The following is a 135,549-nucleotide window of genomic DNA, read 5'->3' as shown; positions in this document are numbered from 1 at the left end:
CCACGACTGACTAGAAATGCACAGGTAAAAATGCTAGAATAGCTCGTCCCAGTGTAAACAGTCTACCTGCATCCACACAACTGCGGTTCCTTGGAAGAAAGTATGTTTTCGGTGGAAGAGATCACAGCTCTTTTCTTTCCAAGTTTTCTGCCTGCCGCATTCCTTCCCTCCCAACATTTTTTAATTAATACCTCGGCTATGCCCCTCTGGAAGATGAGGGTCCCACAGAGTCANTTACTTGTATTTATTCTGGAGCTTTGATCTGTTCTTTCATTTGGGCCATTTTTTAAAATTTTATTTATTTTTTGTCTTCGTGTGCCTGAGTCAGAAAGATTAAGTGCCTAAGACAGGTCCTGCTGAAAGGACTGATGCCCACGACTGACTGGAAATGCGCAGGTAAAAATGCTAGAATAGCTCGTCCCAGTGTAAATAGTCTACCTGCATCCACACAACTGCGGTTCCTTGGAAGAAAGTATGTTCTCGGTGGAAGGGATATGTTCTCACTTCCAGCTCTTTTCTTTCCAAGTTTTCTGCCTGCCGCATTCCTTCCCTCCCAACATTTTTTAATTAATACCTCGGCTATGCCCCTCTGGGAGATGAGGGTCCCACAGAGTCAGCAGCCTTTCTTTGGTGGTGAAGTGAGGGCTAAAATTTTCCCCAGAGGGCTAGTGACCAATTTCTTTATGGAAACCTAAGCTGCCCCTGGGGCCGAGCTGGTTAAACTCCCCTTCCAAGAGAGGCTTATTGGGCCCTTCCCACCATGTTGGTCACTGAATCTGAGTTCACCCACCCCAAGTGGGAGCCTCAGGCTGCAGAGTCACAGGCCTCCAGCAGTCAGGTGTGCAGTTTTGACCTGAGCCTGAGCACAAGCCAGTAGCTGCTTTTCAAAAGGGGAGTGCCTGGAGGGGTCCCAGGGAAGTCACAAATCCAAAATCCCTAGGGGTATATCTGAGTAAAGGCTGCCTGTGTTTGCCAGAGGTTATAGTTGGCAAAATCCTCCATCAGTCACAACTTACCTCTCAGGGCGTCTGAACAGGGGGTCCCTAGGGCATAGCACTTCTGTGCAGACAGCTCCTCTAGATCTGAGCCATCTCTCTGGCACGTACACAACTAGAAGTTCAAGTATATAACACATTGTGGGACATTGGCTGGTATCTGTTTCTGCTTGGGTCCAATCAGGAGAAAGAAACCACACAGTAATTTAACGGGGAAAGTTGAATGTGAAGAATTAGTAACAATAACATGAAATTGAAATAATGAGGCATTGGCTATTTAGAAGAGATCCCTAAAGAATGTAGAAAAAGCGCCCTGGCTGGTGTCACTCAGTGGATTGAGCATGGGCCTGCGAACCACACGATCGTGGTTCGATTCCCAGTCAGGGCACATGCCTGGGTTGCAGGCCAGTTCCCAGCAGGGGACTCACGAGAGGCAACCATACATTGATATTTCTCTCCTTCTCTCCTTCCCTTCCGCTCTATAGGTAAATAAATAAAAATCTTTTAAAAAAAAGCAAATGTAGGGAGTAGTCACTACAATTAGCTGAGATGGAACTCCCTTCTTCCCTCCCTGCCCCCTAACCCCACTGATACAGAGAGATCTGATCAGATCACTGGGGAGGAGAACGGAGGGGCTGTAGGAAGAGGCAATGTTGAACAGTCTAGGACTTGATTGGCTGAGGGGCTGAATACCTCCAGAGCACATGGAATTATGGGCTAGAAGATTTGAAATAAAAGGGCTGGCTCTGGCTCTCAGGCTCTCGGACTCTCTTCCTCAAGGACACCTGGATGACTATGCTGCAGCTGCCTGCGTTTCCCAACGGGCGGCATTTCGGACAGGAGGGAACTCTGGATTGGGCTGGCCTGGCAGAGCGTGGCAGGGTTATTCTTTGGGTGATCTAGATGGGACAAGCTGTGAGGCAAAAGCCTGCCATTCTTCCAAATTGTGTAACATTTGTACCTTATGTTGTTTTAGTTTGTAAACTAACCCTAGAGGAATAAGATAAAAACTAACAGGGAATGATAGGAAAACTCAGGTATTAAGAGTTTAGCCTTAATTGATAGGCTTAAGTGACTAATGCCTGTGGAAAGCTGTTGTTCCAAAGTTGTGAAGCTCTTGAATAAAGACTCCTTTCCTTTATCACCAAACTCCAGCCTCTGGAATTCTGTCTATAGGGTGGCAGCAGGTGGCAGGACCCCCACTGCTGTTCCATAGCACCACCACTTACAGGTCGGAGGTCCAGATCTCACTGAGAGCACGTGGCTACGGCCTGCTGGGTGGGAGAGAAGTTGATGTGACATTGCGCTGGTCACATTCATTGGGAATCTGTGCTAAAGTGCGCTAGGGAAAGCGGTTCATGGGGAAGAACTGAGCTACAAAACTATCCAAGTGTGCTGGCGGAGAGAGGTAAGCTGCTGCTGGCTGCCGCTGGGTGCTGCTGGCTGCCTTGATCTAGTCTGCACGCAGAGTGATGGAGAACCTGCAATTCTGGGCGCTGGGCTCTGGGGCTACTTAGCTGCTCCAGCACACCAGAACCAGAAGGCAAAACCCTGTCCTCTTGCGCCCCCTCCTGACAAAATTGAGTATTGTTCCAGCTGGCAAAGAAAATATTTAAAGGACCTACCTCCATTTTCACAGAGCAGGGGGAAATGGGTGACTAAGAAGCTGAGAGGTATGAAGCCCATAATTGGCACACAATGTCTGATGAAAGGGACCTTTACTTGTATCTATATCTTGTTTTTAATCCTCACCTGAGGACTTTTTTTTCATTGCTTTTAGAGAGAGAGGAAAGGGAGAGAGGAAGAGAGAAACATCAATGTGAGAGAGAAGCATTGACTGGTTGTGCCAGCACATGCTGAGACCAGGGGTCATATGTGCCCAAGACCTGGGGCCAGACCTGTGCCCTGACCAGAATGGAACCTGAATTTTTCAGTTGCCTCGTGGTGCTCCAACCACTAAGCAACAGCTGCCAGGGCTTTATCTGTACGTTAAAGAGAAAGTGATGGGAGAGGGACCCAAGGTAGAGGGGGAAAGCTACACTAACCTCCTCCCAGGACCAAACTGGAATCACAACTAAATTATAGAAAAATCATCCTGAGTAACCAACTGAAGACCAGCTGGGGAGAAGCCTGATAACCACGGACAGATGGAAGAAGCCACACCCCCACCATGAGACTGGTAGGGAGTGGGGAGGAGGTGCGAGAGGGCTGGCTGGGCTCCCATGGGCAGCAGCTGCAGTCCTAGAGGGATATTTCAATGGCCAGGGGGCTCCCCCAGAGAAGTGTGGGGTCTAAACCCCAAGCTGGGTTACCCAGCTTACAGTACCAGAACTAGGTAAGGAACCCTAATAACATATGGCTGTGAAAAGCAGCAGCATTTCTGTCCACCAGGGAGAGAAGGCTGGAGATGCAGGGAGCTCTTAAAGGGCCAACACACAAAGTTCCATTGGCAACCACTTACCCTGGGCTCCATCAGAGAGAGGGTAGAGTGGACTGGAGATGCTTGAGGAGAGTCTGGGGTTGGTGGCTCCAGGAAGGGAGCTTCAGGAACAGCTGCCAGGATCCCTGTGCTGTGACTCCTCATACAGCTGAAGCCATCTTTCTCAAGCAGAGTACTCCTCTCCAAATGCATCAGCTTCAGGGGAAGCAATAGCCCTGCCTGCAGGAACTACCCTGCCCCACCCAGCGGTGCTAAGCCCTGCTGCTGGGTGGTACAGCTGGAAGACTAACACTCTTTAGCCCTACAGAAAGCCTGCAGGCAGAGGCAGATAGCTGGGAGTTCTGAGGCTTCAGCTGACTCACCCCTGGGCCTGGTGCTGGTAAGAGCCAGCCTTGGTGCACAGCCTGGTGCTTTCTGCACACACCCAGGCTCAGCAGAGGGATCCACATGTTGTGAATCACTGATAGCTACAAACAGGTTGTCCAGGGCCAGTCATAGGCAAGGCTTGACTTAGGTGTGCACCAGAGTCTTGCAAACCTACCTAATCCATAGAAACATATACAAAAAAGCAACCATGATGGGAAGACAAAGTAACAGACTCCAAACAAAAGAACAGGAGTATTCTCTAGAAGAACCAGATAAAATGGAGGCAAGCAATTTATCAGGTAGAAAGTTGAGAGTAACGATTACAAGAATATTCAACAGCATGAAAAAAGACATAGGAACCATAAAAAAGGACCAGTCAGAAATAAAGAATGCAGCATCTGAAATATATAATACACTGAAAGGAATAAACAGTAGGCTAGATGAAGCAGAGGATCAAATCAGTGATTTGGAAGATAAGGTAGGAAAAACACCCAGACAGAGCAGCAAAAAGAAAAAAAAATTTTAAAGATTTTATTTATTTTTAGAGAGTGGAAGGGAGGGAGGAAAAAAGGGAGAGAAACATCAATGTGTGGTTGCTTCTCATGTGTCCCCTATTGGGGCCCTGGTCCACAACCCAGGCATGTGCCCTGACTAGGAATTGAACCAGCGACCCTTGGTCTGCAGGCGGGCACATAATCCACTGAGCCACACCAGCCAGAGGAAAAAAGAATTTTTTTAAAAATGAGAAGAGCTTAAGAAACATTTTGGACAATGTGAAGTGTAACAACATCTATATCATGGGAATGCCAGAAGGAGAAGAGAGAGAGCAAGGGATCGAGAGCCTATTTGAAGAAATAATGACCAAAAACTTCCCTAATGTGGTGAAGGAAAAGGGCACACAAGTCCAGGAAGCTCAGATCATCCCAACTACTTGGACCCAAAGAGCCCTACATCCAGACACATCACAATTAAAATGGCAAGGCTTAAAGACAAGAGAGAATTGTAAAAGCCACTAGAGAAATGCAGGTAATTACATATAAGAGTGCACCAAGACTGTCATCTGATTTCTCATCAGAAACATTTCAGGCCAGAAGGGAGCGGTGAGAAATATTCAAGGTGATGAAAAGCAAAGATCTACAACCAAGGCTACTTTACCCAGCAAGACTATCATTTACAATCAAAGGAGAAATAAGGAGCTTCCCAGACAAGAAAAAGCTAGAGTTTGTTAACACCAAGCTGGTACTGCAAAAATGTTAAAGGGCTTGATTTAAGAAGAAAGAAGAAGAGAAAGAAAAAAACAGAGGAAAATAGTCTAAAAATAAAATGGCACTAAATATGTATCTTTAAATAATCACCTTAAGTGTAAATAGCTTAAAGGCTCCAACCAAAAGACATAGGGTAATAGAATGAATAAGAAAACAAGACCTATCTACATGCTGCCTCCATGAGACTCACCTCAGATCGGAAGATACACACAGACTAAAAGTAAAGGGATGGAAAAAATATTTACGAAAATGGAAAGGAAAAAATCAGGGGTAGCAATACTTATATCCAACATAATAGAGTTTAAAAGCAAGGCTATGGTAAGAAGCAAAGAAGGGCACAACATAGTTATAAAGGGAACAATCCAACAAAAGGATATAACCCTAGTACACATTTACACACCCAACATAGGGGCACCTAAATATGTAAAGCAAATTTTGATGGACATAAAGAGAGTGACTGACAGAAACACAGACATAGTAGGGGATTTTAACACCCCTTTGACTTCAGTGGATAGAGCTTCCAGACCGAAAATGAACAAGAAGACAGCAGCCCTAAACGACACACTGGATCAATGGACTTGATTGATATCTTCAGAGGATTTCACCCCAAAGCAGCAGAATATACATGCTTCTCAAGTGCACGTGGAACATTTTCTAGGATAGACCACATGCTAGGACACAAAACAAGTCTCAGTAAATAAGATCGAGGCCATATCAAGTATCTTCTCCAATCACAGTGCAATGACACTAGAAATCAATCACAAAAATGACACTGAAAAAAATGCAAGATGTGGAAGCTAAATAACATGTTATTAAGTAATGAATAAGTCAACAACGAGGTCAAGGGGGAAATCAAAAGATACCTTGAAACAAATGAAAATGAGAACACAACAATCCAAAATCTGTGGGACACAGGGAAAGCAATCCTAACAGGGAAATTCATAGCATTACAGGCCTATCTTGAACAACCAAACAAATAAACAAACAAAAAAACACAAGAAAATGTGCAGATAAACAATCTAACTTTACACTCAAAGGAACTTGAAAAGGAACAACAAAGCCCAATTTGAATAGAAGGAAGGAAATTATAAAGATCAGAACAGAAATAAATGAAATAGGTCAGAAAAAAGATACAAAATATCAATAAATGCAAGAGCTGGTTCTCTGAAAAGACAAACAAGATTGAGAAACCTTTACCCAGGCTCATTAAGAAAAAGAGAGAGGACCCAAATAAATAAAATCAGAAATGAAAGAGAAGAAATAATAGCAGAAACCAAAGAAACATAGAGGATGGTGAGAAAATATTATGAAAGAATGAACACCTCTCCTTCTAAAACTATTTTAAAAAAATTGAAGAGTAGGAAAGTCTTCCAAGTTCATTTTACAAGACCAGTGTTGTCCTAATTCCAAAACCAGATAAAGACACTACAAAGAAAGAAAATTATAAGACAATATATCTGATAAACATAGATGCTAAAATCTTCAACAAAATACAAACCAAATACAGCAATGCATCAAAAAGATCATACACCCTGTTCAAGTGGGATTTATCCCTAGAATGCAAGGTTGGTATGACATTCGCAAGTCAATAAATGTGATTCACCACATAAACCAAATTAAGGATAAAAACCATATGATTATATCAATAGATGCAGAAAAAGCATTTGATAAAATCCAGCACCTATTTATGGTAAAAACTCTCAGCAAAATGGGATAAGAGAGAACAGAGCTAAATGTAATAAAGGCCATATACGACAAACCCACTGCCAGCGTCATACCCACCAGGCAAAAACTACAAGCGTTCTCCTTACATTGGGAACAACACAGGGGTGTCTGCTTTCATCTCTCTTATTCAACATGGTTCTGGAGGTCCTAGTCATAGCAACCAGATAATAATAAACAAAAGATATTGAAATTAGAAAGGAAGTAGTATAACTGTCTTTATTTGCAGATGACATGATACTATTCATAGAGAAGCCTAAAGATGCCACCAAGAAACTACTAAGACTGATAAATGAATTCAGCAAAGTAGAAGATACAGAATTAATATCCAGAAATCAGTTGCATTTTTATATGCCAATAACAAAATAACAGATAGGGAAATTTAAAAAACAATCCCATTTACAATTGCTTCAAAAAGAATAAAATACCTAGGAATAAACCTAACAAAGGATGAAAGAGACCTGTTCTCAGAAAATTATAAAACACTGAAGAAATTGAAGACACAAATAAGTGGAAGCACATACCATGTTCATGGATAGGAAGAATTAACACCATTAAATGTTCATATTACCCAAAGCAACCTATAGATTCAGTGCAATTCCTATCAAGATTCCAATGATATATTTCACAGAACCAGAACACATATTTCAAAAATTTGTATGGAACCAGAAAATTTCTGAGAAAGAAGATACTGGGATTTGCATGGCAATAGCAGTCTTGAGAAAGAAGAACATAGTTGGTGGAATCACACTATCTAATATCAAACTATACCATAGGCCCATAGTAAGTGAAACAACATGGTATTGGCATAAAAACAAACACACAGATCAATGGAACAGAATAGAGTTCCCAGAAATACATCCATACCTTTATATTCAATTAATATTCAACAGAAGAAGCAAGCACATACAATGGGATAAAGATAGTTTATTTGATAAATAGCATTGAGGAAATTGGACAGATGTGTGTTGAAAAGTGAAACTATATCACCTTTTTACGTCACACACAAGAATAAATTCAAAATGGATTAAAGACTTAAATGTTAGACCCAAAACCCTAAAAATCCTAGAAAAAAACATAAGCAGCAAAATCTTGGACATAGCTTATAACAATATTTTATCAGATATATCTCTCCCAGGCAAGGGTAACAAAAGAAAAAATAAACAAAAAGGACTACATCAAACTAAAAAAGTTTTTGCACAGCAAAGAAGATCATCAAAAAATGAAAATAAAAATATAACCCACAAAATGGGAGAACATATTTGCCAATATATCTGATAAGGGGTTAATATTCAAAGCCTATAAAAAACTTATAAAACTCAACACCAAAAAAAAATCAAACAATCCAATTTAAAAATGGGCAAAGAACCTGAACAGACAATTCTCCAAAGAGTACATACAGATGGCCAATAGTATGTGAAAATGTGCTCAATGTCACTAATTAGAGAACTGTAAATTAAAACAATAATGAGAGACCGTCTCACACCAGCCAGAATGGCTGTCATCAATAAATCAACAAGCAAGTGCTGGCGAGGATGTGGAGAAAGGGGAACCACCCTGCCCTGTTGATGGGAATGCGGTTTTATGCAGCCACTGTGGGAAAGCAGTATGGAGATACCTCAAAAAATTAAAAATGGATCTGCCTTTTGACCCAGCAATTCCCCTTCTGGCAATATATATGAACACAAGCACCCCTGTGTTCATTGCAGTGTTATTTACAATCACCAAGATACTGAAGGAGCCTAAGTGTCCATCAGTAGCTGAATGGATAAAACAACTATGGGGCATTTACATAATGTAATACCACTTGGCTGTGAAAAAGAAGAAAGTTTTACCATATACAGCAGTATGGATGGACATGGAGAACATTATACTAAGTCAATAGGCCAGGCAAAGACATATATCATGTGATTTCATGCGTATGTGTAATCTAATGATTCCACATGTGGAAACTGAACTAACGAGCAAAATAGATACAGACTCATAGATGGCAGGATGACTGCTGGGTGGGGGGTAGATTTAGGGGATGGAGGGATTGAGCAAAAAGCAAAAAAGACTCACGGACATGGACAGCAGTGTGGGGATGTCAGGGGGTGGGTAAGGCAATAAAATGGTAATAAAAATATAATAAAAATTATTCAATAAAAAATAAAGAGAATGTGTTGAAAGGTTAAGTTAATTTCTAAGTGGTGGGAATTTGGGTGTTTATTATATTAGTTTTTTAACTTTCTACATATTTCAAAATTAGCAAAGAAAAAAATTTGGTGAGGAAAAAGTGATTGATATATTGCATAGAATTGAGAAACCTTGAGCTGGTAGTTTAGTTTCTAAAAGAAGCTGATCTACATCAACTTTTTAAACTCGTATGATCCAAATTCTGTTGCACTGAAAAGTTCCCATCATCCATTCATACCTTCATTTACTCATTAAACATTGAGTGAACATCTTTTCCATGCCCATAACCATACCAGTTCTGAACTCTGAAGTTCCCCACAGTCCAGTGGGCAAGAGACAAAATCTCAGAGAGTAAAACTGAGCAGAGACAGAAAAGAATGAAAGAGGGTGTTTATTCAGAGGACTCTAGAAGCCCTCTTGGTGCTGTGATATCTGGGCTGAGCTGAGGAAATAGTAAGAATTCTCTGAGCAGGAGAGAGGCAGGAACAAATTTCCAGAGACAACAATTGTCTGAAAAAAATTAAAAGTTCAGCTCAGTTTTCATCTATAAAATGAGCCAAGGAAATGAAAAAAGTTATACTCTAAATAAGGAATGTCTATACAAAAGAGCTATAGTTGAAATAAATAAAATGATTAATAAGTTGGATGGAGTTAAAGCATTTATAAATGACTTATGATTGTACAGTTCCCATTTTGCCGAGAGAGAGAGAAAGAGAGAGAGAGAGAGAGAGAGAGAGAGAGAGAGAGAGAGAAGAGCAGGTGGGGTTAAAGTCTTTAAGTGGTTGGGATAACAGCATGCATTTCAGACTAGAATCAACACATTCTGGGAGGGGGAGATGGATGGGTATCAGATACGTCTCGTGAAAGGTTCACCTTATCACATTTATCTTCTCCTAAGTGAAAGTCCTGTGACAGTTGCCCGTCTCCTGCTCGTCCTGGACTTCTCAAAGAGATACTGTGAGATCAGGTCACTGTTTTCCATGCATGCATAATTGAGTATTTCCGATCTTATTGTCTATGTGTAGAGGCATGCTGCAATCCTCTCCTTTGGAAGAAGTCACTGTGTTGTTATTCTAATACCTAGGGTGATTCATGTGCCTGAAATGAAAAGAAAAGATAATCCTGTGTTGGTGCCACTGATAATGCCATCGTTATTACTGTGCTGGGCAGAGAACCAAGACTGTAACTCAATCAGCTGACCTTTGACACAGGTGTAAAGCACAGAAGCAATCCTGCAATTCAGGGTTTCAGCTTGCTCTGACTGCACGATTGCATTCTGATTTCCACTCGGGGTTTTCTATTAACATCAGGAGAAGGATTTAGTAAACAATTGACTTGTGAAATCTTTTTGTTCTCAAAGAACCGAAACAGAACCCAACTGGTGTTTACAGTTAAAGGCAACTAAAATGTTAAATCTTAGGATTTTTGCTTTCATTTACTTTTATTGAATCATTTTATTTTTTTAAATTTTTATATATTTATTTCTAGAGAGAGGGAAGAGAGGAAGAAAGAGAAGGAAAGAAACATTGATGTGAGAGAGAAACAGCAATTGGCCGGCTGCCTCCTGCGTGCACCCCATCCAGGGACAGAACCCGAAACCCAGGCATGTGCCCCGGCTGGGAATTGAACCAGCAACCTTCCCCTTTGCTGGATGACACTCAACAACATCAGAGCCACACCAATCAGGGCTTAAGAATTTTATTTTTAAAGAAGTTTTAGGTTCACAGAAAAATCGAACAGCAAGTACAGAGACCTTCCATACGCCCCTGTCTCTCGCGCACGTCCTCCTCTCTACCAGCACCCCCCATACATTTGTTATAATCGATGACCCTACCCTCACACACCATTATCATCCCAAGCCTGTCATTTCCATTATAGTTCATTCTTGGTGTACATCCTATGCGTTTTGACTAATGCATAATAAAATTTATCCATGATTATAGTGTCACACAAGACAGTTTCACTCCCCTGGAAATCCTCTGTATGCCACCTACGCATCCCTCCCACCCCCTGGCAACCACTAATCTTTTTACCACAGTTTTGTTTTTTCCAGAATGTCATACAGTTGGAACCCTATAGTATGTAGCTTCTTCTGATTGGCTTCTTTCCATTAGTAATACCCATTTAAGGTTCCTTCATGCCTTTTCAGGGCTTCATTGATAGCCTATTTCTTTTAGCACTGAATGATACTCCATTCTCTGGGTATATTTCAGTTTATTCATCCATTTACCTACAGAAGCACATCTTGGTTGCTTCCAAGTTTTGGCAATTATGAGTTTATGAATAAAGCTGCTAAAAATCTACATGCAGATTTTCTGTGGATGTAAATTTTCAATTGCTTTGGGTAAAGACCAAGGAGCATGATGGCTGGATCATAGGATAAGAGTATATTTAGTTTTGTAAGACACTGTCNGAATGATACTCCATTCTCTGGGTATATTTCAGTTTATTCATCCATTTACCTACAGAAGCACATCTTGGTTGCTTCCAAGTTTTGGCAATTATGAGTTTATGAATAAAGCTGCTAAAAATCTACATGCAGATTTTCTGTGGATGTAAATTTTCAATTGCATTGGGTAAAGACCAAGGAGCATGATGGCTGGATCATAGGATAAGAGTATATTTAGTTTTGTAAGATACTGTCAACTGTCTTCCAAACTGGTTGTGCCATCTTTAGATTCCAATGAGCAATGAATGAGAGTTCCTATTGCTCCAAATCCTCACCAGCATTGTCCATTCTAATGGGTGTGCAGTGGTATTTCATTGTCGTTCTAATGGAGATTTTCATGATGACATGATATAAATCATCTTTTTATATAATTATTGGTCATCTTGTTACAGAACAGACACACAAGGGCCCGGACTCTGGAGGATGGTATACTGATACCATCTGGACCACCTACTGGGCTCAATTGTCCACCACCAATCAGAAAGACATCTCTCAATGCCAGAGATTTGTGAAAAGGAAAGGAAATGTTTATTTAATGCTATACAGACTTAAAGTAGTGAGCTAAAATCTTCATTAAAATATCAAAGTCTTTTAGGATATCTACCTATGCACACAGCACTCCCTTCTCCCCCTGCCCTAATTCAGGGTACCGTAACTCAGGAAAAGAGAACACACTTGTGTTTCCAGGCCGCTGTCACCATCAGCTATGTTGCCGTCCAGGCGGGATCTCTAATTAATCCAAAGTCATGTGGCACCCTCTCATGGTCTACTGGCAAGAGTTCTTTGTACTAATTTTTCCAGGCACAGTCTATCCTGCTTCCCAGGCCACATGGCCAAAGGGAGCACCCCAAAGACGCGTGGTCCTCTTCTACCAAGGCTGCAGGGGTCTGCACTCTGGCTAAAGCTTGTCGTCCTTTCTTCTTCCATCAGAGCCAAGAGGGGGTCCTCACTGACAAAAGTGCATGGCTCTCTTCTTCACGTGGCTGCAGGGGTCCCCACTCTGGCAAAGCTGCATGGTTCTCTCTTCTCAATGGCTGCCGTGTTTGGGTTTAAATCCCCGCACCAGTCTTCCTCTGTACTCCCATTTCCGACTCCTCCCACAATCAGTTATACCTGCCAGCATTCCTGTATTATTCCAAGTTTACTGGGCTGCCATCGTGAGCCTGGGCAGGTATGGCCCATGTCCTGGAGCAAATCATCTCCAAGCTCCCACACAGGCACTGTAACTCGGAGCACCTGCCCGCCAGTTACATCTTGGGGGGAAGTGACTTCCATCCTCCTGGCTCCAAGCCTGGCCACAGCCATTTTAACATATCCAAGTGACCCACCAAAGGCTGTAGATATGTTAAATAACCATGCCATGGATTAGCTGCAATGCTGTGGCTGTACCAGACAGCCCTGCATGTTCCTGCTCCATGTGTCCCTTCCCCCAACTCACACCTGTGGGGGAAGGAGTGAGGACATCTTATATGTCTCCCCAATATTTCCTAGACACCTTGAGTTCTGGACCCCATTCCAAATCCCTTTTTAGGGTCCTCCTCTTGGCTGCACCCTGTATCAACCTGTATACCTTCTTCGTTGAGTCGTCCGTTAAGGTCTCTGGCCCATTTTTAATTGGGTTGTTTGTTATTGTTGAGTTTTAAGAGTCCTTTGGTATTTTGGGTGAGTCCTTTATCAGATAGATATGCCTTTTCCAAATATTTTCTCCTAATTGTGACCTGTCTTGATGTATATTTGTCTTTCACGGAAGTTTTTAAACTTAATGAAGTCCAGCTCATCAATTATTTCTTCATGGATGAAGTTTGTTTTTATTTGACTTGTGATTTTTCTTTCCACTCCGATAAGACTGCTGTTCCCTGAGCATATTGCAGTCCTTGCAGAAACGACTAATGGAAACTTTCTTCCTGTTCTTTTCTCTGGTGCTGGTGCCTTTTCTGTGGACCCCACAAAATTGCTGAGAAAATCAGCTGAGATAATAGTTATGAAGGGGTTGTGGAAACTGAAAAGCAGGTGTACACGTGTCAGGTGGCATTACTAATCTCTTAACAACACACACACTCACACGCATGCACACACACTCACACACATGCACACTCAGTTTCATTTCTTCTTTGGCCAATGAGTTGTATTAACGATACGGTTAAAAAGCGACCAATTTCTCATTATAGTTGACAGTAGCATTTGGAATCTAAGAGATAAGAAGTGGCAGATGCCAACTTTAATTTTAGAGGTTGTCAACTTTATCTTAGGAGAGTGTGGCCCCATTTCCACGCTCCCTGCTTCTGGAAGCAAAATTTCCCCAGTTTATATTCATAACCTGCTTTAAGTTTCTCTTTCCATTTATTTTGATATAACTAATAACACTGTAGTGAACTTTGAATAACTGACGACTGCAAAAAGAAAACAAAGAGAGAAGAGGAGGCAGGAAGAGGAGGAGGAGGAGGAAGTGGTAGAGCGGGAGGAGGAGAAGGGAAAAGGTAATCTACGGAGCTCCAAGAGTTGAGTTTTCTTGCCCAAGCTCTAGGCACCGACTGTAGAAAGAAAGGCGTCATTATAGGCAAACGTCATAAGGAGGTGGTTTATGACAGCTCACGCTACCTCTGTCCCACTGTAACGGGACTGTCTATTTGGAGCTGTTCCTCCACCAACCAGAGAGAAAAGTCTTGAGAAAGAAAATTTATTGTATCATCTTTCAACCGATTTATGTGTTGGTACCTTACAATTTTTGTTATATTACAAATAGCATATTTTTAAAATTGCCCTCTCTACATTTTTGTCGCTGTTTTTATGCATGATCTTGTATGAACTTGAACTCGTTTATTAGTTCTAACAGTTTATCGACTATAGTGAATATTCTACATATAAAATAATACCATGTGAAGTTTTATTTCTTCCTTTTCAATCATCATATTTTTTACTTAATTTCCTTGCTTTTATTGACTATCCAAACCTACAATACAATGCAAAATAGGAACAGTGATAGCAGAAAGCTTTTTTTCTTTTTTCCTTTGTCATTTTTCTCCATATAATATGATGTTTGGCTGTGAGCTTTCAGAGGATGACACTTATTATGTTAATGAAGTTCCTTAGGATTTTATGTTTAAAAAATCATGAATGATGTTGATTTGCACCAAATCTTCTGTATCTTTTAAGGATAGCATATGGTTTTTCTCCTTTAGTCTGTTGAAGGGAGGGATTACACAAATAGGTGGGGTTTTTTTTCAACAACGAAGGTAGATTTTCTTTATTCTGATTAGGTCAATAATGCACACTTGTCAATAATTCAGCCAGTAGCCCTGGCTGGTGTGGCTCACCTGGTTGGAGCATGTCCCTGAAACTGAAAGGTCGCTGGTTTGATCCCTGGTCAGGACACGTGCTTGGGTTGCAGTTTGGTCTCCAGTGGGGGCGGGGGGCGGGGGGATGCCAGAAAGAATTGGTGGATGTTTCTCTCTTACAGAGACGCTTCTCTCACTCTTTGTCTCCCTCCCTTCCCCTCTCTCTAACATCAATAAGCATGTCCTCAGGTGAGGATAAAAATGATAATAATTCAGCCAGTATATGAATGCATATCCAATGCCTCCTGCGCGGCATTTCAAATCGCCCTGCCCCTGCCTTGGCTCCGGCCAGTGCAGCCTCAGGACTTCCTGGCACAACCGGACAGCAACCGCCTGCTCAGTCCCCTGCCCTGTCCATCCACTCTCTGCCCTAGTCTTCCTTTTTTTAAAAAAAAATATATTTTATTGATTATACTATTACAGTTGTTCTATTCCCCCCCTTCAATCCCCTCCACCCACACCCTCCCTCCCCCACCATTCTCCCCCCCTTAGTTTATAACCACGTGTCTCAAGTTCTTTGGATTCTATATTTCTCCCACTATTCTCACCCTCCCCCCTATCTATTTTCTACCTACCATCTATGCTATTTTCTGTGCCTTCTCCCCTCTTCTCCCCCTCCCACCCCCCTGTTTCTAACCCTCCATGTGTTCTTCATTTCTATGGTTCTACTCCTGATCTAGCTGTCTTCTTGGTTTGCTTTTGTTTTAGGTGTGGTTGTTAATAACTGTGTGTTTGCTGTCCTTTCACTGTTCATATTTTTCATCTTCTTTTTCTTATATAAGTCCCTTTAGCATTTCATATAATAAGGGCTTGGTGAAGATGAACTCCTTGAACTTGACCTTATCTGAGAAGCACTTTATCTGTCCTTCCATTCTAAATGAAAGTTTTGCTGGATAAAGCAATCTTGGCTGGAAAGAAGTATTCCAAGTCATGAAATCCAAAGACCTACAGCCAAGATTGCTTTATCCAGCAAAACTTTCATTTAGACTGGAAGGACAGATAAAGTGCTTCTCAGATAAGGTCAAGTTCAAGGAGTTCATCTTCACCAAGCCCTTATTATATGAAATGCTAAAGGGACTTATATAAGAAAAAGAAGATGAAAAATATGAACAGTGAAAGGACAGCAAACACACAGTTATTAACAACCACACCTAAAACAAAAGCNTTGTTCGTGCCTGTTCCATAGCAGGATCAGAGCCCTAAAGTGTTCACTAGAACAGGGCAACTCAGTCGCTGGGTTGTGACGTTGTAGGTGGGGGCGGGGTCAAAGAGGGACAATGGCTCTCACTGGTCTTGCAGGGCAACTAAGTTGCTGGGTTGTGACGCTGTATGTGGGTGCGGGGTCAAAGAGGGACTCTGGCGTCCCGTCTGCCGCCTGCCGCCCTGGCCCTCACCGGTGCCGAAGGGCAACTAAGTTGCTGCGTTGTGACGCTGTATGTGGGTGCGGGGTCAAAGAGGGACTATGGCGTCCTGTCCGCTGCCTGCCGCCACGGCCCTCACCGGTGCCCAGTTGCTGCCCTCACCGGGCCCACGCGTTTCGTCCCACTGCACGCGAGTGTGCCACCGCCGTCAGCCCTCGCCCCCTGGGGCCTGCGTGGTCTGTCTCACTGTGCGCGAATATGCACCCGCGGTCTGCCCCGCACCCCAACTGGTTCCCGTCTGCCTGCACGCCTGGGTCGGGGGCCCTGTCCTGCCCGACCCTGCTTGCTGCTGGCTCCGCCCCTCTTACCGTCCCCGTTGAACGGTTAGATGTAGTCGGACTTCCGTATAATTCAATTTTCTGTCCTTTGGTTGTGTCTTTGTTTCTCCAAACCTTTGTTGTATTCAAACTTGGTTGTGGGAGAAGGCACAGTGTTTCCACCTATGTCTCCATCTGGGCGGAAGTCCTGCCCTAGTCTTCCTAATGCAAGGGAGATTACTTTATACCATCGAAATAATCCCGAGAGCTTTACTATATATGACTATCTTTTTGAGGGAGAAGTAAAACTGTTAGAGAACAAGGTGACTTCAAAACCCAAAGTGCTCGAAACTCAGCTCTCAGCAGTCACCTCTCAGCGGATAAAGGAAGCGAGAAGGAGGAAACACTTTGCTTTCAGTGGTGATGGTCCCTAGAAACTCACATTTATTTTAGAGGGATGCAGCTGCATAAGTTTACTTGTTTGAGGCTGATTGGCTGCTGACACCGGGAAAGTTTATAATTAGGTTAAGTCTTCTTGCTGAAGACCTAGCTAGTCCACAGCTATAGAAAGAAGGTGTCATTGTTGCTAAGTGTGACAAGGTGGTTTATGACAGCTCAGTTCCCCCCATCTCACCGCAATGGGAACTGTGTTTAAGGTCGGAACCAGCATTTCAGGTAAACCCGGAGAGTTTAAGTTTGGGTTCCGTGTCTACTAGCCTTGGGGTGTGTTCAAACTGTGGTCTCCAGTTTTGTTTTTCTTTAACACCTTTATTTTCAGCCCCTCTCTCTCCTTATATCTGTGTGTGTTTCTCCATATATGTGTGTGAGTGAGTGTGTATGTATGTGTGATACTTGTCCTCTCTCTTTTTGTCAGATTTGTCCCATGAGTTTAAGTGCATTAATTTTTTCCTCCTTGTCCTTCTTGAAGTTCAAGTCCACAAATGTAGTTCTCCTATCAGTTACCAAAAAAGGATGAATTATAAGAACAGACTGGGGAAAAAGGTTAAATTTCTGTTGAATATTAAATACCAACACTGAAGAAATGTGAAGAAATAAAAATGAAAATTTAATTTACTACAAAAAACTGCATAGACCACAGTCTGGTCAATTAGTGCTATCAAGTCAAAGAACATTTACAACTAGTCTCTCCATTAGAAAAATTTAAATATCCTACAATATTACAACTTATACATGAAAAAAGCAAATTTGATAACAATTCTAAAAATTCACATGGCATTACCAATCATATGTTGTAAAGCTAAAAGAAACTTTATCAAAATGTTATTAATTATATATAATAATTTTCAACGAACATGCTTGAAGGAAAAACTTTATTAATGTTTTATCTTCTATATAAAGAGAGATGTTATATTATTATCACATGAAGTAATAAAAAAGTAGAGAGCCAAAATTTTAAGAAATAATACTTTTAAAGTGTTGCAGAAAGTTGATTAATATTTAATACATCACTATGTAATATTATATATAATTGTGATATAGTAACATATTAATATATTTTAAAATACTTGGCTGTTTTTGTTTTTTTAATTTTGTTATTTTTGGTGATTTCTCATTTTAAATAGATATTACTTTTGTACCAAATTTTGCATTTGTAATTAAAATTTTTTTCTTAAAGAGGACACTCTCCTTAGGTTATATAAACGTTAGGTTCCCCTAAACCTAGGTTTACCCTGGTCCCAGATTTTTACCTTATTGGTCCAAGGACATACATATCTCCTGTTCCTAAACACATCGAAATTCTAACACCTCTGGATTCCAGGCCTTACACACCAGTCTAGTACACCCCAGGCCTTGGTGGCATGCATTCATTCACCATCAATGTGGCTTTGATTGTCCTCTCTGTTTATGACATCTAGGGATTTTTCCCTTCTTATAAGCTTTGATATGCTTTCCTTTTTTAAAGTATATTTTATTGATTATGCTATTACAGTCATCCCATTTTTTCTCCCCTTTGTCCTCCTCTGCCCTGCACCCTCCCTCTAGCATTCCCTAGCTCCTTAGCTAATGTCCATTGTTGTACATATAAGTTCTTTGGCTTCTCCATTTCCTATACTCTTCTTAAGCTCCCGCCCCATCCATCTGGTACCTAGCAATTATGCTTTTTATTTCCTGTATCTTCCCACCACTCTCTCCCCTCCCCCTCCCTACTGATAACCCTCTATGTGATCTCCATTTCTGTGATTCTGTTCCTGTTCTAGTTGTTTGCTTAGCTTTAGTTTTAGTGTTTTTAGGTTCAGTTGTTGATAGCTGTGAGTTTGTTGCCATTTTACTGTTCATAAGTCTGATCTTCTTATTTTAAATATGTCCCTTGAACATTTCATATAAGAAGTTAAGGGCTTGGTGATGTTGAACTCCTTTAACCTGACCTTATCTGGGAAGCACTTCCATTCTAAATGATAGCTTTACTGGATAGAGTAATCTTGGATGTAGGTCTTTCCCTTTCATGAATTTGAATACTTATTTCCAACCCCTTCTTACCTGTAAGGTTTCTTTTGAGAAATCAGCTGATAATCTCATAGGAACCTCTTTGTAAGTAACCCTTTTCTTTTCTCTTGCTGCTTTTAAAATTCTCTCCTTATCTTTGACCTTGGGTGATTTATTTGTTATTTATTTATTAAAATTTTTATTTATTTATTTTTAGAGAGATGGGAAGAGAAGAAGAAAGGGAGAGAAATAGCAATGTGTGAGAGATACACTGACTGGTTGCCCCCCATTATCCCCCAACCAGGGAGCTGGCCCACAACCCAAGGCATGTGCCCTGACTGAGGATCAAAGCAGTGACATTTTGGTTCACAGGCCAGAGCTCAATCCACTGAGCCACACTAGCCAGGCATAATTTTTTTATTTTATTTTATTTTTTTAAAGACTTTATTTATTTATCTTTAGAGAGGAAGGGAAGGAGAGAAGGAGAGGAATATCAATGTATGGTTGCCTCTTGTGAGTCCCCTGCTGGGAACTGGCCTGCAACCCAGGCATGTGCCCTGACTGGGAATCAAACCGCGATCGAGTGGTTCGCAGGCCCATGCTCAATCCACTGAGCTACACCAGCCAGGGCCAGGCATAATTTTGAGTAATTTAATTATGATGTGTCTTGGTGTTTTTCTTTTTGGGTTCAACTTATTGGGTCTCTCTGAGCTTCCTGAACTTGTATGCCTATTTTCTTCACCAGACTGGGGAATTTTTCTTTCATTATTTTTTCAAATAAGTTTTCAATTTCTTGCTCTTCCTCTTCTCCTTCTGGCACTCCTATGATTTGAACATTGGAACATTTAAAGTTTTCCCAGAGGTTCCTAAGCCTCTCCTCATTTTTTGAATTCTTGTTTCTTCATTCTGTTCTGGGTGAATGTTTATTTCTTCCTTCTGTTCCAACTCATTGATTTGAGTCCCAGTTTCCTTCCCTTCACTGTTGGTTCCCTGTACAGTTTTCTTTACTTCACTTTGTATAGCCTTCACGTCTTCCTTTGTTTTGCAGCTGTACTCAATCAATTCTGTGAGCATTCTTATTACTAGTGTTTTGAACTCTGCATCTGATAGGTTATCTATCTCCTCGTTGCTTAGTTCTTTTTCTGGAGTTTGGGTCTGTTCTTTCATTTGGGCTATGTATTTTTTTTGTCTTAGTGCACCTATTATGTTGTAAGGAGTGGAGCCTTAGGTATTTGCCAGGGCAGGACAACCCACTTGGCTGTGTTGTGGTGCTGTCTGTGGAGGAGGGTCAGAGAGGGAACAATGCCACTTGCTCAGCTCTCACCCTGCTCTCAGTCAGTTCCTCTGCTATCCACAAGCGAATTGTGCCCTTTCAGATGCTGCCCTGGTGCCGATTCCCAGGTGAGTGGGTTTGTATACACTCTAGGACCCTGTGGGCCCCTCCAACAGACACTCCTGTGAGACTAGCAGGTTATTCTACCTCCACAACCCCCACAGATTTTTTCAGCCAGAGGTTTTTGAGGCTCCCCACGACACACACACATACACTGGAACCCTGGGTTGTGCAGTCTGTCTGGCTCCCCCGTTGTTCTTTCTGTTTTATCTGCATGCAAATGTGGGACCACCTGATCTGCCAGACACTGTCTTGCTATGCACCCTCTCCCTCCTGGCTGCCTGTCTCCACCCTCACTACCAGTCTGGATGAATGTTTCTTCTTTAACTCCTTGGTTGTTGGACTTCCATACAGTTCAACTTTCTGCCAGTTTTGGTTGCTTTTTGTTTTTAAATTTGTTGTTGTCCTTCTTTTGGTTTTGCAAGGAAGCAAAATGTATCCACCTATACATTTGTCTTGAAGGCCACCCGATATGCTTTTCTAAAGCATATGTGAAAATATTTTATTTGGTGTCTTATGTGTTGAGAATAAGAAGGAATGCCTGCACCAGCTTTGCCTGCTACGTGGCTGGAAGTGAAACTTAGCTTCTTTTGTAACTTTATTGACACACATATATAATAGAATCCAAACTCCTGTTGAATAAACTAATGGCAATGCTTACATAGGCCCTATGGTTTTCACAGTTGTTTTGTGTACATTGCCTCACTTACCCATAAAAGAATCTGTGGAGTGGGTATGTGAAAGGTGTTGTCATCCTTAACAGATGAAGGAAACAGAACCTGGAGACATGACTTTCCTGGGATCACACAGTTGAAAAGCGAGAGGCCTAGGCTCCTCTGGAACTGCCTCTACCTCTCTGCTCTGCCATGCGTCTCTCACTCCTTTTCACTGGATTCATACTGAAATAATTCAGCGTGTTTCCCCAAACCCATGGCAGGGGAACCTCAGATGAGAACATGTGCTTTTCAAGTTGAGTCTGTCCTAGAATAATGAGAAACAGTGAAAGGAATTCTCCCTTGTGGTACATCCCAGAATAGCCCCATCAGGTAAACATTCTTTCCTAACAGAAATCAGTTGGGGAAAAAATTATCATCTTTCTGAGCACGGGTCAACTGCTGTTGCTAAAATTGGAATATGGTTAGGTACCACTAAGCCCCTCTAAAAAGTGCCATTTCCAGGCAGCAGATGACAATCTGGAAAGAACAGTTGGCATTGGAGGCATCTGCTTCTGGCCGAGAGTTGTAGGGTTGTCATAGTCTTCTCTGCTTCAGGTCTGACAATAAAACTGGATCCGAGGGTTCATTCCCCATCATCCCTCACAAAGTTGAATTACTGGGAAGGGATTTCTTTTTTCCATCTTAGAGATTCAGTTGGTTCCATGTATTCTAAAATTAAGGTTAATTTCTGAAAGCTATCATTTACTAAACTTTAAATTAGGAAGAACATTATTGTTTCGTAGACATTTTGATCAGAATTCAATCTGGTTTTTAGTAAACTTTGCTCTGTGTGATTAATACCAGAGGCTGACACCTCAGCTGCAAAGTGCTCTTGGCTGTTTTGGTGACATGAACCCCGACAACTACAAACCTTCGGCGACTTCAATTGAATGTTTTCCTAAAATAACAATAAAATTTCTTTGAGGGGTAATCTGTTTTAAGAACTGGCTTGGAAAGAAAATAAACCTAGAAACAAACCTCTAAGTATGCCTCTTCTCTTAAATGCCTGAAGTCGGTCCTTCAAGGCTGCTCGTTAGGTTCTTGCCAGCCTCTTTACGAGGCAGAAGACAATGAAGAGGCACGCCTCTCCACGGGGCTAAGTGCACGCTCTAACGCTGAGACACGGGCATGTTCTATTTTTAAAATGAAGTGACTATCACTTCACTTTCTCTTTGCAAATGTATCGAGTTATTTCACTCATATTCTTCCTTCCTTCTTCACTGGTACCATTTGTCATCGTATAAAGGACATTTGAAATGAAACAGATGTAAATTCTTCTCTGTCCTGACAAAAGTTAAGCATTGCTTGAATGGTTTTTTTTTAACACCTGCTTCAAAATTTCTGATGATGGTCTCTCTTTAGGATGGTGAGGAATCCATTGTCTCCATGCACCAGCCCAAGCCAAGATGAGAAGAGTCCTGGTTTACGATTCTGCTGCCCAGGGCTTCTGTGTCGGATGCTCCTGCAGCGCTGCGTGGTCTGAATCTTCACACCACCGCCTGCACAGCAGCGTCAGTGGCCGCGTTCCCCTGGCGCTCTGCGGGGCCTTCTCAGAGACTGGCTAGCGAGGGGCATTGCAGCAGCCCTAAGTCATTTGACAGAGAGGATTATGAACTTGAGCCAGGTGACCGTGTTACCAGATAACTATGGGAGCAGAAGTTATGGAATTTCCCTTCACAGTGACCAAATAGTTTCTGTACAACAGTGAAAATCACACATCCTTGAATGTTGGTGATTCCTGGGGTCAGTAAGGAACACCCAGTTCAATGAAACCCCACCTCTCTGGGAGTGAATTCCCACCAGTCTTCCTATAAATAAGTACAATGAACAGCTCTTATGTTTGTCTGGTCAGCAATCCCTCCTTTACGGAACTTCCGGGGAAGATCACGTGAGAAAGCAATGAGCCTCTCACTCATATTCTGGGACGGGAACAGAGTCGATGGTATGCACTGATGAAACAGTTAAGTTATTGTCCAAGGTCAAGTGGGATCACATGGCTACGGAGGGAGAAGCAGCGGAACCAGTGTAGAAATGGACATGAAGCAGGGGTGTCCAACATTCTGGTGTCTCCTGGCAACACTGGAAGAAGAGTCGTCTTGGGTCACACACTAGATGCACAAAGACTAATGAAAACTGGTGCACAACAATGAGGTTTTAAGTAAATCTATGATTTTGTGTAGGACTGCATTTATAGCCATCCTGGGCTGTATGCAGCCCTCAGGCCGCAGGTTGGGCACCCCTGATACTAGAGGTTTGGGACTGGAAAAGAGTGAGTCCACTCTCTCTAGATGTGTTAGCCAATAAGAGTTTAGGTTTTAGACATGATGGTTTTCCATTTTGAAGCTGTATTTATTGGAATCAGAAAGTGTGTATGCACAGGGTGGCAAGGAAGAGGAGGAGAGCCACGCCTAACCTGCGTTCCACGGGCACAGCGTCCCTCCTTTGAGCTGCCAGCCCTACTCCTCACAATTCAGCAGGTGCTTTTCACACGACCCAACCCTGACTGTGGGGCTGAACTTATGACCAAGTTACAGCAGTCAGAATACTTCCCCCCACATCTGAAATCTTGACCACAGTTACACGGGGCTGGAGTGAGACTGCAGTTGAGGCCTCTAACAGCACCTTTTAATGGAAAAGCCCACAGACTCCTGCTGCTGAGATTTCTGGGACCACAGCAGCCCTGGGCTCTTTATTTATCAAGCCCCAATATGCAGTGTTTCCATTTGATTCAGTAAATGACACAGAATTCTTCAAAAAAAACACTGTTTCTTTAGCCTTCTACCTGAATGACAAGCAATTGAATACAAGACATTCTCTTAGCAATGATTATGACCTTCTAGGCACAAGGCATATTCTTTCAGATAAATGGTATTTCATTTACGTCTTTGAAAGAACAGCAACATTTTATGGGGCCATGGCAGGTGCTGTCACGCCTCACCTCTCTCAGACACAGTGCTCGGGCTGCTAGTCCCTGCACCTGCGCTGACATGGTTGTGTAGAAACAGCCCAGGGGCCCTCTGAACCTGGTGTGAAATGATTCTGAAGTATATGGTTTGCCTCATTTCCCAGCCTTTCCCCATGGGTTTAAGTTTTTATTTCCCCTGACCTCACAGAACACTCTTTGCTGACTTACACACTTAACCTCCATCATTTTCCCTTCCTCACGCCCCAGGTAAAACACTTCTCTCAAATCCTGTCTCTGGGTGCTCTCCCATCTCCTGGGATGAAGCGGATGAAGCTCAGGCTGCCACGCTGGATCTATGGGAAGATGGCGCTCCGAACCTGGTGTGCATCGGACACGATGGATACACTGCCCCACCCCATTTTATAGAGGAGAACACTGAGACGGGAGGAGACAGGACTCCGCTGGCTAGTGAAAGGTACAAGCAGCATGGCGATTAGAATTCCCGCTGCATGACAACTTGGATTCATTGCCTACACCAGGGCTCCTCAACCTCGGCCCTGCTGACATTCTGGATCCGATAGTTCTTGGTCGTGGGGGGTGTCCCATATAGCGTGAACTGTTCAGCAGCATCCCGGGTCTCCATCCACTAGATGCCAATAGCACGCCACCCAACTTGTGAGAAGCAAAACCATCTCTGAACTGCCAATATCCCTGGGAGAAGGGGAGGATTCCTCCATGTGGAGAACCACTGGCCAAGAGAGCCATGTTCAGTTGGGAAAAGCCCAGGGATAGGTCAGAGGTCTACACTGATGGGGAAGGCAGAGCATGTGACCCAAACACATAGCTTATTTACTGACCTTGCATAAAGCTTTGATCCAGTCTGTCATGTTCTGACTTCAAATCTGGCCCACTTTCCACTAGGCTAGGCTCCCTGAGATCAACTGTTCCATCGCTCTGCTTGTTAGAAAGTTCTTTCCTACTGAGCCCAATTCTGCTTCCCGGAAACTTACTTCATCAGCGTGCCCTCCAGGGCCATGCAGAAGGCCTAATCCCTCCGCGTGGATGGCGCCTCAGCTCTCTGAACACAACTCCCGCGTCCCTGCCCTGGAGATCGCCATCGACTGCCTGCCGAGTGCTGCAGACCCACAGGCGGTTCACACTTCCAAGCTCTTCCTCAGGCCTTTGAACAGGAAGTTCTAGGAGCCTAGATTCTGCAGTTTAGAGCTTCCAGGAAGTTACGATGTGGCGCATCACTGTCCAGAATTTAGGGCCCTCAGACCTGACCTCTGCCAGTTCCAGGCAATAGAGCCCTGATTTGTTTCTTAAGCGGATGCCTGAAAGATGGCTTTTGAAGAATGTATTACAAAGAAACTCTTAAAATAATAGTACATTCTAGGTTTAAAGAGGTACATGTTTCTCTCCAGTTTTATTTTCAGTACAATAGCTTTTTATTAAGTTTAAACCATAAAAAGCTTACGAGTTGATGCCAGAAAATGTCAGGCTTACCTCTCCAGATAGTGGAACTTAACGAGATCTTTAAAAATGCCTTCTTTGTGCTTTTCTTCATTTTTAAAGCTCACAGGATGAATGTGTGTGTGTGAATGTACATACATATATTCATATACATTGCAATCAGTTTTCAAAAGTTAAAAAGTTGTAATGATGACCACCTTTTGCTACATCTGGTGGAAATAAGTTACAGAAGGTGCAGGACGTGATCATAGAAGTGAACCATTTGGGGAACAATAAAAGCACTGGAATGATGGATTTGAAAAAGACCCCAGTCACCTCTCTCCACTCGAGGGAGTGGGCAGGAAGCTGGGATAGTCACAGGGCCACAGCGCAGCCACACAAACATCGGGAGTTGGAGGAAACAACCATAAGGTGCCGGTGTTGGGTAAAAATGAGAATAAAAATGGGCTCTTACATCTACTCAGGCTAAATCACCATTCACTCAGCTCAATGGTTAAATATAGTCCCTCATAAATGGGAATGATTATTTAATTCCTATTTGCCTAAGGATTTAAATTACGTGTCCTATATTCTATTTTAAGGGTTTCCAGGCTTCCAAAATGAATAAACACTCTTCCTCTTTCCCTTTTAACTGCCCCTATTTCTATTAAATTACAACGGCTTGCTTTTTCCTTAGCAGAATTTTTCTGATTTCCTACTCACCGCCGCCCCCACTAATCACTCCTTGTGGGACTTTAAGCCTTTACTCATGTCCCTTTTTATGTAGAGATTGTTCTCGTGTCTTCCTTGCAAGTTTTGCTCTCTCTTCGTAGAGTCTTACATTATTTCTAGACGCTAGAATCAGGGTCCAGGACAGAGTCCACAGCAGACACACCTCTTCCTTTAGCCGCAGGAGTTTGGCTGATGAGCACAAAGTCTGCAGGTCCATAAAACCCCAAACTACCCAACCCCCACTTTTTAAAAAAGTGAAATGTAAGTCCACATTCCAAATGACATCTCAGGATACCATTGAGGGCAGTCTCTGCTCTGCTGGAGTGATTTTCTGGACCTTTTGAGGGTGATTCTATTTCATGTTGCAAGGATCATGTGTGAGTACATGTGTGAGAAAGAAATTTTAAGAGAGAGAGAGACTGAAAGAGAGAGAGCAAGAGAGACCCAGAGAGAGAGATTGACACACACAGAGAGAGAGAGAGAGAGAGAGAGGAAGTTCTAGCAAAGCAATGTGTCTGAGTACTGGTGGGTAATGCTACCCTAAATAACTTGGACTTCCACTGGCTGGCTTTTGTTCATAAAATGCTAATCCTTTTAGGTGCAGATCTATATAAAACATTGGGGATTAAAGAGTACACAGAAATCTCAAATCTCTTCTGCTACATAAGGTAAAGGTATATTTAAACTAACAGTTCAAAATTATTTTGAGGGTTTGTACTAACAAGGGGTCATTTTGAAAACTTCCCAATTCTTTTCTAAATACTAACATATAATATATATCTTATGAAGTGTCAAACTAATGATGAATGCTAGGCAGATTGCTGTAGTTATGTTCTAGAAAGATTATTTATCAATGCACAGCTGTTTTTAGGGAAAAAATGATCTCTGATGTCAACTATAACGATGGGGGAGAGGGTCACTTCATTTCACAAGGCAAATAACTTTCCTTGGCTTGCATGCACATGAAGAAATGTCTTCAATTTAATGCTTGGAGTTCCAGGGTGCTGGGAGGACACAGAGTGCTGTACGGCACGACTGCTCTAGCTTCAGAGATGGTAGTCAGAGTAGACATTGCAGTGTGAGTCTTTGCACAGATTACTCCTCTTAGCTCCCACAAGTACAGGGAGGTGGGTGTCACCATTCTCCACAGAGACAGTGTGTGGCAGAGCCAAGGTTCAGATGCAGGCTTCTTGCCACAGTGCTGGGACTTCTGCACTGAAGATGCTCTGTAGGCTCATAAGCAACCAGTCTGCTAACTTTTAGGAGAAATTTCCTGGCATTGTGGGAATGTCGAAAGGAGGGAGCTAGTCAGCATCCTCAAGAGAAAACTCTTCTCCTGCAAAGCACAGATCAGCAGAGCCCTCTTGGCTGGTTTGGTGAGTTGGAGAATTGGGGTAAATGTTTGCTTATTTGATTCAAGAGCCAATGAAAATGTTAACCTACTTTCACAGTAGTCTCATTTGTTTGAAATCCTGTTGCATACGAGTGGGAGGGATGTGCAGTTGCTGCATGTGTGGGACGGGGTTGCATTCCTGACACAACACGGGCCGGCTCTTTCTTGTGTTTTGTTTGCTCGCTGGAGTAGGCCAGCGCCTGAACGGCCAGGTTCCTGTTGGTTTCTGGGTCAGCCAGTTGTCCCAGTGTGGCCGGTGGGGCTAGTTGCTGTCCAACACTGGCTGAAACAATACGATGATAGGCTACGCGTGTGCAAGTGAAAAAACACAGAATGGTAAACACAAACAAGAAAAACCATTCATGTTCTGTAAAAAATACTAGAGAATGTCCTGGTGTTGGGGAAACATTATGAGTCATTTCAGGGCAAATTAAGCCAGGAAAGTCTGGGCCAACTCAAGCAGTGTCCTGCCTCCTGTATAGGAAGGCAGAGTCTACAGCTGGGCCTGGGTTTGATTTCCGGCTCTGCCACTAGCCGGCTGCATCCACTGGGGCTGCTTATTAATCTGGGCCTGAATTTCCCTCATCTGAGGAGAGGCATAATAATAGCATCTACTTTGCAGGGTATGTTGGGAGGATTAGATGAATAAATCCATGTAAAGCACTAGAGTGTGCCTGGCAACAATATATGTCCTGCAGCTACGTCAGATATTAATTTTTTGACACTGCTGATCCATGATCCCAGGAGCCAGGTCCCCTTTTCTGAATCAGGAAGCACTTTCCTGTGCTGCACTAATCGGCTTTGCTCTCCTGTTTCTCGCCACAGCCCTAGGCAGTAGGCTGGTGAGGAAATGGCCAGGAGGAGTTCAATGAATTGCAAAGTGTTAGAGTGGGTAGCCAACGCAGGCTCCTGGCTCTCAGCCCCACTATCCTTTCTCTTGTCTTGCAATAAAGGCTCAAAGGAAAAGGGAGCAGCCCTGCATTTGCTCCAAATCCTGGCTACTCACCCATGGTACTTCAGGCCATGAGGTGCTCCCAATGGCCATATTGCTAGACCAGACTTTCTGTGTTAAGATTCAGTTCCCAAAGTTATCAGAAGTACACTTTAGACCCTGGCAACATCATGCCTGCCTTTGGCTCCAGTTGCTCTGTTTTTGCCTTTCTCCGTGCACAGAATACATTCGGCCATGTTTAACGGTCTCCCTCCACTTGGCTCTGCACAACCAGGATGGCAGCTCCGTGAGTGGCTGCTATGCTCCCCAGGGAACTGAGCCGGAAAGCAGGCATTCTTTTCCACTCGGCAGACGCTAAGGCGATAAGCTGCACCTTTAGAGCCCTCTGAGAGATTCAGACAGCCTGGGCCGAGCAACTCAGGTCTTGTCCAATTTTCTGTTCTCCAGCCGGCTCCAGTTATGGACATGTGTCTGAGCTCTGAGCAGCAGCCTGGGCACCTGATGGGGGAAGGACTGGGCTCCCCGAATGGCTGGTTCGAGGCAGAGAAGACTCCCCAGAAAAACATCACCCATGGACCCACAGAAGGTAAGCCCTTCCTCGCCTCCTCCACACCTTCACTGCTTTTTCCCGGTGATGGCATTCATTGTCTAGCTAACTTCCGTGACAAAAGTTTGCATTTCCTTTAACTCTAGATCTCTAAATGATTGTTGCTAAGATATAATTGACATGTAACATTACATTAGTCTCAGGTGCATGACAAAATGATTCGATGTTTGGATATATCGAGAAATGATCTCTGCAGTAAGACTAGTTACCACCCGTGTGAATTGTTCATATAACAAAGCCAAGCAGGAAAACGCTCTCATGCAAGTGTGAGCATCCTTATCAAAACCCACAAATTTGTTTTATCTTGTGTATAAACCAAAGATTGTGTATTTTTGTAACGAGAAATTTAAAGAGGCATGAAGTCTACATTAGTTTCTGCTTTCCCCCAAGTATGTTCCTGGCCGCTCTGTCACACTCGGGGCCCTTGTGAAGCCAAGTGTGTCCGGACAACGGACAACGGAATCAGCAGGGCTGCATTTCTGGACAGGGGCTCAGTAGTTCGTAAAGGGCAAACGTGACAAATAATGTCATCAAAGCCAAGAGACAGCATTTGTAACATTTCCAGTCATTTAATGTGGTATAATTATGTTCCATCTCTGCTGAACTCGGTGTTACTTATTTTTACTAAGCCATTTACATAAAAATGCAACTCTACTTGTCTCTAAAACATGGTCCCTCCAAAACTATCAAGCTAACATGGATACAATAAATGAAAATATTTAATGTACAATAAATGTAAATTTCTGTCTTTGTGGAACACAAAAGGGTCTTATGGGAGTATATTTATATTTATATGCCCACGTTTCATTACACTGTTGACCAGGAACGTATATACATTAGCTTACTAACCTGTGAGGGATGAGCCATTCAAAATCAGCCCCAAGGGGGTTTTTCCTGCAGTCTTGAGAGTCTCTGGTTGGTGACGTGTTAGGAAGGGAAGAGTGGACGGTCTGGCTGTAGCAGGGGTGGGGTGGGGGAAAGATGCCTGCAAGAGCTGGCATGAGCACCTGATGGTCTGCCTGCTCCTGGGAGACACTCTGTGATGAAAGCCCTTGAGAGAATGCCACAGCCCTCACCAACTCCTTGTACTAGCTCCCGAATTTCAGGAATTTTGTGAGTTGGTTATTAAACACAGCTACTATTGAAATTTAAGTGATATAAAGTTGTAATGAAATTGGTTATATCAAAGGCAAAGGTATATTAAAAACTAAGGTAATAAGTATGACTCATCATGAATTACTTTAGTACACTTGACGATTAGCTACGCTCTTGAGGCCATTGATGTCCAGTGTTTCTGGGTCACAGAAATACTCTGTCATGGTGTGCTACTGTACATCTTTCCCAGTGACATTTTATGGTAGTTTGAAATCACCAGGGTGGGAATGTTTCTACCATGGTCATCGTCAAACCATGCAAAACAGTGCTTCTTCCTCTTGCCCCATACTGGTCATCATTTATTTACCGGGCACCATAGTCTATTCCTCTGCCTTCTAATTGTCTCTGAAACCAAATTCAGAGTCAGCCTCTCAGCCCTCTGAGGGCAGCTAGGGCCTCCCTGGTCATTCATAAGTATTGGGTTGGTGTTTTTAGATGTCAGTGGCTTCCCATGGAGGTAGGCAAGGGCCATAGGTCTCCCCTCCCCTCCAGCCTTTCCACGACCCCAACTAGGGCACGTGACAGGAAAGAACAACATCTCAGGACTGACTTGGCCACTCTTTATTAGTAGATTCTAGCAAGTTTAGTGCAGTCTTTGGTCTCTCACCTTTTTGCCCAGGGCCGAGAATTCTCCCAGGGCTGGAACCCCTTAAGTCAGAACCTGTGACCAAGGGCTGCACTCTGAAGACCTGTAGACATCCCTTCTGCTAGTTCACAGATCAATCTCATCCCTCACATGGTGGGCAAAGACTTTTTCTCGATATACTGCCACATACTGACACTTTTTTTGGTAAAAAACAATAAAAATTAATTTCTAGAGAAACAAAATGAAAATACATGCAAAGACACGCAAAATACAAGCATGTAATTAGACTCAACAGACATGATCAAATTGTACAAATTATAAATGCTTACTCCAAGTTTCTGTACTGTTCTTCCTGGGAACCTGTTACAGTTTGCAGACCGGCAGCATAGAACAGTTCTGGTGCATGTGGAGATCAGTGATACCCACACAGCCTGTCGTACCTGCCTCTCAGGGGTGGACTCCTGAGTAGGTTTCTTTAAAGACCTGCCACCCTTCCCCCTCTATTTGCATCCTCCTCCAAGCAGGTGCTCTTTTCCTCTCATTTTATATGATATTTGGGGGCTGCCAGAGTGGGTCATGGGAGCAAAGAAGTATTTAGAGCAGTCGTAACTTAATAGTCAGAGCTCATCTGACAACCTCCCCCTGGACTGTGGGGCTGGCTCATCTCTGGGTGACACGTACCTTCTGAGGAGCCGATGTAGGAAGGATTTAAGGAACACACTCCAGCCAACATGTGGGAATGTTACTTCAAGACCTAAAAATAGTCAGGCCCGTGTGTGCCCAGGTCTTCCTTACACAGACAGCCCATCTGTGACATTTTCCTCATGCCATTTGGCTTTCTCCTGTCGTCAAAAGAGAGCGTGGGGATGGAGTCACACCTTTTACGTCCTCTCCTAAACAGAGGAAAGGACTCAGGACACCCTTTGGCAATTCATCCTATGTTAAAAATGTCACATCTGAATTTTACATCCCTGTCATTCCGTATCATTGTTTTGTGCTAGTTTGCGGCCATCATCATTAATAGCATATGCCCTCTGTGGAAAGAATTCTCAATGTGTTTTCATCTTATCCATTGTACTAAGTACATATTTGCACTGAATCAACAAATGAGGCAACCTGTTTTATTTCCTGCCCCACAGATTTTAACAACATAGAGCCTTCTCTTCAGAGCCTCCAGACATTTGTTCCTGCAGATTATGCCAGCTACACTCAGGAGTATTACCAGTTTGCAGGCAAGAAGATTGTGGTCCAAGAATCCATAGAGAGTTACGGAGCCGTGGTGTGGCCCGGGGTGAGAGAACCGCTGCACCGGGATGGGGGGATATCGGGGGACGATAATGACACTCTCATCCACCTGCGTGGCCTTGGATGGTGTACCAAGTACTTTAACATTCTGTGTTTCTCCGACCGGGGTCCATTGCTGCCCCACCTCCAGGGGTGTGGGGGTGTGCTGGGGCTCCACAAATTCATAGCATCTCTCCCATTAGCATTGATATTCCTCTGTGCTATGTTCTTGAAACATTTTTCTTTACATGAACATAAACTTGAATATATCAGGGACTAGGATGAAAAATTCATGTGAATTATTAAGAAAAAAATCACACCTTGAGAGCTTAGGCTTTGCAGCCTGTCCTTCGGGGCCACTCCCACAGACCCCCAGGGGCTCATCTCTTTTTCACACTGTGGATATCACAGTAGAAATATCTAGGAGTCACGACTGCATCTCATGTTCTCCCCACAACAGCCCTGCGAGCATGGGTCCCAAGTGGGGGAAACGCTCTGGATTTAGAGCCAGAAAACCTGCTCTTTCCTGGCTGAGTGGTCATAGATGTTCGCTTCACCTCCATTTGCCTTCATTGCCATATTTAAAGCATGGGGAAGGGTGAGGGTCCAGTTCCCGAGATGGTTGTGAAGGTTCAATGAAGTGATGTACCCAAGCTCATGTTGGCTTCAATTGTTAATGTCATGTTCTTAATATTAGGGAATTACTAAATTAATGAAGAAAAGTTCACGGTCTGGTAAAGCTATTGCCTCGGGGGCATGGTGCACAACCAGGCTGGGTCAGCAGCCTCAGACGCCAGCACTGCTTTTCTTTCCACTGCACAGGTCTTCAGCCTGCACTGAGGGAGCCTCCAGATCAGAACAGCTCGGTCGTCAGCATAGACATGAACCCAACTGGGGTCTTGCTAAAATGCAGACTCTGATTCAGGAGCTCTGGAGCAGGACGGGGGCGGGGGGCGGGGTTGGGCTGTGCCTCTGCACTTCTGCTCCCAGATGATACAGACCTGCTGGTCCCGGGACTGCGTGTGCAATGTGCAGTCATGATTAGAGGCCCCGTGGAGAGGCCCTGGGGGCAATATGCAGTACTGGTGGCAAGTGAAAGGGGGAGCAGGAGGAGGGTGGGGCAGCCAAAGGGCTCCACACTCTTAGAGCTTCACCCCTTCTCACTCCTCTCAACCAAGGAAGCGCCATTTTTACCTCTTATGCGTGTAGGTGTGACTTCTTTCAAACAGAGATTTTTCTTTCCTTTTTTGTATTGAATTTGCTGGGTTGACATTGGTTCATAAAAGTACGTAGTTCTCTGGCCGAGATGAAGGCATAGGTAGAAATGCTTCACTTTCTTGTACAACCAAAAGAATGATAACAACGAATTTAAAAACAATAAACAACCAGAAGTGCCAAAAAAATCAAACTGCCTGGAACTCTGACAACCAAGGAGTTAATGCAACATTCGTCCAGACTGGTAGGAGGGACTGAGGTGGGCAGCCAGGCAGTAGAGGACCTGAAGGAAGGCTGCAGACCATGTGGGCAAGGCAAGCGCTGGCTGACCAGGCAACTAAAGACTCAAAACCTCTGGCTATAAAATGCTGTGAGGTTGTGAAGGCAGGAGAAACTCCCAGTCTCACAGGAGAGTTCCCACAAACACACCCACGAGGGGATCAGCACCTGAAGGGGCACAATTCACTCGTGGGAAGTGAGGGAAGCGATAGAGAGTGGGACTAGAGTGGAGTGAGCAGGTGGATTGTTCCCTGTCTGACCCCTGCCCCACACACAGCACCACAGTGCAGCTAAGTGGGTTGCCCCACCCTAGCAAATACCTAAGGCTCCACCCCTTACAATGTAACAGGTGTGCTGGACAAAGAAATAGGGACCAAATGAAAGAACAGATCAAAGCTCCAGACAAAGAGCTAAATGATGAGGAGAGAGACAATATCTGATGGAGAGTTCAAAACACTCGTAATCAGGATGCTCACAGAATTGACTGAGCTTGGTTGCAAAATGAAGGAAGAAATGAAGGCTATACAAAGTGAAATAAATGAAAATATACAGGGAACCAACAGTGAAGGGAAGGAAACTGGGACTCAAATCAACAAGTTGGAACAAAAGGAAGAAATAAACATTCACCCAAAACAGAAGGAAGAAACAAGAATTCAAAAAAGTGAGGAGAGGCTTAGAAACCTCTGGCACAACTTTAAGTGCTCCAACATCCCAATCATAGAGGTGCCAAAAGGAGAAGAGGAAGAGCAAGAAATTGAAAACTTATTTGAACAAACAATGAAGGAAAACTTCTCCAATCTCGTGAAGAAAATAGACTTCTAAGAAGTCTAGGAAGCTCAGAGAGTCCCAAAGACACTGGACCAAAGGAGGAACACACCAAGGCACATCATAATTAAGTTACCCAAGATTAAAGATAAGGAGAGAATCTTAAAAGCAGCAAGAGGAAAGGAGAGAGTTACCTACAAAGGAGTTCCCATTAGACTATCAGTTCATTTCTCAAAAGAAACCTTACAGGCATGAAGGGGCTGGAAAGTATTCCAGGTCATGAAAGGCAAGGACCTATATCCAAGATTGCTCTATCCAGCAAAGTTGTCATTTAGAATGGAAGGGCAGATAAAGTGCTTCCCAAATAAGGTTAAGTTAAAGGAGTTCATCATCACCCAGCCCTTATTATATGAAATGTTAAAGGGGCTTATCTAAGAAATAGAAGAAGATCAAAAAACTGGGAACAGTAAAATGGCAACAAACTCACAACTATCAACAACTGGACCTAAAAAACAAAAACAAAACTAAGCAAACAACTAGAATAGGAGCAGAATCACAGGAATGAAGATCACATGGAGGGAGAGGGAGGGGGGAGAATGGGGAAAAGGTACAGGGAATAGGAAGCATAATTGGTAGATACAAACTAGACAGGGAGAGGTCAAGAATAATATAGAAAATAGAGGATCCAAAGAACTTAAATGTGCAACCCAAGGACATGGACTAAGCATGGTGGGGAATGCTGGAGGAGGGGGATTCAGGGCAGAGGGGGGATAAAGTGCAAAAAAAATTGGGACAGCTGTAATAGCATAATCAATAAAATAGGCTTAAACATAAAAGTATATAGTTTTCAGACATACAGTTTTGTAAGACATCATCTGTGTATTGTATTGTGTGTCCACCACCCCAAGTCAAGTCTCCTTCCATCACTGTTTATCCGCCCCAACCCTCCGTGACCCCTCCCACCCCCATTTCGCTCTGGTAATCATCACGCTGTTCTCTGTGTCTGTGATTTTATTGTTGTTCTCTTTCTTTGGTTTAACAACAAGTGTGAAAACCACCAAACTACTCCACAGGTTTTTATTGTAATGTATTTGGCAAATAGACAACCATAGCAGGGGTATCAGAGATTAGGGATGGAAAAAGACCCTTGTCTACTGTGCTGTTTCCTCCTCCTTGAGGCCTCTCTGCCTTTCTCACACCAAACCCTGGCCTCTCCGGGGACCTCAGAGCCCTGAGAGCTACGAAAGAAGAGTTTATGTAAAGTGGGAAAACGCCCTTTTCTTGTGTGATTTCTAGTGCAGCTCTCTGCAAAAAAGATCTCTTTGCAGAGCTTACAAATAAAAGGGAGTGGGGGATGTTCGTAATGTGAGAAGACGTAGCTGTTCCTGAGAAAAGCCTTGTCTCTGGAAAGCCCCCCAATGGGGCCCGCCTCTCACAGGGCAGGGTTACCTCCTCAGAAAACACCTCCAAGCGAGTGTTCTCTTGATAGTCTAGCTGACCCTGTCTTCCTAGTATCAAAACCCCCACATTGCAAATAATTGCCCTTTCCCCCCAGGGACTATCTTATAAAAAGCTGCCTCAATTTATTTGCATGGTTTTTTTTTAACACCTCCTTCCTACTGCTGCTCAAAGCGTGGTCCAGGGACCAGGAGCCCTGGCATCACCTGGCGCCTTGTTGGCAATGCAGTCCCGAGTCCCCGCCCCCACCAGGCCCTTCTGTGCAGAGACGTTCCTCTCCAACTAGGCCCCGATGATTTGTGTGTGCACCAAAGATTGNCCTCCTCAGAAAACACCTCCAAGCGAGTGTTCTCTTGATAGTCTAGCTGACCCTGTCTTCCTAGTATCAAAACCCCCACATTGCAAATAATTGCCCTTTCCCCCCAGGGACTATCTTATAAAAAGCTGCCTCAATTTATTTGCATGTTTTTTTTTTAACACCTCCTTCCTACTGCTGCTCAAAGCGTGGTCCAGGGACCAGGAGCCCTGGCATCACCTGGCGCCTTGTTGGCAATGAAGTCCCGAGTCCCCGCCCCCACCAGGCCCTTCTGTGCAGAGACGTTCCTCTCCAACTAGGCCCCGATGATTTGTGTGCGCACCAAAGATTGGAAAACGCTGTTCTGATCATCTAAATGTTTCTTAGAGAAACCACTTAAAAAAAAATAACTGCCCAGTTGTCCACGGTAGCAGACAAAGTCCTAGCCCAGTTAAATTTTGAAAGAGGCTGGGAGAGAGGTGTGGAAGACGTTTATATAACATCCCTAAAGCAGGCAGAGGCCCAACGTGACTAAACCAGAGCAAGACGTGGCTGTCCCAGAGGCCTCACTGGCCGGATTTGCAACAGGAGCCCGTCTTCCAGAGCCTGGAGACTGATCGGGAGCCCCTGACACAGGGATGCGCACACTGTTTCCTGTGATGCGTATTATGATTTCCACAGTCCAGAGGTCTAAGTATGTCATTAAATGTATATTGTGATTCTGATGAACCTTTCCATGAACTGAAACCATTAACGACATGTCCTAAAATATTTAACTTGGGGTATGGATTGGCATCATTGCTGGTTTCCAATGTTCTAATGCCCAGCTGACACTGTAAACGTTTTTTAGGCTATGGCTTTGTGTCAGTACTTGGAGGAACACACGGAGGAACTGAAGCTTCAAGATGCTAAAACACTTGAAATTGGTGCTGGACCAGGCCTTGTCTCCATCGTGGCCAGTATCTTAGGTTCGTGCCTTTGTTTATTCCTGAGACCTTTACTGATGGTTAATGATGACCTTTAATGATGAGCTTATCACAGGCTGTGGTTTAGGTAGTTGGCCATGATTTCACTCATTAAATCTCCCCTAAATGTCACCCACTAGAATTCCCACAGAGGTAAGATTACTGCGTCCTAGATAAAGGAACATGCTTGGTGCACCGATTCCCAGGTGATGAAGTTGAAATTTTGGAAGTGTGACTTCCAGACCCCTGCTGTAAATAACTATGTTGTGCTGTCTTCTGCTTTTATTGCAAATATTGTAACTAACATTTTGAAGGGGGAAAAGGTGAGTTAATTCAAGGTGAGCGTGGATTTATCCCCAAGTGCAGGCTGTGTGTTCCTGGGCCCCAGGCAGGAGGTGGCACTAATCTGTCCTATTTCTGGGCAAGGTATTGGAGTTTTTTAAACACTGATCTGGTGATCTATTTTATGAACCATAGTCGCTAACGTTAAAAATGCCTAAGCATTAATTAATGGGTTTAGATAAGGGCGAGAGTCATACAAAATAGATCACCTTTTGTGGAAAGGAAACTGGTTGCTGAATACTTCACATAAGAAAAAATAAAACCTTCAGATAAATGTAATCTGGTAGGGAGGTGCTGCTGTCATCTAGTGGACGGGGACCAGAGAAGCCACCAACATCTTACAGAGCACAGGGCAGCCCCCATCTGAACCCTGGAAAGAATTATCCTGTGGGATTATGTCAAGTACATCCAGCCCATCTGTCAACAGGGTCGAGGTTGAGAAGCCCAGTTCCAGTGCTTTTGTTTCTTCCTGAGCAGGTAGGTCCACTCTGAATACCTCAGTGTTGCAAGGTAATTGTTACCCTTTTTCTCTTTCTCTCTTAGGAGCTCAAGTCACCGCAACGGATTTGCCTGATGTCCTAGGAAACCTTCAATACAACCTCCTAAAGAACACACTAAAGTGCACAGCACACCTGCCTGAAGTGAGAGAACTGGTGTGGGGAGAAGGCCTGGAACTAAACTTCCCCAAGTCCACCTTCTATTACGATTACGTCCTGGCCTCTGATGTGGTCTACCACCATTACTGTCTGGACAAGCTGCTCGGCACCATGGTGCACCTTTGCCATCCGGGGACTGTGTTGCTTTGGGCAAACAAGTTCCGATTCAGCACTGATTATGAATTTTTAGATAAATTCAAGCAAGTTTTTGATACAACACTCTTGGCTGAATTTCCAGAGTCATCAGTTAAAATTTTTAAAGGGGCACTAAAATGGGACTAAATGAAACCAAATGCCTTTCAAAAAAAATTAGCGCATGTTTCGAGCAGTGTCGGAGGTTGTGTTGTCAGTAAAACTCTTAGAGGATCGAGAAGGCAGGGTCTAAAAAATAACTTGTATGTCCCAAACAAACAGGACTCAAAATTACAGCAGCTTTCTAAGATAACCTATTTCGGGTGACCTGGTTAATCTAAATATCGAAAAGAATAACATGAAAATGTAACAATAGCTTTGCTGGCTTCCAAAAGTCTCGGTTAAATGTTTAGTAAATTTGACATGAGTAAATCAATAACGAGCACATTCTCTCCTTGTTATTTCTACTGTAGAACACAGTTATAAACTTATCAAGATACTTTTGTCACATTTTTTAAGCCAAGCTTCATATGGTTCTTATATCTTAATTTGAAGAATATACTTCTAAGGATTTTACTTAGCAAAGGGAGAAGATAGTGGATGAGAGAACGCCGTCACAGGCTAAACAACAACCAAAAGTGAAAAATATGGAAACAGTGTTAGAAGTAGGAAACGGATGCTGCCTAAGAAACTTCTTAAGGGAATTTAATTTATAGATATTCTCTCCCTCTATGTCAACTGCCCATGACCATTGCAAGCTAAATTTCTGCATTGTCTGATTTTTTCTTTTAATTAAAATATCTTAAAAAATTGGAAAAAATGGAATTTTTATTTGTTCTAACTAAATAACACTCCAGAAAAATCTAAAATAAATATCACACCTAATTATGAAATGTTAATAGCTTCTCCTTTGAGATAGGGGGTAAAAATTTTAAATCCCAGCTTACCACCATTTCTCTTCACCATTATACTGTAGATTTTAGCTAATGTAATCAATAAAAGCAAAGAAATAAAATGTGCAAATTTAGAATAGTAGAAAACTTTTTTTGTAAAGGGCAAGATGTGGAATCTTTTCTAAAGTGTTTAAGCTTTGTAAGCTATATACTGTTTCCATACAGTATTTTTTGTATTTTTATTTTGTTTGACTTTTTTAAACAATAATTTATAAAAATGCAAGAACAATCTTAGCTTGTGGAACCTGTATAAACAAGCTTTTGGTTGGCTTTCACCTACAGGCCGTAATTTGTTGACCCCTGGAACTGTAGATAATTTACTATGAAATTATTGAAATTTGTAAGTTTAGTAAGGTTGCCAAATGTCAATATACAAAGGTCAAGTGTATTTAGAGATTCTAACCACAAATAGTTAGAGAATAAAATTTAAATAAAGAAGAGTATAATAGCAATACCAAGTACTCAGAAATAAATCTAACAGAAGCTATGCAGTAGGACTTTCGAGACGGCGGCGGAGTAGGTGTACCCTATGTCCGCTTCCTCCCAGAACCAAGTGGAAACACAGCTAACCTGGGGAATAGTTTCCCCGAAGGACCAGCTGACGAACGGCTGAAGAGGAGTTTTATAACCAAGGACTTTCAGAAGAAACTGTGTCGAGACTCCACCTGCACCACAGCTCACGCCATGGTCAGGGATGAACCTCACAGCCAGCCGGTCTGAGGGCTGACCCCACACACCAACAGACCAACAGCGATGAAGGCTCAATTACAACAAATGGGCCCACGAAACCCATGCGAGGAGCTTCCTAGGGCACCCGGCTCGGGTGATCGAGGAGACCACACCACTGGGTTCCACAGGCCGCTTACTACGTAAGGCCACCCCATGGAGACTAGGAGCCATAGCGGATCTATCTAATACACAGAGACGAATACAAAGAGACTGCCAAAATGGGAGACAAAGAAACAAACCCCATTTGAAAGAACAAGATGAATCTCCAGAAAAAAAGCTAAAAGAAATAAAGGCAAGCAATCTATCAAATACAGAGTTCAAGGTAGTGCTTATAAGGATGCTCAACAGCAGGAAAAAGGACATGGGAACCATAAAAGTAACCAGTCAGAAATGAAGAAAAACATATCTGAAATAAACAAATATACTGGAAGGAATAAACAGTAGGTTAGATGAAGCAGAGGATGGAATCAGAAAATTGAAAGACAAGGTAAAAAAAAATCACTCAATCGGAGAAGCAGAAAAGAAAAAGGATTCCAAAGTGTGAGGGTGGTTTAAGGGACTTTGGGGCAACATGAAATGTAACAACATCAGCATCGTAAGGATACCCCAGGAGGACAAAAGTGAGCAAGGGATCAGAACCTCTTTGAAGAAATAACGACCGAGAACTTCCTGGACGTGGGGAAGGAGCAAGTCAGCACAAGCCCAGGAGGCACAGAGAGTCCCAGTCAGGTTGAACCCAAAGAGACCCACACCAAGACGTGTCATAACTGAAATATAAAAGTTCAAAACACAGCATCTTAAAGGCAGCGAGAGAGGGGCATTTAATAATCTATATGACAGTTCCCATCAGGTGTCAGCCAAATTCCCAACAGAAACATGGCAACCAGCCCTGGCTGGCGTAGCTCAGTGGATTGAGCTCGGGCCTGTGAACCAGACGATCGCGGTTCGATTCCCAGTCAGGGCACATGCCTGGGTTGCAGGCTGGTTCCTTGCAGGCTAACTACCAGCAGGGGACGCACAAAAGGCAACCATACATTGATGTTTCTCTCCCTCTCTCCTTCCCCTCTAAAGATAAATAAATAAATAAAATCTTAAAAAAAAAAAACATGGCAACCAGGGCCATGCACACTGGGGCATACAAGGGATCCTGGGGGCAGAGATTGATCTAAAAAAAAGAGGATTGGTTCTGCTCCTCCTGGGCTCTGGACATCAGGGATAGTAAGAGGGAGGGGGAGGAGGCTTGGCAACTCAACGGAGTACAGGCTGTCAGCGGCAGGACCCACGCGCCTCCCCTGTGCAGACCTGTTTCCCAGCCCCACCCCCCAAGGCAGTGCCCGCACCCCTCCTCTGGTGTGGAGCAGGCCAGTGGGCACCAGGGCAGGTCTGTGAGGGATGGTAGAGAGAGGACAGCACACCATGGGACACCGTGGGTGGGAGGCCTGGACACACAGACTCCAAAGATGCCTGAAACTGGGCAGTGACTGGAAACCAGCTAAGCCACCTACGTTTATGATGGTTTGGGCTGGGAAAAGAGGCTCCTGGTGCAACCTTGAACTGGGCTGACAGAGGGTGACAGGGTGCTTTTTCTTTGGGTGTCCTAGAGGAGACAAGCTTCCAGGCAGAAGCTTGCCATGATTTCCAAAGACCTTGGTGATAATAGCACTGTAAACAGATTTTTTGTTGTGTTTTTTTCAGTTCTTGAACCTATGTAGTAGTTGTAATGACAAATATTTAAATAGTTATTTTAATATCATGTTCTGAATTTTTTCTTTCGCTTTACTTTTGTTACTCAGATATTTTAGGCAGAAACTTGCCATTATTTCAAATTATATAATTATAAATATTTAAATAGCTATTTTTGTTTTTCCCCCTTTTATCTTTGTTATAATTGTTAAATGAAAGATCCCTTTCCACATTATGCTGAGTGAAATAAGCCAGGTGTTGAAGGACAAATACCATATGATCTCATCTTTAACAGGAAGCTAAACAACAAAACAAACAAGCAAGCAAAATATAACCAAAGACACTGAAATAGAGAACAGGGGATCAGTGACCAGAGGGGAGAGGGGAGGGAATTTCAGGGGGGAAAAGGGGAAGGATTCACAGAAACTAGTATAAAGGACACATGGAGAACAACTAAGGGGGGTGGAAATGGGAGGGAGGGGGGAGCACTGGGTGGGTGGGCTTGGATGGGAGTAAAAGATAGAAAACTGTACTTGAACAACAATTAAATAAATAAATAATAGATAAATTTTTTAAAAAGATCCCTTTCCTTTCCACCACACTCTGTCTTTGCAGATTTGCTTGGTTGGCGTCCCGCAGAAGGAACCCCTCCCCGTTGCTGGTTGGGTGCAGTAACAGCACTACAGGCCAGAAGGGATTGGCACGAAGTACTTGAAGTAATGAAGGGCAAGGATCTGAAACCAAGGCTACTCCATCCAGCAAGACAATCGTTGAGAACTGAAGGTAAAATAAAGAGCTTCGCCAACAAAAAAAAAAAAAAAAGGTTAAAGGGATTCATTACCACCAAGCAAGCATTGCAAGAAATGTTGAAGGAACTGCTTTGAGAAGAAGAAATAGAAAGAGAGAGGACCACAGTCATAAAGAAAGAAATAGCGCCCTGGACCGTGTGGCTCAGTGGATTGCGTGCTGGCCTACGAACTGAAAGGTCACCAGTTCCATTCCCAGTCAGGGCACGTGCCTGGGCTGTGGGCCAGGTCCCCAAGTTGGGAGCATGCAAGGGGCATATATCTCTCACACATTGATGTTTCTGTCCCTCTCTTTCTCCTTCCCCTCCCCACTCTCTAAAAATAAATAAATAAAATCTTAAAAATGGTACTAAATAAATACCTACTTAAATGTAAATGGATTAAATGCTCCACTTAAAAGACATAGGGTGGCTGAACTGATAAGAAAATATGACCCATATATATGCTGCCTCCAAGAAACCCAGCTCAGAACAAACGATTCACACAGGTTGAAAGTGAAGGGTTGGAAATAGCATTCCATGCAAAAGCAAACGAAACAAAAGCTGGGGTACCAGTGCTTCTATCTACAAAATAGGCTTCTAAACAAAGGTCATAACAAGAGACAAAGAGGATACTATGTAACACTAAAGGGATCAATCCAACAAGAAGATATATATCCCTGGTAAAGATGTATGCACCCAATATAGGAGCATCTAAATATATATATTTTTAAAAAAGTCTTAGTGGACTATAAGGGAGCAATTAACAGAAATACAGTCATAGTGGGGATTTTAACACCCTACTGACATCACTGGATAGATCTTCCATATTAAAATCAACAAGGAAACAGTGACCTTAAATGATACACTCTGTCAGATGGATTTAATTGATATTTACAGAACTTTTTATTCCAAAGCAGCAGAATATACATTCTTCTCAAGTGCACGTGTTACATTCTCAGAGATAGACCACATGTTAGGACACAAAATATGTCTTAACAAATTCAAGAAGGTTGAAATCCTATCAAGCATCTTCTCAGATAACAATGGCATAAACTAGAAATCAACTACAATTTTAAACAACTCAAAAACATTCAAACACATGGAGGCTAAGTAGCATGTTATTAAACAATGAATGGGTTACCAATGAGATCAAGAAAGAAATAAAAAGTTATCTGGAAACAAATTAAAATGAACACACAACAACCCCAAGTCTATGGGACACAGTGGAGGCAGTCTTAAGAGGGAAGTTCATGGCATTACAGGCCTACCTCGAGCAGCAAGAAAAATCTGAAAAAAAACAATCTAATACTACAAATAAAAGAACTAGAAAAAGAGCATGAAAAGTCCAGAGTAGACAGACGGGGGAAGGAAATAATAAAAGAAGAAAATAAATGACATAGAGACTAAAAAAACAATATAAAATATCAATGAAACTAAGAGCTGGTTCTTTGAAAAGATAAACAAGATTGATGAACCTTTAGGCATACTCCTCCAGAAACAAAGAGAGAGGACCCAAATAAATAAAATCAGAAATGAAAGAGGCCAAGTAACAACTGATATCACAGAAAGACAATGGATTGTAAGAAAATATTATGAATGACTATACACCTGTACATCTTTAGTATCTACATAACAATAACATCTATAATACGTATATGAGGTCTGTCTGGAAAAAGTCCAGTCATTGTTAATGTAGTGAGAATGGTTTGTGTACACTGATGTAACCTGGCAGCCAAGGCGAGGGGACTGGAATGCACATGCGTGAACCGACAACTTCACTGTAGTAGTCAGTGGGGGTGGTAGACACCATTCAGAGAGTATGTGTACTGTGTGGACGTCACATTCAAAATGACTGAGAAAGTAGAGCAATGAATATGCATCAGATTTTGTGTAAAGCTTGAACATTCCTCCATGGGAACTATTTGGATGATTCAGAAGGCCGCAGCCGTGGGCAGCTGGTGATTGGCAGCTTCATCATGACAATGTGCCTGCTCATGCATCACGTCTCATGCAAAGTTTTTTGGCAAAACTTCAAATCACCCAGGTGACTCAGCCCCCTATAGCCCAGAGTTGGTGCCCTGTGACTTCTGAATTTTCCCAAAACTAAAGTCACCTTTGAAGGGAATGAGATTTCAGACTGTCAATGAGATTCAGGAAAATACAATGGGGCAGCTGATGGTGATTAAGAGAACTGTGTGAGGTCCCAAGGTGTCTTTTCTGAAGGTGACCGAGGCATCATTGTCCTGTGTACAATGTTCCTTGTGTCTTGTATCTTCTTCAATACATGTCTCTATTTTTCATATTACATGGCTGGATCCCTTCTGGGCCGACCTGATATATCTATGCAATTATTGATATATATATATACCAGAAAAATTATTTGTGACCAAGTGGTTTTTATAGTCATGTATCCAATGACAAATGTCAAAAGATAAAAGCTTTATTTTGATCTCAAATACAAAAATAAACAAAAAATTTTAGGCATCAAAAGGACACATGGACAATAACAAGGAGGGGTGGAAATAGGAGGGAGGTGGGGAGAGTTAGGGGGGTGGGCTGGGATGGGAGTAAAAGGCAGAAAACTGTACTTGAACAACAATTAAAATAAAATAATAAAAACTCAAATAAAATTTTAGGTATCATTTACTACTTGTTTTTCTTATTTTATCCTCTTCATTCACGTTACAAAATTAAAAAGAAGATGGGAGGGTTTTATATTTGGTGGCTTTTTCTGCATAAGTTGACAGCTGCTGTACTATAATGTAAGCTAACTTCATTGTTCTCATACTGTGAGTGCAACTGATGTTGATTTCCCGTAACTCTTGCTGATGGGCATTTTTGCCAATAGATCACAGTGGAACAGACAGCACTGCATCGTATCTAAAAGACCAAAGAGTTGAAAAAGGCTCCCTCCCTCTACGTCTGGTTCTTTCTGCATGTCCCAGGAGAATTTAAAGGAGTAAACTACACTATAAAGAAGTAGTCACACACTATAAATAAAAGCATCTTTACTTACACTGTTCACTTAGTCTGGTAAGCCCTCGATCATTTCTATTGGCTGAAACCCTCCTTCCCACATTCTTCCAGAAAGCCTCACCTAAATTCTTAAACCAGAAGTGGCTGCACTTGTGCGTCCCACAGCGCTGGACCTCTGCTTTCACTAAACCACTTTCTCTGAAGTCCACTTCAGAGCAAATTCCAGATCAGCAGGCCCTGCGAGATTTGGGTTTCCTGGGGGTGTATTTCCGGTTCATGGTGTCTTGCATGCGGTAGAGATCCACTTAACATTGGAGTAACTGAGTGGTTTTTATGTTTGCTTATTTTTAGTCTAGTCTACTTCCAAAACAGGAAACAAACCTATCACACTTGCTGTATAGTTCCACCTGGAGGACCAACAGGCCATTATTTCCAGCACTTGAAACATAAACTACATTGTGCTTCCACACTGCTTCATTAATTAAAAAATTCTCCGGAGAGAATTCCTTGGAACACAAAAAACTGTCCAGCTTTTCAAGAACTATATTACTGTTATGTAAAAATATTTGCAAATATAGTGCATATGAAAAAACGAGACTAAAATGCGGTTCCAAGTAGCAGAACTAAAACAGTGACTATACACATAAGAGAATGTTCATTAGAATCACCCAGGGGACATTCTCCAACTGTAAGTGCTTAGCCTCTATTTCCAAAGTATTTATAACACCAGAATTTGTTCAAGTGCATGGCTAAGTAACTTTCAGCACCTTTGGTGGGACGTGGTACGGCCATTCCAGGAGAGACGCCCTAGTTGGGTGCTAGTGTTGGGAAGCAGTTCGGAGGGGAAAACTGTAAAAGATCCGCAAGCAAACACTGAGCAACTGAGCAGGACCTGGGTGGTGGGGCAACCGCAGGTTTCACTTCCGTCCTCCACTTAAAATAACGTATTCAGAACCAGCTCCTTGGGGGAGTCCTATATATGTTTGTGGTTAGTGACAAAGGCGGAGGGGAAATAAGGCACTAGGGAGAACTTGAAAGTAAGATTTAAAATATAAGAAATCTGGTCAGAGCTTGATAGCAAACAAGAAAACAGCGTTGCTCCCCTTTGTGGGAGAAGACCAATTATATTGAAAAACGAAGGTGCCGCCTAAGCGTTGTCACAGCGCTCAAAGTGCCACTGTGATTGGCGTCCTCCGCCTCCTGCCTTGAATAAAAACGTCACCACGTCTTACTGGAGCACCTAGGCCTGTGACAAGTTTGTCGTCACAGGGTCCACAGCGCTTGTCTGACAACGCCACGGGTGGCAGAGGGGCCGAGGGACTGCCGGCGCTAGGAGGCTGTGCACGAATGGGAAACTCTCAGAAACCCTTGCGGGAAGTGCTTTGCTCCGATGCGCTTTGCTCCAGTGACTTTTAAACTGAAGACAGCATCTCAATCTCGTAGACTAGAATATTCCAAGACGGGCATGCTCTAAATGTTTCCTTAGATTCATGCTTCAAGTAAATTCACGCCGCTGCCTTTCTTGACACAGTAAAATGCTGTATTTCCTGGCAATAGCTCTTGCCAGCAACGTGGAGATGATTTTAAAGGAAAGGTGCAAGCTGGAATCTTTCAAATTCTGTTTCCATTAGGATTTTGTTAATACTTAACTATCCTCTTTGCCATATGTGAGCACATACATACTTAGTGAACATGTCCCAGAAATCTAGAGAGTACGTATCAACCAACAGCAGAGATTCTGTCAAACCGGTTATTCAACAGTATGACAATTAGTGTGTCTATGGTTCTAATCCCTGAAATAGTAACTCTTACTATACCTGGCTGTCTCTTAGATGTCTGTATTACAATGGGACATGCAACCTAATATTGGGAAAGCAGATTGAAGACAATGATGGCGTAGTTACCTACAAGAGGAACAACTGAGCATACAAATCAGGAAAACAAATCCAAAAGGAAGCCAAATACTAAGAAATCACAAGGCAGTAAGAGCCAGAACAGCATTCTGAGTACTTAAAAAGACACCCCAACTGGTGTGGCTTGGTGGATTAAGTGCTGGCCTGCGAACAAAGGATCCGGTACTTGTTCGATTCCCAGTCAGGACACATGCCTGGGTTGAAGGCCAAGTCCCCAGTAGGGGGCGCAGGAGAGGCAATCTCACTTTGACATTTCCCTCTTTTTTTCCTTCCTTTACCCTCTTAAAATAAAATAAATAAAATCTTAAAAAACAAAATCTTAAAGATAAGCTGAAACGGACTGTATTCCTTTCTACCCCAGAAACACATAGCAAGCATGTCCTGTTTCTACTCTTTTCATCAGCAGCTATGGAGATCAGGTAGGAAGCAGCATAAGGAAGTCAGCAGGCCAAAAGGGCAGAGGAATAGCCGTAATTATGGACTGGTTAGCAAGAAAACCTTTCATTGTTGAATTGAACTTTATGTACACATCTTTTTACAGTCTATAATTTAACAAACGGCAGTTTCCCTTTTCAGGTCCTCAGGATACAAAATAGAGATGAATGCGGTGCATTAACTTTGCATTCTCAGACAAACTTCACTAAGGTGCTTTATAATAAAGTGTAGTGTCAAATTCCACCTTTTGACATAAAACAGCTGGGAAGTTTGTGGGTGGCGAACTGGCTGTTTTTATTTGTGTCCTCGGGTGAACTGGCCCCTTTGTAAGTCATGGTCTCTGTTTTTGTCAATATAAATCCCATTTAATAAAACACTAACGAGTGATAACGGTTTTCAAGCCTGGAAATCCCACCTTTCTTTGACGAGTGTTTTCACTCAATAAAAAGTTAGAGTTAGGCAGGGCAGTAATTTCTGTCAGGTAGAGCAGTAATTCCCATTTCATTATTGCTTTTAGCATGAGATCCAGCTGCAGGAGACTTGAAGCCTGTTTCTGTTTTTACTTTGTGGCTTTTACTTCCGAGTCCCAAGCCCTTATCCCAGTAGCAATTTTCCCCACTTACTGCTAAAGCCCAAGTTAACCTTGTTACGGGAAAAGAGGGAGAAAGCTGTCTTAGAATTTTTGAATGCAGACCTGGACTTTGCTGTGCTCGTCATTTTTGGACTAAAATTTGTCAAGTGGTCCTATCAGCAGGACACGTCTGCTCCAGGAGAGGGCATAAAGATACTGCAGGAGGGCAGACACCTTCCAGCACTGTGACTGCGGTTCTGGACCATTTCGTCAAAGTCAAGTGCCTGGCAATCAACAACATGCATAATTAAGAGTGGGCCAATAAATCTAAAAAGCTGTAAATATTCCAAAATATGAAGATGGCTCATTGTATTCAAGCAGAAATTGCAGGCATTGTTAAATCTTTCCCACACAAATGTATCTTGAAATCTAATCTTGTAGTGATTAGACTGGGCGAGAGAATGGTGAGATGCCATCTTCTGATGAGTGGACGTTAGCTTTGGCTTTTGTCTATTTCTGCAGAAAATGGATGTGATTCTATAACAAAAAAATTAAATTGGATCTAGTGATTCAATTAGTTCAAATAACTTAAATAACTTTAAGTAACTTCCGGTAAAGTTCTGGTAACCGACCGTGGTTGGGGAGAGTAATGGCACCTGTGGTTCAATGAATCCTTCCATCCTACCAGCAATTACCACAGCAAATACTATTTTTTTCCTTAAAAAATATTGTTTAATTTTCTTCCATTTCTTGGGAGAGAAACGCCATTTCACTACAAAATGATTTAGTTAATAAAGAAATAAGATGCAAAAGGTAGCATGTTTGTACAGTGCTTTGCAAGTTAACAAAGCATTTTTAAGTTTGCATTCAATAGCTTTACTTATTATCATTTGATAACTTTTTGTATTTTATATTACATAATTTTTATATTCCAAAGCTATCATTTTTAAGGAGTGTTTTTAGTGATATTGTTTTACCATTTAAACTTGAAATTTACCTTGGAGGAAAACCAGGGCAAAAACGTGAAATTTTTGTTAGAAGTTTAAGAGGCTGTGTTCCGTACGTATGGGTGCATTTAGAAGTGGCTTTGCTCAGGGAGGCTCCTTCTGGTGGATCACAACCAGTTTCTACAGATTTAAAGTTAAACCTCACACCTGTTCTTTTAAGTTTTAAGTGCACATTACAAAATCAAAACATGGCCCAACCCAAGAAGAAAATTAAATTTATGAAGGTCCCTAGTTTTCAAAAAATACTGAACTGTCCCCAGGAAGACAGTCTCTGGGTGTAACGAACTGACCAATTTGTAATCAGTTAATTAGAAGGGAAGGAAGTGGAGGTATGTTGGTTCATATTATAAGGGCAGAAGATGAGAAAATAAAAATTCCTGTTAGAGATTTGCCATCTCATCTCTTAATTCTCTCTAGTAAACCCTTAGTAAAGTGAGATCAAAAATGTAAATTTAAACATATTTTCTAATAAAATCAGGACAAGATCATCTGATAATAGTATAAGAGGTTTTATTGACTACGGTGCAGGCTCAATCACGAAGAAGAAACAATCATTTAAAAACACCAAAGACCCTCGCATAGCAAAGGGTAAGAAATAAATTAAGACTCCTGTTGGGCTGTGCCTGGGAGGAAGGGCGGGCCTCATTCACTTCGGTCCTTGGGTTCTCGGTATTTCCACTGGATGTAGTCAAAAATATCTTTCTCACTATCCACTGGCAGGGGTTCCCCAGCAACTCCTACAAGTGAGAGACAAAAGAAACTTACAAACCAGATCCAGGACTGCTGGTTGTGTGGGACACACTTTCGGGGGAAAAAATGATAACCAAGTCACTGAGAAAAAAGATACTGACTGCCCCCCCACACACACACGAGCTTGTGTCACATGCCAGCCAGCACGCCAGCACTGCGAAAGGAACCTGAGCGCTCCCACTACCGCCCTTGAGGTGACCTAGCTCACGCTTCTCCTCTGCTGGATCTCTGCTGTGGTCATCGTGTATTATGTAAAATACTTCATTAGTTCCTTGCAACTCAGAATGTGGCTCCTAGACTAGCAATACTGGTGTTCCCTGCACGCTTACTAGAAATGCACAATCGTGGACTGCACTGCAAACCCCCCAACTCGGGACTTGCATTTAGGGGGTCTGTGCGTGGTCTGCACACACTGACAGCTGAGAAGTACTGTCCTAGTCTACCAAGGATGAAAGCCAGATTTTACAATTCTAGGACAAAATAACAAAATCTTCATTTTCCCAGGAGAAAACAGTAAACCACACAGTATATTGTGAAATGTTAACAAGACCCACAAAGCAGAGATTAAGCAATTCTTTCTCTTTAAACTTTAAAAGCATGGGCCGAAGTTACTAGATCTGGCCTGGCACCCAAAGTAACGATACCTGGGCTCACCAGAAGTCTTGAAGCCACATTTAAAGAAACCAAACACTTAGATCAATACTTTCGTTTTTTTACTGACCATCATAGGTAGAAAGAATTTAATCCATTCTGATAGAGCTAGAGATAACTGTTGCCATTACGGGCCTGGGCGCACACCTGGTTGGAGCCCCTGGCATTGCCTGAGGGCCAGACAATATGAAGAAACTACAATGAACTGGCACAGAGAGTTACTCAAAGGCTTTTTCAAGAAATCAAAGCTGCTAAACCAAAATACTGAGTCTTTGAGAATAACTCTCCCTCCAGAGGCCTGGGGTTGTGTCTGAGGGACACACATGCTCACCTGTGACTCCTAAAGGACGGATCGAGTACTCATTGATGGTGAAGCCCTTTTCTAGGGCATGAGCTCTCATGTTCTTATTGAAAATATCGCTCCCAGTGAAATACAGAACACCACAGTAATACTGATCCTTGGGTATCAACCTAAAAAAAAAAAGCTGTACATAAGTTTTCTACTACACATTTTAAATTCAGCAAAAATAAGACTCTTAAAATCAATATGGTATATAGCACCTAAAATAAGTATGTGGCCAAGTAACCCGACCTTGTTAGGCAGACCATTCCAACTACCCTAAGCCTGCAGCACTGGCTTTAGTACGCTACGCTGTGCAAGAGGCGTGGGGACATGAACAGCAGCACCACTCGCTACAGCCGACTTGCCCCAGGCGGGAAAGCGCGCTGGAGCTGTGCAAGGCATCATGGGGAGATGGACAGCTAGAGAAAATAAATTAGATTCTGCAGACAGTTATTGTTTGTATATTTTCAGACTACACAGTCTATAGCTGGAATATATGGCACTTCAGAATAAAAGTGAACTCTAGACATTTATGTGAATTCTAAGATATACGGGGTGGGGGGGGGCAGGTTGTAGAAAAGGTAAAAGTTAATAGGCCAGCAACAAAAATACCTGATATCAATTCTTCTGTGTGGATATTCCTTTCCATCATTCTTACTGGGAAGCTGGCATACACCCTAAAATGGATATTTAAAAGAATGTTTAAAGATGTTTTTAAATTCAAGGCTTCATTTTAATTAAATATTATTAAGTGTTAGGTTATATTCATTTTAAATGGAGACAGTTTTCAAATTTGAAGCAGTTTTTTTTTTTGGTTTTCATAAGGTCTTTGAAATATTTTCCTTTGTAGTTGTTCACTAGCCGGGCACCACTACCCCCCTGCTGATGTCATCTACAATGTCGTGGGGGCAGCCACCGATACTGCAACCCAGTCTGGGCAGGCCCCGGAGCTCTTTAAATGTTCCAGAGAGTTCTCCAGCTAAAGATCAGTGCAGCATCTGTCAGGCAATGCTAACAATCTCATCAGAAGTGGTATTTCCATCATGCTTAATGTGTTTCTTGCTTCTTTCTGCTTCTTGGTGGTTCTTTGAGGGCTTAGATAATCAGGGCAGAGGTAGAGGGCACACCTCAGTCTGGGCCTGCCTATTCTGAATGGTCAGTTTCACTGTAAACCTCAAACCTTTCCAATCATCGGTGGCTTTGGTGATGTCATCACCAACTTTCTTTTGGAGACAGGCCCAAAGGGCCGATCTTGGGGGCCAGGGCAGATGTGGCACCAACTTCCCCACAGTGTACCTCAGGGGTATGACTTTGATCTCCTTGGGGTCTAACTTCAGTGGTATAGTGGAGGTGGCTGGCGTCAGATGAACCCAGACTTGGGCAACCAAAGAAAGTTGCACCATAGCCTCCTCTTGGCCAGAAGCCAAAAAAGCCGAATTGAGAGCACCTTTAACTTAGTTTTTCTAAACACTGTATATTATCGCTACCTCCCTATTATACTTCAAAACTAAAGAGCCACATGAAACAGCAGGCAGGGTATGAGGACTGGCCTTTCTGTGATTACACACAATGAGATGATCAAGGAAAGTATTGACCACAAAAGATAGAGACCAAAACAGAAAAAGCAACTTGGAAGAAATGATTATGCAGGAAAAAGAAAACAAAAATCCACAAGTAATGTTTCTAGATAAGAAGAGATATTCCATCCATGAAATAAGGGCAGAATACTACAGAAAAAGAACACTTAAAGAAAAGATTTAAATCAACATAAAAAACATGACAGCAAAAGTAGAAGAGTTTGAAACCGTAGAAACCTCCCAGAAATTAGAAGACAGAAAGACGAAAAATAATAAAAATTTAAAAGATAGGAAAATCAGGGGAGGCCCTGGCCAGGTAGCTCAGTTGGTCAGACAGTCACCCTGACACACCAAGGTGTGAGTTCGATCCCCAGTCAGGGCACATACAAGAGTCAACCAGTGAGTGCATAAATAATAAGTCCAACAACAAACTGATGTTTCTCTTCCCCCTCTCTCTAAAATCAATAAATTAAAAAAATCAGGGGATCATTTTCTTCTTTCTCTACAAGTGAGTTTTCATTATACTTCTAGTTTTCAAATAGGTATTTTCAAGGTCTGTTTTGTTATCTTTTCCTTTTCCAGAAAAATGGGCAAAAATTCTGGACTAGTCAACCACCCAAAAATATGTAAAAAGAACTAAAGACATCAACAAATTTCAAAATAAAAATTTCAAATGCCATATTCTAAGAAAAATATGCAGTGACAGGCTTCTGGTTCTACAAAGTAGTTGAATTGGTACAAATGTCACTAAAAGCCATCCATTTCCACCCAGCAGCATAGAAAAAATAAAATCTAAAAACCAAAATGGGTATTTTCTTCAGCTGTTGCTATAGCTGCAAGATTAATGAAACCTGTTTATCTTCAAAATAGGAAACCTGCCTTCTTAGGCACTAACTCAACCTTCAAATGGGTCAGAAGCGACACCATCTGGCATCCCCGTGAGGTATCACCTTGCAGAGATGGATGTTTAGATACCACAGGCAATGACTTTACTGTTCGTCACAGCAGTAACAGGATTTCATCCAAAGACTGTTCTCTTCATCAAGGCTAATTTTATTTCCTGCACCTTTTCTGAAGTGCTAATGTTAAAGAATTTCTCCTCTTTATTGCAAATTTTTTACTAGACTGACTGGATTGGTTTAGTCATTTCAATTACGTAGCTTCATGTGAGTGTCTGAAATACAGCCCCTCCCACTTCCTCAGGGCACACAAGGTACCTTCTGCGTGTCCCCTGAATCCTAACTGTAGCAGATATCTCACAGGAAAGCATCCAGAGCCAAACTTGAACAAAATGCTAAAATCTGAATGGTACTCATCACATATAAAGCAAACAGGCATCTAAATGCAGAGAGAATTCTTTTTTTTTCCCTTTCAAATGTTATATTTAAGGAAGAATAGCTTAATTATCTAAAGACCATGATTTTACAAGATCTGGAATAATCCTGGCTTCCCTAAGATTTAATTACTACTAAAGGAATTAATGTTTTGAAAATAACTTGAAAAGCACACAAATGGCCATATCTTTAATACTACTTAGTCAGTGGTTACAGCAACAAGAAGTTTTGAAATCAAGTGGACTTGGAATGAGAAGGGTTTATTAAGCATTATAAATTGAATTCATTTTGCAGCCAACTTCCTTTCGGAAATCTAGAGATCTTAACTTTGGATATCTCCGCTAAAGTTCACGCACTCAGGGCCACTGCTCTCTCTCTTCCCCCAGGTATCGGCTGGGCTAAATCCCTCTCCTCTGTCTTCTCCCCAGTCTCAGCCTCTCCGCCCCAGACCACCCTACGGAATATTGTCTCCTGTACGCCCATCTCCCCACACCTTTCTCTCCCCTTCTTTTTTTTTTAACTAGCACTCACCTATTATCCTAACCTAACACATTGTACAATTTACCTATTTATTATATTCATTCTTATCTTTCGGTCCCTTCCCTTACTCCCCAAATGTAAGTTCTAGTTAAATTTGCTGATATATGCCAAGCTCCTAAAACAGTGCCTGGAATGTAGATGTTTAATACAGATTTGCTGAATTGACTGAATATACCTTCTCATCCTATTGACGCTCATTCGCACCATTTTGTTCATTCATGAACAATGAAGTCTGAACCGGCCCCCTCTGCAGCAGTCACCGGGATTTGGCTGCCCATGCACTCCCAGGCAAAGGTCTTCTCTGGTCTGATGGAGCAGTTAACTACAATAACCCACTTCCACCACTTTCGGCCAACCTTTAAGTTCACATACACTTGGCTACCCACCTTTCCTTTTCGGGGACACCTAGCCCACCAGCTTGTATTCTTGCTAGCTGCATTACTACAGCCTCTGCTGGTTTTTCCTCTAGATCGCTATCTGAGCACCAGCAGAACACTGTTCAGACTGTAAAGAAAAATGCTTCTGCTACAGTATTGCATAAACACCTCCCACCAGGCTAACTGAAAGCAGGAGGTACACTTCCCCCATAGAGTCCCAGCGCCTTTCAGAGATGACTACTGGGGAGGAAAGTTGGACCACAGAGGCACCCAGAATGCGCCCACGCACACAAGGACACTCCTACTCTGGGGAAAAAAATCCAACTCGTCTAGCTCATATTATTTTTAGGGTTTTATCTTACTGAGTGTACTTTAAATGTAAGAGTTATACACATTCATTTTGAGTGAATTAAAATCATTCTAAATTTTAAAAGGATGTCCATGGAGCATATATAAACCTTATTTTAAATAGAATCTTATGTGTATATATATTTTTGGACATAGAGACTCAGGAAAAGAGATCATATATTTAATTCCCAAAGACTGACTAGAATTTTTATTTTTACCTTTCCTGAAGTTCTTTTGAAAACATTGATAAAGTGTGAGCAACATAGGTAATACACTTTCATAGCTCATTGAAATCAGCAGGCTGGATTTAATAACATATTTTTATATGATTAAATACATATAACATAAAATTTACCTTTTTAATCATTTTTAAGCATGCAATTCTATGGCATCAAGTACATTCACACTCCTACGCAACTATCACCACTGTCCGCAACTTCCAGAGCTTTCTCATCTTCCCCAAACAAAATTCTGGGCTCGCTGCACGGTAACCCCCCAGGCCCTGGCAACCACCATTCCCCTTTCTGAGTGACAGACACACCTCGATCATCTGTCCCAACCGTCGTCTTCGACGTTGGTAAACTATTACCAAACTCATGCACGAGACCTGCTACTTCTAGCAGGTCTGCGCTCCACAAGCACAGTCTCTGTCCTTTCAGTCACACAACTAGGGAAAAGCGGGCACAGAGCAAAGGGATGCAAATGATGCATGTTCAAATAATCAGTAGAATAAAAGTAAGCCTTTATTACCTTAGTGCTAGATTTCTATTTGCCTTCCTGCCGGTTTTTACACAGGGCCATTTATTAATCTGTTTTTAATCCATTTGCCATTTGTCTTGAATCTTTACATTTTAATTCCCTAGGAAGACGACAGGATTTTGACAGTTCATCACGACGGGTTCCACTCTGAAAAACCTCACAGGCGTGCTTCCCTCTACAAACTCCCCTACCTGCCACTCCATGTCACATGCCTCTTCCCCTGTGTGTTCTACCACACACCTTGACTCCTTTCCTTTCTTTGGTATTGTAATAGATTAATAATCTTGAATTTTATTGGAGAATTATTGAAGAATTCCGAGTCAGAGAATATGAAAACATTTGCTATTTTAGGAAAAACACATATCAAAGTCCTTATGGGTATTTTGAAACAGCAGATTATGCCTAATGATCTATTCCGATGGCACAGATATTACAAGTAGAGAATTTGAAACAAAATTCTTTACTAAAGTATCCTGAGATTGCATTCTCCTAGTTCTTCTCTAAGATCTCAAGGATATCTACTGAATGTAATATTAAGCTATAATGAGGTCATACACAACCATTACTGAACAGTCTTTAAGGTGATTTTTCCCTCAATGTGTTAACTCAAACGAGTACTTACCATGAATTTTGTTTCACCTTTAGACAGAGTATCTGTAATAAAACAGATCTTTTGTAACTGCTCCACAACACGATGTAACAACTTTGGCTGTAGAATCACATTAGGGAATAAGAAAAAGGCAATTACTCTGCTACAGCAAGAAAACATTTTTAACACGAGTTTTCTGATTATCTGTGGAGAAATGCCTATTTTCCTATGTTCTGAGTAAATACTTTTTCTTCTAACAGATAATTCATCTTATTAAATAAAAGTTATTTTTAGATACCATCATTGTTCACCAATATTATGATACTCCTAAACAAACATTATTTGTGTTTATCTATTTCATTACATCAAAAATTAGCTGCTTCATCTTTAAAAGGCATATACTCCAAAATCAAAAATGTTTTGCCTTCTTGGGTTTTCTAATAAAGGTAAAGTTTTTTAATTCACTATTTTTTAATAGAAAGATGTTCTTTTAATGAAAACCTAAATATCATACTGGCTATTTCTAAAATGTCTATGACAGACAATAAATCATTCTGTAAATATTTTACTAAATTTCATCTTTTTCAAATGTTGGATTGTCTTCCCAATTCCTCGTAGAAAAACATGTATCCCGTTTAACAACCTACATAATTCAATCAGTACAAAACACTTCAACTGACTTTTCAAAAAGATTAAAACAAAAACTTATTCTGAAAATATCCAACTGTCATTTAGAAAATGGTATTCACTGCTATGTAAGATTCGTCACATTGATTATAAGTTCCAAGGCACCTGTTTATTTGACTCAGAGGTAAAACTTGGGTGGGTCAGAAGAACATCCATGTCACCACTGGACTCGGCACCTAGGACAACAAAGATAACATACAGAGTTCTTCATACAAATGTATCTATCAGACAAACAGAACCGAGGTAAAGACACGCAGAGAAGGACCCTACTTCTCATAGCTTAACTTTCTATTTCACTGTGCTTCACATTCAGAATTAGTTAAAGGATTTCAATTTTCTGTCCAACTATTCAGTAAACTGATGAAAACAGCAGAATCTAGTATAACAATAGTAACTGACATTAGATATTGCACTTAATCAGTTAATTTAACATATTAAAAATGAAAAGTATTCAATACAGTAAAAATAACATTTAAAAATAGCTTCAAAATACATGTACGAATACTATGTATTTAAAAATTTCAAATTAAACAATGACCTTCAACTCTATAAAGGTTAATCAGAAAACTCATTTCAATTCTTACGACCAAATTTATTTAATGAATATTGATGAAATTTACAACTATAGTGTCATGGATAGGAATATAGCACATGATAATGACTTAGACTTTCATTTGGGTCCCTACTTTAGAACCAAGTAACTTCACCCAGGTTACATACAGTTGTTTAAACATTTCGTTTACTATAGGATTTCTTTCATTTAGATTTTTTTTCAGCATTGCAAATGAAGACTGGTTATTCCTTTAGACCTCACTTTCTTTATTTACAAACTATGAAAAACCACCTTACAGGCTGTTGTGCAACCAAAGAAGAACATATGTAAAGGCATCTAGGACACTGCCTGCCACACAGTTGGCATAAAATAACCCTGTTTATTACCTCTCCGCTTCATTTTTGTAATACAGTATTTGCAAAAAACACTTCTGGCCCCTGAGGAGCCAGCAGTGCCTCTGGAGCATCGTCCCACCCGTCAGCAATCTTTAACCAGAGACGGACAAACACAAAGAAGACTGGATGGAATACATGCTGATCCCGGAACATTCGTGAAAGCTATTTCAACAATAAAAAAATTTACTGTCTTTTCTTCTCATTTCTTTCTCCTCAAAGATGAATGTCTTCCACCATCCACCTACCACCAACATGTAATGCTTTATCCATTTAAAAAACAAAAACAAACTACTTAAGCAAATAAATAGGAAGCAACCCCAGGGCCCATTAACAGAGGACTAGATAAAGATAAAATATGGAATATCCACCCCATCAAATGTTATGCAGATAAAAAAAATAAGAACCTCTCTATGTACCAGTGTGGGAAATCTCCAGGATGTATTTTTAAGTGAAAAAAGGTACGCTCCTGTTTATACATTACATTACTGTTGTGAAAGAGAGAGAAGGAATCCGAGAACACGCGTGCACGTTAGCTATCTTTACAGGCAGCAACGCTGGAAGAGTGAACAAGACAGTGCCTGTTCGGGGGCCAGTGGTGGGAGGGAATGAAGACGGTAAACAGGGATACAGTAGAAGAGAGACTTCTTAGTGTGTATCTTTTTTGTACTAAAGCACAAAACCATATAACTACTGAATAACAAATAAAAGCAAAAAGAAAATAAAAACGTATAAATCCAGAATGGCCATCATAGTCAAAAGAGCAAGCACGTGACTTGCTGTGCATCAAAGTCTATGTCTTGAAAATACTGATTCCAAGGCCTCACCCACAGAGACTCTTGTTTAGAGTAGGTTTGTAGCTGGGCACAGCAATGTGTACATTTTTAAAAACTAGATGTTTCTGATATGCGAATAGACTAGAACAATTTGTTAACTTTATTATTATTTTTTAATATTTGTTTTTTCAGAGAGAGGGTAAGGGAGGGAGAAAGAGGGGGGAAAAACATCAATCGACTGCCCCTTGCACACCCCCAACCAGGGGACCTGGCCTACAGCCCAGGCATGCGCTCCGATCGGTATCCAACTGGCAAGCTTTTGCTTCTGCAGGCCAGTGCTCCACCCACCGAGCCACACCAGCCAGGGCACAACTTGTTAACTCTAATCCTCTCATTCTGCAAATACGGAAAACAGGATGTGGAGAGACAGGCTTACTTAAAATCATACAGTGATAAATTTAGCCTGAGAACCCAGGTATTTTGGCCCTAATCCAATGCTCTTTTTATTTGTCAGCAATTACAGACTTAGTCATTTTCTCTCCCCAAACCTACATTCTTCCAGCAGCTACCTAGAGACTTTCTCATAGCCCATCACCTACTTCCAAGCAGAACTCCAGAGATGGCCAGAGATTCAACCAGGTATCTATTTAAAAAATTTTAAATAAAGTTTTTCTATTCTAATTGCTAAAGTTTATATTTTTAAACTTACATTACCCTTCCAGATTTTTGAAGCAGTACAAGGCCTAAGATGATGTAGTTCTTGCTTTGCTGGTATTCACATAGTAAATGGAGATCTACACAACCTGGTTGTTGTGAGAATTGGTTTTGAACTGATACTTCTGAGATATTATTTTATACTAATTACAGAAAACTTAGAAAATACAAAAAGTAAAACAAAAACTACCCACAGATTCACTAGCATCTAGCTAGACAACAATTATTAGGATTTTAACATACTCATAAGTATTTTATAATTTTATTTAAAATTAGTCACTGAAATATCATTCTGCAATAAATTCACTATAAATTTTCTCTAACTTTTTATATATATATTTCCATCTATAAATAAATAAACTTAGCCAATACAACTGGATCTTGGTAAATCTGTTAAGTAACATAAATTACATCTCTTTAATTCATGTTTTTATGTACTTTAGACAATTTTAACATCAAGGCATGAATAACTAGAGATTAAGTATATTACCTCTCCTGAAACTGCCACAGACTGTAGCAATGTATTCAGAATCCACTTTTTTAACTTCATTTAGTACAACATCCTAGAAGAAAAATTAAGTCAGTATTCTAAAAATGGCTTTTCACCAAGTGGCACTGTCAATTCTTTTCTTCAAAACAGTCAGGATTGCATGTTTTCCCCCCAAGATTTTATTTACTTATTTTTAGACAAAGGGGAAGAAAAGGACAGAGAGGGAGTAAAACATCAATGTGTGGTTGCCTCTCATGAGCCCCCAAGTGGGGGCCCAGCCCACAATCCAGGCATGTGCCCTGACTGGGAATCAAACCAGTGACCCTTTGGTTCACATATCAGCGCTCAGTCTACTGAGCCACACTAGCCAGGGTGACATTGGCAATTCTAATCAAAGAATACAATTCAGCACACTCTTACTTGCATTTGTAACATCTCTTCACGAGGAATTCTTTTCTCAAACTCCTCAAAATATCTATAAAGACAAAATAGATAGACAATATTTTTGTGACATTTAAAATCTTCTTAAAAACTACATTTCCTACCATATCAAGAGTCCTTATACAATCAGATCATTCAAAAATCAAGGTTAAAATTCATTAAGACAACAGTAAAATTGGGAATGAAGAAGGTTTATTCCTTAACCTGGATCAAAATCCCTAAGTGTCATCCTTTCTTATATTCCGGATACTCAATCTAAACTTACTTACAAGTAAACTTCACATTCACATATCAAGAGTAAACAAATACATATTAGTACATTTGCAAATTAGACTGCTCCCTACTGACAAATCAAGAGGCTATAGTTTATTGCCCTTAAATCATGTAAAATTATTGTATTTTAAAATATTCTGGTAGGATCCTGCAACATCAATGAACCCAGACATTATTCTAATTGGAAGAAGCCAGTCACAAAAGACCACATATTGCATAATTTTATTTATATGAAATGTCCAGAATAGGCAAATCTACAGAGCCAGAAAATAGATTAATGGTTGCCAGGAGTTTGGGGTGGGGGGAGGGGTGGCAAGTAGGAAGGAGGTGGAGGGGTGGGGCGGAAGGAGAGTGACTGCCCCCAGGTGTGCGCGCTTTCTGAGATAACAGAAGCCCTCTAGAACTGATTGTAGTGACGGCTGTACGACTCTGGAAATATGCTACCATCACTGCACTGTGCACTTTAAATGGGTGAATTGTATGGTATCCGAATTATACTTCAATAAGATTGCTATAAAAACATTATCTAAGTGAAACATTATCCATGAAATGACTTGGTCAAAACCAATTCTCAGAACTAAGTTCTTCAGATCTGCTTACTATGTAAATGCAAGGAAAGTGAGAACTATATTATCCTGGGTCACTTACTTGCTCAGAGTTTTGGAAGGCAGTCTAAGTTTAAAATATCATGGTAAGGTATCGCCAGGAAAGTTCGGATTATTAGGGCTGAATCACCAACAAGACTACATGGAGACTAGAGGAAAGATGCATGCCCACGCCTGTACACAGCTTACACACTGTGCATTTTAAATCATTAGAAAGGGAGTTCCTGATTATATCTGGCAAACAAAATAATAGCTAATGCTGATATCCAACACGCCTATTAGTTATTCCTTTACTGTTACTTAAGGGTTCAGTATTTTTCTTCTTTTTTAGTTTAGTGTGAGGTTCATGTCGTATCTTCAGGGGTAGACTCTAGACTTCTCAAAAACTACCCTGAGCCTGTCTATGTCCTTCAACTAGACCTCATGCAGTGCTCTGTATAAGAAAGCACGAGGTAAACACACACCAACTGCGTGATGCACTTGGTCTACATGTTTTCAGAACATGCTCCCCGCTCAAGTCCAGAGGATGAGGGAAACACTTAAAACAAGCAGACAAACTAGAAAGCTAAAACAAAACATGTCAATATAGGCATATTCTCTACTGGAGTGTGCAACAAATCTTAGCATTTCTAAATAGAAAAATGGCCCTTTAGCCAAGTTTGAAGAATTGTTATGATGTGTGGAAGAATGCTACAAAAAATTTTACTTTACATCTCCAGTGTAAAAATAAAATTTGCCACCTTACTTCAGTCCAATTCGCTGATGATGGTTCAATTTATCTTCATTTTTTCTGAGATCTGTTTAAAAAAAAGTTAAATTCAGTGATCCTTTTATAAAGAACTATCGTGCTAAAAATCTTGTTGAAAGGAGAGGTGTTATCTTTATTTCTTAATTTAAAAAACAGTCATAGCATATCATATCTTAAATCTAAAAGTGACTCAGTCCCACTCGGACGGACGTTCCGTTAATTGGGCACGAGTGCAGGCGGAAGCCTGGTCAGAGGGGCAGCGAGGCAAGCACGCCTCCGAAGCAGCTCCCGCAGTCAGCCTCATGCCACATGAGCTCTCTCTGGAAATGCAAACTGGAGAACATAGGCATCTTTATGATACAGAGAGCACTTAATGTTTCTCACACATGCATTTACACAGAAAATATAAAGTATATGACTGAAATGAAACAAATATTGAGTGTTTTAAACAATATATGATATATTGCCAGTTACATTACATATCTGTAAATTGTGAAATAATATAAAAACCATTACAGTAGATCCTTCACACTCCCAAGGGATGCAACTGAATACCTTTGAGAAGCAAATTCTTGACTTTATTCACTACTTGAGTCAGATAAACCATAGATCTGCCACAAGCAGAAAAGCACAAACCCTGAGATGCAGTTGTAGAGTTCATTGTCTATCCAAGTGATGCACACAAATTCTTAGTAATATTACTAATTAATCATGCCTCTTAAGAGTTGATTACTATTTTTAAGCATTTTAGTAGGTACCAAGCATTTTGTTAAGTGCTTTACATATTGAAGACCTTATTTCATCAAATCATGAGATAAAAAAATACCATTTTGTGGCTCAGAAATGAAGCACCAGAATCACGCATTCTAAGTGGCGGAGACAAGATTCAAATCTGGTCAGTCCCTAAAACCTGTCCACCGAGCCACTGGTGTTGCTTATAAGTAATTGAATGAATGCACCCGTATTAAATCCCAAATGCCACAGTAATGTACTACAATGAATTTATTTATATAGTATATGTGCTCAAAATGTATGAAGAAACTCAAATACGGAGCAGGCTGACAGGGTCCAGAGAGGAGAGGGGAGAGAATCATAGGGAAAAAGGGGAGTGACTTAAAATAATAAGTATAAAGGACACATGGACAATAATTAAGGTGGGGAGAGTAAATGGGAGGGAGGTGGGGAGCACTGGGGGGGCAGGGCAGGGAATATAAAACAGAAAACTGTACTTGAATAAGAATTAAATTTTAAAAAATTAAAAATAAATAAATAAATAAAACCATCTTAACATCTCAAAAAAAAAAAAGAACTTGAGACACGTGGTCATAAACTAAAGGGGGGGAATGGTGGGGGAGGGGGTATGCAGGGTGGAGGGGAATGACGGGGGAATAGAACAACTGTAATGGTATAATCAATAAAATATATTTTTTAAAAAAGAAAGAAGTTATGTTTCAAGATTGCTCTATTAAGCTTAAGAAAAATGTTTCATAATTACTTAAATTCTATTTTAATCACTTCTTTGAAAGCAAAAATTCAACAAGCATTACAAGCCTCTTACCAAATTTTTCTCAATATACATAACTTTGCTTTAAGCTGAACATGTAGGACTTTATTGTCTAAAATTTTATTGAAGAAACAAAGGCAATATAACTCATCTAAAAATCTGCAAATGAAATCATTGCCTTAAAACCAAAAAGCTGTTCTGGCCAGGTAGCTCAGCTGGTTGGAGCATAGTCCCAATGTGTCAAGGTTATGGGTTTGATCCCCAGTCAGCGCACATACAAGAAGCACCAAATGAATGCATAAATAGTGGGACAATAAATTGATGTTTCTCTCTCTCTCTCTTTAAAAATCAATGAGGAAAAAAAGCCACTTCTTGCTCTTCTTTTCTTCTGAGTTACAAACCTAAACATGCTCAAGATGGGATGATAAGCTACTCCTTTTTTAAAAAAATTAGTGATGAATGTTGGAATTTTTTTAAAAGATTTTATTTATTTATTTTTAGAGAGAGGGGAGAAGAGGCAGAAAGAGGGCAAGAGAACATCGATGTGTGAGAGAAACATTTACTGGTTGCCTCTCACACGTGCCCCAAACGAGGACCAGGCCCACAACCGTGGCATGTGCCCTGACTGGGAATCAAACCAGTGACCTTTCACTTTGAGGAGGACACCCAACCAACTGAGCCACATGAGTCAGAGCTAAACTATTCTTTCTATTTACTCTCTTCTGTAGAGTCAAAACAAAAATATCATGTGTATTTACTAACTGAGAAATGGTTTTTCAAGTTCTGGCTCGTCAGAGCATCTAACAGTCCATCGGAAACATGTTTACCCTGGAATTACAAACTCACCTTCTAATGTTTTAATTCCTTCATCTACAAACTTCCTTGCAGCAGATGGACTACAAAGAAAAAAAGTATTATCTCAAATTCAGGAAAATTCAGGATTCTTACAACAAATAACCAATTATGCCTTCTCTTGTCAAACATAAGGAGTTCTTCTTTTTTTTTTTTTTTTTTTTTTTTTTTTTTTTTTTTTTTTTTTTTTTTTTTTTTTTTAAAGATTTTATTTATTTATCTTTAGAGGGGAAGGGAAGGAGAGAAATATCAATGTATGGTTGCCTCTCGTGAGTCCCCTGCTGGGAACCGGCCTGCAATCCAGGCATGCGCCCTGACTGGGAATCGAACCGTGATCATCTGGTTCGCAGGCCCGTGCTCAATCCACTGAGCCACGCCAGCCAGGGCAGGAGTTCTTCTTGAGCTGAACAGGACTTGCTAAAATGATGCATGGTCAGTTGGTAGAGATCAATTTCATCCAAAGAGAAGAATTCTTAAAGCCTCAATTTAGGAATACAACCACAAAGGTGGACATGAAAAAGATGTGTAAACAACTAGGTGTCGTAATACCCATGTGCTTTATTCATAAAAGGCATATAGGCACTTGAAAACTGTTCATTCATTCATGAGAATTACTGGCAGGCTATTATAGGTCAGATATACTTCTAAGTGCTAAAAATATAACAGGAACAAACTAATAAGGACCCTAGTCTTACCTATTCACATTTCAGTGGGTAGAGACAATAAATACATATATAAACAATATGAAAATATCCAATAGTTGAATTAAAATAGAATATAGTATGACAGAGTGGCTAGGTACTACTTTAGGTGGGGTGGTAAAGAAAGGCCTCTGAGATATTTAAACTGAAACAGGAATGACAAAGGGCCTTTTTACAGAAACCGTGTGGCACAGAGACTGACATTCATGTAAGGAAGGCAATGTGACAGAAAAAAACAGAACTGAAAAGGGAGTCGGGAGACAGAGGTTCTAATTTTGATTCTGCCACGTTTATCTCACTTTCAGTAATCGGTTTTCTTGCCTGGAAAAAGAGGTTAATATAACAGATGCCCTTAAAACAACTCTTAACTAACATTTTTATAAAGGCCTTGGGTCAAACTCATTTTCAGCAGAGTAGGTTTAAAANCAGAGTGGCTAGGTACTACTTTAGGTGGGGTGGTAAAGAAAGGCCTCTGAGATATTTAAACTGAAACAGGAATGACAAAGGGCCTTTTTACAGAAACCGTGTGGCACAGAGACTGACATTCATGTAAGGAAGGCAATGTGACAGAAAAAAACAGAACTGAAAAGGGAGTCGGGAGACAGAGGTTCTAATTTTGATTCTGCCACGTTTATCTCACTTTCAGTAATCGGTTTTTTTGCCTGGAAAAAGAGGTTAATATAACAGATGCCCTTAAAACAACTCTTAACTAACATTTTTATAAAGGCCTTGGGTCAAACTCATTTTCAGCAGAGTAGCTTTAAAAATTTAATCTATTTTAGATTAAACATTTCATAAAAATGTTGCCATTTAAAGGACTGCCATATATCTAAAAAATGTCTCATTCCATGAAGATGAGAGTTCAGTAAAATATTATAGCCGTAATATTTCAATGTGCATCTTTACTGTGTCTAGTGTCAAAGAAGCCTCTGTTCATGCTAGTTCAAATTTTAAGATAAAGATTCCCTCACTAAAAAGTGTTTGAGGGCTAGTTTCAAACTCACAAGGTACTCTGCTAGGTGCCATGGAAAAAAGGCTTAAATGCTTAAGCTAAGTATCATGCTCAGAGAGGCAAGTGAGATTTAATCTGGAGGAAGTAGTAGTACACAGAGCAAGCAGAGTTTGGAGGAGGAAGAGATTCTTTCTGGCTGGGAATTAAGTTGGTTTCATAAAGGGTCTCCTTCTGCCCTGGACAGATGGGGCTTCCACAGCAGAGGCACCATCCAGAGAGCCAGCCTCACACCTGTGAGCTACGGGAGAATGAGCTGCCTGAGCAAAGGCATGAGAGGGAAAGGGAAACAGCATGCACTTTACTTTGGCTGACATAAAAATAATAAACCAACCCTACTATTGTGTCTGCTTAAAAAATAGTTCATACCCAATGCCAGTTACTCGAGTCAGGAAATTGATAGATGAACTTGTATCATCCTGCCGAATCTTTAAAGGGGAAAAAAAGCATAACAATGATTTAGGAATGCTCTGAGGACTCAAGTGATCTTACTGGAAATATCCCAGTCTCCTGAGAGACCTGACGAACCACTTACATGTGCCTGGATATCTCCTACAGAGGTACTCATATACAACACACATGGTTTTAAGTGATATCAGAGCAGCTGAAGATGTCTCATCTCTAATTTATCCAATACTCTTAAAAGGTTTATACATAAAAAATCAGAACCGATATAATTATTACCATCAGGATGAAATAAAACCCTAAAAATGCTTGGGAGAATTTAAGCACAGAAATTATCAAAGATAACACCTTTTAGTAGAGTTTAAATCTCCCTCCTTAATGGTATTCAAAATAAGGAGATAATTCTATCCTATATGCTAATGATCTCTTAAATGCCACATAAATGAAGTGAACATTTGATAGGTGTTCAAATTTTTAAGAAAGAGAACACAAAGCCCTCCTCCCTCTCCCCCAGAGCCTCACCAGAGAAGAGCTCCGCGGCGGCGCTCCGCGGAGTGAGGCTGCCACAAAGATGGACATCAAAACCAAATATGCAAATCAGTAAGTTGAAATTTTACCTTTTCCAGTTTACGCAATTTTCCAGTTGCTAAAAACTCATCAATCTTTTCAGCAATTTTTGTTCCTACTCCGGGCTACATAAAAAATTAAAAATACACATGTCATACTAATAGAATGTTTACCAAATCACTAAAAAATAAAGTACGAAATGAGAAATGCAAAACAATCACCACATGACCAGTTTTTACACAAAGGATAAAGATAACTGAGCCCTAGTAAAAATGTAAAATACTTAAATGATTGACGAGAGAAACCTTACCAAGGACAATTCTAAATGCCTCACTTTAAAAAAACTAACTTTTATTGTAGAAAAAGTAGAAAATATAGAGTTGTATAAAAATATTTAACTTGTTAATTTCTTCACTGAAAATTTAAACTACTGTAATAACCTTGTAACTTAGTATCTGCTATATATTGACTGCTTTTGTTTATACACATAGGTAGATTTACTATATATGTATATTCAGTTTTCTTACAAAAACAGAAACATAATGCTCTGTAAAATGTTTTTTCAACTTAAAAATACATTGTGAGCAGATTTCCTTATGAATAAATATAACTACGATATCTTTAATGGCTCCATAAACATATCGCTGTTTAAATGTACTGTAATTTACTAAACAAATACCCTGCAGGTGAACATTTAGATGGTTTCCAGTTTTTATTATAGCAATGCTGTCATAAACTTCCTCTACAACAGAGGTTCTCAAGCTTTTGCATACATCAGCATCACCTGAAGGGTATGTTGAAACACACCCTGCCAAGTCCCACCTTAGAACTTCTAACTCAACAGGGTGCAGTTCCAGCAGTTCCTAGGCTGCGGGCCTAGGCGCCGCACTTTAGGAACCACTGCTCTAGAATTTACTAGTCCAACATGGCAGGCAGCAGCCACGAGGGACAACTTTAACCTTGCATTAGTTGAAATTAAAAATTCAACCCCTTAGTCACACTCACCACATTTCATGAGCTCACCAGCCAAATGTGGCTCATGACTGCCATTTTGGACAGCAGTGCTCTAGAACATAAGTCCTAAGAGAGCAGAGATCCTGTCTTTTCAGGATCTCAGCTTTATCCCTAGCACCTGAATGAACACCTGACACACAGGCACTCACAACTCTAGAACCAACGAACAGATCCTTGTATACATGTATCTCTGCTGGTTTCCTTAGTATAAATTCCTCAAAGTTGAACTGCTGGGACATTGTGCCAACATTCTGCCACACTGTACTTCAGAAAGGCTACAAACAACCACCATTTTGATCAGCAGTGAGTGTTTTTTCCACACATCTTTATTCATACTGCATATTACACTTGATAATTTCACAGGCATTATATAGCACCTTGTTTTAACTTGCAACTCTGATTACTCATGAAGTTGAACTTTATTCATGCTTAGTTAAATGTTTAACATGCATGTGACAGCTATTCCCTTCCTACTGTCTCCCAGCCCTAAGTTCACCCTGCTATATCCTTTTTGTCTGTTTTTTCTTTCTTTCTGTATTTTTTCTTCTTTTTTTGCTCTTTTTTATTCTTGATTTATTTAATAATTAATAAGTGTCCTAAGACTATAGAATGCATATTTGAGTTTTGAAAATAGCAAATACCAAATAGAAATGAAAAATACTTAGTAAGAACAGATTTGAAAAGGGACAATGCTCAGGTTTCTCATCTTGTACATCAGAAGATACACACTGATCTAAAGCGACTTAGGCCCAGGCTATTTTTTATACCTAACGTTAAGGAATTCAAGGCAAAATACTCATTCTGGGAAGTTCAGACTCCTGAAATTGTTGAGAAGCACTCAAATGCACCAGGAAGAAGGTCTGTTTAAAAATAATAGTGAAATGGAATAAAGATGAGATTTTCATATTAAGTCCAATCTCATGCCAAAAAAAATTGGGGGTACTTCTATATTCTTTTTAAGGATACACCACAAATTCAGATTTGGGATGAAGTGCATCAGAGCTTGACAGAAGTCTGCCTCTAATAAATGATCAGGCTATATCCAATTAACATAAAAAGGGAAATTCAGTGATGATTAAAGGGGAACAGAATGAGAGAAGCAGCTCCTGAGGTTAACAGTGGGCCAGTTTACCAATACAGAAACTTAGAATGAAAATCTAATGTATTTCTAACTAGCTTGGCTAGTCTATCTGAGAAGGATTTACTGATGTTGAGAACTATTATGGCACAAAGGATTTAAAACCTTGATACCAGAGCGTGATTTGTATGAAGTAATAAATTCAGGATGAAGATGACATGACTAACGTAGATAATCCGTCATTTAGTCTTAAGAAATACAAGATTTATGGTAATGTTAGCACTCTGAAGGATGAAAATATAAGGACAGTTATAGTTTATACTCTGAAGGCTCTCATGAGAAAATTAAGGACAATCAAATATTAGAAGACTTTTATGAAACAAATGGATAAGGAACATCAGAAGAAGGTGAAAACTATCAGGACCTGGACTAATCAAAAGCCATGTCAGTTTGACATCTTTAAGAAAAAATGAATTAGATATAGTCTTTAATTGTGAAGAACTCAGAATCTTTTAGTGGGATTAGATGAGGCAGAATGTGATTATCAATAGGTAAACTTTCCCAGGATGTTCTTAACTATATTATTACAAACAACCAAGAGATGTGACCTTCTAGAAACTGCGACACCACTAGTGTGCAGGGCTTTACGGAAGTTACAGAGGACAGGGCTAAATGTCGTCCTATACAAAGGGGGTTAATCATGCGCTCATTAATAGGTAAAATTAAGTCGCCTAAGTCCCTACACCCTGGATCAAAAAAAGCTAGCTGGGGACTGAGGTGCTGGTACCACTCTGTCAGCACACTCTTCTTCAGGACTGCACTCAAGCTGAAAATGAGTAAGTACATGCATATATGGAGAAAGTAGAGAAAGAAAATTATAATTACCTACGTTTAAAAGTCTGTAAACCTACCCCACCCGCAATCAAAACACTCTGAGCTTGAAAAAGTTTGCTTAAACTCACAATTATTAACAACCACACCTAAAACAAAAGCAAACTAAACGGACAGCTAGATCAGGAGCAGAGCCACAGAAATGGAGATCACATGGAGGGTTAGCAACAGGGGAGTGGGAGGAGGAGAAGGGGGGAGAAGGTACAGAGAATAAGTAGCATAGACAGTAGGCAGAAAATAGGCAGGGGGGAGGACAAGAATAGTAGGGGAAATACAGAATCTAAAGAACTTGTGACACATGGACATGAACTAAAGGGGGGGAAGGGGGGGAGTGGGTTGCAGGGTGGGGAGAATGAAAGGGAGGAAATGGGACAACTATAATGGCATAATCAATAAAATATATTTTTAAAAAGTTTGCTTGAAACAGAATAAATATTATTCTGAGAAATCAGTAACAGTGAAATCTGCCTGTGTGGGTCAAGGCAGCTTCAAAGAGGCAAATTTCGTTTTATGGGAGCCCACCAAATCTGTACATCTATGAACTCTTCAAAATCAACTTGCTCATTCAACTCACCAATTTCTTAGCTTCTGCTCCACTCTTTATTTTGTGTGGGTACTTTGCTATCACAGATGCTGCTTTTCTATAAGGAAAAAATAATAAATTAGAAACTAAAAGTCCAGCAAGGTCTTAATTTTTCTTAAACTGGAACACACAAACAAATATGTAGCTTAAACTTTCACCAAGATGATTTTCCACATCTGTGTAAAACTTAAAAAATACACAGATGAGCTGAGAGACCACCCATCCCTCTAACTTTTAGAAGGGTATTTTGAAAATCCTCACATTGATAACATGATCTTAACTGTATATGTAAAACTAGGGAGATTCAGGAAATAGTGGCATTTCCTTTTGGGATTAAGTGGAAAATATCACTGGGCCTTTTTTAATAGCTAGTTTTTGGAAATTATTCATAATTCTTTTATAAAAATGTTCCACTTAGTAGTATTCAGACTACTAGATACCCAATTGACTAATGGATGGCTATTTTTAAATTCATGGTTTAAAACTGCATTCCTCTATGTCCTTAATAACAATTTTTTTTCATTGCTCCCATTTCAGTTCCATATAAGGCAAGTGACCTGTATTTCTTGCCCATCTCCACACATATCCAGCTCGGTAATCTGGTGACAGATGGGGTACACCCTGGGAACACACTGATGGTATCTGGTCTATAATTTCTATGCTAAATGTGGTTTAATGTTGATGACGATAAATAGATCTAAGTCTAAAACATAAATATTGGATGGTCTTTACAGTCTTGGTTTTCATTCTATATAGCACATATAAACCTTTAGACTAGGATTTCAACTTATCTATTAGCACAATACTAATGATGAGTCTGGAAAGGTAGGTTTAGGGCAGTTTATGAAGAGAACTGTTTCAGTAAAGGCAAGTAGATTCAGATCATTGGCACTATGGGACAAAGCCTAAAAAGGGAGAACTAGATTATGAAAGGTTTTTTGCATGCCACAATGCTTTTAGGCTCTATCGAGGTAAAGAAGAAATATTTAATTACTTGCTATGGAAGAATGACAAAATAACATAACTGTTTTCAAGAGAATATTTTGGCCACAATCAAGAGAAATGTGTATCGGGAAAGAGAGGAGCATACAGGGGGTTACCTGCATTTCCAGACTTATTTCCCACTCAGACCATAACCTTAAGCAAACTGAATTTCTGACCTACTAGAAAATGCTACCCCCCCCTTCATGTTGCAATGCCTTGGCACATTATCAGTCCTATCTCTAGACTTCTTCCCCTCACTTATCCTTGATGGGTTTGTTCAAGACTAAATAATTTCTCTTTGAAATCTGCTATGACTCAAATTATAGGCTTGAATATCTCTCTGATTCCTGGATCATCAAATATATGAATGACAGTGCAATTTCTACAAAGGAAGTCATAAGAGGTAAAGGAGAGAATGTAAGCATTTTTTAATTACACTGGCTTGTTGGGAAGGGAAGGAGAGAATTGAGTTTAGTTTTGAAAAGGTAAAGATAAAGGGAATAGAGACCTAAAAATCTGAAGAAAAGCCCCGTGAGATTTGGAGTCATTGATATACCAGTATCCAAAGCTACCAAGAATAGTAAGATTGCCAGGCAAAGTATGAGAGTGAGAGAAGAGAGTGAAGGGCAGACCTCTGGGAACTACCAACATAAAGGGTAGGACAGAAGAGGTAAAGAACAGAAGGTGTGCCATCACTGAAGTCAGGGGTAAGACGTGAATGGAATGAGCTAGTAGTGAATGTCAGAGAGCCCAATAAGATGAGTTGTAGGTGAGAGCATTTTCAGAGGAACAGTAGAACAGAAATTTTACTGCAATGAGATAAGAAATGACAAAGAATTGGGAAGTCCAGGCAAGGAACAAAGATTATTCAAGAAGGTTAACTGTAAAGTGGAGAAATGGGGAAGTTAGGAAGATTGTTTTGGTTTTGCTTTTAGGAGCTGAGGGATTTGGACATGTTTAGAAGCTAAAGATCAGAAGCAGGTCGATGTGGGAATAATGTCTAGGGTAAGGCCCTCGTGAGATGAACAAGGATGGGATCCAAAGAGGTGACGGGATATGACATAAACCACATGAAAAAATGTGATTCCTCGAACCACATCTACTTCACAGCACAGACCTCATCCACTGTCCTTTGCTATGGCTTAAAAGCAAACTGTATTGTCAGTAATTAATGTTTGATGAGAGGAAATAAGCCTATTTTCAGTCAGAATTGGGAATTGATCAGAACTGATCCTGCACAGCTCTGCCCATGGTCTCCAAGAAAGATTGCAACCTTACTCTGTAAGGTTCCACCACAGAGTCAACGCCCTGTTATTGCTTTTTTAATTTTCTCTCTCTCTTCTCACAGATGGTCCAAAGATCCACTGGCCCCTCCGCCCTTTTAATTGCCACACATCCTAGAACGCATGCTCCCAGAGATTGCTGCATCGTCCCACCTGTAAGCATTGTATTTGTGGATCGCCTGGTTCACGTTCTTCTCAAAGTTTGCGAGTTCTGAAAAGGGAACAAGAGGCTCGGGTGAACAAGAACCACGAGTAAGCAAACAAGAACTGAATTTCCCGTAAGGGTACGAAACAGCCTCTTAAAGGACGGTGACGCCCCACTCCTACACGGGCCAGATCAAAGGCAGCTGAAGCGGTGACAGAGTCCCCAGCAATGCTGACAATCAGCCACTGGCCACGGGGGCGGGAAAAAGATCACTCACTGCGAGAGGCGATCCCATCTACTGGGCTGTCGGGACGGGAGAGAAGGGAGTAAAGGCCATGGGGGGTGTGAGGTGGGGAGAAGTAAGCCAGCGGCCCCGGTGCGGTGCTAACCTGTGAGCATGTCGGTGATTCCCCCGTTGAGGGTCTCCTGTGGCGCTTTCCGTTTGCTCATGGTGGCTTTCACCCGAGAACCTCAGAGTGCACAGACCCAGGGACCGGCCCTCCTCTCCGAGCTTTAAGGAGAGGCAGAGACTTGGAGAGGAGAAGTAGGACCTGCCCAGCCGCTGAACAGCCGGCTTGACCCACTGAACAATGGCTGCCTCTGACAGGGGGCGCGGCACACGGCGCACGGCGCGCCTGGTGACGTCACGACAGGAGGCGGTGCCGGCGCGGAGCTAGGGCGGTGCCGGCGCGGAGCTAGGACCGCGCCACTTCCGTTTGTGAGACAAGGTAACCGAACCGGGAGGGCGGAGAGGACCTAGAATTGGCTGGGGGAAAGTGGACAGCTCAGTACTGTATCCCCGTGGGGTTAGGAAGACGTGGGTTCCTAACCTAACGCGTATCTGTTTGCCCAGTACTTTTCTCTGAAATCCTCTTCCTAAAAGGAAAAATTGGAGCCCAGCTGAAGTCGAACTTAAGATGGTAGGGTCTATAAGGTGGTGGGATGGGAGAGGAATACTGAAGACTGCGCACATTTTGTGTGCACAGTAATAATTATTGAATTCATGACGTACTTGAAATGTGGTATGAGGCAACACCAGGGTCATACGTACTGTCAAAACTTTATGTAAGAATATAGTGCAGTCCACAGTGCGCTGCCGCACTCCTGTACTAGGGGCAGTAGGAGTCCGGAATGAAATATGGTAATAGGAAAGCCACCTACGTAAAACGTTTTTTATTCCCCTGCCTTTTGCGGTAGGGGCCAAAGTGAAAAAGACACTAGAAACCTAAACTGTTATTACAACATGATGACCTATATCCAAGAAACTTAGTTCTGCTTGAGAAATGAAAATGTAACATCAGCAATATTTTCCGTCTTGATTCCTGGGGTTCATATTAAATTTGCCACATTCCAGGCAATTGCTTTGTAAATAAAATTAAAAGTTTATTACAAAGTGATACATAATTGGCTGTAGAAAAACTGGGAAAAAGTATAAAAGGAGAAAAAATTAAAATTAATGAACATCTTGCCATCCATCTTAATTACTATTAATATTTTAGGACATACATTTCCAAGTTTATTTAAAATTCCCATTATATTTTGATATTGGAATAATGCTTTAGGTATGGTTTCTTTGATTAGGTTGTGCTTGGTTGTATTTTTGTGTTTACAGTATCAGTGTGTATCTTAAGTTACAAGTATTGGATATTAGTATTTCTTTTGTGAATTTCCTATTTATATCCTTTGTCCGTTTTTGTAGTGGTGTATTTGTCTATTAATTTGCTAAGATTTTTAATATATTACTCCTAACCCTTTCTGTACACTGTATTTGTATGGTTTTTGTAAATATTTGTATATGCTACTTATCCATTGCCTTTTACCTTTATTCTGAAGCTTCTTCACGCTTTGATGCCCACCTTTAATTAGAAGTGAGTCATCTGGATGTCTGCGTGACTCCTTATTTCAGTGTTGAGATTGTGAGCTTACCCTATGAACTATGCCTAAAATTGTGTCCAGGTCCATTGTCTGCTCTTACACCCGGGACCGGGAGGAATATGAGGACAGTGAGAAGCCCCTCCACGTCTACTACTGTTTGTGTGGCCAGATGGTTCTGGTGCTGGACTGTCAGTTGGAGAAATTGCCCATGAGACCCCGGGATCGGTCCCGGGTGATTGATGCTGTCAAACACGCCCACAAGTTTTGTAACACAGAAGACCAGGAGACTATGTATGTTCGTAGGCCCGAAGGCATTGAACGACAGTACAGGAAGAAATGTGCAAAGTGTGGACTGCCACTGTTCTACCAGTCCCAGCCAAAGAACGCTCCCGTGACCTTCATTGTGGATGGAGCAGTAGTTAAGTTCGGCCAGGGTTTTGGGAAAATGAATATATATACTCAGAAGCAAGAGCCTCCTAAGAAGGTGATGGTGACCAAACGGACCAAAGACATGGGCAAGTTCAGCTCTGTCACTGTGTCTACTATTGATGAAGAGGAAGAGGAGATTGAGGCTAGGGAAGTTGCTGACTCATATGCACAGAATGCCAAAGTGATTGAAAAACAGCTGGAGCGCAAAGGCATGAGCAAAAAGCAGCTGCAAGAGCTGGCTGAACTGGAAGCCAAAAGAGCAAAAATGAAGGGGACATTGATTGACAACCAGTTCAAATAATTAGGACCTTTCTCTGAACCCAGACCAGAGGCAAGCATTTAGACCAGGAGGCCAAAAACTTTCTCTTGACCGCATGGACTGGTCCTGCCTTTATGCCCCAGCAGAATGCTTTACATTGCTTCCTACATTCACGAGGTCTTTGAATCCATCTGACCTGCTTTCTACAAATAGATTTTTTTAAATATATGGGTCTTCTGTAATATTTTTTGTCCATTTGATGTCAATTTCTTTAGTTGTGTAGAAACTCTGACTAGATCAGTGCTTAAGTGTCTTTAGTTTCTGAAGTAGCTGTTCTTTAATACAATGTTTAAGGATATTTGAAAAAAAAGTGGGTCTTAGGTTTTTTTGGTTCATTTTTCCTATCCATCTCTATTCCAGACTGTATTATTATTTTGTTCTGAAGAATGATCATTCTTCATTAAAATTTTTATTCACCTCTGAATAATGAATGTTACAACTTTAGGAAATTGTGGGACCATTTTTTATATGAATATCATGCCACCTTAAAAGAACCAGTGCCAGAAAACCCAAGGAAGATGATCAGTTCTCTGTCCTTTTCTTTTTGGATCAACCATTAACATCTGATCCACTTAACTGATGGGGATCCTGGCTCCTGGAGTCCGAGGCATTATGGATGAGACAGACAAATTCACACGGACTACTGAGTCCTGTGGAGGAAAAGGGACAGCACAGCCACTCTCAAGGGGAAAGCTCCTCGATCTTTACCTTTACAAGCTTTTATTGGGTTCAGCTTGCATAGGAATACAGTGTATACATGAAGCTCATCCATCATTGTCAGGCAGAAATGATTAAGCAATAGATAACATTCAAAGAACTCTGAGGGCTTATTCTGAGTCAGGGTCAGATAGTTAAAGGGCCATAAAACTTTGAGGAACAAACTCAACTTCCTGCTTGGACCTTTATCATTTAAATTGAAAGTATTAGCAAAGTAGGTTTCATAGAATTTTATGCATTCTTTCTTAGTCCTGATCACCCTAGGGATCCTGCCCTTTCCAGCACAGGGCTACACCCACCTCTAGCATTGTTTCAGGCTTAAGTCATTGTTTCAGGTTTAAGTCAGGCAGAGGAAGTAAGGCAGCCAAGAGATTAGGAGACTTCTTGCAGACAGAATGAGGACTCAGGCTATGTCAAAGCTGAGGAGCGGTGAGGGTCCATCACTCCCTTTTTCTATGGCCCCTCAAGTCCTTCCCTGAGGGCCCTTTTGCAACCATGCCTGTCTTAGGCTGTCACTCTTTTGAGGAACCTTGCGCATCTTTGGCTAACCAGTCATCTGCCTGGGGCCAAGCAGAGTGAAGAGAAGGGGGCCCCTTCTCTTCACTCTGAGGTGGTGCCCCTACAAGGATGATAAGCTTTGTCTCATGTGTGGCTTATGGTCCCAAGGTCCTTTACTCAGCCTTAGCCACAGGGGATTACAGCGTCTGAAACCAGGCAGGGCAGTTCCCAATACTTAACCACTCTCTTCTTGAAATAATGTTTTCAATTGGCTTCTAAAATAGTATATGCCCTGTGTTTTCCCTCTTCCTGTACAAGCCACTCCTCAGGTTTGTTTTTTTTGTGTTGGTTCCCAGTTCCTCCCCCGTTCTCCAACCTCTGTGGGAAAGTGCCTCTGGCCTTGATCTAACCAGTTTTTCCACCTTGTCCAAGTTCACCTTTTTAAATACCATGTCTAGCTTGTAGTTTCCTAAGTTTGTATTTCTAGCCCCGATCCCTCTTGAGCTCTAGTACCACACATCAAACTGCCTACTGGCTATCTCTAATTGTCCCCAGTAGGCATCTCAAAGATAAAATGTCCCTCAGAAAACTCCATTCTTGCCCCACCAGCTTCTCCTTAACTCTTCTCTATCTCAGTTAATGACTTTTTAAAGTTTATTGGGGTGACATTGGTTTCAAGTGTACATGATTTGTATATTGCATTGTTTGCCCACCACCCAAAGTCAAATCATATTCTGTCATCATATATTTGGTCCCCTTTACTCTTTACTACCCTCCACCTCCTTCACTCTGGTAACAATACTGTTGTGTCTATGAGTTTCAGTTTTATATCCCATATATGAGAGGAAATTGTGGTTCTTAGTTTTTTCTGACTTATTCAGCATAACATTGGCAATGTTCATCCTTGTCACAAATGGCAGTATTTCAACTTTATTTATGCCTGAGTAGTATTCCATAGTATAAATGTACCACATTTTTATTGAATCATCTGTCAAAGGACACTTTGGTTGTTTCCATGTCTTGACCCCTGTGAATAATGCTGCAATGAACATAGGGGTGCATATGTCTTGCAAATAAATGTTTTCAAGTTTTTTGAGTAGATAGCCAGAAAAGGGATTGCTGGATCATATGGTAGCTCTATTCTTCATTTTTTGAGGAACTGCCATATTGTTTTCCATAGTGGCTGAACTAGTTTACATTACTACCAGCAGTGAATGAGGGTTTCTTTTTGTCCACACCTCCAACCCTTGTCACTTGTCTTGCTGATAGCGGCCACTCTAACAGGTGTGAGGTAGTATCTCACACCTGTGAGATAGCTACTCTCTCACTAATAGCTAGTGAAGTTGAACATCTTTTCCTGTACCTGTTGCATTTTGCATTTCTCTAATAGCTAGTGAAGTTGAACATCTTTTCCTATATCTGTTGGCCATTTATATGTCTTCTTGGGAGAAGTGTCTGTTCAGGTTCTCTGCCCATTTTTTTAAAGTGGATTGTTTGGTGTTCAGTTGTATGAGTTCTTTGGACATTAACCCCTTGTCAGAGCTAATGTTTGCAAATATCATCTCTCATTTGATTGGTTGCTTTTTAGTTAATGATACTTTAATCCACCCTTCCATCAGACAAAAACCCTAGGGGTCACAATTGCTCTTTTCACACTGCACATCTGGTCTGTCAGCAAGTCTTGTCTGATCTGTCTCCAGAATATCTATATTCTCAGCTGGACTACCTCTCACCACCCCTACTGCCCCTACCCTAGTGCACTCTACGTGATCTCGCTCCCCAGTTACTGCCATAACCTCTTAAGCGGGCTTCCTGCTTCTCCTCTTGTTCCCTCCAAGTAGGACAAGAGTGTGTTTTTTTTAATGCATATCAGGATATGTCATTCATTTGCTTAAATACTCTCTCATTGCACTTAGAATAAAATCCACACTCCTTTCCATGGCCTACAAGGCCTAACATGACCCATCCTCTTACCATCTCTCCCAGGTCCCACTTTTCCCTTTGTTTCATATGTGTCACAATTTACTGCACACGTGTACCTGCTCCAGGGCTCTTCTTACATTATTCAGGCCTTTGCCTGGCTGCCTTCTTCTCACCGTCCAAACCTCAGCCCAGTGGTCACATCCTTGTCTCATTCCTGAACAATGCTAACACACTCTCCATTACTATGTTTGATTTTCTTCATAGCATTGAAACTATTTGAAACTTACACATGTTATTTGCCTATTGTCTACTGCTTGCTCTACCCACCTTCCCACCAATGTAAGCTCCATGAAAGTAAGGAGTTAATTTTTGTTTGCCATATAGAGGTGCTCAATAAGTATTTGTTGAATATTCTAAATTGCAACTTAGAATTGCAAGTGTCAAATGCTTCAGATTTCACAGGATGTGGACACATCATGTGTAGAATGGCTAATCACCCCAGGCTGGCAGGAACTGAGAAGTTTACCAGGATACAGAACTTTACGGGCTAAAACCAGGAAAGTTCTGGGTAAACCAAGATAAGTTGCTCAGCCCTAAGATATGTCACCATTCCAACAAATCATGATAGTAACAAAATACTGTCAATAGCTTCTGCAACTTTCAGCAAAATGACATATAATGAAACAAATTTTACCATAGGATAATTGATATAAACGAGTTAAGTTCCTATAGTACTTCGTCAACATTATAGCGAAATGACATTGAATGAAATGTTATTCAAAGACCTGCTTACTTTAATATACCAGTGTACAATGTGGCTCCAAGAGGCAATTAAAGCAGGACGCATTTCCAAAACTTACTTGACCATGAAACCCTTCTATAGGATTTCCATGAAAGCCATTTGTGAAACTCTTCTGTTCCAATATTACTCTCTAACCAAACTCATTTTTGTCATCATCTGAACTCGTTTTGCTCTCCTGCTTTTATGTAAAGTTTTACGAAATGCCGAAGAGGCAGTGCTAGTGCTATGGCACTGTTTGACAAAGGCATTATTCCATCTTACAAAGTGCAAGTTAGATTATGAGTTCATGAGTCACAGCCAAAGGCACTGTAAAAGTGGATTGTGAAACCCGCTTTAAGTGTTTGAGTCATGTTAGAAGATAGAAACGAATTTTTAAATAAACAATTTAATACTGCTAGATGATACAAGGGGCAGGGAGTCCCCGCCCCCACACCACTGCACACAGACGCATCTGAGCAAGGACAGGAGGTGTGAGCATCGAGGTCAGCAGGCCAGTGGTGACAGGTAACCTTTTCTCTTTTCCTTCTTCTGCATGACAACTCACTCCCAAGTTATCTTTGGGAACTAAAGGGAGGGAGTTGCTCCCCATCCGGGTCCTAGTGAGTCACTCTGGGGCTGAAAGGACTACAGATGGGGGAGCTTGCATTAACAACCTTGCCAAAGGGAGAATAATGACCAAAGTGTAGGTAAAAGGACAACGTTAGCAGCAGTAAAATGAAAAAATGGGAGAGAGGCCAAGTGCATGATTTAAGTCTGTTCAGGAGAAGCCAAATCCAGTGGAACGTGGACAGTGAGGACATGTGGGTCAGGGCCTCTGGAGATCAGGAGGGCTCAGGAGGGGACAGGCTGGCGCCAAGTGCTGTTCATACTATGTCCCGAAAAATTCACTTTAGACGTTTGTCCAGTGGTCTTTGTGCAATTGTACTTGAGCACTTTTTTCAGCACAGAGGAAGGAGCTGCTGTGGTTTAGTCTCCCTAATGCTTGTGCCTGGCATCCACGTTGGCTGGGCCTCTGGGATAGAGGACTTCCAGTGCACAGACAAGCTGTCGGCAGTGCCCACGGGAGGGCCACACCCTTGGTCCACAGTCAATGCCACAACCGTGGGTCAAGTATGAAGGTCTCCATCTGGGTGCCAAAGATGCTGGGTGCCAAAGACATCTATATAGCAGGGGCCACTGTGGGAGGGCCTCAGCTGGGCCAGGCAGCCTCATCAGGTGGTCAAGGCCACCCACACAGTCATGAGGCCTGCTCCAAGCTATTCTGCTCTTCTTCCTCCGTCTGCAACCAGCTCCAGTCTAGAGACTGAAAGTCAAATGGTAGGTTAAAAATACAGCAGCCACCAATACACCTCAGGCTGTTTTTCTTCTCTGGGAGGCAACCAGCACAATGTAGAAGGAAATATAAACCCTCTCATTAATAAGTCTTATTATTGGAGGGTACCCTCGAGCTAAAGGGACATATTCAAAACCATAGAGGATCTTTTCTTTGGACTGGCTTACAGTCCCTGAGATTCCTGGACTATGGAAACTAGAAAGGCAATTTTAGCATTACTTGTACTCATGGCGTTTATTTATGCCCACTGTGGGTAGGTAGTACGAAGAGCATTCCAGGTGGAGCAAAATCATAAGCAAAGGCCCTATGGCAATAGGAGTACATCATAATCTAGGAGCAGAGCAAATCTTGGCTACTGATTTCCAACCTCACTAGATGAAGTACTCTAATTAAAGACTTCCTCTTCCTCTGGCAGAAATGCAAATTAGCAGTGAAAGGATTAAATATATATTCCCATGAGGAGGAAGAGCAGCAACAACACGTACAGAAAGCCACCAAACCAGAAAATGACACTTGAATAAATACTATCATCACAATTAATGGTAACCCTTCTGATTCTTCTGAAAACTAAGAAATTATGGGGGAGGCTAGCAGGTGATTGTACTGGCAAGAAGAGACCCTGTAAAGGTCTAAGGGAATGATTTAGGATCCTTACCACAATGTTAGCTTTGTCTTTTTTTAATCCTTGCCTGAGGATTTGTTTTATTGACTTTAGAGAGAGGAAGGAAGAGAGAGAAAGAGAAACGTGGAAGTGAGAGAACAACATCAGTTGGCTGCCTCATGTACACACTCTGACCAGGGATGAAACCCACAACCTTTTCGGTGCACTGGAAAATTCTCCAATCAACTGAGCCACCAGGCCAGCACAGCTCTGCCTTAATGTACCTATATCTTAACTAGTTTTCTTTAGATTAGTTTCCCTGTAACTAGCACTACCTACTGCTAAGCTCTGAGTCCCCAAGAAGCTGGGTCATGACAGGTTCTTGCTTTGTCCCTGAAACCTAGCACAGCACCCACAACACACAAATGCTTGGCAACAGAGCAAAAGTTGCCAGGGGGTTGAGCAGGGAAGGTCTTCTCAGAATAATATTACCTTCTTCATTACCAAATGTTGTAAGGATTAAATGAGATAATGCACATAAAGTACTTGTGCTCATTCCATAATGTTAGCATTATTTTCATGAATAATAAATATGTACAGCTGACCCTTGAACAACACAGTTTGAAGTACGAAGGTGTACTTGTACGTGATTTTTTTCCAACAAATACAGTAAGTGTATTTTCTCTTCCTTATGATTTTATCAATAATGTTTTCCTTTCTCTAGCTTACTTTACTATAAAGAATACAGTAGCCCTGGCTGGTACGGCTCAGTGGATTGAGCGCAGACTGTGAACCAAAGGGTCACCAGTTTGATTCCCAGTCAGGGCACATGCCTGGGTTGCAGGCCAGGTCCCCAGTGGGGGCCACATGAGAGGCAACCATACATTGATGTTTTTCTCTCTTTCTCCCTCCCTTGCCCTCAGTCTAAAAATAAATAAATAAAATCTTTAAAAAAAGAATACAGTATATAATACACGCACAAAATATGTGTTTATCGACTGTTTGTGTTATCAGTGAGGTCAACAGTAGGCTATTTACAGATAAGGTTGGCAGGTCAAAAGTTATGTGTGGATTTTTAACTGTGCAGGGGGTTACCACCCCTAACCCCTGTGTTGTTTAAGGGTCAACTGCACTAGAAAACCCTGAGAGCACACTGAGATGGAGGAACAATGCCTTTCCATTTCCTGTTTCTTGTCTGCTGTCGAAGGGACATGGAATAGCTGGGGTTCACATAAGCCATTACCCGTAAACTCTGGTCCTGTTCTTTCATGGTGTCTTGCATTGCGCTTTCTAGCTGGGTGCAGAGAGTATGCGCTTCAGCCACCAGTGCGTCACTAAAGAAAAGGATCAGGTTATTAGAAAGTGGTCAGTATTTTTTTTTCAGAGAGGATACTGTTTTAAAATATGCTAAAGAAGCTTTACCAAGGTTTTAAAAATCGAGTGAGAATTATTTTGCTGCTGAGTGCCTGCAAGCACCATGCTGTTAGCGAGTGACCTCCCTCCTCCAGGGAAGCACTCTGGAAGCCCGAGTCTAGCGTTACCTGTCATGGCATGGGAAAACAAATCGATCCCTGCTTAATAAAAAGGTTAAAAGTCAAAGAGCTCCTTTGGACTTAACTAGATAGCTTAATTTATTAATTCTTTCCAAACTGCCAAAATCTAAAGATAATTCCATAATCACCTGTTTTCTAACTTTTGAAATTAAAAAAAAAAAAAAATAGAGACCAAGCAACTTCACCAGGTTCGCACAGTTCCTTGAGATCTGACGAAAAGCAAGGTCCGGGAGCTGGTTTCCTTGCACCTGCGCTCTCTCTCTTCCATGACAACCACGCGCGGGTCCTATCAAGACGGCCCATGGGGAGACGGGGAGAGGGTAACAGGCCACCTGCCCTTTTCTAACCGAAGCTCTATGATGTGGAGAAACAACTGGCAACTTGTGCTCCCAGGATAACTTTTCCAGATCTTTCTGTTATTACTGGAGGGAACATGACAAATCCTGGAAAGCAGTGTCCTCTCATCTTGCAAGGTGTGGCACTCTGATGGAAGGACACAGGGCACCTTTTTGCTTAGTCTCACCTCTAGGACCACTGACTAGGTTAAAGGCTTGGTGCCGGCTCTAGAGGACAACGTGGGAGGCACAGGACCCAAGCGTTATCTTCAGGGAACTCACAGTAGTTTGGGGAGGGAATCGAGAACCTAAAGCCACATGTGATTAAGTACCAAACCACTACTGGCTATGCACTTCCCAAATACTGGAACAGGACTTTTTAAAACAACTTTGTTGAGATAAAATAACACCATAAAGTTTGCCCAGTTAAAGTGCACACTTTGACAGTTTCAGGATATTTACAGAGTTGTGCGACCATCACAATCATGTAGTCTTGGAACATTTCCATTACCCAAAAAGCAACCTTGTACCCATTGGCAACCACTTCCCATTCCCCCTCCCCACCTGCGCTAGGCAACCATTGGTCTATTTGCTCTGTTTATAGACTTGCCTACAGGAACCAACCAAGTCCTCTCCAGTGCCTAGGGCGTGGCACATAGAACCTGCTGAGTTAATGGGTGTGGGACTGAACTAAACACAAGACTCCCCACAGGAGGTCCAAGAAGAGAGCGGCCCCTGTGTGCTCAGGTGGTCAGGGCTTTAGAGGGGGTGGAAAGCAGATGTGCCCTCTGGATGGGAGGACCGTCCCAGGGAAGCTCTTGAACTTGAGTGTGCATCAGAACCAGCCTGGGCTTCTTAATCAAGACTGCTGTGCCCTACCCCTGAGCTTCTGATGCAGAATCCGAATTTCTAGCAAGATGCTACTAATGCTGTGGTCTGGCCCAGACTTGAAGAACCACTGGGCTGGAGCAAGGAGTTTGCGTGGGAACAGTGGATGCCCCTGAGCTGCTCCGAGGGGGCCGTGAATGCCTGAAGAGACTCAGGACGGATCCTCTAGGGAGTGGGAAACCATTACAAGTTACTGACCAAGGAATAACTTGATCAAAATGGTATTTTGTGAGGACTAATTTGAACAGAGAGGGCTTGAAGGCAGAACCAGGCAGGAAAGCAGGGAGGCTGAAAGCCCTGTCAGAAGGGGCTGAAGGGTTCTGTTCACCACCTCCCTGGTAGTGGTCCAGGTGACAGGAGGGGAGAGGAAGGGACAAACAGGAGGTGGTGAGAGGCAACGGGAGGAAAACAGTAACTTGGTAACTCCCAGTGGTGGTGGCGTGAGAGGGAGGAGGCCGGTGACTCAGAGGGGGAATCTGGTTTTGGAGATGAGATAGTGATTCATGGACTGATCAGCACTTTCAATATTCTCATCGAGCAATTAGTAATCCAACCTTCACATAAGAAAATTTTGGTGACCATGATATTCTGACTCCCAAGGGACTGTGAGGCGTTTGTGTCCACAGTGCCACCATGGGTAACAAACACAAAGGAAAACACCCACAAAACCATTAGACAGGCGAAACGGTCTGTCAGTGATAAACACCCATTTCCCCGCCAGGACCTGGTGCTGCGCCCTTGAATATTACGTTTGGCTGTTAACCATGAGGGACATACCTTTTGCTGACCGATTCAGGTAAGCAGTCAGGGGCGGTGGGAGGCTGAGACATGAGCTGACCAGAGTGACTAAGGCGAGAAGCATTCATGCTGTCTGGGCTTCCACTGACAGGACCACGGACCTTGCTCTAAAACACAGACCAGAAAGGAAGTCAACCAAGTTCTGGAGCAAAGGGAAAAGTCAACCCCTGCATTCACACCATGGTATTTTCTCATGAGACAATTGGCTACCAGACACATATTATCCCTAGAGGAGCTCGGTCAACACCTCTACCCATGACAATCAGTAGTTCGCCTTTCAGTTTCGAAAACATTTCTGTATTAGGGATACTTTTTGATAAGAGATTCTAAAGATAGGGAGATTTGAATGCCTGTATTTGTAAGCTTTATTTCATTAAGTGTGATTGCTTAATGAACTCTTACATGGAAATGAAAAGTGAGGTGTTTTTACTCTTTTCCTAGTAGAAGACTAAGACACATAAAAAAGTTATCAGCGACTTCCTGTGAATTGCACCCTCTGTGGACGCTGAGAAGAAAACCAAGAGATTCTGACTCCCAGGCTGCTGTAGCCACTCAGCCTCAAAGCCAAGATGCTAAACTTGGCTTTGCTCCTGCTCCAGCCACTTGCACCTCCTCAAACCTGCAGCCCACAGACACAACCTACGGTCAACCTTCTCGGCACCTCTTCCTCGCCACACCCCCATCTGTTGGCCTCACCGACTGCTCACTAACCCCCTCCTCGCCCTCCCAGCAGCCCACAGTTTTTCCTCCCTCTCAGCCGCTCCAACTGTGGGACCCGTTCTGGCTCCACATCTTCCCTTCCAGCCAAACGTCAAGGTCAACCTCAACCAGCCACTCCAGTCTCCTATTCTTCCCTGCTCTTTGTCTTTCTGCTGTATCCTCCCTGGTGATTATCAGCCTTGGAGAGGCCCAGCCATCTGCCTCCTTCACTTCTGCCTTGGTCCTCAAGTGAGGAAGGGGACCCCTACGGTGCTGTCTGGCTCCTCACCCTTCTACCACAGCCTGTCCTGTGCACCACAGGACCTACTCAACTCCAGCCCCACCGAGTGGCCCCTCGTGCTCAGAGGGGGGTCTGCCAAAGTCTCAAATCTGTTCTCCAGCTGCCCCCAGAGTGAGTTTTCTAAAACCCTAATATATCCTCCCATTCCTGTACTTAGCTCCCTTCAATATGAGAGGAAAAAAACAAATACTGCAATGTTTCCTCCATCTCTTCAAAATAAAATGTGGCCTGAATGAGCTAGCCCCTGCCTGCCTGTCCAGTGCCATCCTTGGGATGCCCTCCCCAACGCCACACCAGCCTGCTGATACCTCCTCGTTCCGGGCTTTTTTTTTTTTTTTAAATATTTTATTTTTATTTATTTATCTTTAGAGGGGAAGGAGAGAGGGAGAGAAACATCAATGTATGGTTGCCTTTCATGCATCCCCTGCTGGAAGTTCGCCTGCAGGGAACTGGCCTGCAACCCAGGCAAGTGCCCTGACTGGGAATCGAACCGCGATTGTGTGGTTCACAGGCCTGTGCTCAATCCACTGAGCTGCACCAGCCAGGGCTTCGTTCCGGGCTTTGACAGAGCAATGTCTTTGTCCTGGAATGTCTTCATCTCCACTTAGCCACACAGCTACCTCCTACGGACACTTCAGGTGAGACAATACCTCCTTGTGAATGTTTTCTGCGGCTCCTTCTCCTCTAAGACTGAAGCTGGCATTCCTCCTGAATAATCATGCTACAGCTAGTGCTTATTATAGCTGCTGTGTGGCACTTCCGGCCCTAAACTCTCCTCATTCCTTTCTCTGTCTGGGCACCTCACCAGATCATGAGCTCGTCGGGCCAGGCACCATGCTCACTTTTCCTCTTGCAGCTCCAGTTTCCAGCACTCCCCTGGGCACACACAGTCACCATTCAATAAGTGGTGAATGGACGCAGACCAGGCCATCACTTGTGAATACCTCAACTTCCCTCTTAAATATTCTCTGCCTCATCAAATCTCCCCTGTTCTTTCCCTTCTTACCTATAGGAGAAAATGTCACTCACCCCTTCCCAAGGCCAAGCTCATGGTACTGACCTCTCCATTGTTCTCAAGACTGGAGACTAAACTGTCTCCTATCACTTTGTACTGTGAATCCTCAACACACTGTCTCCTGCTTGGCCTGTAAATATACTCCAGGTTCCATGATCTTAAAAAACACCATCCTTTCCCTGGCTGGTGTAGCTCAGTGGATTGAGCGTAGGCCTGTGAACCAGAGGACTGCAGTTCAATTCCCAGTCAGGGCACAGGTTGCAGGCCAGTTCCCACCAGGGGACGCACAAGAGGCAAGCATACATTAATATTTCTTTCCCTCTCTCCTTCCCTTCCCCTCTAAAGATAAATAAATAAAATCTTTAAAAACAAAACAAAACAAAAAACACCATCCTTGTATCCTGCTTCCACCTTAAGCAATTATATTCCCATACTCATTTCTGCTCTTTTTAAAGATTTTATTTATTTTTAGACAGAGTAGAAGGGAGGGAGAAAGAAACATCAATGTGTGATTGCCTCTCGTGCGCCCCCTACTGGGGACCTGGACTGCAAGCCATGTGACCCTTTGGTTCGTAGGTCGGTGCTCAATCCACTGAAGCACACCAGCCAGGGCTCCTTTTTGCTTCTAAAGGCTATCAATAACTACATGGCTCTCTTTTCAACCTTTTCAGCTTTGTGAAGCCTTCACTGTGAGGGTCACTCTCCCATCAGCTCTGATTTCCATCTCTTTTAACTGGCTCTTTTCGCTTCTCTGTCCCGAGCTTTCTTTTTTGTGTTATGTTTTCCCTCTGAGCAACCTTCAGTGCTCACAGCTACATGAGACAGATGGTGGGCACAGAAAGTATGAACTAGAACAGACGCAGCACATGTAGATGAGGACCCACCAGGTCATGCTGCCATGCACTGTAGAGGGCTAAGTGCAGGACCCCAAAACACGTGTCCATGCCTAATTCCAGAAACCTGGAAATGTGAGCTTTTGGGAAAAGGGTTTTTGCCAGTGTAGTTGAGGGTCCTGAGATGAGATTATCCTGGACAACATGGTGGGACCGACGCCCAGTGACTAGTGTTCTTTTAAGAGACACCCAGAAGAGGGCCACAGAGAAGGCCACGAGAACACAGAGGCAGAGATCGGAGTGGTGCAGCCACAAGCCAGGGAACATCTGGAGCCACCAGAAGCTGGAAGAGACAAGGAAGGGTCCTCCACTGGAGTCCTCAGAGGGACCCTAACCCTGCCAGCACCTTAATGTCAGACTTCACTTCTGACCGAATACTTTGTGCTAAGTTATTATGGTGGCCACAGGAAATGAACACGTGCATAAATGAAAACAATGGGCTTAGGCCCTAACTCGGCACCCCACTGCTCGCTCTATGGCACCAAGAGGTGAAAGCCGAGCAGCAGCAGCTGAGCGGTCATCAGTGGGTTTGTGGTCCCCCTTGCATGGCGATGCCAGCACACAGAGGGAGGCCCGGACAGGGCTGTGGGCCTGGCCACGGGGGCTCACTCACACACGCGATCTTCAGGAGATTCCAGAGCTCCTTCTGCCGCTTTTCCTGAAGCCGAACAACAGTCTTCTCATCCTCATTCATTAAACTCACCACTTCTTCCACCTTGGGCAACAATTCCAGAGCTTTCTGCTTGCAAACCACAGTTTTACTGTAAAGAATAAACAAGACAAAGTGCAGCGGCACTTGGGGTAGCGAACGCAGGAGAACGTAATCCCTGGCAGTTACGAGTCCACTCGGCAGCTGAATAAAAGCTGCTTCTTCGGGTGGGGAAGGGCATCAGAGTGGAGTGAAGAAGTGGCCTCCCAAGGCGCGCGCTTCTCCACATTCCCCCGGAGTAGGAGCGTCGGGGTTTATACCTGAGCTGTGTATAAATCACTCGTACTTTCTTCTCAAAGGCCTGGATGGCCTGAAGCAGCAGCCGCACCATTTCCTGACTGTCACCCTCAGTTCGCTGGTCTGGAAAGAGGAAAGGGGGTGCAGAGTTGCTCCAGGGGGCCGGCACGGAGCACCAGGGCCTGACGCGTGAGATAACAAGGGACCCGAGGCAGACAGAAAACCCCGCTCACCTCTTGGTTTTTCCCTGAGTCTCCTGTAAAGCTCCCTTGCTTGCTCTTCTCTGAAATACATGAAGAAGAAGTCTGTCTAGATCTGAGGCCAAATTAGCACATTTGAAGCATTAATAAGCTAATTCCTGCCAGTAGAATTGCTAATTTCTAGAAATAAGACACTATGTCTTGATGGGGGAAAATTATTACTTCTGGTGATATTATAGGTGATTATCTACAATAAGGAGATGGTCGTTATCAAAAATCAAACATCCACAAAGCTCATGAGAGAGGACCCGCTCCTTTCCCAAACAAAGGAAAGGAGTCTCCACTCTGTCCCATGGAATTCCTATCCCCTCGGCTTCCGCAGCAGTGCTTCCGGGTGCCACCCCTGGCCCCAGGCCCAGAGAATGCGGCTTCCTCTTAGAAGTGCAAGCCCAGGTGAACACAAACTCCTATCCCCTTTTCACCTTAACACAGTGAGACTGGCTGACATTTTCAGAGGTGACTTTCATTGGAAAACTAGAGGAGAATGAGGTGTAGATGATTCAAGAAAATGCAGAATACAAACTATCAGATTTCTGATATTCTGGCTCCTGTCCTGAGAATCTTGGTAAAAGCATCAGAGGATACTGTTGAGCCCAAGTGAGAGCTCCTGAGAAGCTGATGTGCTCACTGCCTCCCTCCGCTCTGCACCCCGGGGGCTGTGTGCAATTTCCTTCAGGCGGGACGGCTCTGCCAGGCACGTTGTCCTCTCAGAGCCAAGGCGAAAGTCCTGACAAAAACTGAAACAAACTGTTTCCAGGTCCAAACTTCTAAGAGTTGCCAGTCTTCTCCTTCTCTTTGAGCTACACCTGGGTCAGGGCGGGCTGGATGAACGCCTGATACCATGGTAAAGGCTCCTTGTAGTATAACTTTTATAGTTTACAAACGACTGCTCTATGCATTATCTGAACTGATCCTTCCAACTTTGGGGAGTCAAACAATCTTTCTGGCCATTAAATACAAGGGGTGACCCTGCCAAAAACAGGAATCATCTTCTGGAGGGCGGGCCCCTTCAGAGTGTTCTAGGAACCCATCTGTATCAATACATCAGCTGGCATTATTGTGAGAGACTGCGTTTGGCTTCAGTGAATTTTTCTGGAAGACTCTTATTGCATTTGCCCATTTCATGATCTGTGATTTATGAGTGTATCTGCTCACACTGCACTGAGTTACTGTTCAGCAGTTTTTGACCAAAAATGCCATGAACCCAATGCTGTACCCCCCATTCACCTGATCTTGCCCCAAGTAACTTTTTTTTTGTTTCCCAGATGAAAAAACCCTCAAAGGGTAACATTTTGCCAATGTGGAAGACGGGAAACAAAAAACGGCAGGAACACTAAAAGGCATCAAAGTTGACAAGTTCAATAACTATTCTGAGCAGTGGAAAAACATCTCGATAGGAGTACTGCATCAAATGGAGAGTGCTCTAAAGGCGACTGAAGTTTAAACATGCAAGAATAATACACAATTTTTATAAACAAATCCTGGGGCTTTCTGGGTCCCCCACCTTGTAGATATGGAAACTAAGGCTCAGAGGGATGATGATCTGTCCTTGCTCATTTCTGGGACATGCAGAGATGACTCACTCTGGGGTGAGTGTGCACGTCTACAGGAGAACAGTCCCATGAGCTTACATAATAACCACACAATTCCAACACGAATGTGGAAACTCCAGTTCAGGCCCATGTGTGTGTTGGGGACGGTGTGTGCACCCTGCCTGGCTGGTACTCACAGGTCATCCAGTGTCCCGCCCTGCTTCCGACCCATCGGGCTTCTCTGCAAATCCACGATGTCCGTCTGCAGTGCCATCATCCGTTCCACCAGATGTTTCACTTCATTCTCCTGGTGGAAGAGCTATGCTAATGTCAACTGACGTAAGAGGAGCATTCTGAGATGCAGGGTTTTGGGGGGGAACCCTCCAGGCTCATTGCAGACCCTCAGCTGACTGGCTAGGAGGAGTGTGGGCTTTGGAGTCAGAAAAAGCTAGGTTGGGACCTCGGGTCTACCACTCTCTGTGTGACCCTTGGGCAAGTTGCTTAACCCTTGATGTGCAGTTTCCCACCATAAAATAGGCTTCTAATGGGGCCAGCCTGGGGGTCAGTTAAGTAGGTGAGGCATCCAAACGCTGCCTGGCACATAGAAGATGCCCAATGTTCACTCCTGTCTCTTCTCTTAATTTGTCTCTCCAATGCTGTCCCATGTGGGGTCCTGGATTCCTTCATTTCACAGATTATGAATGTGAATGCCACGCTGGGTGGAGCACTCACCTATCTCTATGGTTAACTAGGGTGTTGCTAAATATACACTCACCGTTAAGCATGCATTTAGTACTGATTTTCAGAAGCAAACACTAAAACACAGAGGCGAAGGTCCTTGCCCAAGTTCACAGGAGAAAATGGTGGAAAAGCCCAAGAAAACACCCTCAGAGCCCGAGGCCTTCCATCTGTGTGAGGTGCCTAAGTTAACGCCTCTCTGCCTTCCTCATTCACATTTTCCAGTGGCACTTGAGTCACACTGTCCTCGGATTCTCTGCCTAGACCTTTCCTCCCCCGTGGATTTAGTGTCCTAGCAAAATTAGACGAAAACCTTTGACGAGATGGCGTATTGATCCTCCATCTGAGGCCCTTCCTAACAGGAAGAGGTCCAGGCTTCCCCCCAAGGACACTTCACACTTTGCTCCTCATTCAAATCTGGACCAGCTCTGTCCACCTGGGTAATTCCCAGACCTGCCACAATGCAGCCCCTTTTACTCTCCCAGCCTCTTTCCAGCAAGTTCTAGTTAAAGTCAAAGAGCACGGCGAAGAAAGCTTGAGTTCTCCCATACGAGATGGGCCTAGTGTTGAAGAGAAAGTGGAAAACGGTAGAAAAAAGCCTCATCCTCTTCAGTAAGGGTAAAATCCTAAAATGAGTGTCCTACCCGCCCACAGAGCTCCACGGCCTGTTCCATTTCCCTCCAGGCCAGCAGCAGTTTATCTGATGCTGGAAAAAAAAATGTAGGGGGAAAAAATGAAAAACGAAACAACGACACCACAAAACCAAAACAGAAACAAGCAACTCAATTATAAGGGGATAAAAGAAACCTCGGGAACAGAAAATAAGAATGAAATGGTCCCTCCAAACTCATTGAAAAGAGTACACTCACTGATCCCAAACTCAGTTTGCTCACTATACTTCTCCAGGTCAATCTGGATGCTGGTCTTAAAGAAATCCAACTTGGCCTTGAGCTGCTGAGACATGGAGGCCATGGAATTCTTCATCTTGGAGAGGCAGCTGTTATTCCGCAGGAGATTCATCCTGTGGGGACCACAAGAAACAGAGCCTTGGGGCGTCTTTGGGATCCAAATACCATTCCCTGTACAATACTAACAAAACTGCCTCGAATGCCAAGGCAGATCCCTGCTCTAATTACTCTAAGAGCAGCCAGTTCCAATCATAAAGACAACTTCCTCACCCTCGGCAGTGCATGAGGTCCTGCACCAAAGTGGGCATCAGGCAGAGGACTACACAAAGGGCCCATGACCCCACCAGTCAGAACCCGGGGAGAAGGCAGCCAGTCTTCAGCGTGGCAGCAGAGGAGGGATGCTGACCCAGACTACAATGAGCTCCCTGACGTTCCAAATTCCGCCCCCAGTTCAGTCAGCCCGGTCCTCAGTTCACTCCTGCTCCATGTGCCGACACCACTCAGCCTGCCAGGTCCGAAAGGGCCTCCCTCCCTCAGCTCTGCTGGCTACTTCCTGCCCACCCAAACCAGTGTCTCCCTCTTGTCTCTCCCAACCGTTGCTTCTGGGCCCTTGCCTCCACCACCACCCTGTGGCCAAAGCCACCGAGCAATTTTGAATGCGCCCAAAACCGCCTGGCACAATACATGGCAGCTCGCTGTCCCTGCTGCAGCCGGTTACAGTCCTCCTTCAGGGTTTGGATGCTGTGCCAAACCTGGCCCCACACTTTCCGCAGCTGGAAGAAAGACAGGTTCCTCTTGGGCTCTTGAACTGGAATAGAGACATATATAATTGTTAGAGAATACCGCCCCACGATTAACCACATCCTGCCTTGCGACATCACTGGCTTTTACAATTTTAAAAGTTACATAACTACTATGCTATTATATAACTCTTTGGGGTGCTATGCCTCGTTACTGCCTCGTACACGTTTTTGTGCCAATGTGCCTGAAAGCATACACCAGTGAACAAACGGCTACTGCTTTGATCTGAAGAAACACTTTGAGAATCACGAGGAGACAGTCATATATACACAGGCTCATATACAGGGTCCGGCAGAAGTAACACCTGCTTGAGTGTGGTTGGTGGGGTAATAATGTGGGTGTAATGATTTATAGTTTTAATTTGACCATTCCATTTAATTTGACCATTTCCATGTCACATGGTGTGCTTGAGTGTGATACTGTTGTGCTACAGAATTACATGCTCATGATTTTGTAATAAAAAAGGAGTATTATCTGTGTTGAACCCTGTATCTTTTTATTTTTTTAAAGATTTTACTTATTTACTTTTGGAGAGAGGGGAAGGGAGGGAGAAAGAGAAGGAGAGAAACATTGATGTGCAGGAGATACATGGGATCAGTTGCCCCTCTCACACACCCACAGCCGGGGACCTGGCCCACAACCCAGACATGTGCCCTGACCAGGAATCAAACTGGTGACTTTTCAGTTCACAGGCTCAACCCACTGAGCCACACCAGGCAGGGCGGCTCATATATTTCTAATAGAAACTTTATGCTCACATTCAAATTTAAGGCCATATGAAGCTTTCTAAAAATGCAGCTTCAATCAGCAGTACTGGAAGATGACTAAATAAGCAACAAGCCTGGAGATCTCTAAGCCTTTGGACCTCTGATGTGTTTATTCTGTGTGTGGGGGTGAGTGTGTGTGAGAACAGGACTGGGAGATGCGTTAAAATGCCCATCTAACTATCAATAATGTAATGATACAGAGGCAGTTAAAAAAATAGGCAGCTCTATACGCACCAAAAGGGGAAAAAAATCTCCAAAATATATTAAGTGATAAAGACAGGTACAGAACAATATACGTGACATGCTACCATTTGTTTGGGGGAAAAGAAGAAATGAATATATATAACTTATAAATGCACAGGTGGAATACCCCTGGAAAAGATACCCAAGAATTTGACAGCAGCAGTTTCTCTGGAAGAGGCTGGGAAACTGGGGAGAGAGGATGGCTTATTTTTCACTGTATATCCTCTTGCACCTTTTGATTTTTTTGTATCATATGCATGTATTAATTATTAAAATATAAACTCAAAAATAAATAAAATGGCCATCTGCTTCAAGTTCAGTGGCTTGCAGACAGCAGTCTCCATCCCCCGTTTCAAGTTCTAGCCAGGAGGTTGGAACTGACTCCTTGCTGGCTGGGCTACCCCTGGCATGGCCCTAGAAAAGAAGGCTGCCCCGAGGAGAGGGTGAGCTGCCCTCCATGGTAGGCACCCATCCCCTGGCCCATGTCTCTCTCTCCTACCATGTTCCGAGCACTGTACATGATTATTTTAAAAAAGAAAGGACGTTCTTACGGATACAGCTGACACTTTCGGGCTGGGGCCGTGGAGAGATCTGAGTCTCATAGGTGACTTTACTGTTGTCAAAGAGAAAGACGAGGTCCATGTCCAGTGTGCGGCCCTCATTCAGCTGCAAAGCGACACGAACAAAATAAGATCCTGTGGCCCTAACTCCTCCTTTGTCTATGTAATAACGAGGAGACTTTGGAGTGTTTCACTCTGTTTACCAACCACATCATCTTCAGCCACCAAGTACTAGGCATTTGCTTTGCCTCTACTTCCTTTTCCTGGTCCTTATTTATCCCAATATACACCTTATTTACAACTTATCACATTCTATTTTAGTCTATGATTGTCTTTTGGGTGCAACTTAGACATTTTCTATCTCCTTTCCTCTCCAAGAACTGTTTCTTACTTGCTAACTTCATCAGCTGGGGGGCGGGGCAGGGTGGAGGGCGGGGTGGAGGGCGGGGCAGGGACCATGTCTTTCATCGCTGTGGTTGTCAGGACAGTTCTGCACCCGAGGGGTGCATCATGAACAGTTTTGGTTGACTTGGAAGAATGAAGCATCACTTTGACGACAAAGGTGAAATAAAGGCACCCTAAATGGTCTGGAAAGTAACAAGTCAAGTGTGCAGTGACTGGTGTCTCCCATTAGGTCACACAGGGGACCTCCCATTCCCATTTTAAAAAACCAGGCAGGTATCTGTGTGATGAACAGAAATGATAAAGTAGAGCTAAAATCTGAACACGTGATTATTTTCCCCGCCAACAAAGCCAGGGAAAAACAGGGCGTTCTGCCAGAAGCCAGGGGCTCACCTTGCCGTCTGAAATACACTGAGTGGCAGGCTTGTCGGGGATCAACGCCAGGCCCGCTTCTTGCAGCAGCTCTTGGTCCTCCTCGGGGATTCCTGTGTCCTGCTGGATTCTGGCCTTTAAGCTCTGTAGACTCTCGTCCTCTGACACTGGATAGGTGTGAATGGTGCCTGTGACCATGTTCAAGATATGAACCAGCTGCAACACAACCCAGACGTTACTGGAAAATCCCAACTCTAAGAGATGCCCATCTCTTTGCCTGGACCCTCTGCTACTCCCAACACTTCCCAGCCACACAAAGGAAGGCTCCCTGGCTTGAGGATGGGAGCCCGAGTGCCATGGTATATATACTCTAGTCTTTAATATTCGTATTTGTGCCTAGCTACAAACTTACAGCCTATGTCCGTCAGCACAGGGGTTCTGTCCTTACTAATGCAGATACTCTCGGAGCAGCCAAAATTTCCCCACTGGTCAGACAGCTCATGACCTGTGTTTCAGTGAGTATTTCTTCCTCATGAGAACTGCCGTGTCCCACGGGACCTGACCTGTTGCCTCTGTGCTCACCTTTAGGTTTAAGATGTCATCCAGGGCCTTGAAGCAGCCGTTGGGCCCATATGTGGGATCAGTGCCCCTTTGTCGGGGGTGCCACATCAGCATCAGCTGTAGCCACTTCTCCAGTCGCTGTGCCAGGACGCTGAGAAGAGGAGCACAGTGTAGGAGGTGACACCTCTAACGTGAATTTCAGGTGGCCTTAACTTGTGAACTGAAAAGCACACACCTCACATGCATTTCACCATTATACACACAGGTGGCAGCCAATAAATGATCACTGAAAATCAATTAATATGAGAAAGAAAGGGAACATTTCCAACCAAATTAACTATTCAGGTGCTTATCACCTCTCCTGACCTGCTAAAACACCCCCTCAAATCAGGGATTTGTCAACAGATGGGTCAACAAGCTGGTCTCCAACTGCCCGCGTGGACCTCCAGATGATCTCCACGCACAATCTAGACCCCCTACTGCACATTCATTTTTTTTTTTAATCACTCCCCTCAAAGGCCTTTGGTGGGCTCATATGCCTTCCCTTGGCCCTGCAGGGCCCCCATGGCCTGCCTCCTATAGGGTTGCAGCTGGCCTCTTACCTACCGCCCCTCCAAGAAAGCCCTTTGGGAGGCTACCACAGCTAATGGCTGATTCCCTACACATGCCTTTGCTCCCCCCTCCCCCGTCTTTTCCCTTTTAACTTTCTCTTTAGCTCACTGTGCCCTGCACATCTTTCCAGATCCTTCCACAAAGTTGTAGCTCACCCAAAGTCATTCCACATTAGCTCTAATCTATACAATACGTCTCCCCACTCTCTAAATACTCGTGGTGATTATTATCCACGGTATTCATGGCTAACGTGACTGCCTTGTAGCTTTCTTTTGTACTATTACTCTTCATATTCTGGCTCTAAGATGAAAATGCAATGCTGTTCAAATCACAACGGTTAATTTGTTGGCCACGACACAGCACTAGTGGGCTACATGAGGAAAGCAGAGAAAAGAGTACAATTCCCTGCCCTTAAAAGAATTACAGTTGATTAGGAGAGCAACTCAATGCAAAACCAAATATAACACAAGATCAAGGCTACTGAGGGTAATAAGAGGTACAGACAAATTGTTATGGGAATTTAGAAAAGATAATTTCTAGATGGGACAAGGAATGGGAATCCATTCCAAGCTTAAGACTGAGGTGGATTATGCCTAGTTCTTACTCATAGAATGATAGCCATACAGCCTATCTAAAAGCCAGCAAGTGTCACCTCAGGCACCTATTTCAAAAAGAGGAAAAAATTTGTTCAAGAAAAATGCCTCTGTGCCTTACCTGTTAAGATTATTGGGGTAGGGTAAAGAGCTTGAAAATTTCACGGCTCCATTCAAGTCTTCAAACACCACGATGTCCATCTCACTCTTCTGCCGGACTTTGGAATGCCTGCAGACACGCGTTCTTGTTCATGACAGCCCTGCAGTCACTTCGTGGCCGAGAGCCATTTTACATTCGTAACATGTCACTTTACAACTGTATGGGGTACACCCAGGTCACTATTCCATCTTTTAAGATAACGGCCAGTGCGTGTGTAGCCTGGTAGGAAGGCTGCTTGGAGAGTTTAAGAATGGTCAGGGTCGCCTGCCTGCCCAGAGTCATTCACTTCATCCTTCTGAACCACGATTACTGCACATTTCACACGTACAGGAAATATGCACAACACAGGCACTTCCCTCTAAACGTGTATGGCTAAATACTATTTCTAGGGGTAAGTGAACGTTTACATTTCCTAACTTAGAGAACTTATTGATGCATCTGAAATGGTATTTAAAGGAAAGAAATTTTAAATCTAACTGGTTTAAAATCTTCTTGGTGAAAAGGACAGTAATCCAAATTAGGCCTCACAAATAACCAAGTACTTTGACACTGAACAAGCACTTCCTTTACCATGGTAACCCCATGGGGTAGACATTGTTTTCAGTCCCCCATCGTTGGTGAGGAAATAGAAATCAGGTGATTTGCCCAAGGTCATACAACTAGAGAGCAGAAGAACTGGGGACTCAAATCCAGTGTCTGGTGTTCTTTCCACTCTATTTGAATGGCTGAAGGTTTCCTTTCCAAAAACACTAGAAAACTCAAATAAAAATTATCTGAACACATCTCATTGGTAAGGGGTGAACTGGCCCATCTGGGGCACATGGGAAACCTAGAAGAGCGGGCGGATGGCAGAGGCCGGGGGGTCACAGCTCTGGCTGAAACTGACCGCTGCACGTCAGGTGCACCAAGACTTTGTCATTACATTCAAGTGGGATGATCCCCTAACAGAAAACTTAATCTGTCAATGGAGAACTATAAAAATAAAAGGACATAATAAATAAAATGCTTATTGCTTAGGTCCTAAAATGTATTGCAAATTAGGTTTATAATCCTATGATAAAGCTGAAATTACATTTGTCCTAAAACTACTATCCACCTGCCATCTGAGATGAAAGTGAAATTTTAGAAGCGTTATCGGAGGCATTACAGAGCAGGTAAGACGGGCACTTCTCACACACTAGGCCACTACACAGCTCCTTACTGGGCATCAGAGAAATCCATTTGAAAGTGGTCACCTGGCCTTCCAGCCTGGATGAGGAGAGTTCCAGGAAGCTGATTCTGCAGACAACAGACTATGAAGATGTCAAGCCTTTAGGAATGTATTTTTCAAAGAGCACTTGTTCTTCCAGTTCTAATGAATTTTAACTCACTTTGTTATAAATCATAGAAAAGGTCAACATTTGAACTGAAGAAATGCAGGAGTTGCTTTATTATTTAAAAACACTACAGCTGTACAGATAAAGTTTTCTTAATAATAATTACAGATAAAGTGTAACTATAAATTAGCTAATTCCTCAATATTCAGAACCTATGCAGATCAACAAGCATTGCTTGTTTTAAAATAGGCCACCACAGGAGGGCATTCTTTGCCATTTCACCAGACTCTTAGAGAAGAGCAGGGACTTCTGGCCTCCCGTATCTTTGCACTTCCCACACCCGGTGCATAAAGGCTGGAGGAACTGGGCTACCACTGCGGAACATCACTCTCTGGAACAGATTTCAAAGGCTCCATCTTATTCTCATAAATAAATATTATCATGATGTAAATACCTGCTTTGGAAAAGTGAACTGATTTTACTACTTCCAGAAAGGTAGAAAAATGATAACAGCCAGTGCTGGCAATGGCATGGCGAAAGGGACAGCTTTGTGTGTCCCTGGAAGAAATGGTACTAACACAGCCTTTCTGTTAAGCACTTTGTTAATACACATCAAAAACCTTTGAAAACGTGCACTGTCTTTGATCTGTTGTTTCCTTTTCTAGGAATTTACCCAAGAGAAAAGTGACTGTGGCTATATGAGGATTTCCCTACCAGGGTGTTATTCTTGGTGTTATTTTACAAAGTAAAAATTGTAAACCACCCATGTTTCCAACGATGGGGGATGAGTTAAATGAGCTATAGCATGGCTACTCCGTAGAATAGCAGCAGATGTTATAAGTAATACGGGACAACATGAAGCATTTTCAATAATAAGTTTGCAAAGCAGGTTCTATGCAAGTACGTGATTCACTCGTGTTTTGGGGGGAGTCTAACACACACTGAAGAGCCTGGAGACACACAAGTGTTCGCAGTGGTTGTGTCTGAGGAGGGAAGGAAATGCTCACAGTGCTAAAATGCCTTAGAAGCACGTACAGGGCAGAGCTCATACTGCGCTACCTTTGATGTGAGAGAGAGGGAGGAGCACATGCACTAGCAAACAGACAAATGTACGCCGCACTGTTCGTGTAAGCACAAAACCAGGTGACTGAGAAACTAGTGTGAGGTGATTGTCACTGCATACTCTCTCACACTTTTGGAAGTTTGAACCGTGGGAATTTATTGCTGCTCCAAAAAACTAAAAAATGAAAATTAAAAAAGAAATCTGAGCAGTAGCATTGTTTAAATTAGTGTGTGGCCTCTCAAGGAACAATTCTGAATGAAACCTAACTGATTAGGAGAATGTTAATTTTTAAATTATGCATGTCAGTAATGATGAACTTTTATAAATATATAATGGTCAACACATTTTTCAAATCAAAAGAGTTAGAGAATATAGAGTACGTTTTTAAAAATATTTTATTTATTTATTTTAGAAGGGAAGGGAAGGAGAGAAATATCAATATATGGTTGCCTCTCTTGAGTCCCCCGCCAGGGACTGGCCTGCAACCCAGGCATGTGCCCTGACTGGGAATCGAACTGCGATTGTGTGGTTCACAGGCCCGCGCTCAATCCACTGAGCTACACCAGCCAGGGCACATGCCTGGGTTGCAGGCCAGTCCCCGGCGGGGGACTCAAGAGAGGCAACCATACATTGATATTTCTCTCCTTCCCTTCCCCTCTAAAGATAAATAAATAAAATCTATAAAAAAAAACTTAATTGTATCCTTTGGTTTTTTACTAGAAAATCTTTCTTTGTAACTTACTTGGTTCACATTTTAAGCCACTTTCTTATACTTTTAATATAAAAAATTTATACTCAGATGTTGCAAAATTTGTCAACAGTAAATTTTCACCCAACTATTTCTCGTTTGCCTTGTGCACACGTCTTTTACCTGTTTACTCATACACAGAATTTCTATGGTGAGTGCACACATTTGCACAACAGTCTGTGAATGTGCTGACTTGTTGCTACTGAACGCAGGGCAAATGTCATTTATATCGTATCATATTTAAAGATGTTAATACTTAACAACTGCTCTACTTTCCTAGGTTTTCGGAGCTCAAACTGCCCATAGGCTGGACCCCAACAGGACTTCCTCTCTGGGTGACAGATCACAGATGTCTCAGGCTAAGCCTGGGAGCACCCAGGGAGATGGAAACAGGTAAAGCAACATGACAAAGACAGAGGGATACACTCCTTCAGTAGACCCTCCAGGGCCCTGTCCCAGGGCCGTGGTCTCTCACTCACCACTGCACAGGCTGCCAGTTGGGGAGGAAAGGCCGGAAGCCCGTGATGCACTCGAAAGCCAAGGTGCCAAAGCTCCAGTAGTCGACCGTCACTGTGTACTTTTGCTGCTCCAGCAGTTCTGGGGCCTGCAATGACGCAGGTGGAGACACAGCTGAGCCCCCGCGAGAACAGGCAACCAGCCCTTCTAATCATGCCCCACACTTTTCCCAGCTCCATCCAGAAGATACTGGCATGTCCACTCAGGGGTGAGGAGGTGACCATGTTTAGGTGGTGTTATCTAGACTTTTCTGTACCTCATTGACTCCTGATGCTGACTCAAGAACCCCTAAGGGTACTTTTAGGTAGATCAGCACACATCATATACCCTTCTCTTGGGCACTGTGTAGAGACGGGAAGACAGACTCCACACAACAGAAGAAGATGATACTGAGCTGTACACACCAAATGCATTATACACACATTCATGCTAACCAAATCTCCTAAACTGATGTGGTTTGTGATATGAGGTATGCAATGAAATGCAATAGTTACAATCAGGCAAGAAAAAAGCCAGAAGCATGACTGCTACCCAAGTAGAGAGAGCTGGGGTGACCAAGGAAAGCTTCGAAGCACAGGTGGGACCACACCCAGGCTTGGAAGAAGGCTCCCCGAACATGAGTGTCTGAGAGGCAACATTCCAGAAAGGACCATTCCAAGCAAAGCCATGGAGACAGGACTGTGCACGGTCTGGCTGGAGATGTGACACTATGGAAGGGCCAAGGAGTCCAAATCAAGGGGAAAAATGGGGGGATGGTCAAGTCAATCTCTGTGTCTGGTTATGGGCAGAAGTTTGGCTCCTGCAAGTGCACAATTTCACTGAGCATCCTGGTCAGAGCACGGGGTCCCCTTCCACTGAACTGCTGCAGAGTCGATGAGGATCCCAGGGGACACTCAGCAGGACCTCCGTAACTGTGTTATATGGACATAGGTGCCTGAATCCTAGCGCCCCATGAGTCACCACCCTGAAACCTCTACCCCCTAGAAAGGGTGATAAACTGATGGAACCCATACCCTAGTTGGTGGGATCAGTAGGAAGTATAAATGCACTCAGAAAGACTTCAAAGACTTTTTTTTAATTTATGAATTAATTGGGATATTTAAGCTCATCGAATCTAGTGGCTTTCAACCCTTTTTAAAAATTTTTGTCTTTCAAACTTCAAGCTCCTTTATTCAGTCAACATTCTAGTGGGTGTCATCCATAAGCAATCTACTGTGTTACCCAGTCTTGCTGTGTTTCTTGCAGGCATGGCTTAAGTTGTTTCTACGTCCTCACTGCTGCTATCAGCTCTGAACTGCGATCACAGTGTCCCCTTACTACTCGCCCATAATTTTACTCTTGTTCAGTGACATTCATTTTCCCCACCCGATCAAGAGTGAGCTTTTCAAAAGGTGAACCTGATCCCTCTCTAACTTAAAACCCTTTGATGTCTCTCCAGAGGTTTTAGGAGAAAGTCTAAAATCTTGAACCCAGCCCAAAAGGCCCTGAATCATCTGTCTTCTACGTCTCTCTCCAGTTTCAACTCAAGATACTCTCTTCCTTCTTCTCTAGGTCCCAGCCACACTTTCTGGTCTCCCAATGTCCTATCCCCTTGCCCAGGATTTCCTCTTCCTCCTCCCACCTCCAGCCCCTTTTCACCTACTCATCCTTCAGGTCCCACACTAGGCTAGGTCTTCCTAATATATATACTTAACATCCTCTGTACTTTTCCTTTGCAGCATTTATCATAACTAATTTCTTAGTTATCGGTGTAAATTTTAGGGTAATGCCTACTTTCTTGCTAAATTCTAAGCTCCTAAGGGTCAGGGAACTGCTTGTCTTCTTTCCCAGTGCCTCGCCAGCTCCTAGCACAGTGCCTCGCCAGCTCCTAGCACAGTGCCTGGCACAGAGGCTACCCTGGATCACTACTTCTTGAATGAATGAATGACTCAAATAGAACCACAATAGTCCGACCAAATACTGTAGAGAAAGGGTGGGAGCTCAGAACTCTCAGCTCCTTCTCAATGGCCCCTGAGATACCTCATGGAAACTGTGGCCTCCACAGAGCAGTATGAATGCAATTTAAATTCTTTATTTTCAGACAAATCCCTGAAGCACAGAGGTTACTGCATCTGTATGAGGACACAGCAGCAGAGCCCTTCTGACATCAGAGACAATGACCATAATCCTTCTACCGGGCCTCTGCTGGCAAAGTGCTGACTTGACCAGCACTATGGCTCTGACCTCCTACGACAGTTCCATCTAGGAAACATCCAAAGAGCTGGCGAGACTTAGGTGCTGGAAGGAAGGATAGAGGAGCCCCACACACATGGCCACCGGAGAGAAACTGATCAGCAAACACGTAAACCCCATTTCTTACCAGGTACTGCAGGGTCCCCACAAAGGAAGTACAGAGACTGCCCTGATCCAGTTCCTTGGCATATCCTAGGTCAATAATTTTGTGTATTAACTGAAAAAAAAGGGAAGAGGAGAATGCTGAGGATTATGAGTACACATCGTCCTCCTATACGATTCTGATCGTTTACTGACAGAGCAGGGGATATTTCTGATCTGAGGTGTTACTAAATCCTAACTTCCTAAGAACCACCAAAAACACAGTAGAACATCTTCAACATGGTAAATGTAGGGCAAAAGGAAACAAACATATGCTGTAAAAACGCTGGAAAAAAGGCATATGTTCTTCCTTGCTCTGTGACCAATCACCAGAGGAAGGCCAACATTAACAGACCACCGGCCCTCGACGTTGCTAAACCTGGACTTCGGATGTGAAAGACCAGGCTGGTCCCTTCTCAGAAGTAAATACATTTAGTTCTCAACTCTTCGAACCAATAGCAAGAAGGAGGGTGAACTGAAACAAAGGTGAGCACATGACGGTTGTGGATCAGCCCGAATGCTGATGGAAGCTGCATCAGAGAGATTAAGTGACCCCACTTGAGCAACTACATTCCTCTTGGCTGAGCCCTGCTCATCACCCCCAGCGAAATAAACAAGTCCGTGAAAAAGCGCAGCACCAACCCCAGGGGAAGGCTACTGCCACACCTACACAGCAGGGCCACTGAGAGCTCTGGGGAAACTGCAGGCTGGACCCGGCCCCATGGGCAGCTCCAAATGCCTCATCTCAGCCACATCCAGAACCAACTTACAGCTGGTTTCCAAATTAGCATCAAAAGTGGACACTTCCAAACAAATGGAAAACATCCTCAGGTCCCACATTAGGTCTTCCTAATATATATACTTAACACACTCTGTACTTTTCCTTTGCAGTATTTATCATAACTGTAATTTCTTAGTTATCGGTGTAAATTTTAGGGTAATGCCTACTTTCTTGCTAAATTCTAAGCTCCTAAGGGTCAAGGAAATGCTTGTCTTCTTTCCCAGTGCTTCACCAGCACTTGAAAAAAAGTCTTTTTCCAAGAAGTGCTAATTCCAAAGGCTGGGTTAGAGGGGGGAAATATACCCTTTGCCTTATCAGATTCCTGCAACTTGGCCAATTAACAATGTGATCCATTCAAACTTGCCTCAATTTGAAAGCAAGAGCTTTTTGCCAAATTTTGCTTCAAATCAAAAAGCATTCCCAGAGAATCAAAGCAAATATAAACTCAAGGGAATGCAGACATAAACAAACATGCAAAGCTTGTTTCTTCTCCACCAGAGCAGCTTCCCGGAGCCAGGCGCCAGGACCTTCTAAGTCCCCAGGACCTTCCAAGTCCCCAGGAGGGTCACTCACTCTCTGCTCTCCTTGCTGCAGGACGATGTTTTCTGGCTTGAGATCCCGATGGATGATTCTGTTTTCATGAAGATATCGAAGTGCGGACGCTGAGAGAGTGGAAAGGGGAGTAAGTTTTCATTAAGCCTAAAAAACGCTTTTTATTTCAAAATCTCCTATGCTAAGAAAAATGATTATTGTGTGCACCTGACCCATGGTCTGACTCCCAGTGCACAGGCTCACAGCAGGCAGAGGGACGGGGCCTGGGCAGATGCCCCTCAGGTGATGTAAAGGAGGCCTGGCTCTGTGAGCAGAACTGGGACCACAAGAATCTGGCTTTTCGATGCAAAGAACTATGAGATCATCAACTACAGTCTAGGGCAGTGGTTCTCAAATTGCACTGCCTGGACCAGCAGCATCCAAACCTGTCAGAAATGCAGAGCTGGGGTCCCACCTCAGACCTACTGCATCAGAAACTTTGGGGGTGATCCTGCGATCTGTGCTTTAACAAGCTCTCCAGGATGCTGATGAAGTCTGAGAAGGGAAACCTCTCTGGTGTAGAGGCTCAAAAATCTAAATTCTACAGGGAGAAGTGCCCTCTGGGCAAAGAGCACTTGGGTCATCTGATCTAGGCTCCAATAAGGTCGCCTCCAGGAAGAAGTGGGGAGCACTGAAGAAGAGAACAGCAGCACATTCAACACATCTAACAGTTTGACATGTTTATTAAGCACCCAGTTGTCTGCTAGGTTCTGGGAGGGACTTAAGATAAGGACATGATCCCCAACATTAAGTGGTTCAGAATCTAGTTGGGAGGGAAGAGCCGGCACAATACTGGCTTTGTAGTTATTTGATACTCACAACTTCTGCTGTGAAGAGGAAATCTGATAATGATACCTAGGAGGGCCAGGCACAGAGCAAGGGTGGGGGAGGGGGGGAATGTCCATCTGCAGCTGAGACTCCAGGCAGAATGTGATTTTTTTACTCGTAAGGCAGGTTTTAATAACTCAACAGAAGTCCTAGCTAATTGTACTACAAAGGAAAAAAATGGAATAAGTATCCAAAGGAGATAATATTATCTTCATTTGGAGGTGCTATGGCTAGAAGCCTGGAAAACTCAATAAGCTAAAAACTGGAAAGAATTCAGCAAGTTATTTAGAAACAAAACAGGTATATGCAAGTCAATAGCTTTTCTCTACATCAATTATATCTAGTTGAAAAAAGAAAAATAAGCTCATTCACATTACCAACAGAAACTCTAAAATACCAAGGAATAAATTTAGCAAAAAAAAAAAAAAAAAAAGGTGAAGAAAAGTATATGGCAAAAAGAAAAGCAATACGAATAACATAGAAAAAGTTTAAAAGTTTATGACAAAAGATACTATTCACAAAGACAAATGGGCTGGGAAAAATATCTGCAACACATATGCCAAAGAGTAAATATACCTAATAGACAAAAGCTCTCATAAATCCATGAGAAAAGCAACACAGTAGAAAAAGAGGCAGTTCACAGAAGAAGAAAGACAAACGGCGAGCAATGCACAAAGCTGCCCCAGGTCACAAATAATCCAAAGGGCGCAAATTAAAGCACAGCAAAATGCCTTTTTCACATCTTCAACAGACAAAAAATGTTGAGAAATAAAAGGCACTTCCTTACATTGTTGGAAGGAGTAAAAGTTGCTGTGCCTTTCTGGAAAAAAATATGGCAATATCCATTCAATTTTAAAACATACATGTTGTTTGACCCATTATTTCCACCTGCAGTAGTCTAGATTATAAAATCAAAAGCATCATAATACCCAAATAAGGATGCTTATTTCATACCTTGCAGTAAAATAGCCAGAAACAAACTGAAAGTCATCAACCACAGAATGGTTGAACAAATTATGGTAGATCCACATTATAACAGGCAACTGTTTTAAAGTCATTTAGGTTTACAGATGATATAACTCAGAGATAGACAGCATGACTCAGGAATGTTAATGACACACTTCAAGTTAATGGTATAATCTGTGTTTTTGCTCAAAAAAAAAGTCAAAAGCCAACGCAGTAACAACACTGAGAGGTTTAACAGTGATAAACAAACTCATCAAGGCAGACTGAGGATGAGGGCAAGCCAGGGAGGTGGCGGCCCGCTGGCCCACACAGCAGTTGCTGTTGCTCCGCCGGGCAGGAGCAGAACGGCCTTCCAAAGGAAGCAGTGATCAGACACCCTACACCAAGACCTTCAGGCTGACTGTTTCCTGAAAACGCTTGAAAGTCCAACCGGGCCACCTGAACAACTGACTGACATCTGATTCGGGCAGTTCCATCTCAGAACAATATGTGCTATTATAAAACCGAATTACATCTGCCCTTTTAAACCCAGCCTTTGGCCATAAAGTTCTAGCGCTTCATACCTGCTTCTAGTTTTTCTTTTCTTTCATTACTAAATAGATCCACTGACCATCCAAATGAAGTGAGAAACTTGCTATGGTCAATGCCTAAAAAATGTGACTCCATATGTTCTCTGTTGTATTAACTTTTAAAGACCAGTGCTTCTCAATGCACTCTCACTTTTGTTTTACTAATTTTTATTAACGAGTCAAAGCAAAGAATAATAAAACACTGTAATAATTGCGTAAGCACAGCCCTACACAGAGGGATGGTGTAACTGCTGAAACTGAACCAGTGACTGGCAGGCAGCACTGATGTGCAATGACTCAAAGCGTTCAGTGACCAACTGACAAAAGGCCTGTTTGGGCTGATGACGAGAGTGTCAGGATATAATGGATAAAAGTGTGAGCTGATGTGCTCAAAAGCAGAATGAATGAAAGTTGAGACTTCTGTATTCTGAGCAAGCACAGATGAAATAAAGCCTCTGAAGGTAGATGTAAAAATCTCAGTGCAGACAGCATGGGGCACAGGCAGGTGAGATGTGCCGAGCAGCCCCCTGGTGATGGAGGAGAGTAGTCAGATCAGACAGAAAGCATCGTCCTCTACGCCGCAGTGCTGATTAAGGGTTGTCAGCAAATCTTTGGTGACAAGGGATGGCAAGCTGGTCACTGAATCCACTGGTTACTATTAATAGCTGTCTTTTCTGATGCTCGGGCAACAGTACATAGGTAACTTTAATCCTCATTTTGGGGCACTCATGTACTCTCAAACATTTCTGTCAACTTAAACTTGGAAAGTAAAGAATTCTACAGATACTGTTATATGTAGTTTCTCGGATTGAATAAAAACAGTCAAAACTTTGATCGGCAAGACCTCTTAAATAGTTCCCCTTACAGAATCAGTCCTTAAAAACCTTAGTTCGGCCTGACTGTGCTACACTCACAAAGTAGTACCTAAAGAGCGTCAGGAAGTGAATCAAACCTGCCTGAAGCCAAGAGAACTTAATTGGATGAAAAATAAGAATTTGAGATGAAGGAAAATACTTTTGCATTTGAAAGTTTATTTAAAAACCCAAACTTCTAGCAATAGTGATAATATACATGTATAAAAATTAAACCCCACAAGCTTTAAAGCCTAAAAGTTCATTTCTTGAGTTTTAATTATAGAAAAGGATTCCTAGGACAAATGCTGCACACAGAGAATCCCAGTTAAGGACCTGCCACAGGACAAGGGTCGCCTCCTCCACTTGTCCCCGCCAGGCTGGCATCCAGACATTCGCCCCAGCTTTCCCTCAGCTCGTGAGACAGACGAACACGTGACTGAAGAATGCAGCACTCCTGGAGTTCTTACTGATGAACCAGAATCCAAAATCAGAGCTCCTGTATATTTTTTCAGATTACAAACTACAAAGTAGGGAATAGACTTCTTTGTAGCAAACCAGTTTTAGAAGGGTTGTGTCTATGAGCCCCAGCTAGTACAGTCTGAATTCAAAGGGGTTACTAAGTTCCCTGAAGAACATTTTTGCTTGGGATACATTCCATGGAGAGGAAACGGGGAGATAAATGGACCAAAAGGCTGACAGAGATTAAAGCAGCCAGAAAAGGCAGTCACCAATTGGTGAGTTAAGTCACCAATGAGTAAAAAGGGCAACAGGATGTTCGTTCACTCCGTAAAAATTGACCATGTGCCTACTACGTGCCAGTCACTCTGCTGTCACTGGACTTTCCAAACAAAACAGGTTGGAAGGCCAAGTGCAGACATGTGGAGAAAGATTTAAGCCAGCTAAAGGTTTCTCAGCTAAAATAGTCCCTATGACTAATCAGCAAGGCAGTCACACCAAGTGCTAAGAGAAAAGTGAAAACTCATTCTCTCATCCATTCAACTAGTAACTAATTTATAAAGTGTCTTCTATTTGTTAGGTGTTGTGGACAATGTGCCAATGAATCAAAATGTTTTCTTCACCTATGCACAAAGTCTGGTCAATGGGCCCCAAGCCTAGAGGTCAGGCCTCACTGGCAACCACAGGCAGAGGGCACATAAGATGCCGAGAACTAAGTGAGTGGGGAAGGCAAAAAAGGGGAAAGCCACGAGAGCCCTAACTGGCATAGCTCAGTTAATTGGGCATCATTTTGCAAAGCAAAAGGTCACCGGTTCAACTTCCGGTCAGGGCACTTGCCTGGGTTGCTGGTTTAGTCCCTGGTCAGGGATGTGTAAGAGGTGGCTAATTGATGTTTCTCTCCTGTTTCTCCCTCCTTTTCCCTCTCTCCAAAAGTGAATAAATAAAATCTTTGGAAGGATGGAAGGAAAGAAGGAAAGAAGGGAGGGAGGGAGGGAGGGAGGGGAAGAAGGAGGCAAGGAACCATGAGAGGGAGAATCACTGCGAGTGACAGGTCAAGACAGTCCCCATAAAAGGGACAAGTCTAAAAGCCATACCTGAAAGATAACAAGGCTTAGGGTTGTTGGGGAGGGGCAAGAGTAGCATTTTCAAAGGAGGAGTATGTGTAAAGGCAAGCACAAGGATCAAAAAGTGGGTTTTGAGCCATGTACATGTGACGCTGGCTAAGAAATGCAAGGGTAAGAGCTTTGGCCTTGATCTAATCATGGATTATGATAAAAGTGTCTTGGCAAATGAAAGACGGGTTCATGAAATGAGATGGGGAGGTGAGGTAAGGGGTCATTACAGTAATTTGCTATGGCCAATCAGTGAAGACAGTAGGAACAGAAAGGAAAAAAGAGATATACAACACAATGGAAGGTTGAAAGTATTTGGAGACTTATTTTTACTTCTTTTTTTATTTTAAGGGGTTTTTTCATTTATTGAAGAGAAATGGCAATTTGTTGTTCCATTTATTTATGCACTCATTGGTTGATTCTTGCATGTGCCCTGACTGGGATTAAACCTGCAACCTTGGTGTATGGAGATGATACTCTGAGCAAATGAGCTACCCAGCCAGGGCATATTTGGAGACTTTTTAAACAGAAGGGTGTAGAGCAAGAAGAGGGGCAGAGTCTAAGAAATGAGCTTCAAACTTGGCAGAAAGATTGGACAAGTGACACAAGAAAGAGCTCAGAGTTAAACATACACATTTTGGAGATGTGGTTAATATGGATGCCGTGAGAATGGCCTGGCAGTGGGCGGCCAGTCCAGGGATGAACAGGATGGAGCAAAAATAAAAGAATGCACCAAGCAAAGCTCTGGGCAAGAGACGATGCGGTAAGAGAGAAGGGAGAGAAAACTGTCAGGGGAAGCGGTCAGAATGGGAAAATGAAGTAAACATCAAGACCTTCTGGGACAAACATTCTGAAAATCAGCTACTTGAATAATGAAAATGGAATATTTAGAGTTAGAAGGAATCTTCTCTGAGGTTATCTAGACCAACTTCCTCACTTTAAAGTTGAAGACATGTAGTCCCAAAAAGTTACCATAGTTTTTCATTAAAAAGAAATGGAAAGATAAATAAATCAAAAAGGTCCTTACACAAGGAGAAAGAGCTGGGAAAGTAGAGAAGCCAGAACTGAAAGATAGTTGTCTTCTTTTATTGTAATATTCATTAATCTGGTTATTTATGCTTTCCTAAATTTCTGAGATCAGGAAATCCTCTTTTGCTATAAATCCACAATTAGAGAAACACTAAATAGAGAGCCCAATTTTCTGATGTCGCGAATGGAGATGCTCCCTAAAGCCCTGCGTTCTCTTTGAAACCTCTCTGGTCATTGGTGTTGAAGTGCTGGTCCTGCTAGGAGCCACTCCAGTGAGGACAGAGATGGTGACCCGAAGAAAGAAGCACAGACAAAAATAGGGTGTGGGGCTCCTAAAGGCTGGGAGGACAGGATGGCCAGTCACCACAGTAAACCAACCACCTGGAGAATCAAGGAAGACTGAGTCAGATCTAAGATCAGACAAGGCCCTGGCAAATGCACAATCGGCCCACCCAGCTGACCCAGAGGTCGGGGGCAGGTCCCCACTCCCCAGAGAGCGGAGCTATGGGTCTCCAGAGCGAGGCAATCTGTACCTTAATCTCAAGTGCCCAGGAGTCTGCTCCTCTACTGGCAGAAGGAAACACATGTCAATGTTTTCCAAAGAATAATGAGTGAGACTGTTTCAATAGAATCCACTTAGATACAATTTTCTGGAGCTATTTTAGGATCACATTAGGTGGAAGACAAGTAATTTCCAGCTGCCTCTGCCCCTGCCTCCTGTTCTCTTACCAGCATAAAAGCAATGGTCTGACGGAGAACACAGGGCTCACCTGTGTGCTCACCGGGCACCTGTCCGTTTTCTCATATGTACATTGATTGCAATAGCTGCTTGGGCAACTTAAAGTTCACTGGAAAAATCCTGCCTGTGTCTATTACCTCAGTGCTGCTCTGAGTGGGCATCTCCGGGAGGTTAGCGGCACAGAAGATATGGGGGGTAAACAGGCATAACCCAGAGGACAAGGCAGTGAGTCCGGACCCAGCAGTCAAGGGTGTGGCTCTGCCACTTACATGAAGTCGACCTGGCAGAGAACAGAAGTGGCAACTCCAACAAAGGGAACATGGTGCCAGCACTTGAAATGAGCTGGAACAAAATATGCTCAGGAAATGTTTCAGAACACAAAAGAGTAATGTGAGATGAGCTCCAAAAACAGCTTTAGACTTTTGGCTCAGTGACAAAATCCTTGCAAAAGAAATAAATGTGATGAATCTTGTACACAAATCAGATACGGGAACAAAAGCAAAATACAAGCTTATCAGCCACCTCCACCACAACCACAAAGTCAGTGGACAAAAGAATGTCCAAAAGGTGGCTGGGGCAGGAGTGGGTCTGAGGAAGGGAAGGGTCGTAAGACAGCCACCTGCTTGGCTTGCTGGATCCCACGCTCAAGTCAACACCCAAATTAGCGGGATGGAGGTTTTTCAGAAAGGGTGCTATAAATCCAAAGCCAGAGGGGGAGGAAACGAGAGAGGAACTAGACCTTGCTGACTGCACACTCTGCCAGGAGCAGAGTGCTGAGCCAGGAGCCTTATGTACCTTATGTGCATCGTCTCATTTTATCCCATAACAATGCTAATGAGGTAAGTAATGGTCCCTCTTCATAGCTAGCAAAATCAATGTCCTTAGAAATTAAGTAACATGCCTAGGATCACACTGCCAATAAGTGGAAGAGCTGGTATTCGACCTGGGAGTGTTACATGCATGTGGATATGTTTTTAATAGGTCATTACTCATTTTAATTTCCCTTGGGATTTAATTCATTCATGTCATGAATATTTATAGAGAAGCAGCTATATAAGGTTTTACTGTTCTGCACGCTGGAGTTGTAGCAATGACTAAAGTGTCTGCCTTCAGGAATTCAATTCTAGTGTGCTAATACTTCAAACCCTCATTATTTCCAATTTGGGGCCACAGAGAGGAATGATAGGGAATCAGTGACCTAAAGAATTTTAATATTCACCCACCTATAAGAGAGCTGAACTACACAGGCCCATGGGAGTTTACCTGTCTGCATTTTTCTGACTTATGTGGAACTTGAACCACACATACAACTTGAATAGGTAATAAGTAATATGAAAGCTACCCCACAAGGCATTGGTGACTGGATACACAATGTGCCCAGACCCAAGAATACACAACCAGAAGCTCTATTAATATCACTGGAGAATCACTTGAAGTATCAAAGTTATATGGGTACCTAAGTCAATAATTTAAGACTTTGTTAATAACTATCTGCTGAATGCACCAGTGAGTAAAAGAAAAATACGTGAGGGAATAATGTTTAAAAACAGCAGATAGTCAAAAAAAAAAAACAAAAACCTTGAAGCTCTAACCACGGAAAAACAAAAGTTGTCCATGAAGAGCCAAAGAATATTCCCCAAGTTAATAGAGGATAAATTAAGAATCTGGCTACTGGGAGAAATATGACCCACTAAATATCTGAGCAAAATGTAGATGGGCGAGCCATGTAGCAAGGTGCAGAGAAAATAGGTGAGATTCTTGACCTAAGGATTAGACCCTATAGGCAGACACACAGGACTCCCCCCAGTAGGCCCACAAGGGTCAACGCATGAGAGAATCAGTCTGACCAGTGGTAGACGTCCAGCCAAGTCAGGCAAAACTGGGGCAACGTCAAATTGCGCTCACTGTGAACGCCATTCAAAGGACAAAGACACAGCATAGAGAGCGAGATGGAATTTTCTGTCAGGTTGTTTGGACCCCAACCTTAAATATGTCATCGTGTGACTTTGCCCCACTTCGTTTTCTTCTTTCCCACCTTTCACGGAAAGTGGCAAAGAGTGAGGAAGGAGCAGATCCACACAGCGAGGCGAAGCGTTTTGAGAACTCGAGGCCCTCCTATCCTTCCAGGCCAAGACTCAGAGCTTGTGGCAAAATGGTAACAACTGGCGAATTTAGACAACGGGCATTCGGGTTTCACTGTAGTACTCTTTTCACTTTTCTGTATGTTTCATGTTTTCCTAAAAACTTAAAGTGTCAGCAAACAAATGCAGCTTCAAAAAGGATGCAGTGAGAAAAGGATAAAAAGGGTTTGTATATCATTCCCCAAATCTCTGGACAAGACTCCGTGATAAACTCCAGATAACTCCGAACTTTCGATCTCAAACAGTCAACTTGTATCAACAATCTTGGAGATTAAAAATGATTCTTCTTTTAAGAGGGCCTGGGAAGTCCCTCTATCAGTTCTGATGTCTGTCTCACCAGGCTGGAGCCGTGTGCTGACTGGCTGCAGAGTGTCCCCTCCGTGTTGCCTCCCGGGGCAGGCGCCAGGGTCTGCCCTCTGTAGTCCCCCTGAAGCCAGCCCGGTCTCCCCAGAGAGTGCCACAGATACCCTCATCCGAGGACAACCGTGCGAAAGGATTAAAAAAGGGCAGTTTTTCCTGCGCCTGTGGTTGGCAAAAAAGCTGCCGGTATGGAAGTGGAAACATTTGTTGCCAAGGGATGAAATTCATCCAAATGACAACCTACTCCATTATGGTCATTCCAGGAAAGTAGGGAGTGGAGCTTCGTAATGGGAAAGGAAATATGTTATTCTATATATATTGTAATCCACTTCATGACTTAGTCCGGAAGGAAGGGAACACTATTTGAGTCTAGTGCCTGCCTCGCTGGCCCCTTACTGACCTCCTCACTGTGATTCCTCAACCAAACCCTCTGCAAAGACCAGGGGACCAAAATGTTGCCCCTCTTGTGCTCCACAAGGACTCACAGGGACACCACATCCTCTCTCTGCAGGGCTCGGCCTGACTTCCAGGGCTGGTATTTACCAATGTCACTCAGCAAGGTGAGGATGGCTCCTTCCCGTAGGCCACAGCAGTTCTCAAACTGGTTCAGGTACTGTCAAGAAGATGAAAAGAAGTGTCAGCTGAGTGGTCAAGAACCACTGAGAAGCCCCCAAACAGCTCTTACCAGCTGAAGTCATCTGACTGTGGTCCTGACCCTGGGCTTTGGGGACTTAAGCTCACAGCCAGCCCAGTGTGATGAGGGATTTTCAGTCTCACCTGTGCTGCTGTTCTAAGGGAGACAGGCCAGGACAGTCTGAGCTCAGCCACAGTTGGTCCACTGCTCCTGAGCATCCCGCAAAGGCAGGGTAGAAGGCAGTAACTGAAACCACCATCTGACCACTTCCTGACATCACCTTGCCAGTGGGGTGATGATGATGGAGGGCGAGGGGAGTATTCAATGAGCATTTACTATGTGCCTGGCACCAGGCTAACCTCTGCACAAATTAGCTAGGTAAAGCTTTACCTGCAATGTCTCATTTCATCCTCCTCACTGCCATGGAGGTAAGTGCTGCTGGAATTTCCATTTCATAGCTGAGGAACCTGAGCCTGGAGGGGCTCATTCCAGAGCTGGTATTCCTATTGGAAGCCATGTGTCTCTGAGGCTCAAGCCTAACCACTTAACCCTTTGGCCCTCCTGGCCCGCTCAGCTTAGTGAGGGGCTCAATATACCGTGGGAAATTGGTCTCAAATGAAGACAATGGAGAAAATACTTCCCAACTGAGGTTTATAGTCATTAACGAACATTTATAACCAAGAATGTCCAAGAGCCTCCTTCCTGAGCCAGGTGTACAGACTTCACACTTTCAGTCTGGTCTAGCTTTTGCATTTGCTTATGCGCTGGCCAAGCTTGTCTCTCTATGACCAGGGTGTAGAGTTTGAACTTTCCAGAGAAAGCAAAGACAGGCTACCTAGTTTGGGAACAAGATAACCCCATCGCTCTGGGCAGCAGCACCCTCCCCAGTCCCCGCCAACCCCACCCCATGGGAACACCATGGAAGGGGCCCCTTAGGGTGCAATCACTTCCTGCTTCCCCAGCTCATCCTGCACCCACGCCAGGGCCATCATGCTGAAGCGCATATCTTCTTCCCTGACTGGCTCTCTGTCGCCTATGAGATCAAGTCTGAAGTCCTCTGCCCAGTTTTAGGGCTCCCCATAATATGGTCACATCCCACCTACCCCCTACTCTGCCCTCTAAGAACCATCTGTTCAATTACAACAGTTTTATCTCCTTAAATAACTACAGTTAGTAATCAGATGATTGTCAAAGGTTAGGAAAATAGAGGGGAAAACTGAAGCTTTGTCATGTTCCCCATTTCTCATCTGTTATCAGTGCCCTGCCTGTAGCCATGCCAGCGACTGTGTTCACATCCGGCAGTGACACTCCCAGGATTCGCCCACCTCCCGTGGCAGGAGAAGGCTACTGCGGCAGATCAACCCGCATGGAAAGCTTCCTCGTCAAAAAGAAGGTGGAAGGGGCCGGAAGAATAATGAGAGCAACACATGTGCTGCGTCCAGGGAACTGCTGTGAAAAGACAGAAGAGATGCCTGGGTGCCTCCTACCCCAATATCATGGGCCTTCTTCTAGAGTGAAGAGCTTAAGGAGATGTGCACTGACAGAGAAACCTCTTTTTCAATACAAAAACAACTTTTTTCCCAGTCCTCACCCAAAGATATGTTTACTGATTTTAGAGAGAAGAAGGGGGGTGGGGAGAGAGACAGGAGCGTCAATGTGAGAGAGAAACATTAATGGCTACCTCCCATACGTGCCCCGACCAGGGATCAAACCCACTATCTAGGTATGTGCCCTGACCAAGGACCGAACCTGCAGTCTTTTGGTGTTCAGGACTACGCTCCAACCAACTAAGCCACCAGGCCAGGTCCCAAAAATGACTCTTCTGTCCAGAGCCTTTACTATTCTCCATGCTATACGGCATTATTTGGTCTCACAGATGGAGAGGGGGCCTGCAGCTGGGTTCCCACTGGCTGCGGCCCGAGCTCTGCCACTGCAGCTGTGTGAGGCTTGGGGACCACTTAACCTCTCTGGGCCATGATATCACCCTTCACATAAGAATTGTATTCGTTTTACCAACGTCAAGAGGTTGTTGGATTTTCCACGAGGCAATGTGTAAAAGCGGGTTGTGTGATGCTGTTTTAGAGAACATTGGGCGGGGCCGGGGGGGGGGGGGGACACACACAGCTGTCCTGGAGCACCCATGCTAGTAAAGAGAAGTAAATGTGCTGAGAAGGAAGAAAGCAGAGCCCAGAAGGTGAGTCAGTGGTAGCTCTGGAAGCCTAGCTGGGTTCTCTGGTTACGAAGCCAGCCCCCTTCCTGCTGTACACTGTGACCCTGCAGGCGCCACATCTCTGGGAGAGTCCCTCCTAATAAGGACAGCAGTGACGCTGACATGAAAGACTGCAGTGGCCCTGACGTGCGCAGGAAGACAAGCTTTGTTTTGGAATGTATCCAGTCTTTCCCTGTACTCAAGACCTGGAGATTATTTCCTTGTCCTTTTAGTAATCACTGTGCAGAACGTACAGCTAGCCCTCCCCCGACTTTCTCGTAAGAGCTTCTGATTCAGTCTCTTGATTCACACCCACACTGGGCAGGGACGGGGGATTGAGGGAGGAAAAGCAACCCGCTGAAGTCACCATGGCTCCCTGGGCTTCCTGGTGATGAAAGCAGTGGAAGGCCTCCCCACTGCCTGCCCCCAGACCGGCTGTGCCCCGTCTGGGAGCCTCACCTTTCGGAGATCTCCTCCTTGGCAGTACTCCATGGCCAGCAGGGGCAAGTCGTTGGGAGCCAAGTTCTGCATCCCCTCGGGGACATCCCGGGCAGCCACCACATTGGGGTGGTTGAGCCTAGAAGGAGGAGAAATCAATGAAGGAGGAACCCAAGCTTTGGCTCAAACCCACTCCTCACTCTGCCCATGTCTCAGCAAAGCCCACCTTATGACAAAGGCCTGGAATAGCCAAGGGCCCTCTGGAGTCAGGAGGAAGACAGAGGTCGGAAACCAGCGACTCACCCCAGCGCCAGGTCAGTTAGCATCCACCCAGCTCTCCTTTCGGCACCATGAGCCCAGGGACGCTGCCAGAGCACCAAGTATAACTTGACTTTGAGCACCCCATACCAAGTCCTCGTTGGACTTGGGAACTGCTTCTAAAGCAGAGAAAGCAGAGGGACTTCCAATCTCACGCCATCCGAGTGGAAATGGTGGGTGTATTTGTGTGTGTGCACATGTGCGCGTGTGCACGCAGACAAGGTGACGCTTCCTCCCCTTTTTAAGAGGTTCAAGGAGGCAGCGACTGCTTGAGGTCTTCCAAGCGGACAAGGAAAGCTGAGGGGAGGACAGCACCCATCTAGGGACTGACAGACTCTGTCCCCACCTGGGGGAATAAATATCAGCAATAGGTTCACCGCAGTGGAACGTCACATGCCACCTTGGAAATGGAAATACAGGGGAAAGAGGATTTCAGTTAACCAAGGAAAACTCACTCGGATGGCTATGTCAAATTCCTTAGTACAGCACTGACTGGTGTAGCTCAGTGGGTTGAGCGTCGTCCCACAAACCAAAGGGTCTCTGGTTCGATTCCCAGTCAGGGCACACGCCTGGGTTGCAGGCCAGGTAGCTGGTTGGAGGCGTGTGAGAGGCAACCAATCAACGTTTCTCTCACACATCAATGTTTCTCTCCCCCTCTTTCTCCTGCCCTTCCCCCCTCTCTAAAAATAAATAAAATAAACCTTTAAAAATAAAGTAATATAAATAAATAAATAAATAAATAAATAAAAATAAAGTTCCTTAATACACCAAAAGAAAGTGACCAAAGCCCTTGACAATACCCGGTGTTGGGCACCAACCACCGCGGCTCAGAAGTCACCTACTGGACAGTCTGGCTGGTACCCTGACCGAGGGCTGAGATACGCAGAAGGAATGCTAGATGAGCAGCAGGAGGGAGCAGGTGGGCCTCCCTCCAGATTTCATTTCAATGTCTCATGGCCCCTCAGCTCCAGCAGTGCCCTTGTACCCCCTGAACCTCCCCCAGGGGTGGCTCTGTCAAATGGCTCAGTGTCCAGGGCACCGAGCCCTCACCTTCTCATGATCTGGATCTCCAGACACCACCGCTCTCGATTCCGGGGGCTGAGCTCCTGCCGGCACTGCTTGATGGCAATCTGCTCACCTGTTTCCTGCGGTGAGAGCACACAGGGAAACATCAGCACAGCCAGCGGCCAAATGCAGAGAAACCCATTGGTCAAATCTGAAACTGTCTCCCTGGGGCCCAAAGCACGGGGCATGGCTCCTGAGGCCTGCATATGCACCCACTGATAGACATCCCAAGTCACCTGCCAGCCCATCAGGCTAGTCTTACCCTCCCCACCTCTCACCCTGCCTTTCTCTCCTTACTTCCATCCTCCCAGGGTCTAGATCAAGGCCTTGCACCATTTCCACCTGCACCTTGAAATCTCTGCTGACCATTCCTCCTCAAGAGCTTTCTCATTCCTCCAAATCCCAACTTCTGTCACACCTGGATGAACCACATGACATCACGATCTTGACCATTCTGACCCACAAAGCTGGCACTTCCATATGGTTTGCCTGAAAGTTAATGCCACATTCTCCTCATGTTTCACGTTTCTCTCCTTTCTCATGTTTATCTGGTGGGAGTTTTATCTCTCCAGAGAGAACATAAGCCTAGTATAGTAGGTGGAAGACAAGCCAATTCAAATTCCAGCTCAGCCATTTACTAGCTCTGTGACCTCGGGCAGACCACTTGGTCTAGTCGGTTTCCTCACCTCTAAAATGGGAATATGGATGCCCAGCTTTCAGGGTCATCATGAAGCAGTGTCCAGCCCTGAGCAGGTGCCCAATAACACTCCTGGCAGTTACAGTCCTCCACAGGCTGGCTCCAACCTGCCTCCCCAGTCATTCTCCCACGATTCCACCCCAAGCATCTGTCCCTGCAGCTAGGTTACGCCACCTGTCCCATCCCTGTGCTTTTCTAGTCTACGGTCTCACAGGCACACAGGCACTAAAGTCTGCCTCCTGCACGGGGCTCTTGTCCTTCTCCCTAAACAGCTAACTCCTCCACAGTACATACCTCCAAAGGCTTACATCCATAGGGTCATGGGGTTATCTATCTTCTCTTTTCTTTGTTAAATTATAAGCTTGTCTATCCTCATGCACCTTAACCTCCATTTAAGTAACTAGCACAATGCCCTTAGTTGAGGGGTTTTTTGTGAATGGAAGAGAAGGCAATCAGTAAAATTCGTGTGAATAATTAACTGACTGCCTGAGTCCTGAGGATTAACCCTTCCCTTTTCCTTAGTGCTCTAGCCAGCACCAAGGAGCCCGGAAGACAGAGTAGATAGAAGTGGAGGGCCTGAGGCTGCAGCATTGGCAGCAGCAGGGACAGAGGCTGTGGCTTTGGCCACTTTGGCCATCACAAGGGGGTCACCACTATGCTGCTTCTACCTCCGTGGGGGCCTCCAGGATTGGTGAGGGACAGTAGTTGGCCCTGGTTGTGGCTTTGGTGGCCACCAGCCTGGGGGCTGGTCCTGCCATCAGTGGGCAAGCTATACTAATGCCCTGCTCGTTCTGTCACCTGGGGCAAGAACCTCCCCAACAGCCCCGTGCTCAACATGCACCGAGGAAAGGGCCACAGCCTGCAGGGTGGCATAGTACCCCTAAGTGAGAAAGATTTCAGAACCAAACTGTGGCCCACTCGAAGCATATCCTAGAGGCCCTATCACACCACTTTCTCATTTTATGAAAATGCATACCCAGATAAGGTCAAGTTAAAGGAGTTCATCATCACTAAGCCCTTATTATATGAAATGTTAAAGAGACTTATCTAAGAAAAAGAAGAAGATCAAAAATATGAACAGTCAAATGACAACAAACTCACAACAACTGAACCTAAAAACAAAAACAAAAACAAACAACTAGAACAAGAACAGAATCACAGAAATGGTGATCACATGGAGGTTTATCAGTGGAGAGGGGGAAGAGGAAGAATTGCGGAGGAAGGTACAGGGAATAAGAAGCATAAACGGTCTACGAAATAGACAGGGGGAGGTTTAGAATAATATAGGAAATGGAAAAGCCAAAGAACTTATATGTATGACCCATGGACATGAACTAAAGGTGGGGAATGCTGGTGGGTAGGGGGATGCAGGGCAGAAAGGAATAAAAGGGCAAAAAAAGGGACAACTATAATAGCATAACCAATAACATGTATTTTTTTAAAAAAAGAAAATGCATACTGAAAACAATCACAAGCCTTGCAAGTGTAGCACGGAATGGAACTGAACGGGACTTGAGCACATCGAGGACTGTGGCAAGGCCTCCCAGTGCGCATGCGGCTGCCCTTCTGGCATCAGGACTGCATCACGGCCACGCACGCACTCAACTAGCCATGATTCCTGCAGGAATAAGGGCCTGCCCAGGAAGGAAAGGAAGAATGGATGTCTCCAGACACAAGCAGAAGTTGTCTCATAAGAGCACTGAAACGCTGCTCAATAAACTGACAGTCAAAAACTATAAGCTTCAGACACAGGGCAGAAGCATCTCTGACCCCTACAGCTCCATGTCAGAAAGCAGACACTTACAACACTGCTAAGATAACTCTCTGCTAAGATACTCTCAGAAGTTGCCTTTATCAAATACCAACATTGCTGCAGTTCAGCTCTTCATCATGTAGTTGCCTCACATGGCTACCTTTTTTTTTTAGCAGCTCTACTGAGATATAATGCACATACTACACAATTCATCTACGTAAAGAATACAATTTAATAGTAGGGGGTATATTCACAGTGGTTCAACCAAAACCACAATAGATTTTGGAACATGTTCATCATCCCCAAAGAAACCCCGTACCCATCAGCAGATACTCCCCTTTTTACCCCTGACCCCTCCAGCCCTAGACGAGCAATCTTCTTTCTGTCTCTACAGATTTGACTGTTCTGCACATTTCATATAAATGGAATCATACGCTACGTGGTCTTTTGTGATGGCATCCTTCACTTAGCATGTTTCTAAGGCTCACCCATGCTATCACCGCATGCCTACATTTGGGACAACAGAGTCCTTGGAGCAGCCCACAGTAGTAGGCGTTGATAACCAGGTTCTGCCATAAGTACTGCCCCCCTACTTTGCTAATAGATCCCGGACATTTGCCTAGATTTCCAAACCTCTCTCTGAAGATGTTAAAAAATTACAAATTGCTTCCACTGAAACAATTAGTACAGTTGTTCGAGTAAACTTGGGTAGAGGTCCACCTAGGAAATGTGTCAAAAGAATATCATTTCTTGACTTCCAGCCAAGACAGAAGCGTAGGTAGACACACTGTGCCTCCTCACACAACCAAAATAAGGACAACAACAATTTAGAAACAAAATAATAACCAGAACTGATAGAAAAATTAAACTGTATGGAAGTTGGACAACCAAGGAGATAAAATAGACACACTCACCCAGACCTGTAAGCAGGGTGGAGTCGGGCATCCCAACAGAGAGGGGTCGCAGCACAAAAAAGCAGTGGCACCGGGCATGAAAGGCACCTCAGGCGTGCAAGATGGCAGTGGGCAGACCCTGGGTGCGCAAGCAAGCAGCGGCTGGAAGACCCTGGGTACAGGGTGGCAATGGGCAGACCCAGTGAGGTGGCGACTGAGGCGAGGTGCTGTGCACGAGGCGGCTGACCAGGCCGCAGTCCCACTTTCGTGTGCAGGTAAACCAGGCAAAATTGGGGAACCTAACAGACTGCACAACCCAGGGTCCCAGCCCCAGAAAAATAAAGCCCCAAAGCACCAATTGAAAACACCTATGGGGGTTGAGGCACAGGGAGAGACTCTCAGCCTCACAGGAGAGTTCGTCGGAGAGACCCACAGGGTCCTGGAACCTACACAAGCCCAACAACACGGGAATCAGCACCAGAAAGGCCCAGTTTGCTTGTGGGAAGTGGCGGAGGGGACTGAAATCCGACAGAGAGCAGAGCAAGCACCATTGTTCCCTCTCAGATGCTCCCCCACATACAGCACCATAACCCAACGACCTGGGTTGCCCCGCCCTGCTGAACACCTAAGGCTCTGCCCCTCAAGGTAACAGGCGTGACAAGACAAAAAAAAAATGGCCCAAATGAAAGAATAGATCAAAGCCCCAGAGCAAATACAACTAAGCAAGGAACAGATAGCCAACCTATCAGATGCACAGTTCAAAGCACTGGTGATCAGGATGCTCACAGAATTGGTTGTATTTGGTCACAAATTAGATGAAAAAATGAAGGCTACACTAAGTGAAATGAAGCAAAATGCACAGGGAACCAATAGTGATGGGAAGAAAACTGGGACTCTGATCAATGGAGTAGACCAGAAAAAAGAAAAAAACAACCAAACAGAAAAGAATGAAGAAATAAAAATTCAAAAAATGAAGAGAGGCTTAGGAACCTCCAGGACATCTTTAAATGTTCCAACATCTGAATTATAGGGGTACCAGAAGGGGAAGAGGAAGAGCAACAAGTGGAAAACTTATTTGAACAAATAATAAAGGAGAACTTCCCCAATCTGACAAAGGAAATAGACTTCCAGGAAATCCAGGAAGCTCAGGGAGTCCCAAAGAAGTTGGACCCAAGGAAGAACACACCAAGGCACATCATAATTACATTAGCCAAGATTAAAATGAAGGAGAGAATCCTAGAAGCAGCAAGAGATAAGGGGACAGTCACCTACAAAGGAGTTCCCATCAGACTGTCAGCAGATTTCTCAAAAGAGACCTTGCAGGCCAAAAATGGCTGGAAAGAAGTATTCCAAGTCATGAAAGGCAAGGACCTACATCCAAGATTGCTTTATCCAGCAAAGCTTACATTTATAATGGAAGGGCTTCTTAGATAAGGTCAAGTTCAAGGAGTTCATCATCATCAAACCCTTATTTTATGAAATGTTAAAGGGACTTACCTAAGAAAAAGAAGATAAAGAACATGTATAGTAATATGACAGCAAACTCACAATTACTAACAACCACACCTAAAACAAAAAGAGATTCAAACTAAGCAAATAACTAGAACAGGAACAGAACCACAGAAATGGAGATCACATGGAGGGTTAGCAACAAGGGAGTGGGAGGAGAGAGGGGGAAAAGGTACAGAGAATAAGTAGCATAAATGGTAGGTAGAAAAGAGACAGGGGGATGGCAAAAATAGTATGGGAAATGTAGAAGCTCAACAACTTACGACACATGGACATGAACTAAAGTGGAGGAATGTGGGGGGGAGGGGTGTGCAGGGGGAGGGGAATGAAGGGAGGCAATGGGAAAACTGTAATAGCATAATGAATAAAATATATTTTTTAAAAAGAATACCATTTCTTCAATCAATGTACAGAATTAATTACATCTCACAAAATGTTATACCGTCTACATCATGCACTTCCAAATTCTTGTCTGTTATTAAATTGACATAAATTTGTTTTCCGGCCCTGGCTGGTGTGGCTCATGGACTGAGCACCAGCCTGTGAATCAAAAGGTCATCAGTTTGATTCCCGGTTGGGGACATGGGAGAGCCAACTACATATCAATGTTTCTCTGCCCATGCATGTTTCTCTCCCTCTCTTTCTCCCTCCCTTCCCCTTCTCTAAAAATAAATAAATAAACTATTTTTTTAAATTGTGGTTTCGAGTTTCACTTCCTATTAGTGTTCAGACTCGCGATTTTGCCCGTTTCTCTAGTAACTTCATCAAGAGCCCCTCTCACATGCCGTGATAGAGGCCTGTTTCCAGGCAGCTGGGGTCCCCACAGAAACTCCAACTGTGGGATGCAGAGTTCTACAAGGGAGGGAAGGCGGATGGGCCGCGCTGTGAATGCGGCAACACTGCTGAGAGTGTACACTCCGCACACGGTGTCTTTATGGGCGGCCTTATCAGCAACAGTTTACCAGAAGACCCCCCATGGTGTGCTACCTCAGAATGACTCTGAGAGTAGTCTAAACCAAGATATTTTAAAATGTGCACCTATCGTAACTTCAAAATCACAGAAGAGAATGTTCGTTTTCTACGGCTGCTATAACCAGCTGCCACAAACTCGGTGGCTTTACACAACTTTATTTCCTTAAGGTTCTGGAGGCCAGAAGTCTAGCCCAGGTCAAACTGGACTAAAATCCAGATGTCGGCAGGGCCATGTTCCTTTCTAGAGGCCCTAGGGGAGAATGCGTTTCCCTGCCTTTTCCAGCTTCGAGACGGAAGATGCCTGAGTTCCGTGGCTCAGGGCCCACCCCTCCATCCTCAAGCCAACAATGCCTAGCTGAGTCTCTGTCACACTGTACCACTTACACAGCGATGCTCCTGCCTCCCTCACCCACTCCAGGATAATCTCTCCATCTAAAGTCAACTGGATCGGCAACTTCAGTTTCATCTACAATCTTAATTCCCCTTTGCCATGTAACTTCATATATTCACAGGTTCAGGAAATTAGGACGTAGACACCTTTGTTAGGGGCCATTATTCTACCTACCACAAACCGTATGCTTCCTTCCTAAAAATGACTGATCCGTCAAACCCAAAGGGTCGATTTATTAGGTGACTGAGAACATGTTTTAGGTAATCTGTCTACCTATACACTGGGAAACTGTAGATGACTGTAGTCTGTTCAACACGCACACTGGGCTGAGCACACTTGTGGCTGGGCCCAACCCAGAATCCAGGAACAGATTTTTATATTGAAGACTGAGATAAAAGATCTGTCCAATGAAAGACAGATCTTTCATCTGTCAAAGATCTGATACCGGCCTCAATGTTCAAACTAAACTAAAAAGTGATTTTAGTAATGTGAACACTGGGATAACTGGACATAGAGACCAAATCTGACTTCCCACTTGTGGACAGTTCCGCTTAGTCCTACGGCTGTAGGGGAAACCCTACCTCCCGAGGCCTGGGGCCGCCCCGCACAGATGGAGGCATACAAACCATTCTTACACAGCGGCCTTCTAGGAAATATTTTAGAACATTCCAGTTTTCCTGTGAGTAATGTTTCATTTGAAATATAACCCCAAATAATGACTTCCTGGAGCTTAAAACACCCCTCCTCCAGAAAGTAAATTCAGTGAAACAGTACAGAAACAGACTATGAATACTGGTGATGGAATCCTGAGGAGTATGTTCTTTACCAGCAATGAAACTCTTAGCAGCAGTGGATAACTCTCTTTCTTTGGCCTGGTGCCCCCTACTCTAAGCTTAGCTCCGTGGCATCCTAGACTTGGCCTGAACCATTTCACTATCCAAATTCCAGTAGGTGGACTCCATATGTGGGACCAAATCTAAAATCAATTTGTATTTTGAGAAGTGAAGAAAGGGGCCGGCAATGGAATCTAGGGGGGACTTAGATCATTACGAAGGTCATTAAGAGTCTCTGTGACTCTTCACTTTTTGTACATGAAAATATAAAACTTGTGTGTAAATGTGAGTGTATCGTAAAGCGTAATAGGAGGCAGGAGGTAGGGGACACATCCTCAGACTTCTGAGGGCTATTGACAGCAGCCACACACAGCACAAGTGATCTGGAAGGTTAGTTTATACAGTGGCTGGCACAGCTTCCCAGAGGTAGCCCTCTTTTAATGACCAGGCAAACGTAGGCCGCCAAAAAGGTGCATTCAAACACCTGGCACAGAAAGGCATCACCCCCTCCTGTTACCATGGTGATCATCCAGCAGGCCACTGTGGTATAAAGGGGCAATTAGTAATAAGCTCCTCTTTCCTCCTCAAGCCCTGCCCTCCAAAAATGAATGTTTAAGAAAAAAGACCCAAAGCTGGGCCCAGAGAGATCCTAGGGACAGAACCCAGGCCTTAGAGCCAAAAGCTCCAGGGTCCGGCTGCAGCTTCACCCCTTTCTCAAAGCGCTGACCAGTCTACAATGGGAGGGCTCTGACTTGAACCCACTTTGTCCAGTATAAACACCCAATGGACACGGCGGCCTCCAAACTCAGCCATGGGGCTCAGGGGTGAAGTAGGTCAGGGTGTAAGTCCCTCATCCTTCACGGGGTAAATGTGACAATGAGCCCATTACTTAAGGTTCTGGGCCTTTATCCACGAGACGGAGATGACTCTGCCCCTTCCGGTGTCGTCAGTTAAAGTGAGAGGGAGTGTCTGATACAACGTGAGCCTTGAGTGGGTCACAGTGTATTTCCTTTCTCTCGCCCTGTGTAGATCTGGCTCTACCACCTGAAATGCCTTCTGTCCTCCCATCAGACTATCGAAAGTCCACTTCCTTTCAAGATCCTGCTCAAGTGCCGTTTCCACAAGAAGCCTTCACTCTCCACTGAGCAGCCAAGGAACAGAGTGGATAAAGCCCCTAGACTTGCTGCATGTGACACTCTTGACAGATAGTAGCCATTGTCATCTCCACACAGTTTGGTGCTTACGTATGGACACACCTGATAAGTTCCTGAGTACTCATTTTCTCTCCTTGATTAGAGCAGAAGCACATTAAGGACAAGGTCATGTCTTATATTTTTCCCTGATAGATCTGTGATGGAGCTTAGGTCAGTGTTCAATAAATTCTTAGTGAACTGACTAAAATTGTTAAGACTTCAAAACACACAGATAAGCTGAAGTGAGCTTAGTCTTCCCCAGTGAGGGGCCAGGAAACAGTCGGTACCACTTCACAGAGGGATGATTAATAATGCCTTACTGTCTATATGTTTATAACAGCCCAGTGTTTACATCACCTCATTTAATGCTCATATAAGCATCCTCTGGGACCCAAGACAGTGCTTCCCAGACACTTTGAAATCAAAGTACATGGAGAATATATTTACAAGGCATCCTAGAACTTTTCCAGATGCTTCTAGAGAGCAGCTGCCCATGTCTGGCCCAGAGCTGGAGGTATTAATATCTTAGAATCCCCAAAACCCAGGGTGGAAGTTGTGGCCCAAAGCTGTGACACAGGCAATAACAGAGGCAGGATTTGAACCCAGCACTGTGTGACTGCGAGTAATATGTTTTTTTCCCTTTTCCCCTACAAGGTGCTGCAGACGGAGGTCACTCAGGTTCATCTCCTTTTCTTCTTCCTTTGTATTCAACCAAGATCTTATTGAAATTATCAACCTATCTAGGCTGTATTGACTCTTGGGCAGATTTAAGGGAGTAGCAACTTGGCAAGGATTGCCAAGGCCCACTCCTGGTAAGAATAAAGAACCTCAGGGAAACAGGGGTGGGGTCATGGATACACTGCCCTTCCCCACTGAGAAATAGCCTTTCAGGATTCTCTGTTAAACAAGGAAGACATATTTTATCCTCAAAAGGAGGTTTTCTCCTTAGTGCTTCAAAACGGTTTAGACTGCCTGTGGAGAACTGACAATGTCCTACGGGTGTCCCCTACCCTGGCTTCCCTCACCACAGAGAAGCCACAGTGGGGAGAGCATGAGGCTGGGATTCGAACAGATCCACATGCAGAGTCCGACTCCTTCACTTACCAGCTTAGCCTCAGAGTAAGTGACTCAACCTCTCAGCTATCATTTCAGTTTCCTCGGCTACAAAATGGAATTAAAGACAGCAGCACAGCACTTCTTCCCAGTGTTACTGTGCAGCCCGGAGATAAAGCACATACATTAAACCTCGCCCAGTGCTGGCTTGCAGCAGGTTCTCAATAAACGATGGGTCTATTATTAGGCATCACTTATCTGACTGAGGATACAAATGTTTAGGCTCTTTTATGCAATTTCTCTTGTGATAAAAAAAAAATCTCTCTTTTTGGGCTGGGAACCAAAGGGTCGCTGGTTCAATTCCCAGTCAGGGCACATGCCTGGGTTGAGGGCCAGGTCCCCAGTGGGGGCCACGTGAGCAGTGACCACACATTAATGCTTCTCTCCCTTTCTCACTTCCTTCCCTCTCTCTAAAAATAAATAAAATCTCTAAATAAATAAATTTTTTAAAAAGTTGTCTCTTTTGCAGGCAAGACAAAGTACCTGGAATATTAGGGAGACATGCACGATGATGTTACATCTAATCATTATACCTGACTGGAGTTAAGTAAGTTGATACCACTCTAACCCGGCTGCTTTCTTCAAGAGGCTCTGAACAGAGGGGTACCCACCAGACAAGACAATGCTCATGTTCTGACGCTGAACCCTGATTGTAAGAACCTCCCCCAAGCACCTAGAGCAGTCCTACAGGTGTCTGCAGAGGAGGAAGAACCCAGGCAGACGGTGGAGGGCTTCCTGGGCCCAGCCAGGCCCGTCAGCAAGCATTCTCTAAGTATCTGTGAACACACAACTCCTCCCACTCCCTCAGTTCCTCCACTTTCTATTCCACTACTGCGTCCTGTCAACTTTACTCCAAAAAAAGCCCTTTAATCTGCCCACTGCTCTCCATCTCCATCACCATCAGCCCGGTCCAGTCTCTCACCTGGACTACTCCGCAAGCCTCACAACTGGTGTCCCCATGTGACACGGCCGTCAGTGTCAGTGGGGTCCCGGTACGAGCTCCTCAGACCTGACTGTTAAATATTTAGGAATTCAGGGAGAACTGGTTGTTAAACTTTCAGTGCCTTGAAATAGCCATGGAGGGAGTAGTTACTCTGTGGAAATTGCAAACCACTACCAACCAGGACATTTTTTTCCTTTTTTTTTGAGAGCTGATCTCCCAGCACACCACTGCTTGGCCCCTTCCAATCTGAGCGGACTCCCTTCGCCAGCTTCCTATTGCTCTTTGGATCAAAGCAAAACCTCCTCACCAGTGTCTGATTCTCACCTTCTACACTTCAGCCTCCCTGGCACCTGGCTCCCTGTCACCCTTCCTTTCAGTCACACTGGCTTTTCAGTCCCACCAACTTGCCTTGACCGACCCCTTCGCAAGGGCTCAGCCTGGAACTCTCTTCCCACACGTTCCGCCCAGATAACTCCCACCAATCCCTCAGGTCTCTGCCGCAGTGCCACTTCCTTGAGAAAGCCTTCCCCGAGCCCTGGAATCAGGTCTCCTTGCACTGGGTCCCTCTCCCGTGTCACCCTTACCACAGCTGGGAGTTTACATTTATAATTATTGATTAATGGCTCTCTTTTCCAAAAAAGTCTCTATCAAAACCCAAAGGGGTTTTAATCACCATTGTACCCCTAATAGACAGTATTTAGGGACTGACTAAATGAACGATTTTATGCACCTGGTACATGTATGACATAGAGAGAGCTGCTATGGGGCCCCGGAAAGAAACCCAGAGCCAGACAGAGCCCTGGCTGACCAGGAACTCAGAGCCTTGACCAGACACACTCCTACACACAGACCAACAGGCATTTTATGAAGCATGCCAGGTGAGAGAGCTGAAGGCATTCAATGGGAGAAGCAGTGTCCACAGAATTAAGGAGTCCACAGCGGGTTTACAGAGGAGATGGTCTACAGCTCATCCTGGAAGAACGGGTAGAATTTAGAGAAAGCTGTCCAGGAGAGAGAGACTTGGCCCAGAACAGGCTCAGCCCACAAACCTGCTGGAGGCCAACGACGGGCAGTAAAGCTAGAAAGACAGGGGGAGGCCAGACTGAGGAGGGGCCTTGAGTGGCAGGATGAGGATGAGTTTGGCTTTTGGCTTTTTTTAAATTAAAAAAAAAAAACAAGTTAAGGTTTATCAGCAAGGAACTTGAAACTAGTAATTCTAGAAAAGTAACACACACACATATTCTTAGGCCCATGTATATAAAGCCAGAAATAAAACTCAATCCGACAATAGCTTTCCAAACCCAGAGGACAGAGAGAGGGCATTTTGAGCTAGAGATGATGGACAAGCAGCACATCTGTACAAAACTCTTTTGAAGGAAACCAAGATGTCTCTAGTTCAGGGCAGCAAGATGTTCGCACAGTCAAGACTCTAAAAGCCTCGGCCTGTTTACAAGCAGCCCAGGCCGGGTACATCGGGTCTATAGAATGATCTAGCTCTTCTGTTGCAACACCGGGCCCCCGGTTATACTCTGACCTGAATTTGGGCCAGTGATATTACGAAGTCCCCCCTAGCCAGGTGTGGGGTTTGCTGGAACCCTAGTTTACCAGTCGGGTGTGAGAATGTTGCTGCAGTTCGGAGCAGAGTACTGGCCAGCCTAGAGCCTCGATGACTCTCCCTGCCCGCTGCAGCCAGGCTCTGGAAAGTGTTACACAATTTGCCATCCCTTCAGTCCAAAATGGTGCGCAGCAGCCCTTGACGAAAAAGCAGTTCCTTCAAGGACTTCAGTGCGTCTGAATTTTGGATTAGGTGAGTGAGGGTTCCCTAGAGCAGTGGTCTCCGAATTGCGTATATGCTCCCAGGGGTTACCCAAGACTAGAATCCAAAAAAAATTTTAAAAGGAATTAAGCTTTTCTGATATTAACTATATGGCACTCTCCTCTGACCATCTGTCAAAAGGTCACTTGCCACTTCTGGTACTCTAGGTATCCTGAGGAGAAAGGACATTTCATAGGCAGGGGTGGACAGGGGCCTATGGGAACAAGTTGCAGATTACATGTGCTCTGTTTCATTAGAATTATGGGTTGCATTCCATAATTTTTAATAACTCTTGTGAAATGGCTGAGTGGCTTAAAAAGATCCCTGCAGAGAATGTCAGTATGTTAACACCTGCACAAACAGAAAGATGGAAGAACTAACACTTCTAATGTGAGAAACTCATGTCAAATACGTAAGGAAGAAAAACAATGAGACAATAATCAGATCGAAAGAGAAATCAGTCTAAATAATTCAAAATTATGAAAATTATTTCAGCCCTGGCTGGTGTAGCTCAGTGGATTGAGCACAAGCCTGCAAACCAAACAATCATGGTTCGATTCCCAGTCAGGGCACATGCCTGGGTTGTAGGCCAGTTCCCAATGGGGGATGCTGGAGAGGCAACCATACATTGATGTTTCTCTCCCTCTCCCCTTCCCTTCCCCTCTAAAGACAAATGAATAAAATTTTTAAAAAAATTATTTCAAATATGGATTTTCACCTAAGATCCTTAACGACAGTTCTCACTTTCACATCCATCTGTGTCTGTTGTGTTGTGAAGAACTGCATACAAATACTGGGAAGACATTTATAAATATTTTCTTATTCCCATCTTTTAAATTCTCCTACTTGGATGTTTTATAATATGTGATGTATTAGTTCACAATGTATTTAGTACATGACAGTCTAGTGTTAGCATAGGTACATATTGTAATTTAAAATATTTATCATTGAGGCTGAAAAGCTCAAAATATTTTTACTATTTATTTAGGTGGCATGTCAACAGAGCTTGGGGACCACTAAGCTAAAGCCAGCTCAGCGGCTCTGAAGCCCCCCTTCTCAGTCCCCCTTTGTCACCCTCTTTAGAGAAGCCCAAGGCAACGGTAAACCCCATTCACCCAACTGGCACACTGTGGGACACAGGCAGTGAGAGGGAGGGCCCGTCTTCCCCAGCCCTCACCCCCGCGGCCCGTGGCTCCTCCCAGCTGCACAGAGCCCCTACCTGATTGTGCCATCGGATGACGTTTCCAAATCCCCCAGTCCCGAGTCGTTCTTTCATGTCCCAGGCCCCACATGTCTGAGTTGGCAGGGAAGGTGACCAGCTCATACTGATGCCGTGCTAACTCTGTAAGCAATTTGGGGTGGGGGACAAAAGGTTAAGGTTCAGAAAAAAATGGAACTGAAGGAGATAGATGAAGGTAACAGGTATAATAGCCCTTCAGCGTAAGAGAAGAAAAAACTGAGCTGGTTTTCGTTTCATATGAAAGGAAAGTTTGGTTTGTATTTTGGTTTTGGTAACAAACTTTTACCTTAATCACTTTCCCCCGCCCCACCTCGGGCATTGTGCAAGCAAGCAGGGAGGAAAGTCACTCAAAGGAGAGGATGCCTCACACCCCAGGACCTGGAAAAGGGACCCCCAGCCTGGACTTCAGCAAGGGGCGCCCTGCCGTGCCATTCCGTCCACGGTGGCAAGGGCAGAATCTCTTTGACTTTCCCCACGGTCACGTGTGTCTTCACACAATCCAATGAATCACAGCTCTCTCCCAAAGCCACCCACCTGGAAGCAGCCACTTGGAACCGCCCCGGCCAAGGCTGTTTTCCTGGGCCTCCCCATTCCAACTGCACGAGAAACGCTTCCACGCCCAGAAACCCCCGGCTTTTAAACTCGACAGAACTTTCTTTAGGAGCCTCAAGTAAGGCGGGAGGTGCAAGCACGCCTGGGCGAAGGACGTGAGGGGTCTGCAGGTGGCACCGGGGCCCCAGCGCCCGGCGGCCCACGCCCGCCCGAGGACTCACCTGTCGGCGGGGACACGGGACGGGGGGTGCGGGGCCTAGGGCGGCAAAACTGGGGGCTCTGGTACCACCCCGAATACATTAAAATGCGGGAATCTTAAACCTGCCAGCCTAGCGCTGCTTCCTCAAACACTTCCTGCTCTGTCGTCACGGATCACGTGGGCTCCCTGCCCGCTCTTAAAGGGGCCGCAGGGAGTGCTGGCCGGGCCACAGCTTGTGGTTGCGAACGGCGTTCGCGCAGCCCGGGCTATACACTGGGGGCCCGGCGCTCAGGTGACACTGGGATGGATGCGTGTGGCATCTAGACAATGTTATTTGAATTTGTACAGGCCGTGCTCTCAGAGATAGGGAACAGTCCTAAAACAAGTCCTAATACGCCAGAATTCTCTTTAGTAAATTCCACCTGAAGCAGATTTTCAGGATAAGGCGTGTCGGGGATTTCCTCACCGCAGCCCTCCTAGGGTGAACTTGACCTTGCTTCCCTGACTTCTAACTAGGTGGAATTTCCCGCGCCCCCCGCTAGGATTGATGTAGGGACTGTTTACAAGAATTGCCACTGGCCTCCTGTGCTCTGCGCTCCCCTGGTCTGGAGGTTCTTTGGTTTGGTATCAAGAATGATAAACCACAACCGTACTCCACTCCCCTCTTTAAAAAAAAAATAAAGGAAAGGAAAAAACCTAGTAGTGTAGCACTGAGGAGCAGCCTCAGGCCCCGTGACACTGAGAAGTTGAGAGAGACTCTCAACCCTGAGCATTGTCCTCCGTCTCTTACCTATGTGATATTAGAGTAAGGTCTTTTGCAACAATAGTGTCTCCGTCTGTGGCACATATTAGCACGCAAAGGAGTTGTGTGTGGGGGTGTATTTGCTAAAGCAGGGAAAATGTGAAAGGAAATCAGAAATAATAACTGCTGCATTTATAGAGTGCTTACTAAGTGCCAGGCACTTTCTAAACTGTGTATTGGAATTTTTTCATTCAATCTTCAAGTCAACCTTACAAACTGAACAATACTGAATTATTATTATCATCTCCATATTACAGATGAGAAAACTGAAGCACAAAGAGGAAAAGCCTTTTTTATTTATTGATATTTAAAGAGAGAATAAAGGAGAGAGAGAGAGAAACATCGATTTGTTTTTCCACTTATTTACGCATTCATTGGTTGATTCTTGTATGTGCCCCTGCCTGCGATTGAACCTGTAACCTTCGTGTATCAGGACGATGCTGTTACCAACTGAGCTACCCTGTCAGTTATTTTTTTTTATCTTATAAGAGTTTGGGGTTGTTGTTTTTTTAAGATTTTATTTATTTATTTATTTCTAAATAGGGAAAGGGAGGAAGAAGAGAGGGAGAGAAACATTAATGTGTGGTTGCCTCTTGCACACCCCCTACTGGGGACCAGGCCTGCAACCCAGGCATGTGCCCTGACTGGGAATCGAAACAGTGACCCTTTGGTTTGCAGGTCAGCACTCAATCCATTGAGCCACACCAGCCGGGGCAGAGTTGTTGTTGTTTAACCAAACTGATAGCATATGCTGGGGAACAAGATCTAAAATGCTCCAGAAAAGTCTTAATCCCAAAGTCACAGGCTAGTAAGTTGATGATCTGATATTGAAACTCAGGCAACTGTTTTTTGGGTCCATGCTCTTAATAGCTAATTAATATTGGCATACTAAGAAGTTCAGAAGGAGGCCAACTGGATTTTGAAGCAGCTACTGCTATTGACTGACTACTTCAGAGAATCCAGGGCCAATTACCTAACCAGTGCAAGCATCCATTTCTCTTCTTTAAAGTGTGGGCAATATGAGGTGGAAGTACATGAAACTGTCATTTTTTTAACTCAAAAACGGTTGCAATATCAGCAGCAAAGGTCAGCAGTTTAATCTGGTTCAGCCTAAGAGCAGCAGGAAGACAGGAGGGAACACAAGTCAGAGAAAAGAGGCGCCAGCAGGGTTGTTATGAAGGACAGATGAGGTAATGGTAGAGCCGTGCCTGACACAGAGGACACACCTGCCTGACCAGAGCCTAGAGGCTGCTAACATTAGCTAACTCTTGGGAATTATGTCAACCCAAACAGATAGGCCAGCAGCACCCAGGGCCACCCTAGGCACCCTGGACAGCTCAGGATTTCCCGATTTACTCTACAGTCTCTGAGAAATAGAACACTCAGCCTCAAGGCAGGAAGAGAAAGGAACAAGGGTAAACAGTTGTAAAGCAATATGTGTTTGCTTAATACATAAACTTTTTTAAATTAAACATTTATTGAGCTCTTATTGTGCTAGGCCCTCTGTAGAGTCAATTTCCTGTATGACATCATAAAAGGTTTCTCTTTAATCCTGTCCCCTCTGAAAATTACTGTCCCTGACAAATGTAGGGAGACATCCACTGACAACTGAGAGGCCAAAAGTTTACTCTGTACCACTGTAATTTAAGAGTTCTCATTGTTTAGCTAAAAATAACTTGTTTCTTTTTAAATATATTTATTTATTTATTTATTTCTAAAGAGAAGGGAAGGGAGGGAGAAAGAGAAAGAGAGAAACATCAATGTGTGGTTGCCTCTCGTGCACCCCCAACTGGGGACCTGCAACCCAGGCATGGGCTCTGCCTGAGAATCCAACCCACCAGCGACCCCTTGATTGGAAGGCCCTCACTCAATCCACTTAGCCGCACCAGCCAGGGCAAAAATAACTTGGTTTTCAACTGAATGTAAATCTCTCT

At 43.4% G+C, this 135,549-nt stretch overlaps 4 protein-coding genes across 9 annotated transcripts; 2 read left to right on the top strand and 2 right to left on the bottom strand.

Annotated features, from left to right (window-relative positions):
• The first annotated feature begins 28,568 nt into the window (after nt 1–28,568).
• Nucleotides 28,569–38,915, top strand: LOC118993011 (protein-lysine methyltransferase METTL21C-like). The gene is made up of 4 exons (XM_037055078.1): nt 28,569–28,999; nt 31,901–32,052; nt 36,908–37,025; nt 37,908–38,915. The coding sequence occupies exons 1-4, from the start codon at nt 28,873–28,875 to the stop codon at nt 38,300–38,302; spliced, it is 792 nt and encodes a 263-aa protein (XP_036910973.1). The 5' UTR covers nt 28,569–28,872; the 3' UTR covers nt 38,303–38,915.
• A 10,779-nt stretch (nt 38,916–49,694) lies between these two features.
• On the bottom strand, nt 49,695–73,771 carry POLB (DNA polymerase beta). The gene is made up of 14 exons (XM_037055471.1): nt 73,559–73,771; nt 73,178–73,235; nt 70,749–70,815; nt 67,242–67,316; nt 66,589–66,647; nt 64,504–64,553; nt 62,151–62,202; nt 60,507–60,561; nt 60,087–60,159; nt 57,267–57,337; nt 56,508–56,594; nt 51,563–51,627; nt 50,939–51,078; nt 49,695–49,943 (listed from the first exon to the last, which is right to left on the bottom strand). The coding sequence occupies exons 1-14, from the start codon at nt 73,617–73,619 to the stop codon at nt 49,849–49,851; spliced, it is 1,008 nt and encodes a 335-aa protein (XP_036911366.1). The 5' UTR covers nt 73,620–73,771; the 3' UTR covers nt 49,695–49,848.
• A 92-nt stretch (nt 73,772–73,863) lies between these two features.
• Nucleotides 73,864–75,976, top strand: LOC118993208 (UPF0428 protein CXorf56-like). 2 transcript variants are annotated; one of them, XM_037055470.1, is made up of 2 exons: nt 73,864–74,021; nt 75,003–75,976. In XM_037055470.1, the coding sequence occupies exon 2, from the start codon at nt 75,106–75,108 to the stop codon at nt 75,772–75,774; it is 669 nt and encodes a 222-aa protein (XP_036911365.1). In that variant the 5' UTR covers nt 73,864–74,021; nt 75,003–75,105; the 3' UTR covers nt 75,775–75,976. The 2 variants fall into 2 exon arrangements, with proteins under 2 accessions (XP_036911365.1, XP_036911364.1); XM_037055469.1 differs by having other exon boundaries at nt 73,895–74,089.
• A 4,122-nt stretch (nt 75,977–80,098) lies between these two features.
• On the bottom strand, nt 80,099–132,987 carry IKBKB (inhibitor of nuclear factor kappa B kinase subunit beta). Of its 5 annotated transcripts, none has more exons than XM_037055468.1 (22): nt 132,836–132,986; nt 132,042–132,164; nt 118,695–118,789; nt 117,348–117,465; nt 114,589–114,658; nt 104,974–105,062; nt 103,606–103,695; nt 101,210–101,334; nt 97,565–97,672; nt 96,260–96,389; nt 95,699–95,893; nt 94,895–95,009; nt 93,217–93,340; nt 92,494–92,645; nt 92,269–92,330; nt 91,084–91,193; nt 89,328–89,377; nt 89,118–89,217; nt 88,762–88,909; nt 85,220–85,347; nt 82,910–83,000; nt 80,099–81,035 (listed from the first exon to the last, which is right to left on the bottom strand). In XM_037055468.1, exons 2-22 carry the CDS (start codon nt 132,144–132,146, stop codon nt 80,970–80,972), a joined length of 2,271 nt encoding a protein of 756 aa, XP_036911363.1. In that variant the 5' UTR covers nt 132,147–132,164; nt 132,836–132,986; the 3' UTR covers nt 80,099–80,969. The 5 variants fall into 5 exon arrangements, with proteins under 5 accessions (XP_036911363.1, XP_036911360.1, XP_036911359.1 ...); XM_037055465.1 differs by lacking the exon at nt 80,099–81,035 and adding an exon at nt 132,597–132,756 and having other exon boundaries at nt 82,647–83,000; nt 132,836–132,987; XM_037055464.1 differs by lacking the exon at nt 80,099–81,035 and having other exon boundaries at nt 82,647–83,000; nt 132,836–132,987.
• Between the last annotated feature and the right edge of the window lie 2,562 nt (nt 132,988–135,549).

The sequence above is a fragment of the Sturnira hondurensis genome, unplaced genomic scaffold (genome assembly GCF_014824575.4).
Source record: "Sturnira hondurensis isolate 20B ecotype Veracruz unplaced genomic scaffold, ASM1482457v3 Scaffold0008640, whole genome shotgun sequence".
Lineage (NCBI taxonomy): Eukaryota > Metazoa > Chordata > Mammalia > Chiroptera > Phyllostomidae > Sturnira > Sturnira hondurensis.
Note: the sequence above shows the minus strand (reverse complement) of the source record. Positions and strands in the feature narration are given on the sequence as shown.

Coding starts and splice junctions, on each gene's coding strand:
- IKBKB (XM_037055465.1), bottom strand. CDS start 132,146: ATGAGCTGGTCACCTTCCCTGCCAACTCAGACATGTGGGGCCTGGGAC. Junction 95,010..95,698: donor AGTGTATTTCAGACGGCAAG/GTGAGCCCCTGG, acceptor GTCGCTTTGCAG/CTGAATGAGGGCCGCACACT. Junction 92,331..92,493: donor GCAAACTGAGTTTGGGATCA/GTGAGTGTACTC, acceptor TTTTTTTTCCAG/CATCAGATAAACTGCTGCTG.
- POLB (XM_037055471.1), bottom strand. CDS start 73,619: ATGAGCAAACGGAAAGCGCCACAGGAGACCCTCAACGGGGGAATCACC. Junction 57,338..60,086: donor CTGTGGCAGTTTCAGGAGAG/GTAATATACTTA, acceptor TTGTTGTCCTAG/GTGCCGAGTCCAGTGGTGAC. Junction 51,628..56,507: donor AAGGTGAAACAAAATTCATG/GTAAGTACTCGT, acceptor TATCCATTTTAG/GGTGTATGCCAGCTTCCCAG.
- LOC118993208 (XM_037055470.1), top strand. CDS start 75,106: ATGCCTAAAATTGTGTCCAGGTCCATTGTCTGCTCTTACACCCGGGAC.
- LOC118993011 (XM_037055078.1), top strand. CDS start 28,873: ATGGACATGTGTCTGAGCTCTGAGCAGCAGCCTGGGCACCTGATGGGG. Junction 29,000..31,900: donor CACCCATGGACCCACAGAAG/GTAAGCCCTTCC, acceptor CCTGCCCCACAG/ATTTTAACAACATAGAGCCT. Junction 32,053..36,907: donor GAGCCGTGGTGTGGCCCGGG/GTGAGAGAACCG, acceptor AACGTTTTTTAG/GCTATGGCTTTGTGTCAGTA.